The sequence below is a fragment of the Gobius niger genome, assembly GCF_951799975.1.
Source record: "Gobius niger genome assembly, chromosome: 5".
NCBI classification, from domain to species: domain Eukaryota; kingdom Metazoa; phylum Chordata; class Actinopteri; order Gobiiformes; family Gobiidae; genus Gobius; species Gobius niger.
The window spans coordinates 13,262,045-13,406,223 of record NC_136856.1 but is presented as its reverse complement, the minus strand read 5'-3'; the positions used below and the strand labels follow the sequence as shown (position 1 = coordinate 13,406,223).

General features: G+C 41.3%; 2 protein-coding genes across 3 annotated transcripts; one reads left to right on the top strand and one right to left on the bottom strand.

Annotated features, from left to right (window-relative positions):
• Nucleotides 1-62,496: 62,496 nt before the first annotated feature.
• Nucleotides 62,497-123,133, top strand: ctnna1 (catenin (cadherin-associated protein), alpha 1). 2 transcript variants are annotated; one of them, XM_079556432.1, is made up of 18 exons: nucleotides 62,497-62,569; nucleotides 64,067-64,187; nucleotides 64,427-64,622; nucleotides 70,181-70,347; nucleotides 70,944-71,063; nucleotides 71,991-72,260; nucleotides 75,301-75,504; nucleotides 88,323-88,403; nucleotides 88,811-88,963; nucleotides 93,734-93,826; nucleotides 94,318-94,474; nucleotides 95,174-95,374; nucleotides 96,348-96,499; nucleotides 99,985-100,095; nucleotides 101,199-101,380; nucleotides 105,753-105,858; nucleotides 117,611-117,745; nucleotides 121,716-123,133. In XM_079556432.1, exons 2-18 carry the CDS (start codon nucleotides 64,083-64,085, stop codon nucleotides 122,004-122,006), a joined length of 2,724 nt encoding a protein of 907 aa, XP_079412558.1. In that variant the 5' UTR covers nucleotides 62,497-62,569; nucleotides 64,067-64,082; the 3' UTR covers nucleotides 122,007-123,133. The 2 variants fall into 2 exon arrangements, with proteins under 2 accessions (XP_079412558.1, XP_079412559.1); XM_079556433.1 differs by lacking the exon at nucleotides 62,497-62,569 and adding an exon at nucleotides 62,618-62,772.
• Nucleotides 80,645-86,029, bottom strand: lrrtm2 (leucine rich repeat transmembrane neuronal 2). The gene is made up of 2 exons (XM_079556435.1): nucleotides 85,305-86,029; nucleotides 80,645-84,689 (listed from the first exon to the last, which is right to left on the bottom strand). The coding sequence occupies exons 1-2, from the start codon at nucleotides 85,306-85,308 to the stop codon at nucleotides 83,047-83,049; spliced, it is 1,647 nt and encodes a 548-aa protein (XP_079412561.1). The 5' UTR covers nucleotides 85,309-86,029; the 3' UTR covers nucleotides 80,645-83,046.
• Nucleotides 123,134-144,179: the final 21,046 nt, after the last annotated feature.

The window sequence follows — 144,179 nt, the reverse complement described above, 5'->3', positions numbered from 1 at the left end:
AATTGTGTACAAATTGTGCCTGTCCTTTTAAAAGGACCACCTTGACAGTGTTTTCATGTGAGGACATTTTAATGCATGGTTGAAAACCCTTACTTGGTTGCTTGTTTGGTTCGCACATATCTGAGTAATCCTGCATGCTGGGGCCCTTTCTTGCAGGAGCTGAGAAACCTCGCACCTTTCTCCTGCTAATCACCTAATTATCAAAACATTCTTGCAGCCATTTAAAACCACTTCAATGTTGCCAGCAGAAGGCTCAGAAATCAAAGCTAATTTAATTAGGGTTATTAAAGGTGAAACAGTATGAAGCAAGCTGTGTTTTCTCTAAAGTAGTGCTTTTCAACTTTTGTGGCCTCGGAAATATACGGTACCATAAAACACTGCTCAATTGTAATCTCTTAAAATACTGTAAAAGACAAGTTTCCCACAAATTATTATTGATTCAAGTATTAAATAAACCTATAAAGCTGAAACAATCATAACATTTAATATCGGAGCAGGACAAAAGTTATTGCAACACACTGAAAACTGTTTCTTGATCCACTTTTTGGTCCCTATACACACAGTTTTTGCCCAAAATTTGGCAGTACAAGTATTAATCTTGAGGCCCACTGGAAAAGGTCACAAGTTGAGAACCCCTATAGCTCCCTGATTGTAAAAAGTAAGAATCATCACATTTACTTTAGTTTTATAACAGATTGTGCCGAGCTGCGCTCAGGGTTTTGTGTGCTGGTTAACCGCGGTGAATGTTTTGGGCTGTTTGTAGTTTGTCTCCATGGTGCGCTGCGGGTCTCCATCGATCCAAGAGCGTTTTGACTGACAATGTCGCTGCGCCTCCATCTCTCGGGATGTGAGCTGACACACAGGGCGCGGTATATCGGCGCTTTATTATTTATGAGTTATTTCCATTGCACAGAAACATAGTGAGTTCATGTTTGGGAAATTTCACACAAAAAATCAGTCTTCAGTTAGCAGTAAGTGCAGTTGTGGGTGGAATAATATTGCATATGTTGATGTTATTGTAACCTGTGCAGCTGTAGTAAAAACTTCAAAATTCCCTTTCCTTTTGCCATGTCGATATGTGACAATGGGCAATTGAAAAACTTGCAATGGCTTGACAATTGGGACCAGTCTTCATGCAGACAAGCTCTCATCATGTGAAAAAAACAAAATAAAACAGAAAGTGTTAAGCCCCCCGTGTTTTCTCCAAGGACTAGTGCCGTAGCGCAGATCTGTCTTGATTTGTAATACTCAACTCTCCTGTTCCTCTAAAGGGCCCTTGATAAACTTCTTAACAGTGGCAAAGCTGCGTGTATAATCAACCGAAGAGAGTCTATGAAGTACCCACATCATCAAGGACTGATGTTGCTGAAAAGAAATTCCACCGCATGACTTATCAACCATCAAAACTTGTTCACAATCACTGGTTTGTTCACAAAGGATCTTATTTTTCCAGGAATTAGCAATAATCTGCTTTCTCAAACTATGTATGATTATAAACCCTTTGATTCTATAGGCAAGGTATAGTGAAGTAATATTAGATTATAAAAGGTTTAACAAATCCAAATATGTACAACGTGTTTCAGATATTAGCAGTAATGGACGAACAACATTAACTCTCTGACAGATATCCTAAATAATCCAACATATTTAGTGCAGCCTTTTATCTTAGAGCCATAGACACGATTGCTTTGATGCCAATTTCTTCACAACATTTCATTGACAGACAGTCAATCTCTGCTGAGGACAAAAGTATGTCTTTGAAAGTGGCCACACTTCAAAATGTTATCAGCCAGATGCCACCGGGTCGAGACAGGACAAGAATAATAGAAAAGCCGTCCTCCCATGTTTTTTAGCCTTTCGGTCTTTCGTTTGATAAGGTCAGGTCTCGCTTCAGATCCACATGTGGCCCCATGTCCCCTCCATGTCCGGGGAGTTCATCTGGCGATGGAAATCTTCCGTCAACAGTATTGTTTTCTAATATAGAGAATTCAGAAATATGAACAAACAAAAGTGAAAGCCCACCCACATCCCACCCCCTCTCTCCACAGGAAACTGACCTGAACAAATAATAAACCAAGATTAAGACAGCAACAGAAAGTCTAGTTGAGTCAAAATGTTCAGAAATGTAGTCTATTCAAATCACTTTGCCAACCTTTAAATGAATGATGCTTTTTTCAGCTGATCCCTCTTCAACACAAGAGAAAGAGTAAGGTTTATTGACAATTAGCCTATTAGCCAGATGCTAACCGTACTGAAAAGTTAGCATAAAATGTCTGCCTTTTCATTCAATTTTAAGTTGGTCACTTCCTTGTCTAAACAACAGCATATTTGGGACAGATAAACACTATACTGTAGATTATACGTTGAATTTGAAATGAAGTACAGTTTCCTTGTAATTTCTCGAGTTCTCCATGAATCTAAATGTGTCCTGCTGCCTTTACCAGCTCAAGTTTCTGACAAAAACACTACAATTTTCCTCAACATACATTTGTCAGAGCACTGTGAATGTATCTTTCAATCATTTTTTTTCTTTATTTTTTCCTCCCATCTTCCTTTGATTCATTTGTCTCGAGACCTTCCGGGGGATTTGTTCCCGGAAAGAGAGTAATCACATGTGACATTGTAAGTCACTTGAAAAGCAGCATTAAAGAGATGGCATAGATTCCTGGAGGGAAAATGATCGGTACATTTTAGCTGTTAGTGTCCTCTGCCCATGGCCTTGGAACTCACTGTAGCTTTATTGGGCATCTGGAAGAATTGCAAAACACTAACTGCGTTTCCATCACTGGACTAAAATGCGCATTTCGAAGTTGCGCATAATTTATGAGTGATGGAAACACCAAATTTCGCATTTAAATTCTTATTTCGCATAAAAAGTTTATCCGCTCGCTTGAGGTGTTTTTTGATTTGTGCGCATAACTGTTGATGCGTATTTTGCAGATGGAAACGCAGTTTGTCGAATAAATGTCATGAAGCGAATAAACAGACGCTGGTGCTAGCGTCGTTTCCATGGTAACATGGCTGCTTATGCTGGGTTTAACGCGCCTTAATGGGATTCTTAACAAAACACATCAGTTCGTGACATGACACGATTCACCCTCTGTTCGTGGAGTTCGCAGCGGAGCGTGTCCTTTCGTGATGAGTCGTGGCGCTTCGTAATTCAGCGTGAGGGCATTCGTACAGCATTCGTACAGCATTCGTTGAGCAGAATCACTGTTTTCACGCACAAAATTGATGGAAACACAAGCTACGCCGAAAAGTACTTTTTCGGACCTGCAGCAGCAAAAGGAAAGTCACACACACTCGGCCAGTCTGCGCTCCAGGCCCGGGACAGCACCTGCTGCCGCCGCTCCTCAGGTGCTTTTCCTCCTCCTGCGGTCGTTCCTCCTGATGTTTGGGAGCCAGTTCCTGCCACCCCTATTGCCCCCCGCTGGAGAACCCCACTGTTGTGTATTTGTCACGATTTTCCCCGCGTTTGTGGGGAAAAAGGGACAGTAAGAAGTGCGCCTTTCCCGCGGTCCCTGAATGCATCTCCCACGCTGCCTCGCACCAAAACAACAGCGCGTGGTTCCAGCAGCTACACCACGGAAAATGTAAGGCTTATTTACAACCTTAGACACGTAAAGCAAGCGGTGATGGGCGCGGGGCAGGTGAAGACAGGTGTCTGTGTTTGTGGATTATACATTTTTTTCCACCTGGAGCTGATGACTGACCAGACGAGTGAGAATCATGGATAAAGAGGTTTAAGAGCAGCAAGTTCTCCGACGGATCCCCAGAAGATCGAGTGCACAGTGAGTGTAGTGTTTTTATGCTTATTCTGTGGAGTAAAGTCAGCCCAAGTCGTGCAGCTATTGAGCCCAACGAGTCAGGGGCGCACGGCGGAGCGAGACGTCCCTGCTCCGCCTCCAACCCGGTGTGCGCGGCAGCGATCTTGTCCACATTCGCCCAATTCTTGACAGATTTTTGACAGAACGCGACAATTCCCAATAACACGCAGCAGCGCGCAGCAGTGCGGGACGCATATTCGTGACCGTGCGCAATAATTCGTGCCATTAGGCTAATCGTAACACGCAGTAACAGGTCGCAACAGTTCGTGGCGGCGCGTGAAACCTCTACCCCCAAATCACTCACATTCGTGATCCTCGGCCACGAATGTGGATTCGTGGCATTCGTGACTTGTCGCCGTTTTGTGTAAACCCAGCATAAGAAGGACAGGTTTGTGTGGACAGAGGATGAGATTGTGGCCCGGTCTCCATCTTTGGCTCTGGTTTGCCATAGTTACAACAGTGCCATTATTCGCTAGAACAGCTTGATGGAAACACGTAAAATTCGCATCTGTTATGCGCTTTGCTTTAGCGCATTTTGAAAAGATTCGCATTTTGTTTGATGGAAACGCAGTTAGTGTTGTAGAAGTAGAATAATAATAGCTTTTAAATAGTTTTAGTGTACATTTGAATTACTACACTTGAACCCCTGCCTCGACTGAGTCCATTTTCTCCAGTTCAGCTTTACCCAAATCTAAAAGCTCACCTCATTTGAAAGCTTAAAGGGGCTAGATGCAAGTTAGCCATTTTATACTCACTACTGCCACCTCAGGTCATTTGTGTAACTGCACCTTCTATATTAAGCTCGTGCATGACGGCACTTCGGACCCGAATCAACACCTTTTTGAGTGACAGTGCAAGCAGTTGTGGTGAATATATCTGAGCTCATTCTACACCATAGGACATTGTTGGAACATGGGGAGGAAAATACTTAATTTTTAAACTCTGTATAGTCCCTTTCAACCTAAACGATCGTAACAATATCACATTTTGGTCACGTTTTTGTTGTTTTTGGTTGACCCATTTTAGTATTTTAGTATTTTTAAAAAGTAAACAAACAGCCAGCTTTGAGACCCGCAATTTTCTTAGTCTGAAACACTGAGGAGGAGGCACCAAGAGCCCCCCCCCCCACACCCGCAGCACAGTGGAGGCGTTGCAAGAGGCGCTACAGGAAGCAAAAAAGGGACGAACGAGGAGGATGATCCAGAAGATGGCGGCGGATGGTGGAGGAGCTGACCAGTGCAGGACACCACGCTCTGAAACAAGGACGAACCCAGGAAGCGGCGCACCATCTCAGAGGAGACCTGAAGGCAGCCAGCCGTGTCAAAAAGCTCCGGCAAGCTCCCTGCCTGCTAGTCGAGTCAGCGGTCGCGTAGGGGTTAGAGTTTGAATGCAGATAATTAAAATGTACATTCTGCAGCTTTGCCTCTATAGGTTTCTGTCATATGTGATTGGATTGTGGTCGGAGGAGCTGTGCGCAGTTGGTGTAGTATGTGTAGCCACCGTATCATTAGCCACAGGCGTCTGGTTGTTGTTTTACCACGAGAATAGAGTAGATGAGTCGTGTGGTGGAGTGTCACTCGAAGGTCAAAGCTGCAACAGAGCTGTGTCTGTGTGTGTGTGTTTGAAGACGGCCAGGTGTCAGAGAAAATGAACAAGCAAGGTTACAGTCAGGCTGAGGGGGAAGCAGCGTTTTCAGCCACAACAGTGACATTATCTGTCCTCGTATGTCACTGACTGCTGGACTTATAGAGCGCGGCCCAATCTGTTAGGCTTCACAATTTTGCAGGGTCGGTCGGTTGGAGGTGGCGCCCAGAGGAGTCGGGCACAACAAGTCAGCAATGTCAATGCCGGGAAAGTGAGGACAAAAATGTTCAAGTCAAAACTGAACTAGAAGCAAATGAAGACTTGATATGTTGGGGTGATGTGAGCAGTTCTGGGTGCACCTGGGTTTTGCTGTTTGTCCTTGGTCCGATTATTGACATGTAATCATTTGTTTTATTATGATTTTTTTCCCTGGAAGACAGCTTGAATATATTGAAACATAAGTACATCAAAGAGCTTTATTAGATTTACGAGATAAATGTGGATTTATTTGACGGGAGATAATCGAATCATAAAAAAATATGTCAATTTTTATTTCACTGAATCAGACTTCAAAGGACAACTTCCAAGAAAGCATTACAATTTTTATTCGTTTTTGTGGGTATTTTGAGATCATTTTATTAAAAAAATCCAATTCTATGCATTCTTGTTTTGACCCATATTTGTAATTCCCCCTCCAACAAAATAATCAGCAAACCGCTTATAAAAAAACAAACACACATACTTATCTTTCCTGATGGTATTTTCATATTTGCCTCTTATCGGGCGGAGGAGGCCACAGTCAATATTAATTATTTTATGTTTTGCGTGATGCCTTGTCAACGTCAGAAATGATTTGCACTGTGGTTCTCTGGTGGCACAGCACGGCACGGCGTTTACAAGTGCCACATTGAGCACCATCCCCAATGGAAATAAGCTAAACAGAGGGCCGCCCTGTCTGCTCCACAGTTAGTATCACATGCCTGAGCTGTCTTATGATTTTTTTGTCCAGATAAGACAAACATCCCATAAATGCTAGAGGCTTTTGCTAATGTCAATTGCATGCTTTGGACAGTATTTGACTTCTGTATATGTTTAGAAAAAATACAGTGAAAACATGTGATGTGTGCACATTGAACTGAGTGAGGGTCAAATATGTCCATTTGTTCTTATGTGAATTCCCCATTCATACCTCCCACAGCTAAATGTGAGATTAGTTAACTGGTCTAACCAGGATCAACAAGAGTGGAAGAAAGAGTTGTCAAGTTGTTTTGCAAGCCAGTGGTTAAATGCATTGGCCTCAAGTTATTTACTTTGAATTTCATCCCTAAGTTTTTGAAAACTAAGCGGATGTGACTTGGGATCATGTTTCAGGAAACATGTCTATATAACGCATATTGCTTGTTAACATGAAAGGAGTTAAAGTAATCGTTTATGTCTAAGTCACTGGGTTTAAGTCAAGTCCTGAGTCATTAAGTCCAGACATGAGAAGGTCCACACCTTTGCTGCCAAGTACTGTCAATGTATTTATTTATTTTTCATCTGAGTAATCTTTAATATTTATAACATTTTACTTGCAGTAGTGCAAGTTAAATTCTTTTTTCAACAATTTACAACAAAATAACAATTAGAATACAGACAGACAGACAGACAGACAGACAGACAGACAGACAGACAGACAGACAGACAGACAGACAGACAGACAGACAGACGTGGGTGTTTTGTTAAAGATATACAGTGTTACAGTGTCTTAGGCCCTGTCCATATTAAGTCAAGCTGAGGACCAAACGCAGAGACATTTTATCAATCCAGTGTATCGTCCATACGAGCCTGGCGTTTTGGCCGTCTGTAAACGAACATTTTCCAAACTAGATCCCAGAGTGGAAAGATCTCAAAACGCTGTTTACTTTAACGATGACGTCACAGCACCAGAGTGGTGTCTGTGATCCATAATCTACTGACCTTATAATGAGTTTTACTCATGGATCTGTGATGGTTTTACTCCGCTCCTCTTTGCTCCACTGCAGTCCACAAGCCACAGGTGACAAGTAGAAAAACACGGCCCAGGCAGTCTGTGTCTGTGACAGTTAAAGTCCGGTCACTGACAGGTTTTTCTGCTTTAGTTCCAATACGTCTGAAGAATAAACTCGCCTCCTCGTCTCTTCTGTAGCTCGTAAATCCTTGAATCAGTTTCATTTTCACTGTTAACATTCCACAAAAGTTTACTGCACATGCTCCCTCTACATCTTGTTTTATTATCTGTGTTAGCTTCACAGCGCCTCACACAGGCCTGGAAGATGAATTGCGTTGTTTTCACAGACCTGAGTCAACCCATGTGGACGCACACATTAAACTGGCCTTGTGCTTACAAAGAAAGTTTCTGAAAATATAAGCGTTTTGTCTTTGTGTGGATATAGTCTCAATCACAAACCAAAAGATTTGTATCTAAAATGAATTACTTTATGTGGAAAATCCATCGACCCAATATTAAATAAATAAATGTGTTTATGTTTCTTTCTCACTAGTTTTAGTCCTGGTATTTCTCCTGTTGCTGATCCAGACTCAAACTGTGAAAGCTTCTTTGACTGATTTGAAAACCTTGAAACAAAGTTGAAAAAACAAAAACAACACCATCACTTCCGTTGCTTCCTCTGTTTTGTGCTCTATAGTCTGATGAAATGCATGACGGGATTATCAGCCTTTTGCCCAGAAGGAAGTAATAAATAGTGTTCTCATGATACATACACATATTTCTTGTTTCTTCTCATACGGCGTCTTTTCCATTAGATCCGGCTGTAAATTGAGACTTACAGCACAGCATCATTTGTGAGCCCGCTTTACTTTGCTTCTGTGATTAGATTGTATTGCAACATGGACATTTATTGCATTACTTGATCTGTCCGATTAACTCTAAGCATCCTGCTACAATACAATGTCATCCACTTGTTACGGTGCAGGTTGGTCATCCTTGAGGGCGAAATAGATCGCTGTTTGTGTGGTAGCAGCAGCGGGATGGAGGGGGAGAGTTCAGCTTCCTGACATCCGGCTGACCCTGGCCTGGAGACTATGTGTTATTCTTTTTCCACCCTTCACACAACCTTTTTTTCCATTATGTTTATTCAACTTTCTTTGCCTTCTTATTTCATTTTGTTTAGCGGAAGCCGTGTGATGACATTCCTTCATCTTTTCTATTTTGTTTTTTAATTTACAGAATATTTCTTAGACAGCGCGCTTGCTCTCATGAAATCTTGCCCCACAAGGTTTCATGGGTAAAATTGCTGACATTATTGTGGCAAAGACACAGCCCAAAGAAACAACCACATGCCTGAGCTAGTTCTTCAAATGTCTCACTTTATTACAGATTTACTTTTCCACAGAACACAAGATCTGACCAATGTCGAGCCTGCGGAAGCAAATTCACGAAGTCACGGGTCTCATTCATTCCTTACCCTTGACTCAAAATCATAGTGCAGTACATTTTGACTAAGTTAATAAATGAATGCTTCTCAAAATATGTGTCCTTTGAATCGTTCCTTTTTTCTTGTTGAAAATATTTCACCTCTCGTTCTGTGCGGTTTGATCAAAGGCTCATGTAAGCTTTCAAATCTTCAACAGAATTCCTTTACCTCCTGAAAATTTGCATTACAAGAACTGAACAACCGAGGGCCTACGCAAACGTAAGTACAGATTTCTTACAAGAGTTTTGCATTAAAATAGCACATGCATCACAGTGTGTTGACCTTCACACTGAAAAGACAGACACAAGTGGAGATTGTGTTGTAAAGGTTAGCCGACACTACGTGGCTCTGAAAGAATAACACCGGCCTCTTTTTGATGTGCTTTCTGAGGCACACTACACAAGAAGATTAAAGCCCCTGCACTCCCTCTCTTTCTCTCTGAACCCTCTTATAATTACACCGCTGATGTAAAAACCAGAATCAATCATATTTGCTGAATTAAGATCCGTTTCACACCGGCGCTTCTCGATTGCTCACAGACACTCATCTTTCTTTTCTTCGCGGCCGTGTGTGTTGATGCACACATTACTGTTTTTCCTGCTCCCGGTTTATTAAGACAAATAGGATCGAAAAGACTTCTCACTTGCTCTTTGCTTTAGTTTCCTTTCGCTAAATCAATCAATTCATTTTTGTAAAGCCTGATATCACAAGCGCAGTCGTTTCACAGGGTTTTCAGGTGATTTGATCAACTGGAAGAACAATTCAATTTCGTCGACTAAAATATTTCGTCTTAATTTTAGTCAAAGTGTTATTTTTGATGTCTAAAATTGGACTAAAACTAAATTGAAAGTTTTTCATGAGACTAAAACTATGACTAAAATGTCCAGATATTTTAGTCGACTGAAATAAGACTAAATAAAAATGAAAGGGAGAGACTAAAATCATCCAAACTTCTATTGTCAGTCTGAAAGAGCCTCAGATCATGTAAATTCACTGCCAAAGGAGCAGCTCTGAGCTTTGTTCATGTGGAGCAGCTCCATGAAGCAGAGGAACAAGATTAAGTATGAGTGTAATGAATATTATAAATGCAAAGTTAGACTAAATTTACTTGCAATTTTAGTCGACTAAAACTAGACTAAAATTGAAGATGTTTTTTTGACTAAAACTAGACTAAAATCGAATTACATTTTCGTCAAAAGACTAAGACTAAAACTAAATTAAAATATGTTGTCAAAATTAACACTGGTGAGGTGTGCCTTAAAGGGACTATACAGAGTTTAAACATGTTAAAAATGATGTATTTTTCTCCCCTACATGTTCCAGCCATGTCTTAATGTGTAGAATGAGCTCAGACCTGTTCACCACAACTGCCACTAAAACCCTGCACTGTCACTCAGAAAGTTGTTAATTCGGGTTCGAAGTGCCGTCATGCATGAGCTTAATATAGAAACTGCAGTTACACGTATGACCTGAGGTGGCAGTAGTGAGTAAAAAAAGTGGCAAACTTGCATCTAGCCCCTTTAACCATTTGCAGAATTAAATGAATGTTAAATAACTGACCAATCAATACATCTCTCTTTCCTTCTCAATCATGGATACAGTCATGGACGCAGAAGCAAATGTAACAGAATGTCCAGGAAAGTGAAGCTGCACGTAGATATTTGTACCCTTTGCTTTATAGTAAAAAGTCAAAAGGTTATAAAGAGAAACCTTGAGGAAAACAACATTGAAGGAAAGATCCACTTCTATGGACAGACAGGCTACAGATGTGTGGACATAACATTCAGTCCGTCAAGCCCTGTATTGGGTTCGCAAGATTTGGAACTCTCACAGTGTCAGGTGGAGAGTTTAGGGTCCCACGCTGTAATTCTATAGGTGCAGTCACTGGCTTTGTAAAAAACTGAATATGGAAGTGACAGGCGAGTGAAGCCTTGTGACACTTCAAGGCTTTACTGGCAAAATGTCTTATTAAGATGCGAAGCTTCAGAGCTGCTTCATTCGGTTTGAACACTGACCTCTTGTGGACAAACTTTGTCATCGCAACTTCTCATAAACATGACTGAAGGACTTGACAGACAAATCGATGAGTGCAATGAATGTTTCAAACAGGCGTGTGCCGTTTATATAATTTGCTGAAACAATGTGATATGTTTCAATTCAACCTGGATAGACTCAAACGACGAAAGCGGTGATTAGGAAGATTTATTGACATGTATATTAGTTTTGGCGATCAGACCCCGGCGGTAGACATCGATGTATGAAAGTCAGTATGGATAAACAGCTTGTAGTTAGGGATGCCTTCCCCCGGAGCCTGGACACTGGTGGTGGTATGGAAGATCCGTGAAGCTGCAGCAGGTAGAAGCCGTGGATGGAAGAGGCGGAGATGGGGTGGAGGCGGGTCGCAGCGCAGCTGGGAAGCGAACGAACCATGATTGCTGGGGCTTAAAAGCGGGACCGAGGGCGATGATTGGCTGCTATGGAGGTGCGGCTCTTACGCTGATGGCTGAGGTGGAGGCGTGGCCCTCTCGGAAGCGATCATTGGCTGGAGGTATGTGATGCTGGAAATCGTCTCCCAGGTTGAATTAATGCCTAGGCTTCATTGATCAGACCAATCATAGGCCAATAAATAAGAGTATTTTTTTGGTAATGTGGTTCTGTGCTCCATGGAGCTCCGAGTCAGCAGGACCATGGATGTATCAGATTTACAGGGCAGGACATCAATTTGCCATCTTTGTTATTTCATTCAGTTAGAGCTAATTTAGCCAACTATTTGATCTCGCTCCTCACGTTTCCCGCGGCGAAGAAAACGTGCACCATGGCAACGCGGTTAAATGAGAAATGGGGGAAATGTTTAAGTGGGGAAAGTTCAGCGCCCTGCTATTCAAAGCTGTCAAGACAACACACTGAAACACGAGTCAATGAGCTGCTTTAACTGAGCAAAATGCTTCAGGTAAAAGCACCAGACCTCCGGGTGTTTTGCCCATCACTATAAAAAGTTACAAAAAAGATTTATTACTATTTATAGAAAAAAGAAAGTGTTAACAAAACGAAAAAACTCCAAGCATTGAGGCTTGAAAATGAAGGGGCTTTCATTTACATCCCGACATAGCACATACACACGTGTACTTCACTAAGAGGCGGTCCAGATGAAATTGTACATTTGTGAAAGGCGAGAAGATAACAGGCATGTGAGAACTGCATGTACTTTTATCCTGTAATGTGTGTGAATATAATGAGATGAGCTTTTGCATTACCCTTTTCAGTACAATTTGGCCTCGTGCTCTGCTACAGAACTCGTAATTCTATTTGACATTTCCATTCTTTTGCTGTATGCAAAAACCTTATTGTCCACCGAGGTGGAAATTAGTCCAAGGTTTCGCCATGAAAACATAAACATCATGACAAATCAGCGTCAAGTCGCATCACATCATTATCACATGGCACTTTATTTCCTGTACCACTTGCCCGAAGTCATTCTATTAAATAACATTAGCCTTGTTCCCTGCCTAAAAAGACTGTAGGTCTAAGAACAAGGCTAGTGCCTCATTAGGCCAAAATACATAGTTAGACACATCAAGACATCGTAGAGCGGCCTTCAAAGAATTATTCATTCATTGCTCTGGGTGAAAGGAGCTTGTGAAGACGTTTATTAGTCATTGATATCCTTCTCGAGCGTAAAAATTCGATCTCATTGTTTAACAAATGACTTAACTGATTCTGTGACACATGTGCCCTAGGTCTTTAAGTATCAATAGTTCATTACTCCATCTGGTGGTAAAAAAGGTTGTAATCCTCTGCTTTAAAGTAATTGGCCACCGCCTTTGCATACTGAGATATGTTCCGTGCAGTAAAGTTGAAGTCCTCCTAAGGTATTATTATGCCTTACAAAATGGTACCCCTTTTTTATCAGAAAATCAACATATTTAATTTTCTGTAACTTTTCCGAAGCCCTTTATGAGAGACCAACAGGCCCGGTTAATCGTGAGGCCGTCCTTCTGTGGACCCACCACCTGCTAGAGGAGCCATAGGGGGCTGGTGCAATGGGATTTGGGCAACTCCAACAGCTGCCCCCACGACCCGGAAACGTAAAAGTGGAAGAAGATGGATGGATGGATGGATGGATGGATGGATGGATGGATGGATGGATGGATGGACGGACTTGGATCGTGTAACTTCTTTGCTGCGAGAGGCTAAATGCTGTGACTGAGTGCACGCACAAAGACCAGACAGGTACGCATCAACTCGTCTAAGCTCAGGTAAGAACATATCTCAGTATGGAAAAGTGGTGGCTATTCCTTTAATGTGAAGTGTTTCCAGTTGTCACCTCTGCCAAACCAATTATGTCACAACCTAATGATCCAGATGTAAATTTGCTGTATAGATGAAATTATTTTGCTGTTGGATTTTGCCGGGCAGGACGCCTGACTTACCTCCAGCAGCTAAACACAGTTACGGTCATACATTGGAACCCCTGGTACAAGCTGCGGGCTGTACTAAAGTTATAGGTGAGTGTCTGAGTGCAATGTCTTCCATTATTAATTAACAGGGCACACAATAGAAAACGAGTGGATTATTTTGCATTAGGGAAAGACAGGCGCCCAGCTTGATGCGGAGATAGGCATATCATTTGTGTGGTATAATGGCAGCCGCTGAAGATTTAATCAAGACGCTCTGAGTGGCTGTGGCATAATCGCCCTTTGATAATGAACGTCACATAAATGATGGGCTGCTATCCTCGCACGACTTCAGAAGGACCCGTCAGGTGAAAGCAGGATGCACACTGAGGGACATCTGGCATTGTAAAAGAAAAAGAAAAAAAAAAAAGGCAGGAAGTGGATTATATAATGTATTTCATGTAATTACAGGTGCAGGCTTTTGATATACTTTGAAGCTTTTCTGTTAAATAGTGCAATCACATTACGTAATAGGCAAGATTTAATAGATAGAAACTTTAAAAAACTTGGCCCATTGGTTAAGGCTAAGGTGCTTTATTGGTCATTATACAACAACTGTACAACGAAATATGTTCTCTGCATTTGACCCATCATTCAATGCCACTGGGACAACCTGTAAGGAGCAGTGGGGGATGACAGTACTGCTTCTGGGGACCCATTTCCAGAGGGGAAACCAGGAGGAAACTTACGGAGACACGGGAAGAACATGCAAACTCCACACAGAAAGGCCCCGTCCAGGTGGGAATCGAACCTGGGACCTTCTAGCTGTGAAGCACGAGCGGCTGCACTATTGTGCTCGTCTTGTCAACACAAACTACAGTGAAAGAGGCGATTTTTCTGTTTGCAAAAAATCAAAAATAAATAGAACTCTGTGAGGTGAAGTACTCTCTTTTACTATAATTTGACACAGACGTTTAACTCGAACAATGAATGGTAACATTATTACCTCAACAAAGGCACACAAATCTGTATATCAGCATATTCAAAAACTGGTACGGCCCACCTTTTGGAGCTACAGCTTTACTGTATTTGTTATGTTAGAAATTTAACCAAGTTTAGTTACAATAATGCACTTAAAGGGGCTAGATGCACGTTGGTGATTTTATACTCACTACTGCCACCTCAGGCCTTATGCGTAACTGCAGCTTCTATATTAAGCTTGTGCATGACGGCACTGCGGACCCGAATTAACACCTTTTTGAGTGACAGTGCAGGGTTTTAGAGGCAGTTGTGGTGAACAGGTCTGAGCTCATTCTACACATTAGGACATGGACATTAAGCTCCATATAGTCCCTTTAAGTATATATGTGAAAAAGACTTGTGTAACATTCATGTAAATTCCTATTATGTTTTATTTTCATGGGTGGTTAATGACTAGGAATTCCCTGATAATATACTGTATATTTCGTTGTGAATAGTTTGAACATGCACTTCAGTTACACTGCACAAATTAAGTCACATCCTCCTTATAAGAAAAATGTAAGTTCTCGTTTTGCCATTGGAGCGAGCAGCATTAGGTGAATAACCTGCATAGAACTAATAAACAATGCAAGTGAATTAAGCATTTGTCTCCCACAAAGATTCAACAGCCTTCAAGCCACAAGTATTTATGTTTATATGAAAGAATTTGGGATCTGACTTTATTGTAATGGATTTTTAACTATCTTTGATGTTCTCAAGTTGTTAAATATCACATTTTTCTACTCATAAGACATTCAAAGAACAGTTTTGAAATCATCCCAGATACAGCCTCATTGATGAAGTAAACGACATAAGGCATTACTCATCACAGCTCCGTTTTGACTCTAAGCATCTATTTGACAACACAGCATTCATTACCTTTAGATATGAATCCCTTTTTAAACCCACAATTTTGTGTCATTTAGAGTTTTAAATGGTATAATTCTAGCTGTGTCTTTTGACCCGGGAGGGAACTATACACCAGTTTTGATACTGTACTGAGATCCCTCTGCATGCCGTTTATACACAAAGTGGTGGGGCTACAGTATAATCCCCATTAGATTATGTGTTGCGCTTTGGAACCAATAAAGCGCACTACATGTAAGCTACTATTGCTGCGGGACAACCTGCTGGAGCAGTGTGTGACCACAGTGCAGCACCATGGACCAATCTTCACATCCTGTTCTGCCCTCTGCGCTGTTCTGTGCTCAAAGTGTGTTCATCACGGCGCTAAAAATCGGTTAGCATGCCATTAGCTGAAAGTGAAAGCATTTTCGGTCTTTTATAAGGAGTCATTCCCACTACTGCCTCCAGAAATTGCTCCAGGCCAATTCAAAATCCTGTCTTGTCCAGTTTCTCACTCCTTACTGTCTATTCTGTACATTATTTCACATTTTAAAGTGTATATCAATGCTGATGTTTCTCAGCCTTAGTTCTCCAGTTGTCCATTGTAAAGGATCTTTGATAATGATGGTGGGTTTACTATATATTTTTACTATATATTTATATGGACCATATGGACAGGTGGCCTTCTGAATCTGAATGGCGAGTGTCAGAGGTGAAGCAAGGTAGAGAACATTATTTAGCTGCAGGACAAAAGGTAAATGGTGATTTCTTTGACAATCCATATTTGATCTCTGTCATTGTGCCACAAGAAAGCTGGTCAGAAAGCATCAGAGGAGTGTATGTCCAGATACAATGAACCTTGCAAAAACTTCAGTCTATTCTTTATCACCCCAGAGTTCAACACCTCTTGACACCCAGTTCAAACTGTTAAAATATGCAGATGACACGGCGCTCATTTGTCTCCTGCCTCCAGACACCCCGTCAGATGAGGGGGTCCACCTAGACCACACCAAGTCCCCACAAAACTGGTGCAACAGCAGTCAGCTTCAAACGAATGTGGTGTTGATGTTCCACCTCACTGCATGGTACAATCACATGACCTGCAGAACAAACAACAAACAGAACAAGGTGGTGTCAATGGGCTCTAAGAGTGTGGGGAGATCTTTGAGTGAGCTGTGCAGAGAGAGGACAGAGCTGGTAGTCTTATAAAATCGGAGAGTTGCCACACTTTTGTTGAGTCCTTGGGGAAGACACTTCACCCACCCTGCCCCCCCAGTGTATGCATGTACACTGGTAAATTAGAGCGGGAACTGAAAGCCATTGCTCGATTGCATGTTCCACCTGTTTGACTTTCCTTTGAGTGCTACTCCTCCTTGCACAAGAGCATGCATAATATTGGCTCAATCTGTTCAAACCTCCTGCCAAAAGCCTGACCAAAGCTTTATCACAAGATCTGGGAGATGTGTCATCCACTGTTCTTGATAGGATCCCCAGCACTGCTGAAGGATGGAGAAGACACCTTTCCTTGAGGAGGCATGACTTTAGATACCCCAACACACCAAATGTACTTGAAGTTCGAAGAAAGATTGTTCTGGCCTTATAATTATCATCAGTGTCTAACCTGTTTCCCCCCAACACCGGGTAGACTTATTGACTTCTATCCCTGTCACAGCCTATTCTCAAAATGTTTCACCTGTTATCCACTTGAATGATAAACGTGAGGAACAAAGTTTATTTATGACTTCTAAAAATGGATTTTGGGTTTCAGATCGATGCAAGATTACTTTTACAAGACGGTTCACGGCTGTCAAATTGCATAGAAACTGCAATCTTTTTTGCCGGAAAGCTGACAGCATAATAGGTTTTTATGCTCCACATCTAAAATAGGAGAAATTTAGCCATCCGAGGTTTAGCAGATAGCAGTTGTCTCCTCGTAAGTTGAGACATCGAAATAGTTGCTCTGTCTCACAATCCATCAGTTACAGTCTAATGTTTTAGCAAAGACCCCCTTAGACTTGTTTGTTATGCAGTACAGAGAAAGTGCTTATCACCAAGGTCTGTCTTTTTGGAAATAAAACACACACTTTATCATCTACAAAATGAGAAGTAATAGCATCTAAAACTGCCACCCGTTAAATGTTTGGGCCGTATTTTCAAGGTTAAAAATACTGCGGCTCAAAAGTGCAGGCGAATGGTGTGTCCAGAGGTGGCCGGAGACAAGTTAAATGTCGCTGTCTCTATGGCAACAGCAACGGGGGTCATGTGAGGTCACGGCTGCAGATTTTTAAGCTTGGGTTTATGTTTGTAAAAGAGAAAATTATTTTTGCAATTATGTTGATATCTTGCATAATTACACACATTTAGACTGTGCTTTTGTTGTTTTATTATCTAGCTGGAGGATCCCAAGAGCAGCATTATGATGGGTGTATTTCTGAATCAGGACATGCTCAGTGAGTTAAAAATGTTAGAGCGTCCTGACAAGACACATTGATATAGCAAGTAAGCTTCATCTCATTCCTGAACGTCACTGTTTTGAAGGGCAGATAGTGCTTGTTAAATGCAAATACATTAGAAGAGACTAGAATAGAATGGGATCGATTATTTCTACTGATCTACTTTGAAGATCTGTTCTTTGCTTTGGCGATTTAGCAAGAACTTATTCCTTTTACTCCAATCCTCTACAATTAAATAAATTTCATAATTCACTTTAAGTATCATTAGGTTGACAGGGCATCACTGTGATTCACAGGGGCTCTACACACTTTTTACTTTGATTGCCTATGAAGCAAACACTTCAGTACTTAAGTAATAATTTGACTGCACGACTTTTCCCACTATTATTATTCTTGACTAAGACGATCTGTGCTTTTACTTAAGTAATAAAATGAAATACTGCTTTTTTGTGTGTAACTTTACCTGTTTACTTTGAGAGGCTTGGCATTCCGGTTGTAGACTGTGACTTTTCCTGCTTCTCATTTCTCCAGTTCTGTGCTATGATACCAATTATTATTATTATTATTATTATTATTATTATTATTATTATTATTATTATTATTATTATTATTATTATTATTATTATTATTATTATTACTATGACTATTATTATTATTATTATTATTATTACTATTATTATTATTATTATTATTACTATTATTATTATTATTATTATTATTATTATTATTATTATTATTATTATTATTATTATTATTATTATTATTATTATTATTAAATGAACGCCCCCCCGCATCAGCCTCTCCCACTGCAGTGCAAGCTGTCTCTGCATCACCCACTTAATATGCATGTATTTCCCCCTCCTGGTCAATACCCGCCACTGCACCCCTCGCCCTCCCTCTGATTTGCCTGCTAGAAATCAAAATTACTGCTTCAAAATAGAGATCGGGACAGATAGGAGACACACATGTAAAACGCGGGCATATTTATATAATGGATTGCAGTCAGTGGAGCGCATCCCGGGCTGCACTGCGGGTTTATAGCTGGTTATAAAAGCAAGCTGGTTCAGGCCTGGGAAGATTTGTGCTTCTCTCTCTCTCTCCCTCCCTCTCTCCTTCTCCTTCTCTCCCTTTTCGCTTTGCATGTAATTTGTCCGATTCCCACCATTTTGATCCGTGCTGCAAATTCCGCACCAATACAGGCTGGGAGAGGCGTCAGACTATTGTAAAACCTTTCGCGTTAAGCGTGTCACCTCAGCGCGGTCTGATCTCTCACTCCCGAGGATAAAATAGGTGGTGCCTCCCCCTCTTGTGGTTTGAAGCAATACTGCATTATATTTCCCACCATTTGTTTTGATCTTGCTTTGAAAGACGTGAGATGATAGAAGGAACTCTATTTAAGGACCTGGTGTATGAGATTTTAGGCGTCTTGGCTTAAAAAGCTTTAAGTAGAAAGATTTAAAATGAATCAATAATTGAATCTAATAGGGGCACTATGGGAGCAAAGGCTGAAGACACCAGTATACTGTAAAGATTAAGAGTAAAGACTGCGGATTCAACTTTGTGATCCCCACTGTTGCTCTTTAAGGGGAGACACTACAGGCAAAACTCTTTTTTTTTTAGTTTTCAGGTTTTGGGCCAAATTGGTCTCTGAACATATAAGCTTTCACCTGGAAACAGGAAATATGCCTAATCTTCACAATAACATGTTTAAATATTGCGCTGATTCAATGTTCCCCCATAGACTTATATGGGAAAATGCAATTTCAAGGGCCTTTTTCTCAAAACACATTTTTCTGTCATTGTGGCGACACTATGTTCACTTCAGTAGGACCTAAAGACTTCAGATTTTCCAGCCTTGGACTGAACAATATTTGGAAGATTTTTTTCAGAGGGATTTTTTTATTATTTAATCCCTAGCCCTATTTATTGAGTTTAGAATGTCAAAAAATAAGGCGAAAATTAAATTTTTACAAATTTTTCCACTAAAAACAGCTTATCCAAGACATCCAAGACATCCAAAATCCCCTCTGAAAAAGTCTTGGCAACTCATTTATCAATAAAATGAAACCATACATTTGAATGTAGCTCTATCCATTATTCAGATTTCGTCGCCGAAAAGATGGAAAATTTGGGGCATTTTTAGGCATAAAACACCTTGTTCTTATATGAAAAGATAAAATGACAGAAAACTTGCAATGTGTTTTTTTCTCACATTTATGCCAGTGATCGACAGCAAAAGTTTCAAATTGATATCTGTTAATATACATTTGTTCCCTATTCACCTGCAGTGTCACGCAGGTCCTATTGATGGCTTTCAGGCACATTCCCAAGGGCGACATTTGGAGGATTCTTTGACCATTCGTCAAATATTTTCAACAAGAAAACAATGTAGAAAGCTTGGGATAGTGCAGTCGAAACCGTATTCCCTTCGGCTCATTACAAATGCTTGAACATCACATGAGATACAAGTTGTACCAACACATTTCATCCCAAATTCTGACATCTGATTTGTTCTTCATTTATGTCTCTCGCGAATGTCCTGCTCTGCATATCGCACATCTTCAAAACCTTGTTGGCAGGAAGACATGGCCATTGTGTCTCTATTGTCAGTGCAGTCGCAGTGTTTTGCTGATTGAGCTTTCAGAAGCAGTTGAGAGACGAGAGATTGCCTGCCTCGGTTTTTTTCTTCTTTGCAGGCAGTTCTTTCCACTTGGTCGTCTCAGGATGGCAGCGGTAAAAATAGCTTTATTCTCATCAGACTGGATTTAATTTAGCGGGCCCGTGTCTCCGCGCTGATCGCTGATGGAATATTCAGAACGGGCGAGTAGGTGGATCTTTTCATGTACCATTACTGCTGCGGATAACACGGTCCTATAGCCGGCCTATCTGGAGGTATGTAATTTGTGTTCCTGCGAGAACAATTTCCCCCTATCTCAACAGGTGATTGCGCACGTTTTTTTTTTGGGGGGGGGGGAACGGAAGTGAAGACGTGTGGACTCGATTCGGACTATAATTTGAAATCGTTACCACATCAAAATGAAGCTGTTTTAATGCATAGTACTGTTCACAAATCTGAGTGAAGTATGGAAATTATAACTGTAACTTAAATCAATGGGATGGCCCGTGTGATGCAAACTGTTAAGGGCTGTGTGAGCGAGGGGAAAGGGTCAGTAGTACAGAGAGAGATTGATCGCTTTTTTTTTTTTAATTACCTCTAAATCAAAGCATATCTGTGGCATCTAATGAGCACATCTTTTGTCATCTGCTTTCCAGGAATATTTTGTTACAGATCAAATCCTTTTCGTAGTCCATCTGGGGGTAATACAAGTGTTAATGGGATGAATGGGGGGGGGTCTTTCATCTCCCCCTGGTGTCTCTGGCCAGGAAGCCACCACTGCAAATTCGCTGCCTACGGGTCGGAGGCCCCAATACACACTAATGGAATCACGAAGAAGAAGCTAGCAAGCGAACAGGCAAAGCTAACTGTGGGCTAGCACCACTTAAACAGTATTTACAGCCAAGTTTGAGTGAAAAAAAAAAAACATCTCTTTTCTGTAACTTCTCTTTTCTGTCAGCGTAGTATTTACTCTCAAGGACAATTAATGAGTAAAAAACGTAACATGCTACTACACCTGCAGTGGTGCTTATGGCCTCTAGGGGCATGAGTTACTAAGTACTGCTTTAACAGTCAATCAGAATAAACTGTCTGTTTAATTCATATATGGCAAAAACGAAGTTGCCGCCTGGATGTAACTGACTGTTATGATCTGGGGTTGGTCCGGTCCAGGTTCTCAGCAACACTGCATGCCCGTAGAATCTCAACGTCCTGAGTGACCAGGTTATTCCATCAATGAATTTTCGTCTTCCCTGATGGCCCAGGCATATTGCAAGATGACAAAGCCAAGCTTCATCAGGCTCACATTGAGATAAAAACATGTGCAATAGGCGAATCCTCCAGCCAGGTGATTCTGACCATCGAAGGATGGGTTAAATGCAGAGGGACAATAAAATATACAAACAAACAAACAAACAAAGAGTGGCTCAGGGAGCATGAGACATCATAGACATATATAGACTGTCCACGACAGAGTCCAGATCTTTACCCCATCGAGAATCTTTGTGATGTGCCGGAGAAGGCTTTGCACAGCGGTCACACTCTCCCATCAATCACCACTACAAGATCTTGGTGAAAAATTAATGCAACACTGGATCTGTTGACATTATCCAAACAATGCCACAGCTGTAGTCAAACCTAAAGGTGGTCCAACAAAATATTAGAGCGTGTGACCTTTTTCTTTGGTTTGTCAATGTTATATTCGTGTAATAATGTTCTCCCCTTATCCCCTCAATTCAAGAGCAAAAGGGTGCACTACTGACATATAGATTTTATGTCCAAAGAAACCCATTTACATGAGAGTGTGATTCTGTTCTATTACATTTCCCTGCCCACCCTCCTGTAGACATCATCTCACCATCTGATAAATCATTTGTTTATACACAAGCAATTTCCCCTATCTCCATATGTTATTGCGTGCATGTTTATTCTTTATTTTTTTGCAGTGACAGTGGAGGAGACAAGTGTTGGGTGATAGCAACTGTTTCTTCAAGCATTCAGGCAGCTCCTGCTTTAATCTCCTCGGTGGAAGATCCGGGGCTGGCGCTGAAAAGCATGGGTGACTGTGTGAGTTATGACATGCCATATCTTCATGAGGGCTCCGAGAAGAATGGCTAAGAGAGAGGTTCTCAGCCAAGAGCACGGCTAATAGTGAAAACTTATCACGTCAATGTGCATACAGCCTGACAAGTTCACATAGATACTTAACACATGGATAGCAGCACGGCGAATGGGAAATGTAAGGGTGAACAGGGCACTGTGGGTAAATGTAAAACGCCACTGCCAGAAGTGCTTGGCATGTAATAACTTTTGGGACTGGTGGCTGAATATCTAAAGCCAGAAGTCAGAGATGAGTGAATGTGTTGTTGATTCGGATGCTTTTGGGACATTTATTACGGGGCAAACCTAAATTATGTTCAGAAAACGTCCAATATGTCATATGTGTATAATTCAACCTCTTAACCCGCCACCTGAATCGAGCACATTTTCTCCAGTTTGATAAGGATGAAAATGCAACAAAAGGGCAACAGAAAAGTTACAAAAATGCAAAAAAAAAATGATGAAAAAGTGGTGAAACAGTGACAAAAAGCCTATTACTGTTTTGTTCTTTTAGTAAGTCGGAAGGTTTGTTTACCTCCTTTACCAGTTTTGATCACTTCCTGTGATCTTCCTCAGAAGCGTCACCTGGTCAACCTTCTGTCTTACTAAAAGAAAACAAAACAGGAATAGTCTAATCAAAGAAGACAGTATGAACCTTTTACAAAGTGACAAAAAAGGCAACAAAAAGCAACAAAAAGCCACAGAAAAGTGACCTAAAAATGGCAAAAAAGTGATGACAAGAATGTGGGCAGAAAACACAACAAAAAAGCCTCAAAGGAGCTACAGAAAACGCAGCAAAAAAGCGAGGAAAAAGATCAGGTCTTAGCTTTCAAATGAGGTGTTACTCTGGCCTATAGGCGGTAACCTTTTAGATTTGGGTTAAGCCGAATGGGAGAAAATGCACTTGGCTGAGGCGGGGGTTAAGAGGATAAACCATGTACATTATTGCATGGACCAGGTGCAATAACTACACCAAGAATGGAGATTTGAAAGAACTAAACCAATAAGGACAGAACAAAGATATAGTGGCAAGATATGGACCACTTAAATATTGTGGATGTATTTGTGTGGATGTATCTCACAATCCTTTACATGAATAGATATAGGCTGGCTCTTAGGTTCACAAACACATGACCCTCTAGTTGCAAATATCCATTTGTCTTCTTTTTAACATTTGATCCGAAAAATAAATCACATTAATAGATAAACTGTCATTTACAAAAACAACAACAACAACAACACATTAGTCAGGTGTGGTTCCAAATTCATGTCAGTGTATTGAAAATAAATACAAAGACACTGTTGGCTTGATTTCGTTCATATCCACAGCCGGAGTCCGCATCATGTGGATTTTCTAGCTTTCTAATGAAAATGACTATTCTCAGGCGTTTCATTCCAGCGAGGTCTCAATATAGGCTAAAGTCTCGCTGTTTATACGGTCTGCTGAAAAGGCCGTTGCATTTAACTAGGCCGCTGCTGGCAATGAAATCACCTCAAAACGGATGAACGTGCTGGGAATTTTACCCGCCGCCCTGTGTGTGCTGGGTTTCTGTGAAAGGTTTCGGCTCGTGCTGCGGAGAAAAGAAATGCACAGGTTTAAATTTGTCACTTCCAAGTGTGAGTCACAAAGGGAAAATCAAATCCAGTCCAACTTCGTGATAGAGCGCTTTACTGTACAACGCACAATTGATCGGACACAACCCACCGGCTTCAAGTATTTATGGAGAAGACAGAAAAAAAGTATGCAAATTGGATTCACACGGGCTCCCACAAAACTTGCGCATGAGTAATTCATGTTATGTACATGCCCCTAGAAAACACAGGTCAATAAAAGTTTCTTGTAATGCTCAATCCCAGTTTTTGGTGAAAAGAAATAATAACATGGCATTACAGTACACTTGTTACAAAAAAAGGAAGAAGATAAACAAAAAGTCGCCACTTGGGCTTAACTAACTGTTGTGATCTGGGGTTGCTGCAGTTGGTCAGATCTATAGAGTCCAAGACATCATTGCCGGGATTCATCAGGCTCAGGCAAAGAGTGTTTTAGGAGCTTCATTTTCACACATGGATTGGCCTCTCCAGATCTTAACCCCATTTCGAATCTTAGGTATGCACTAGAGAAGGCTTTACGCGGTGGGCAATACAAGATCTTGGCGAAAAATGTATGCAACTCTGGATCTTTTGACATTGCAGAAGCCTTGAAACTCAGCAAATGCATGCAAGGCTAAAGGCTGTCCAACCAAGCGTGTGACCTTTGTTTCTCATGGTGACTTTTTGTTCGTCAGACACTGTAAAGCAGGGGTTGGCAACAAATCCGGCCCTCCAGCACAGAACCTCTGGCCCCCAAATGATTATGAGAAATATTACTATGCAAATACATGTTAAAGTGCACTAAAAAAATAGAGAAATAGTGTCTTTTTATGGTGCATTTTTTAAATGTTCTTGCAGAACATCCCACTTGGTCATATATAATGCAAAACAGTGATTCTCAACTCGTGGGTCGGGATTCAAAAGTGGGTCGCGAGCCTAAAGGGAACTTTTTTGCAGTATTTTCCATCTGAAACTACACGGAAACACACTGTTAAAATTAATTACTTAATTCATATTATTGGGTTGTTTTGATCATAATTTCGGTTTTAAAAGCAAATCTACGGCTTGTTCAATAAAAACATGTGTGGAAAATGCAATATTTTATATGATGTATGACATATTATAGTTTACTTTGGGTCGCAGCTTGTCATTAAGGTAATGGCGGGTCTTGGAGCCAGACCACTTTAGAACCACTGATGTAAAACATTGGCATTTGCAGAAAATGGTTCTTAACTTTAGGCTACAATGGTGAGGTTCAACCCTTGGTGTTTTGGCAATGATGAAAATCTGCCCTCTGTGATGCAAACTTGCCTACCCCTGCTGTAAAGAATGCAGTGCGCCAAACATTCCTCTAGTAGCGTTGTGGATTGCCGCTTGGAATCCCGTCTGAACACACACTGTCATTGTCTCTCAACATAAAAATCTATTACGCCAAGCATGCACGTCTCCATATCAAGACTCTTTCTCAACGAGGATGACTCAGCGTAGACCCGACCATACGTGAACATTCAAAAGCTAGATTGTTCATTTCTCAATTTCTTGTCTTTCAATCTCTGAATCTACTTACTTTGTTCTGTCATCACAAACAGGAAGACGCACCTACTGTATCAATGAGAAACATCTATGACTCACAATGCCATATGATTGCAGTTATTACCTGCCCTCCTCGTGTCCGAATGGCTTCAAGGCTGGTCATTTATATATGATTACTGGTGTATTTCAGGGGCTGGCGACGCTGTTCTCTGCCACTCCTGAAGCAGATGAGGACACACGCAGACTGTAGACAGCCCATTGACCATACGAGCCGCAGGTATGGAGTATTCTGTTACCATTAGTGGCAGTGTAGACGGGGCTCGGTAAACACAATATGATTGCCGCACAATGGTTCAAGATGACGCAGAGTGATAGATGATTTGACAGTCGTTTTGATGGCACTTCTGCTCGAGTGGTTTTGTGCCGTGGGTTACAGACACAGGCAGTAAATAAAGTCTGAAACAAAGTAGGCCTCGCTTGTACTCGATCCGCACATCATTTGTTATCATTTTTGAGGCAGCGGTAAATCGTTTGGTGCCATCACTGGAGAAGGATGTGATGTAGTCGGGTGAATTGTGCATTTTTAGCTCAGCTGTTTGTCAGAATTCAATAAGACATGACTGTGATGTGTAAGATCTCGGATGTCCAACTGTAAGTAACCTGTTATGTGCCACGTTAGGGTTAGGTTTAGGGTTAGAGTTCTTTTCCCATTACGCATATTCAAATCTCAAAGCATATTGACAGGAAGCTCGCAGCCTATATGTCAGTGTGATACCTCATTTGAAAGCCCTTCTAGTTTCTAAACATATGTGTGAGTGACACACAATTTAGACCTAATTTGCCGTCCCTAATCCTAATCCTGACCCTTACCCCTAACCCTAATTATAACCCTTACCCCTGACCCTAACCCTAATCGTAACCCTTACCCCTGACACAAACCCTAATCATAACCCTTACCTCGACCCTAACCCTAATCGTAACCCTTACCCCTGACACAAACCCTAATCATAACCCTTACCCCTGACCCTAACCCTAATCATAACCCTTACCTCGACCCTAACCCTAATCATAACCCTTACCTCGACTCTAACCCTAATCATAACCCTTACCTCGACCCTAACCCTAATCATAACCCTTACCCTGACCCCAACCCTAATCATAACCTTTACCCCTCACCCTAACCATAACCCTACCCCTGACCCTAACCCTAATCATAACCCTTACCTCGACCCTAACCCTAATCATAACCCAAACCCTGACCCGAACCTTAACCCTTACCCTTGACCCTAACCCTAGTCATAACCCTTACCCCTGACCCTAACCTTAACCCTTACCCTAGCCATAACCCTTTCCCCTGACACTAACCCTAGTCATAACCCTTAGCCCTGACCCTAACTATAACCCTTACCCCTGACACTAACCCTAATCATAACCCTTACCCCTGACCCTAACCTTAACCCTTACCCCTGACCCTAATCATTACCCTTACCCCGACCCCAACCATAACCCTTACCCGTGACCCTAGCCCTAATCATAACCCTTACCCCTGACCCTAACCATAACCTTTACCCCTGACCCTAACCCTACCCCTGACCCTAACCCTAATCGTAACCCTTACCCCTAACCCTAATTATAACCCTTACCCCTGACCCTAACCCTAATCATAACCCTTACCCCTGACCCTAGCCAGGACCCTTACCCCTGACCCTAACCAGGACCTTTACCCCTGACCCTAACCCTAACCCTACCCCTGACCCTAACCCTAATCGTAACCCTTACCCCTAACCCTAATCATAACCCTTACCCCTGACCCTAGCCAGGACCCTTACCCCTGACCCTAACCAGGACCTTTACCCCTGACCCTAACCCTAACCCTACCCCTGACCCTAATCATAACCCTTACCTCGACCCTAACCCTAACCCTGACCCTGACACGAACCTTAACCCTTACCCCTGACCCTAGCCCTAACCATAACCCGACCCCTGACCCTAACCCTATTCATAACCCTAACCCTGACCCGAACATTAACCCTTACCTCCTGACGCTAGATCCAGCTCAATTGTTTATCGTTACTATGGAAACAGCTGCAGTGGAGTGATATAGAACGTGATTTAATTGTTATTTAACCGGACTGTTGAGCTCAAGTTTGTAAAGTTCTTTAGGAATGCCAGTCGATTTTCTTATTTGGGTTCAAGGTTCAAGGTTTCTTTATTAGTACCCGCAGTCCACAGCATATAAAATACACAGTGAGAAAAAGAGACAATATACAGTCTTCAAGGGATAAAAACAACACATTGACAGAGGCCTGAAATAGAGTGTGAGGTTTCTGCTTGGTACTCCTCTTGGGTATTACATAGCGTGGACCCGAGCGATGAAGACGGGGCTATCCATGCAGAGGGTGAGTAGCGTCCTGAAGAATGGAGTTAACCTGCCCTGAGTGCAGCCCTGACAGACTGAGCTGGGGCTCGGCCCACTTTACCATCTGCTGGAGAGAATTTTGGGTCTCTCAGTGCTAAACTGCTGTACCAGGCCACCATGGAGAAGGACATGACAGGCTCAATAAAAGCTCGATAGAAGAGAGACAACACAGTAATGTCAATGTTGGAACGGGCCAGCTTCCTCAGACAAGACAAACACTGATGTCCTTTTTTTCCTTTAATGAGGGTTCCTAAATATATGCAGTTGTCCACACACTTGGCGGGCTGACCCATAAAGATGGTAGAGCCTGAGATTAGGATTTTAAGATTTATCACACCAGGAAATTAAATCCTCAACAGCTAGACCATGACCAGTTTCAGTACTATCAAACTGACAATTGATCTGTTCTCATACTTAGAGCTCATTCATTTTCTTAATCTTTTTTTTTTTAACCAAATAAATGAATTTAGAATCAGCAGTAATTGTGACTTTGTCTCCACATTAGAACATTTTTACAAACTTTCAAAACTTGTATGCTCTAATTCTCTAATCTGCAAAGTTCAGTCTATAATTATTTCCCAATTGGAAATGCAAGCAATGGAATGCATAACAGCGATGCTAATGTGAATATGGGTGCTGAGGCAGAAAAAAACATTTTTGTGTCTCAACACCCTTGCAACACGGCAAATCGCAATTTATACATTATTATTATTTATTTTTGTTAGTCTCTTATATTTTAATAAGTTGTAACCTCAGTGACAGGCTTTTAAGTAAATATGCAATTAGTGGTTTAACTAACTATTAGTGCTTTAATGTGATGCTACTGTTGTTATTGATTTGCACACCCAATATAGCAAAAATAATAAACAGTGGAAAATACAAAATCTGACTAAATATTTTAACTCATGTCCATGTTTTTTTCCTACAATGATTTATTTTTGAGTTGATTTCAGCGATTCAGCTAATGAACACATGTTATTAAAATGATTATTCTTTTGCTGTCAGCATTATCCTTCACAGCTTGTCAATTTGCAATCCAATTTCCCACGCAAACCAGTGGTCCATTATCATCTCACGAGCTGAACCCGCAAGCTAAAAAGATATACACTATCCTTGTTTACTGCTGACTTTTTATGCGCCCTTGCAACTTTTTCCACGAGTTTCACGTAATGAGGCTACATCCTTTGTCTCAGTCAATTCTGTCTCTGGACGCAGTGAACAGATATGTTTCTCTGCAGTAAGTTGCTCATGTTTTAGCTGTAGCCACTAACAAGCCCTGATGATAGTGTTGCTCTCTCCCACTCAAACAGGATCTCGAGCGCTCAGATTTACATGTGAACTTTGCTCCTCTCTGCTCCACATTAGCACCACACTACCATTAATAACTTTGCATTTCACCGAAGGGGGGGGGGCTCGAGACCCTTCAGTCTGTCCACAAGCAAGAGTCGTGTCAAAGCACCCGGAAGGTGACGAGGCTTTCGTAGATTATAAAGTTTATGTTGAGAATAATGATGATGTATGGAGCCAGAGGAAGTCCTAAAGTGCAAGTATTGTAACTGTAAACTTATCAGCTTAGCAAAAAAAAAAAAAATTAAAAAGATTGGTGTTATTAATACTGCTACAAGTACTAAGCACTACTATCACTATTCTTTATGGCTCGAGTAATTAGACAACTCAGGACAGTCACTTTATATCCACCTGTTTCTTGAACTGGTTTATTTCTGGTCCAAAGAAGAATAGTCTGAGCCGCTGCTCGCAGAAAGTCTTTTCCCGATTTTACCACTAACGGTCCACTCACGGACCGAGAGGCAAGAGCTGTCACTGCACACTTCCGACACATAAAAGATGGTCACTGATACACGGTTTTCTTCTGCTTGTTCATCTGTTTTAAATAACAAACAGCGTTGTGCGCTATCCTTTCCTTGTTTAATCTTGTGGAAAGGCTTCCTGTAGCTTGTTCCTGCGTCGTATCCGGTGTTTCTCTAATTGGTTGATGCCGTCTGTCGATCACGCCCATCGTGAAATCGCTGTGATTCTGCTCGCTCCATGCTTTTAAAAAGCATCACAGATCTCTGATTTTAGGAGTTATTTCCCAGTACATTTTATCACAATTGTTTATCATTATTCTGTGTTCCACATTGTTTGCCTGATGCTTTTGTACATCTTTTCCGTGTTTTTGTAACAATTGATTTTTTTGCTGTGAGTCTTTACTGGCTATGAAGGAATCAGTTTTTTTAATAAAAGTAAACAAACAGCTACCTGATGAACTAAAGGTCTTTGAGCGGCATTTGACCTGCAAATTCACAAATTTCTTCTTCCACACAAGCCTTCTGCTAATGTATGTTAACAGGAGAATATTCACTGAGTCCTTGCACAACTGCATAGCAGAGTTTCACAGGTGACCCTCAGATGAAGGAAGAATGGAGAAAGGGGAAGACAAGTATGAAGATCAGCATGACCGAGAGCAGGTGGTGCGGCGTATAGTGGAGGGAGCAGTCCAAGAGAAAGAGGAAGGAGCTGACCAGTGCAGGACACCACGCTCTGAAACGGGGACAAACCCAGGAGGCAGTACACCGTCTCAGAGGAGCACTGATGGAGGCTGACTAGGTTTCCTCCAAAAACATGCTGGTCAGATCAGCCCAGGGTGGCGGCGTCGCAGCAGCTCAGAAGTGAGTCTAACATCTGATCTACGCAATATTGTTGGATAATAACTAATTACTTCCTTACTTTATGTTTCATATTTGTACCATTTCACTGACGTTCCTTGGGCCTGGTTGTTTTGTTGTTTCTTGTACATCTAGACTTTATTGTTCCTTTTATGGAAATGTGTCATCTGCTTTTTACTCACATTTTAACCAGTGCCTCAGGGCAACCCATTAGGAGCAGAGGGCAGCTGTATCACTCAGTCAGGCCCAGCTGGAGGATGCGCTGCTTTGCATGTTTTGGGTCGATAGGGGAAGCCTTAAGGAAACCCATCCCGACACAGGGAATGCGAAAAAGCAACACAGAAAAGCACACTGTACATGAACTCTTAACCATGACACAGAAAGCAGGTATAGTTGAGAAAAAAGACACTCTGCCAATCACTATGTGTTACAAACTTACGTACAAAGTTTCTTAACAGGGAGTATTTCCAGCCAGGGCTCTTGGAGACAGAACAAGTCTGAGCGCATAAAGCCTCAATGATTATATGCACTTTAATAATGCTTAATTACCCCTATTACATTTTCTAGCCCAGTTAATGGCACTGCTGATAATTAATACAAGATGAATTCTGTGACATCGAGGCACTTTCTCCTCTTATTTCAACGCTATAACTGGCGTGCATAAACTTCAATCAAGAGAAACACACTATTGGAGACAGAAAAGGCTAAATCAATTCCAATCAGCGGGAATCTGACCCGACGCTAACTACATATGAGTCACTTGTGAAGTCCGATAAAGCTGAGAGACTGGCCACAGTATAGTGAAAATAATCACACTCTCGAGCTGGCTTTTTAACCACCAATCGGGTTTGCCAGGGACATTTTTATGAACAAATGGAAACGTGTAACTCAAGCCCAGTGAACTGATTGAAAGCTATTACTTTTCATTGTGGGAGCTTTGATAATGACATTTATTTGTGCAGAAATGGGTCTTTATTTGAGAAATGGCGCAGCAATATTCACGACAAAAAAGGGTGAGAGATTGTGAATAGCCCACATGAGACTGGAAACTTTATAATATGCAAATGTGAAGACGCTTTGCAAAATAAATTTGAAAAGTCCCATTTCTCATCTGGTGAGCATGAATCAGTGCAAGGCTGTTTGTTCATGTATGTAAAAACAAACCTTTTTCTTAGTGCGTATTTGACCTTTTAGTGACCCAGCGGCTGTATGAGTTACTTTCCATCACGGTGGCTCCAGGATCAATTGTTTTTAGAGTTTCTGGTAGGCTTTCAGACGGACACTGCTTACCAGAAAACCTACAACCGTCATAATTTCTTGCGCAGTTTTATCTCACATAGTCATGATAAATATGACAGCACTCGCTTCTTTGCATTTTCTCCACCTCAAATTTTGCGCATTGTGGCAAAATTGCCCTATTTTGCATATTCATCAGATAGTGCCCTAAGTTTAAAGGCCACCATTTTCCATACTGAGATACTTTCTTGCCTGAGCTTAGACGAGTTGATACGTACCTGTCTGGTCTTTGTGCGTGCCCGTGGAAGAACGTGGTAGCTTCCAACTTCACCCCCGTTTGGAGCTATATGAGTATGCTGGGAGAGGCCAATTGCTAACAACATCTTTGGTCGTTTGCGCACGCACAAAGACCAGACAGATACGTATCAACTCGTCTAAGCTCAGGCAAGAACATATCTCAGTATGGAAAAACGGTGGCCTGTTCCTTTAAGCTGCGGCCTTTGCCATTTTTTAGAAATGCAAAGATCAACTTTTTGTTCTTCTCTACCATGTTACCGTAGTAAAACGCTTCGTAAATGACCCCTAAAGACCCAGGCGGCCGCAGAGGGCACCATCTGCTGGAGGCCGGGGCGCCACATTTTTTTAACCTAATACTCCCGCCACTTAGAACGTCACAGATTTTTGGACATAGCTTTGGAACGGAAGTGATAAAGAGTTGTGGTCTTTTGCGTTGGAAAAGATTTCAAGCTTTCAAATCTAGACCTCCGGGGAGCCATGTAACATCGCGATGAAGATTCTAAAATTTACTTCAAGTACAGGTTCCTCCTTCAGTAAAACTGTTATGCACCTTTCTGATTTTTTTTTTTTAAATGAATAGATAATAATAATAATAATAATAATAATAATTCTCCTCAAAAGTTGAATCTTCGTCGCCAAATTGACTTGAAGTTCCATTAAATGTTCACTAAGAAAGAATCAAAAGCCTACATTTTTTTTCTTTCAAAATGGTATATTCACAACAAACAAATAAGGCTAAAGTGCCCTTTATTGATCTCCGGAGGGAAATTTGTTCTCTGCATTTGACTCATCCTTCAATGCTGCTGGGGCGACCTGTAGGAGCAGTGTGTAGGAGCAGGTGTCCGGGGACCCATCTCCAGGTGTTGAGCCAGGCTAATGGTCAGAAACACCTGGCTGGTGGATAAACCTATATGTTTTTAGTGATCGGGGAAACCGGAGTAGCTGGAGGAAGCCTACGTAACACAGGGAGAACATGCAAACTTATGAATAAAATGATGCAAATCCTCAAAGGAAGAAATCATTTATGCTTTGCAGATTAAACACAGTCCCATTCTGCCTAATCAGATGAATAAAGAGAAACAGAGGTGACGAAAGATATTTTACAAAAGTGCAAAGAAATTAAGTTGGTAGAATAAAATAAATGTGCAAAGAAACGGCTTTTTCCAGTGTTCTATCTGAAATCCACAGCGCCAGCGTTCCCTTGTCTCGCACAAATCCCCCTTGTCCGTTTCAGCATTACCTCTGCCTATGAAGCATCGCTGTTGCAAATCAGATTCAAGAGAGTGGTTGCTCTGACACAGCTCTGACTCACGGTAAAATAAAATTGTCCACATATTGGCGAAGTCTAAATATAGCATGCATTTTAACACCATGCCGCATCCTATCCAGAAAGCTGAGGATTTGATGCATTGCGGTGTTTGCCGATCATTGTTTTTGATGTTAAACCTCCTCCTGATTGTGCATGCAGAGGAGTGCGGCCTGTTTGGTTTGTCTGGAAGTCTTCAACATGTTACAAGAGCTTAGAGATACATCAGAAATGGTAATGGCCTCACATAGCGCATTGAAACGGATAACATTTTATAAGTGAAATAATGTTCTCTGCAAATGTCAAAATAGTTTCGACCTCTACGAGCCTGTTCAGAAATGCATGTGATTTCTGTTCTCCTTTCCACGCTTCAGTCTTTTCTCAACTGTTACGTAATGCTCCCGTGGACCTGTTTGGAAAGTACACTGAGAACTGAGTCCTGACTTTATAACATAAATCACAAATCCAATCGCAAAACCTTTCAGAAAAATTGCAGCAGGTATTTTTTTTTCCCTCCTGAAATCGCTCAGCCTAAACTTGGTGCACAAAATCAATAGTTTTGGAAAGTTGGAGACACCTTTGAATCAGCGCTGACTTTAAACACTTTGCAAATGACTAATGCATGTACATTGTGTTAACCTAAAGCACAAGGAGAAAGGCTCGGAATTATGAAAACCCTCAGAAATCTGTCAAGAGTATTAACTGTCCAACCTTTTCATTAAGAGATTAGCCCGCGCCTCATCCTTCTGTGAAAAGAGGCATCTTTTGACGAGTGAAGGGCGCTTATGATGAAAAATGTGTTGACTTTGTATCTGTAGGCACAGTGCCATTACAGCTTGTAAAAAAAAAAGAAAAAAGGTAATGTCTTTGGTACATGGTGTTCATATGTTCTTTGTCTGCCCATTCAATCCATTATCATTGTTTACTCTTCCAAAGCCAGGGGAAGGACAAATTAAGTGTAATTGGTCATATACAAGTAAAATGTTAGCCATTTGAAGCTAAATGTGCAGCACAAAAGTCATATTTCTACATTAGCTATGAAAATAACCATCATTTTGCAGCAGAAATGGTTAGGAAAGATAACTACGAGCTAATTGAGTAATATTAGCACCTGCTAGATCAGTGCTGCTGCTACATCTGCTCAGCTGCTTCTGCTCAGTTCTGTCATATCTTTGGTTGTTTGATAGTAATCACATGGTGAGTTGAAATCTGCATTTGACCAATTCTTCATTGTCATATGTCAGGAAACACCTTATGTACTATCTCAACCTATATCTAGACCCAATTTGTTTTTTTCACACATTGAAGCTTTACCTCATGTTATTATGTCATTCCCTCATTAAAAACATGCCTGAAGTGTTGCCTTGGCACATTCACGTATTTCTGAGTAATCTGTAAAAACTCTGATGGCAGCCATTTTAGGGATAAGTTTGCCTGAGTCCTCCTAGGAACGCCCTCACCTCCTGGAGACGCCTCCGAGCTTTCGTCACCAGCCGAGTAACCAACCACTGCTCCTCAGCAGAGCCCCCTCCCCACTGATGCCACAGACAGCGTGTGGCCCCTCCACACGCTGTCTGAAAGGGTCAGAGGTTCTTAAAGAGACAGAGGCCTATTTCAAGACATTCACTACAGCCATTTTGAGAGAGCAATTTTATACAAGGCAGTTATTGTAATTTACTGCATTTACAGACCAACAGAAGGTTTGGTCATCATTGTAGTGTGCTATAGACTGGTGCTATGTGATTGAAAAAAGCATAATACCCCGTCTTTAACCCTTTATAGGAGTAATTTCTGGACACTTTACATATGGCCTCCCTGCCGCACATCAGTAAGATGAAGAAGTAGAGGCCGACCGAAAACAGATAGATAGAGACTTTTTGCTTAGGAAAGAGCAACGTCAGTCTTTAAAGTGAGTCCTCCCACGACTCTCTAGGCCTCAGGGGAGGTGAGAAACATCGCAATGAAAATTGGTTGGCTTCAAGTTTGTTCCTCCGTCAATATGGACATGCTGCGAGTCATTTTGAAGTGCAGAATCTGGAGAATTTCATCGCTGAGTTAGTTTTAAGCTCCACTGTTGTATTTTTGATCACCAGGCAAAATGCCGCAGCCAGTAACAGTATGCTAGTGCGAACGACAACCAATCAAAGCTGGGACAGAAACTATGTTTGGATCACCTGAGTAATAAAATAAAATCGGCCACTGCTGGAGCGACGAAGTAAAATATTGGTCAAAAATATTGGCCGAGCATATCGGCATCGCCCAATAAACATCCCAAAATATCGGCATCGGCCATAGAAAAACCCATATCGGTCGGCCTCTATAAGGAAGCATGTAGTCTTCATTCAGCCAATCAGAAGAGATCCCGCTACATCACAGATCCCACTACTGTGGCATTTGACCAATCAGCAGAGACCGGTCACACTCTCAACTTCCTGTTTTCTCTGAAGTCTGAAAGGAACCCTAGTCTGGCTAAATTCATGGTACATTTCTTTACATAACTTGAAAACTGACCATGGTAAGTTAATGAAACTCACACATTTTATTGGTGAATAATTGGGCTACGTGATGATATATGTGTTAGTTTTGGAGGATGTAGTGAAATAACTGATATTACAGCATGAAAAAGGCAGACTTAAAGCTAAAGTTAAAGCAGTACTAAGTAACTCTTGCCCCTAGAGGCCATAAGCGCAACTGCAGGTGTCGTAGCAAGTTGCGTTTTTTTACTTATTAATTTCTGTGAGAGTAAATACTACGCTGACAGAAAAGGCAAAGGGAGAGAGGGATATTGTACATCCAATTACACAATGAAATTATTTTTTCACTCAAACTTGGCTGTAAATACTGTTTAAAGTGGAGCTAGCCCGCAGTTAGCTTTGACCGTTAGCCTGTTAGCTTCTTCTTCGTGATTCTATTGGTGTGTATTGGTTGCTCCGGTCCAGTGGCAGTCAAGTTGCAATTGTGGATTTCTGGCCACACCAAGGGAAGATGAAAGACGCTCCAATCAGTCCACACTTGTATTACTGACAGTGTTTTCTTGACAAAAGAACCAATGAACTCTAGGACTATGATTTTATGTTGGCAAGGGTTATTATTAGTGAAATGTTTTAGGCAAACACTATTGGAGGTGACTGACCCCAGATATTGTGTGATATTTCAAACAGCAATATCACAAAACACAACACCGAGACCTGAAAGTACTTTTTGTATATTTTAGATATAAACCTTTGTGTTTTTTTTTTTACCACTCAAGGGCAATGCACTAAGCATGGTAACTTCGCTCACATTGATTTTCTGCAAAGAGTTTTTTAAAGGTTACAACAGAAGTAAACTTGTGCTATGCCCCCCGATAACACTTTTAAGTTGTATTAGTTGTATTATTTTTTTCAAAATATTTCAATGAGTGCCCTATAAAGGATTACATTTTTTTTTTCATATGTAAATTAAATAGGCTATACATGTAGCTCATTCATGAACTTGGACATCTTTTACACAAAGTTCAGCTCAAACAATAACACACACTATCCCCCAGTTTCATTTAACACACAAAAATCCTCCAAACTCCTCCAAAACTAGATTGCGTTTTCTGCCAAAGAAATAGCAGTAAACCTGTCCCATGATGATTACTGAGATTGACCAAATTAGGGATTGTGATTTTGATTAAATTTGGATTCACTTCCCCAGCCCTATTAAGTACCCAGCAGCTTGAGTATTAGCCTTGTTTATTAAGGCTGTGATTTTTTTTTTTCGGCTGCTGAATGAATCCAGAAGACAAACCAAGCTGGAATCAAAGTTGAGACCTTCTGTGAGGCAAGACTAACCACTTTGTTACAATGCTGCCCCATAGGCTTGCTGCAACTTCTCCTGATAAACTTGCTGGAAAAAGAGTTTAATCCGTGCAATGATCGAAAAAAAATGTAGATTGATTTATGCGGAAAATGTACTAAAAAGTTCTGCAGCAACATGTTTCTTCCAAGCCTTGCAACAACCTCTTTTACTTTTATACTGTAGTGAGAAAATGATACTCAAAATCCTAAAATTCAATACAAAACCCCATTACTGACCCCATAATCTTTCTGCGCCTATTCCTTGATGTCATGCTAAACTCCTGCCCTCCTCGTCACGATACTGCGCGATCATTTCCCCGTTGGTCTCTGCGAGCGTTACGTGGCGAGAGAGGCAGACCTAGACATCTGTTGGGATGAATTTTTGATGACCCATCCGTCCTCGTGGGCATACCCCCCTCTGACAGAGCATCAAACATTCACCACAACCAGTGAAACGAAGCTTAGCGATCAGCCGGAGAGGTGCAGTCTGCAGGCCCGCGTGTGTGATGGAAGAGTCCACATCCTCATGCAATGGCTGCTGTGCTGAAGGAATTCTATATGACTTTTTAATGGCAAGAGGCTTGTTCCGTTTAAGGGAGTGATTGTGATGTTTTGTACGTCAAGTGAGTGAAGCTGAAAAATAAGAAGTATATCATTAAAATGACACGGAACAGTTATTTTCTCGCATGTCAAAGATAGATTTTGTTCTTGCTTTGATTTATAAATGCCCTTTACTGTGGCATTTGACCAATCAGCAGAGACCGGTCGCGCTTTAAACTTGCTGTTTTCTCTAAAGTCTGAAAAAGTTTGGCTAAATTCATGGTGCATTTCTTTACATAACTTGAAAAATGACCATGGTAAGTTGATGAAGCTCACACAATTTATTGGTGAATAACTGTGCTAAGTGCTGATATATGTGTTGGTTTTGGAAGATAATAATAAGTGAAATTACAGCATGAAAAGGCAGGCACCATATTTGATCATACATTATGTTCACTTAAACCAGGAGTGCCCAAAGTGGGGCCTGCGGGCCAAATTTTGCCCGCCGAAACAATTCTGTTGGCCTGCCAGAGAGTGACCTGCTTTTGCGCTGTGTGTGGTTAAAACTCTCTTCCATTCATTCTCAATGGTAAAGATGGATGCAGTGCACTTTTTGACCCGTCAAATCGGGGGCGCTGTTTCACTCCTTTTGGAAACACACAACTTTCAGTTTTCCAACTTTTATTGCAAAGGTTGTTAACATTGACAACAGTATATGTTAAAAATTGACTTATAAAAGAATTGATGCTGAACTGATACTTTCAAAATAATCTAATGTGGCATTTTCTTTGAGTTAACGAATGAGGTAAAGTTACTGTAGGTGCTGTTGATGCAGGTATTTATTTTTTTTTTTTTACATTTTGCACTAAATTGTTACAATTGTTGATTTTGTTCTACTAAAACTAGGCTTTTGCCATAGTTACCATTTGTTTTAATGTAGCATGTTATTTGCTTAGATAGAATCAAATGCAAATGTAATTTGCAGTTACTGTATATGTGTTTCGTGTTTGGCCCGCGACTCACAGGCACAAAGAGACAGAGACAAAAAGTTTGTGCACCCCCGCTGTAGAAGCTATTGAAGAGTAATATCCATTAATTGTTATATATTGTGTATGGAATTCATAATAAAGGCTCAGACCTGGAAAATATAGGTTGTAGTAAGTTGCTAGTGTGATAACTGGTGCAAATTTGGTGCCACTACATTGAAAACTGTAGAAGCTATTGAAGAGCAAAATACATACATTGTTTGACATACATACATTTTGGTATGGATTTCAAAATAAACTAGTAACTAGTGTAAATTTGGTGCCACTACTGCAAAAAATGTAGAAGGTATTGAAGATTGTCCATACATTGTCATATTTGAACTTTATATAAACATATTTCTTTATATGAATTTCAAAATAAAGGTCTAGATCCAAAAAAATAAAGTTTATAGTAAGTTGCTAGTACAATAATTGGTAACTCTCTCTCCTCCGTTATGTATGTTTGTGCCGTGAGTCGTCCTCGTGTTGACAATGTGACTTCCTCAAGATGCAAGAAGATCTTTTTTACTAAGGAAAATGACAAAAACAGTAACTCAGAGTGACATATTACTGTTTGGGAAATATTTCATGATAGATTCCTCGTCATTGTTAATAAAAGTTGACATTACATACACTAAAAAATAAGCGTCTTTCTCTTTGGTCTGGCAAATTGTGCTTTAACACCACAACAAAAATGTATATTGCCTTTTTTGTTCTACATCAACTTCCCTTTATAAGAAATTTTGTGAAAACTTAACCATCAATTTCGGCTTTCCTTTTAATCTCCCAGGCAAACCTACCCACACAGGAAGCAAAACTAATAACTTCTTTGGCGGTAATGAAATTAATTAGACAGGCGCTTTTTGTTTTGGTAATGAAGGACTCTTGTAAGTCCTGGCTCAGCTCGGAAGTAAAAGTGAAGGAGCTGCAGAAATTGGTGAGTTGAGCGGAGTTTGTCCAGAGGAGGATCGGTCCTGGACTCAACAGCTCCCTCCGGACGCCTCTCGAGTGACTGCACCAAGTACCACAGCAGCTGAGGGCCAGAGCGGCTCAATTTCATGGACGTGTGCGGACAGGAGGAGACGGAGGAAGTCCACTGTTTACTCATGAGTGCAACAGAAAAACTATCGCCATTCACAACAGCATGTAACAGCATCATTATAATTCATACATTTATAACTTATGGTTCAGGAAATGTTATATCCGCACAAAACACTCAACAAGAGCTGGCTTTTATTATACGCTCCATGTTGTTGATTCCATGTTTCTCATCTAGTTGTCTTGAAAGAGCGAATATGTTCCAACCCCTTACACTTGAACAATGGCAAGAAGGTTTGGAACTCCACTTAAAAGTTGATCAGTTTAGAAACCGGCGATGAAATACTTTGGCTTGACATTTTGATATGTGTAATGCTCGAAAATACACTAAAATAGTATTTTGTGGGGTATCTAGTTAGAAAAATGTGTATGAATAGTTCATTTAAATGCATAGAGACCCCCTTACTCAACATAGGTTAGGATGTGGGTCATGAACAACAGTATGCTATCGAAAAAAGGTTTAGGTACTACTGAGGCCACGTTTTGATGCCTGTTGAGTTCAGGGATAGCCCTAAAGGAAGTTTTTTGGTTGTTTTAGTTCAAACACAGTTATTGATATGAATTTAAAAGAAATAGGGCCCGATCTTGTGCTTCTAAACGCAGACTATAGCGTAAAATTTTGAGCTTATTACAGGAGCACACTGTCAGATCTTGCCACTACAGACTTAGCGCATCTCTCCTGTGTTCTCCTTGATATTAAAAATGTGCAGAGAGGTATCAGTCTGGTCTGGACAGGCTAATGTGGGTAACCCTTCCCCTGTCCGGTCAAGCGTCTGTGCCCCGCTGTCGCTCTCTCTGCTTTGCTATCAAACCTCTTCATGAGGAAGGGACTCCAAATATCCGAGAACTATTCACCTTATTCCGGGAGTTCGCGTGGGCGCCGGCATTAATTGTGCCCGCCCCTTTTCTCCTATCAGTTAACATGGGGCTGGAGAAGTCCACATAAAATCAGTCACTACACGAAAAACAAAGCTGTTTTTCGGCCGCGCTGAGAGACTGTGCAGTGTCGACATGTTGGTGCAAATGAACATTGGCCATTTTACACAAATCAATCGACTAAACATCAGATTTGAGCGGAGAATATTTTCCCTCGTTCTCCGTTACAATGAACGGGCTTCGCGCTCGACCGGAAGTGTCTGGAAAAAGAGGTGCCGAGACAACGCAAAAAGTGGCAAAAGTGGGCGGGGCGGAATAAGGTGAATAAATCCACTTAATTTTGCCTCATTCGGACCAGAACCATGGTTCGGACGATTGGCAACTTCTGATTGGCTGGAACATCTTACATTGGTTACATTAGCGGTTTTCTCAGGCGAAACAAAGGGGGCGCTGCTGAGAGACAGCTTAGAGGCACTGTCATTGCACGTTGAATTCTGATTGGCTGATCATTCTGTCAATCACGGCAGCTGTCAATGGTGTGTGCGGCCTGAAAACAGCGGGGCAGCTGGGTTTGCGCAGGCTCAAGGAGGAGCAGTTTGCCAGAGGTACATTATGCTGTGCAAATAAAAAACGAATTAAACATACTATTATGACATTTATATATATTTTTTTACTTAATTTGGCCTGGGCTAGCAGAGAAAGCCCTGCTAGCCCTGACAGCACATCGAGAAAAAAAAGAAAATGTAACGGTACTCAGGGACCACATTTTGTCCCCAAAGTATTTGTTTTTTAAGCTGAAGGCCCTACCTTTTTTTTTTTAAACAGCACTATAATTGATCCTTTTTCAATGTCTAATTGTATTATTCACTGGGAGTCCCTTTACAAGTAAAACTCTGGGTTGTGACCTGCCATGGCTATACAAGTTTGTCTTTTTAATATCAAGAGTCTCTCCTTTTAGACAGGTTTCTCATATAATTTCAAATAAGTAACGTCCTCATTTATTGTGAGTCAGGGCAGGTCTAAGTCAAACAGTTTTCTTGACTTCAGACTTATCCTCCCGCTTTGATCGGGCCCAATTTCTCACTTTGCATTTGAACTCCTTTGTCATTGAGCAAAACCATATCTAGGTAATTTTACTGCTGGTATTCTTACGACTATCTCTCTCTGCTCCGATGGTCTCATTATACTTACAAGAGTGGGCACTTTTTGGGAGGATAAGCCGCATTGTATCTGTCATGAGCTGTGTCTCCTGTCAGCAGATAACCTTGGTTTGTTAAATGGAGCCACAATAGCTCTTTTGCAGGAGAAATTGCAATGTGTCAAGCGTCTTTTCTGATGGCTTCGCCTGATCTTTTTGTGTGTCTTCAAAGGCATGTCATGGCGCCGCACTGAGCTGGTGTTGACCCGGGATTAGCTGTTTCCTCACGTCTTGTGGCTGATCCTGCTGGGAGTGTGTCATGATGGGTATAAACTGACAGTCGATGATCACTTTCACAGACATAAATCTTCTGCGGCCAGGGTCAGGTCACCCGGACACAGAAGTGTCAGCAACGCCTGGTGGAAAGCACTTTTTTTTTTTCCTCAATGGTTTATTTTCAAAGGGAGTACATGAACGGGCCATTTTAAAGTGGATATGCGTATACTTGTGGCTTATACTTCTGCTTCTGGAGATCTTGAATTGATTTTTCATATTCTAAATTTTGAAATGTGTGTCCAAGGAAAATACCACAAAAATACACTGGATCAATAAGGACTGATTTACGTGATTTACACTTGTATCGATTGGTGTTAGCAACTGTCAAAAACTGCAACATTAAGATGGCGTATGTGGTCTTTTTGCTTGGTTAAGGTGACAAAAATAAAGACATTTTACCATGATAATAAATTGAATCCAGTTCACACAGTAATGAAGTTTGAAGGCTACACTCTGTCGTTCCAAGTACAGATAAACAGTGTCAGGGAAGGCATCACCTCGCAAAGGATTACTATTCATTCAATTAACCTGAAGGTGTGTGGTCCAAAAGTGAAAAAAATAATGCATTGAATACATAAATAATATTAAATATATAACCACGTAACAGTAATAGTTAAAGAAAAGAAGCATTGTCAGTTTTGATTCTTGTAGGAATTGGTGATAGCTCAATAAATCTTGAAACACAGCCATTTCTGATTAACGGGTGGTATTCTGCAAAATGTCATTTTCAGATGAGGCCCATTATTTGGTGCTTTATCCGTGCTCAGACCTTGACAAAGACAAACAATTCATTCATTTGCAAACAGACATTAAGTGACACTTTCAATTATGTGGTATTTGCGGGCTCACAACACGTGACAAACATACAGTATGTAAATCGAACATTTGCATACAGCAGTTGTCCCACATACCATTATGAGCACTGACAGCTTATCTGAGCAGTGTGAGCATTTTGATGTGCTGTGGCGCAAAGTGGCCCAACAAATGAGCAATTTCATTCAAAGTTCTACTGTATTTCATTTTTTTTAAAAGCAAGTGTTTTCTTTGTTTATTCTACTTTTTTTTACTATAAAAACTTAACTCTGTGTAGGGAACGATGCTGAAAGGTTTGAAACTAATCACCTTTAAAGGCACTAGACTAGAGAGTTTAAAAATGTTAAAATTATGTATTTTCCTCCCCTACATGTTCCAGCAATGTCCTAATGTGTAAAATGAGCCCAGACCTGTTCACCACATCTGCCGCTAAAATCCTGCACTGTCACTCAAAAAGTTGTTAATTCGGGTCCGATTTGCCGTTATGCACTAATATAGAAATTGTAGTTACGCGTAAGACCTGAGGTGGCAGTAGTGAGTATAAAAATGACAACTTTCATCTAGTCCTTTTAAGAATTAAAAAAGCAGGGGAAATTTGTCCCCTGCATTTGACCCATCTTTTGTTTCCCCAGTGGCATCAAAGGATGAGTAATGCCCAGGGACACATCTCCAGATGGCTAATGGTCAGAATCACCTTGCTGGAGGATTAACCTGTTGTTCATGTTTTTAGGGGGAACTGGAGCACCCGCAGGAATCCTACACAGGCATGTGGAGGACATGCAAACTCCACACAAAGAGCTGTGAATTAGCACAAGCGTTAACCGGACCATGTGGGCCTTTCTGTGTTTCATGTTTCTTTCCCCATGTTGGGATGAGTTTCACCGGGTGCTCCGGTTTCCCCATCAGCCAAAAACATGCAAAGCAGTTTAATCCATCACCCAGGTGATTCTGACCATTAGCCTGCATGGCTCGATATCTGGAGATGGGTCCCTGGGCTGCACCGCAGTCGCCCCAGCGGACAAATTTCCCTACGGGGATAATAAAGTTCACCTTAACCTCACCTTCACAGCAGTACCACTGTGCTGGCCATATTGAGTATCGAGTATGGTCAGCAGCACCAATTAAGCCATCGTCTTTGTCGTTTATTGTCTTCTATTAGTATCTATGATTAAATTCATTATTTGACTGTTTATCGATCTATAACTTTTGAATGTAGTGTAGTACATCTCTACAGTTTGGATGAACAGCAAACATGAATGGACTGAGTCTGGAGTCCTCAGCTTCCCCCCAGACATGCTGAGCGGTGACCGTGTGTTGAGACTGGGCCTGGACAGACTAAAGCAGACAGTGCCGAGATAACAAGCCGGACAGGCCTTGTCAGAAACATCTCAGCAGCTCAGGGCCACAGACACCTTCGGGACCATCCAACGACTGGGCGACTGAATGGGGCCAAACTGCACCTCTTCAAAGGAGCGGAAGAAAAGTGCATTTTACAGTAATGCTGGAGAAACTGCAGAGGCAGGATATCAGAGCTATAGGGGACTTGGGCCTCGAAAAGAAATAGTGTGTGGCCGTAACAAAGGCAATTACTGTGTCTAGACAGAGCAGCTATCCTAATACAATGGTGTACACGAATCTACTGTCTAGGTCTTGTAAATCTGAACTGGATTCTAAGAAGGTGGAGGGACAAACAGCAGATGCCTAACATGCCGCACCAACAGGACAATGAGGCGAAATGCCGACCAGCCCTGGCCCCTTGTCACAGTCATCATTATAACCCTCGTACACAGACAATTTTAATGTTGAGGTATACTTTTCAGGCCTCGATTACACATGACATGTCCACTTTAACTTTGTCAGGCCTTTTCGTGTGTTTTTTATTTGTTAACATTAAATATTTATGCTTTCTCGTGGTTGTGTGGCTTTGCAGGTGTGGTTAAAACATAAAACCAAATTTATGCCCCCCTTTACCACTACTCCTTGTGCCGTCAAAAGGCATACAGTAAATTATGTCTTTCTTGATGCCTGAACTCATTTGGAGATGTGTGACCTTTCTCTGAGCAGAGAACCAGCTGCGCTACAATACTCGCTGTTGTTTTCACTGTGATGAAAGCAGGAGATACAAAAGCCTTATTTATTCTATACGTCATGTTTAATTTATTTCCCAACAAAGGTTCTGCACAGCATAAACATCAATGTAAGACAGGCCTTTGATTTTTATTTGATCATTTTACTCATTTGTTTACAAGTGTGGGACATGTGCAATCGTGCTGTCGTTTCCCAATGTACTGCGAAAGTGGGAAAATTAAAATGCACATGAAAGCAGATTATACGAAATTAGAGATTATTGTATGTCTGGAGTGGTAGCAATCATAGCATACGGAGTAAACCGTGGCGACGTGTAAACAGGAAGCAACCTCCATCTCTCTCGGAACAGCTGCATTTTTTGCCTTTTTCTGTGAACTGCATTTCTGTGTCACACATTGTTTTATTGGATACCTTTGTACGTCTTTGCCGTGTTTTTGTGGGGTTTGGTGATTTTTTTTTTTTTTTCCGTGGAGAGTCCGTAATGGTCCTGAAGAAAGCAGCTAAATCCATTTCAAATGTATTTTTCTGAGACACTGAAGAGGCACCAAGAGCCCCCGCACCTGCAGCACAGTGGAGGCGTCACAGGAAACAAAAAAGGGACAAATGAGGAGATGGTGAAAGACTGTTGTGGAGCGGAGGGAGCTGCGCAGGAGGAAGAGGAAGGAGGTGGAGGAGCTAACCAGTGCAGGACACCAGGCTCTGAAACAGGGACAAACCCAGGAGGCACTGCACCCTTTCAGGGGATCAGTGGAGGACTGAAGGAAGCCAGCCAGGTTTCCTCTACCACCGTAAGCATGCTGATCAGGTTGTCCCGCAGTGGTGGCGCGGCTCAGTTGCAATCTTGAACTATTTTATAAAATAAGAAGCTTAGTTCAACTTTTGGTTCAGTTTAAGCTATTTACAGTAGGCCTTTGTTTATGCTGTGTTTGGAGGCATTTTTATCTTTCACTCCTTTATTTCACGCCTTTCAGTAACAGTTATACAGCACTTTGTTACTTGGAGACACTTTTGGACACACGACTGTTTTCTATTTATACATTTTAAGGTAAATCAGTGTTAATTTTGACAACATATTTTAATTTAGTTTCAGTCTTAGTCTTTTAACTTAAATGTAAATTAATTTTAGTCGAGATTTTGTCAAAAAAATCGTTTAAATTTTAGTCTAGTTTCAGTCGACTAAAATTGCAAGTAAATTTAGTCGACTAAATTTAAGACTAATTTAGTCGACTTTGCATTTATAATATTCATTATAATCATATTTAATCTTGTTCCTCTGCTTCAAGGAGCTGCTCCACATGAACGAAGCTCAGAGCTGATCCTTTAGCAGTGATTGTAAATGATCTGAGGCTCTTTCAGACTGTCAATAGAAGTTTGGATGATTTTAGTCTCATTCAGTCATTTTTATTTAGTCTTATTTTAGTCGACTAAAATATCTGGACATTTAGTCATAGTTTTAGTCTCATGAAAAACTTTTAATTTAGTTTTAGTCCAATTTTAGTCGTCAAAAATATCACTTTGACTAAAATGAAGACTAAATATTTTAGTCGACGAAATTAACACTGAGGTAAATATATTTATCATAACTACTTACTGCATCGCAATATGTATTGGTCTTAAGTATTGTGGTACGTATCGGAAAGTGACAAAAGTGTATTGTCCGGCTCCCAGCCCTGACATTATCGTAGTTGTTTCAGCGGTAGTGGAAAACGGAGCAGCTAGAACATCGGTGACAATATCTTTGTTTGAACCAAGTGTCCCGCTTACTCCTTTATTGCACTATTCTAACCTTAACGCTCATGAACCCACTTCTGTCTCCCAAATCGTCGCCCCTCTGATGAAAGGCTTCACTGGATCCCGTCTCTCGCTAAGTGTCATAAAAGTTTGATAATGGCCGCCCGGGATTCCCCTGTTATTGGCAGCATTGACATGTCAAAATGGGGATCCATAAACCCAGCCGACAGTGCATTAAAGTGGACACATGCGGATGATGGATTGGACACGGAGCTGACAGATCCGCCGCGATTGTTTACTGTGGTGGACCCGGCAACCAGAGGGCGTTTATGGCTTCTGCCGTATTTCAACTTCCCATCCCTTAGAGACCTCAGAAAGCGGCACACTTCCCCACACTCAACGTTTTTTCATTTTTTTTTTTTCATTTTATCTTTTCACTTCCTCCCATTGACTCGGGCACTTCCAGGTATGTTGCCACCAATTCATGATGGGTAATTATACATCGCTCTTTGGAGGATTTTGCTGAATCCCCCAGTGGTTTCTTGAGAGGGCTTCTAGAGTCTGGGAAATTGCTATTTACCGTGTAGGCATTGGGAAATCAAAGTTGAAATGTTCTATGCATAAATCACAGCAATTGCAAATGACTGTTGAAGTAGCCTATACTCCAAATCTCTTTTTTTCTGGGCTAAAGAATCATTTGCCTCCCATTGTGCAGTGGATTTTTATGTTGGTCATTTGCAAGGCACTGTCTTGTCTATGAACTGTTGTATGTGTCTTGTCCTTGTACAATATTTCAAGCAAAAAGCCTAATCCAGCAGCTAACTTTTTGTGCTGGTGCCAAGCCTGCAATGTACAACGATGCCAAATGAATTCTTTTTAGTCCAAATTGCACATATGGTGCACCGATACACAACACAACACTTTTTTTTCTTTCTTGAGATAGCTATAAAGGTACATTTAAGGCAAAATTACTCACTACAACAATGAAAGTGGATCCAAAGCTGAGGGCAAATTTCTCTATGGAAAAGATAAAAGGTTTGCTGAAACTTATCGTACGCTCAAATATTAATCTTATCTATATGCAAAATTTCAGTTCTTTTACACCATGGTTAAAGAGGGAAAGAAATTGCTTAGTTACAACTGTCATGATACCTATACTGGTATTTGTATTAGTGTATAACTCCAATTCCTTTTGCTTTCCCTTTCCTGTAACCGTTATCAAAAACACATCTATTTTCCCCATGGCATGTCCTGCAGTGTACAGTTTCCCCTCACTTTGACTTTGACTTTCCCTGATTATTTTCTCACATCAATGCAGTGAGAGTGACAACTGAATGATAAAATCACAAAATGTAGCCTAAATATATAAATATATATATATGGCTAACATCCGCCCTGGTGTCGACTTGGACTTCGGAAAGAATCAGTGTCATCCCGGCGCCTTCCCCGGTCCCGTTTACAGCGATGTGCGAGATTTTTATACATCCAATGACCCACGTTTTGCACCGTATCAAAAAACAGGCACGGCTGGCTAGGCAGATAGATCAACAGTGCTCCGACTGCCTTTTCCTCCTGTAGGAAGGACAGAGGAAAAGACAAGGGACGACTCGGGGGCGACTTGTGGTTGGAGTGCGTCTGATTGTGTCGAACAGAAAACAACAAAGATGGCAGGTGTTGATTGAGAATGGAAGGGAAAGGGCAGAAGGCACAAAGTGGAAAAAAAGAAAAGTTTATTTCCACGAGACAACACATGGCATATCAACTGTGGAGGGGAAGCAGGGGAAAGTAATGTTTCTATTCCAGTAGAAAGGAATAAAGGAACAGTTTAAGGGGGAATTTCTCAATTTAAACTTGAAAAATTTGCTAATAATAATTCTTCAACTTACCGCAAAGTTCAAAGTGCATCATTAAATAAGCAGATGGATTAAAGGCTGCCTCACTGTGCAGTCTGTTGAGCCCTTTTGTTTTTAGGGGCTAAGGGGAGATAATGGGGTAAAAATAAATGGGATTGGGCCGAAAGTATAAAGTTGCATTTGCCGTTATATGTAAAATGTAGTAGCCTAATCCTGTTGTTACAATACTATGTAGCACAAGTTGTATTGGCAATGTTGAACTACAGTATAAGCGGTTGACGTGGCAATCATAGTGTATAGTAGCATTTCAATCTGGAAAGAAACAAAAAAGCACAAAAGCAAATTTATTGAAACCCACTTGGACAGGGAACAATGAGCTTGGTGAGAATGAGGAGGTCTGATCATCTTGTGGAGATGTTTCTGGGGTGGAGGAGGGAGTTCAACAGTGGACAGGTACAGAGGAGCAGCCCGTTTAGACTACTAACGTTCACTTTAAGTTTACTCCTTCAACAAGTCCTCAAGCGGCACCACTTTAGCTTTATGTGGTAGAAACATTTGCATTCACAGCCAAGCAATTAAATGTAAAAATAATCTGTAGCTTAGATGATTACCAAAATAATCGTTCGTTGCAGCCCAAATCAAAATATAAAATTGCATCAACATGTCCATATTCTAAATTAACAGACTTTAACTGTAAGTCAGAGTACCTTGAATGCTCGGCGCTGCGGAGTGAAGGCTGACATTGATCTATTGGCTCAGGCAAGTGGAGGAGCAGTGCGATGGGAGGAGGAGTGGCACGGAGGAGGAACAGAGAGTGTCATAATGAGCAGCCAGGTGAAGCCATGGCTGAACATTTGCCACAGCTCTATTAGAACGAGGGTGACCACCTCAAAATGTTGCTGAAGTGGGACAAGTTGTGGGATGTGGTGGAACTGAGAAACCAATTGAGAAATTATGTTAGATATATTTGATAAAGACCAGCATAAAACTATTGAATTATCTTATTTAGCTCGATAGGGGATAGTAAAAGGGTACAATATATATCACCCAGAAAGTTAGAACTCACAATATTGTAAGAAAAATACAAAAAAATGTAAAAACCTTATCGATATGAGCGATCACTGTTGCCTATACCACAGCCCCCGGACGTGATGACATCGCGATAGCTGGTGTCACAGCAAAAGAGGGACTGGTGATCACTCTAACTAGTATCCATCCATCTAGATCCAACAGATGCCCTAGCCACCTCAGCTGGCTTCTTTCGACGTGAAGGAGCAGCGTCTCTACTCTGAGCTCCTCCCGGGTAACTGAGTTCCTCACCAGATCTCGAAGGGTGCGCTCAGCCATCCTGCAAAGGAAACTCATTTCAGCCGCTTGTATCCGTGATCTTGTCTTTTTGGTCATTACTCAGATCTCATGACCATAGGTGAGGGTGGGAACGTAGATCGATCAGTAAATCGAGAGCTTTGCCCCTTGACTCAGCTCCCTCTTCACCACGACAGTCCGATAGAACGACCACATCAGTGCTGACACCGCACCGATCCGTCTGCCGATCTCACGCTCCATCCGTCCCTCACTCGTGAACATGACCCCGAGATACTTGAACTCCTCCACTTGAGGCAAGGACTGTCCACCGACTGAAGAGGGGAAGCCACCTTTTTCCAGTGGAGAACCATGGCCTCGGATTTGGAGGTGAAAACCACATTGTTGCTCCTGAATCCAAGGTTCAACTATCGGCCGGATCCTCCTCTCCAGCACCTTGGAGTAGACCTTACCAGAGAGGCTGAGGAGTGTGATCCACCACCCCGGTCTGCCAATCCAGAGGCACTGTCCCGGACCGCCACGTGGAGGACGTTGTCATAATCGAGGATATTATCATTTACTGCTGTTGTTATTATCAAATTGAGACTCATACAAATAGTTGCACAACTTGTCTTCGAGCCAATAGAGTCTGACTGCCTGTCCTTCTGGCTGTGTGAGCTTGTTAAATTGCTTTGCAGGATTCAATTAGACCTGGCTCCAGCCTACAGTGTGGCGCTTTGATAAATTTTTACCCCAATAACTACCGCCATCAACGCTGCTGAATCTCCGCGATAACAGCCACAGTACAATCAGCGCCTGGTGATGTCACTGCTCTCTCCGCATCATTAATATTGAGAGGTCATTTCCTCCGCTTGAACATCTCTGTCTATCACTCGCCGGGTTCAATTTCCAATTTGCCACTAGACTGCTTGGGTCATTCTTACTATTTGTCTGGGAAAAAAGGGGCTACCTAACGCTGCCATAAAACTCCGGTGAAATTAGCTGACTGCTTCTTTTATTGTTTCCATGAAGCACTTGAGCCGCACAGCGAAATTTACCAGGGGTCTGCTCCAGCAACTCACTGAGGAGATTTACAGCCCGATAGCATCTCTCAATCGTTGTCTATGCTGTTTTACATGTGTGTGGACTTATTTTATGCACTGTCTATTCAAATAAGTAGCCGGGAGATGTAGCTGTAAAATATAATGTATAGATTGAGTGGGCGTTTTTGTCAGCATCTAGGACCATATACTCACACAACTCACATTCACTTTCTATGTATTTTTTAAAAACTAGATGATCACTCACTGCTTGTTAAGAGCTCGATGTAGGATGTAAATATTTCAGCCGAGACGTCTCTGCTTATAAAGGTTGGCAAGTTTGTTGAGTGCCACAACAAATCTGCATGAAAACAAGATTTGTTCTTCTCTTCTGTGATAGTTTTAATGTATATTTAACTATTTATTGCGTGTTAGCCTTTAGCTTCAAGACAAGCGTCGTTCTAAACGCAGACGTCTCCTGAAGTATTTATATCCTATATGGAGTTGTTAACATGCACTGTGTGATCATCTCCCAGGATCTCGCTGTTCTCCTCACTGAATCTTTAGAAAATAGGATTATTCGAGCGGTCCAAGCTATTCTTAAAAGGGAATGAATAGGACGTGAAGTACTGACACTCAGACTTCAGCTCAGCGGTAGTACCGCAGACACATGGTGCAATAGTGGTTGAGAGGTGGTGGCGACCGAGGGCACAGTTGGCACAGTGCAGTCAGGGCTTCTGTCAGTCGACCCCAGAGGCTGTTGTGGCTACATACCAGTATAATAATAAAAATACTGTAGAGAAAATGGAACATGTTATTATGGAAAATTTTGACGGTTCCTTAATTGATTAGAAATAAAAGATATTACATTTAGAGTAATGCTTATATTTTAAAAACATAGTTTGTACTATTGTAGCTGTAATAAGAGTAACGGTCAAAGGAGATGTAGAAGTTACAGCACGGTTTCGCGCCAGAGGAAGTATCAGTATCAGCCCCTTTCTTGGTCAAATATTACTGTAAAACATCTTAAAGGGGCAAAATGCAAGTTGGCAATTTTTTACTCACTACTGCCACCCTGGGTCATTCGTGTAGCTGCACCTTCTATATTAAGCTCGTGCATGACGGCACTTAGGACCCGAAGTAACAACTTTTTGAGTGACAGTGCAGGATTTTAGAGGCAGTTGTGGTGAACAGGTCTGAGCTCATTCTACACATCAGGACATTGCTGTTACATGTAGGGGGAAAGAAATACATAATTTTAACATTTGTAAACTCCGTATAGTCCCTTTAAATAAAGCCCTATTGGTGAATTTTGGCATAATACATTTCATCTGTTATTTTTTTATGGAAGTAATTTGATCCAAGAGGAAATTTGTCGCACTGCTGTTGATTTTAACTTACCACTATTGTGTATTTTCTCCCTGCTGTTGGTGCAGTGACCTTGCCCTGATCGCTCTCTGCTCATTCTGTGGCTCACACCACGGCAGCGCTTGGTTTGTTCGCTTTAGAAGGGGCCCTGAACCTGTGACTCATTGGTGCTTTGAAAAGCATTATATTTCATTTCGTGCTTTCTCCACATTTTTCACCTGCCTTTTAGCCCGGGTCCCCACTGGAAAGCAAAAATTGAGGACAAGATCTCTCCAGGGGAGATTGGGACTAGAACAAGGTTTTGAAGTGAAATATGGAGGATGGTAGTACTAGTAGTCGCAGCCAGTTAGAAGATATAAGAGTGATAATTGTAATCGTAATAGTTGATTAGCAATCGCAGAAAGAGTAGTAGGAGTGATGGTATGAGATTTGCAATGTGAGAGTGGCTAAAAATAAGGCTTAAAAACAAACTATTTTAAAATGATTTGATAATTAGACCTTAGCATGAACAGGTTGTAATTAGTAACGATGGTAGCAGCCATATTAGTCATAACATTATTGGAAATAGTGGTTGTATTACTGGGTGCGGTGTGAATGACAAGAGTGTTTGCTGTGGCTGCTCCGCTGGTAATTGCATTTCACTCAGTAATCACTGATTGTATAAAAATGATAATGAATATTCTATTGTTCTCGCATCACTGGAACATATCTGACTGTGGAGGTAATGGGATCACAATGAGAAGCACAAAAGGTAAACGCTGAGCACTTCAGATTGTCAACAGCCAGTGTCGACATCACCTACACTGGCAGTACACGCGCCGCCGAAAAACTGTTTGACTTTGAGAGTTCAAGGAATAAATGCATTACTTCACGCTCCAGGCGCTTCAAGTACATTTTATAAGAACAGACCAAAATGGTACACTCGTAAAGGGTAGCCAGGTTGGACAAGACGCACTCAGCATAGCGCTCTGGTATTTACTCAGATTGAAAGTCAAGGTACTTTTGAAAGATTTTGTTTGCAGTTTGTCGTAGTGGAACTCACGTCTGCTGCTATTACCATAATACTGCAATCTCTCAGTCAGAGCCCCGTGGCAAAAAAAAAAAATCAATAAAATATTACGGATTGATTGCGTGGGCGGTGTGGGTTTTGTGCTGTTTGCAACTTGTTCAGTGAATTCGCAGTTAAAACAAATGCTTTGATACTGCATATCCATTAAGCTTTTGTTTGATTTCTCATGAACGAATTTTACATCGGATGCTATTTTGGTCACAAGCCGCATCACTGTGAATGAATTTTCATGCTCTGAGACACAACACCATAAAATCTTCCAGTGAGATTTGTAGCTACCAACTAACAGGTTGTGTTTACATGACATCACAACATTCTAAAGAGCCCATAGTTTAACACTTTAATCTTTATGGATTTGGTCTAAAATTGAGGGGGAGCAACTAAATTCCATGGCGGTAACTGTGGAAACATTGGTAGCTGTGGTAACTGGCAAATTGCTTTTTTTCTTCTTTTTTTTTGGGTTATAGCTCAGTTATTACTGGAAGAATCCACATGAAACAGAAAACTGCCACAAAGTTCATTGTCCTCCTCCAGCACATATGAATTAAGGTCCAATTATTTTCTCAGAAAGGCGTCCAAAAGTGGAGACAATATTCAAAAACATGAGCGTGATATTGTCCAGTAGAAAGGACTTTCAGCCATAAAAACAGATTTGTGAATTTAATCACTGTCAAATACTGATGAGGAAAAACATTTGTCAATTTTCGTTTTGGAGATTTCTTACTAAAATTGTATTTCTCCCATAGAATTACATTGGCCCCTGCCGTCCACCTGACATTATGACATCATCCCATTTTAAAAACGTGAACGCAACCTATTACTTACTTACTGTCTGGGCCACTGTAACCCGATGAATTTTAGTAAATACTATATAAAATATACAAAATACTGTGTATTTGGTTTTAGTCAACACAATCATTCAATGAAAAAGGTCAAAAGCCACTGTTCTCTTAGTGGCTGCCTCAAAAACAGACATGAGAAATGACAATGGGCATGACGCATATGCCATATGAATTATAATTCAAATTAACTTGAATAAATGTCAGATTTCTCAATATAAAACATTAATGTGAAATATAGCTTTCACACATTATCTTCATTGTCTTTTACAAATGAGACTGAAGGACAGCTTTACCTATTAAGCTGAACTCTCACCTTCCTTTCCCTGCCCTCTCTCCATCTGCTTCCACCAGCATTTGTAAAATGTGTTTCACCCCAGCCCCCTTAAGGACACTGACCCTTTGTGTATATATATATATATATATATATATATATATATATATTTATAGATAAAGAGATCACACAGATGTATGTTAATAACCCTGGGTCACATTCATCCCAATGTAAACAGGTCCAATATGTCCTCCTAGTGACTTTGCTCTGATTCAGTGAAATAATAAAGAATATGCATTTCATTTTGCCTGTTCAGGAATGTCACAGTGAGCGGCTGCTGTCAAGGGTAATCACGTGTGTCGAGTCACTGTTGACTCTTCCCAGCCCTTGAGTATTGCGCCACCCCCTCCTCCACATGATAAATGCACATTAGGCATAACAGTGAAGGTCCTGCTTTGGGGGGCAGGTATGACATCACCACACTTCCTGGGCCTCTGTCGCTCTGACTCAGGTGCATGTGGGCAGACTGCTGTTGTCCTATATGTCAAAGAGCTAAATCGTCCCGTGGTGAAGAGGGGGAGGTGGGGGGGTGAGCGTCCAAATCACTGCTCGTCAAAGTGACTGAGGAGCGGCTGTGACAGGGAGCTACAGGAACCTGGTGCCTGCATATGGACTGTATAAACAATGGGTGCTACTACAGCGGAGCAAAGTGGGAGTAGCTTATCTGTGCCTATATTTATGAGGCACCGTGCTATCAGTATGGAACACTGCCAGGGCGGCCATTAAACCATGAACATAGAACAATGTGTGCGTTTTTACTCTGAAAATGTGTACTGTGTTAACATTGGCACAGGTATAGACTCACTGGTATGAGGACAAGATTCTTTGCTCTAGCCATTTTTAAATATTGTTTAAGGAGTTTCACAGGGTTGACATTGAAATACCACCAGTACATAACATTAAAGAGGGTTTTTTTCTAATATCCAGCAAATTCCCATCATGTCCAACCCCACATTTTGTCAAATGCAATCATTTTCTAATAACAAAACAAACAGAAAAAACAGAGTAAGTATTTGGAATACTCATGTAATATGTTGTATTCCTTAGTTACTGAAAAAAGTAATTAACTTAGTAACCTGTTACTTTTGTAATATGTTACCCCCAACACTGCTAAGAAGCTGCATGCTTTTAATCATATGCCGCTTTATGCTTGAATATTATGCCAATCGTGAAAGTATTCTAAGTATACAGAATACTGATTGGACGGAAATACGTTACTAAATACAGAGCCGGTGCTGGTCCTTCTGGGGCCCTTAGCAAAAATCCACACGGGGGTCCTACAGTTCGCATTCCATGGTTATTCGATAAAGAGCAAATCCATTTACAGTCAAAAACAGTTCCACTGTGCAGCAGTGCAGGGCAGAAGGGGAACATAATGACCTCAATTCAGACCCTGCTCCTCTGTGTGAGAACCACTAACCACTAAGCCACTGTCAGACTGGGATTTAGGACGACTACTAGTCTATTTCCCCACTTTTTAAAATGGTAAATGGTCACATTCTCTCACCTCTGGTCCCTGACCCACAGTTTGGGAACTGCTGATTTAAAACTAACTGAAACCTGCACCTGACGGTTATTTCTGTCTGACCACTGAGAATTAGCCTGTGAGTGGTCCAACTCATTATAGACTGTGCACATTCAGAGAACCAGAGTTACTGTAAGTAACTGCGCGCATGAGAACCGTGTGGATTCAACTCATCTTTGAGACAAATAGGCCCATAACAATACTGTAGTTTGACTGAGATGCAGGGGCCCTTGCGGCTGTGGGGCCCTACGCACCTTGCATAGTTTGCCTATAGGAAAAACCGGCTCTGACTAAATACATTTTAAGGCAAGTATTCAGCACTCTGTAACTAAATACAATTTCAAAGTATTCTCCCAACATCGAAAACTAATGATAGTAATAATGAATAAGAAAACACACACTTTTGTATCTGTTGCAGTCTGAATTAAATTGATACTAACTATGTAAACGTAGCTGACTTAATCATTAGGTACTACTGGCAAAGCAGGCAATGGGCACAAAATGTTCTTATGGCAGGGTAAAAGTGACAAGAGTGACTATTTGGATTCACTTTTCTTCTTCCCGTCTTCTTTCTGTGTTTTCCTTTTGCCAAAGCAGCCACTCAAAAGTAACAGAAGCTGTGTTTGATTTGACTAAACTTACCAAATGCAGAACTGTCCTTGCTCGTTTCATTGCACCTATAAAAGGGAACTAGGAGCGCTCTGACCAAGATAACAATATTATACTGTGACTGCTGTTTGTGTCACTAAACTAGAGGTTTATTCATGACCTTTGACCTCTTCACAAATGTATCCATTCAATAAACTTCGCGCCACAACCGATCAGCTGTTTTAATAGATGGGCATTAAAGCATTCATTATACATTTAAAGACACAAGTCTATTATGCACACAGTATATTTGACCAATATCACAGCAGCCATTTGCATGTGCTCAATTATACATGCAGTGTGTGACAAACATGTGCACCAGTTTTAATGAGAGGGAATTATTTATAACATGCTGTGCTCTTATCATCCGTCGAACCCAACAGGTATAAAAAAGACCATCTTCAAGGGCACCCAAACTTCACCGCAAGCTGTTACCTAGAAGACAAACATGCATCATTCACCATTTCAAACTAGCGACGAAAAACTCTTGCATCCCGTGAGAGAGACAATACCTCTCTGCATATTGCACAGCTATACCTCCTCCTGCTGGTAGTCAACCATTTTGAAAGCACCTTTTAGTCCCAGCATGGTACAAAGACAGAAAACAATTAGTTTGCAAATTACTATTACACAAAAAAACATGCAGGAGTGTCGTTCGGAAAGATAATTATATTCGGGGGCCTTCATTAAGAGGCTCATGGAGACTTTTGCTGCTCATTCTCTTCTCAGTGTGGTAATCACGCAACACTGGTAGGGTTCCTTAATTAACACCTACTCAAGCCAAGACAAATACAAATGCATTAGTGACTCTCCAGCTGAACAAAACACCATTGTTGTATCCAATATTACATTTGGCCCCCACGTCGAGCCGCACAAGACGTTCTCACAACTATGTTTAGTGCCATTGTTAACTTAAGAGTTCATGATACATCCAAACAATGGCGCAAAATTGGTATTATTATACTTAGCTTGTTTGGTCAGGACATTGCATTTTAATAAACGATTATTTAAAAATGCTGGGTTTAAGCCTGCAATAATTTCCTATTTTTGTCCCGTTGTCACAAACACACATTTATTAGTCTATTTACGCACTTGGGGCCTGATTTACAAGGTGTTTGCGCACATGCAGAACAGACAGTGTGTGCAAAAGTGGTATAAAATGCAGGTACAGTTGAGATTTTTATCTCTCATTATATAAGCGCTAAAAGGCCACAGTGCAGACTCATGTGAATATCAAATTGGAAACACTATAAACAGTTTTTAATGATAAATCAGGGGCGACACACTATAAAATAGTATGTGCTAGTAAGCAATTTACTACCTGTTTACAGTCATGAATCAGGCCCATAGTGTTAAGGCAGGTGAAGTGTTTTGCTCAACATCTGGTCTGGAGTTACAATCAAACCACCAACATTTGGATTAGCGGGCAAACACACAAATACTTTGTGACTAGAAATTAAGTGGATTTTTTAGATTTATTTGAACCTCACCCGCTGCCATGCCAACACTGATGTCAAGCATAAATGAAATGGTATTTCATGGGGTGACAGGCATTAAATCTTACTGCACAAAATACAGGTACATTTTACATGTATTAAAGAATATATCAGTCAGCATGCTGGTCAGCATGTCTCGTGCCCTTAAAGGAACAGGCCACCGTCTTTATATACGGAGATATGTTCTTACCTTGGCTTAGACGAGTTCATTGGTACATGTCTGGTCTTCACACATGCCCTCACTCACGTACACACTGCACAGACGGCGTTAGTGTAATATATACCAGGAGTACTTCGACATCCGCACGGTAATATCTTCACTGTGCGGACGCCGAAGTACTCCTGGTATTATGATGCCTTACAATGTAGTTCCCCCTTTTATCCGCTTAGAAAATCCACATTGTGTAATTTTGTGTAACTATACTAGAGCTTGGTAGCTTCTGTCTTCATCTCGTTTGGGGAGGAGGAGAGGCTAAATGCTAACACCGTCTGTGCTGTGTTTACAGGTACAAATGAACTTGTCTAAGCTAAGGTAAGAGAACCTATCTGATTCTCAGTATGTAAAAATGGTGGTCAATTCCTTTAAGTACATAAACCAATTACGCCACTGCCACCCCATTCAGAAGTATAACTCCTGTCATGGACAACTTTAGACTGGTAGCTCACCATCACCAAGTGGATGTAAATTGTCTCATGTAAAGCGCATTGTGACCATGTTCTCCTGGACTTGACTGGTTTGTTTCAGTGAATAGTATTTGAGAGTGAATGTTTCTCTGAGTTTACAAAGCATGCATGGTTAATGAAAGATGCTGTGTGATAAAAAATGTTAATTACTTGACATCTTTATACTTTCCTTGGACTTAATCAATATTGCTATAGCCATCAAAGACAGAGCTGCTGCTCAGCACACTGTGGCACCTGGCCTCTCCAGATAAAATCTATTTATGTCTTTCACACTTCATTATGCCCAACACCAAAATACTTTCCCGTTGAATGTGTTTATCTAGTGTCTGGGAGTTATCAGTCACACAGCTGCAACACACTCAAATAACAGCGCACATTTCTGCGCGGCGTGCACCCAAACAACACCGCTTACATAATGTTCCTCGACCTTGAGATTGTAGATATGTGGCATCTACAAAACCCTGTCGAAAAATCTGAACAAAAGCATTATTTGAAATGTCAGACCAGCTATGAATTATGATGGGCCAGCAAAATAATAAAATGCAACAAAGTGGTGCTCTCTCATTGTATCTGCGCTGTGTCAGGACAATGCAGCTTGAATTAATTTAGTGAAAAGCCCTTTCTAATGTAATACAGGTCAAGGGTGTGATCTGAATGTAGTAGTAGATATTGCTGCGCTTCATAGTCGGGTTAACAATAGAGGGTTGACATAATCTCTAAAACAGCTTTTTGAGTAAATTGATAAAGTGCCTCTCAACATAAAACGCATTCAAGAGTTCATAAAATATTTACAATGGAGCAATTCCAACCACTACAATGTTGAATTCGGGACTGCAGTTCTATTAGATACAACATGCGAACAAAACAGATGATAGTTGAAATAGAATTTAGAGTATATAGAAAAACATTATTTAATAGAGTATTGTTGGAGAGTGGAGCTGTCCCATTCAAATCATTATAGACCATACAATCTTATATTGCAATGCCATTTAGCCTTATACTTGAGTTTGCTTTGTGTTTTTCAGATTTCTTGCTGGAAAGGCACCTTCTAAAACAGAGGTTTGCCCAGACTACAGTGAGGGCAAGGGGAAAAAGGGTAGAAAATCACTGTTGTAAAGCATTACCAAATTACATGATTGAAAAGGTACTACAAATATCTGTGCCACTCAGTCTGGTTCATTGGATTAGGTTGTTATCTGGTTCAAAGTAACATCAAAGTACAATGCAAATTAAAGTATCATAAATTAAGTCCATTTACATTGGAAATATTTTCAAGCATGTCTGACGATCCCTGAAGGCAATCTATAAGTGTGCCATCACTGCCATGACAAACAGGTTGAAAGTCACTGCTATACTGCATATTCTGAGGAGCTCAGTTACGTGGGGGGGGGAGCTCAGAGTAGAGCCACTGCTCCTTTATGTTGAGCAGAGCCAACTGAAGTGACTCAGGCATCTGTTCCGAATGCCTCTGGTCTCCTTCCTGTGGAGGTGTTATTAAAGGGACTATACGGAGATTACAAATGTTATTTTCCTCCCCCTATGTCCCAGCCATGTCCTATAATGTGTAGAATGTGCCCAAACCTGTTCACCACAACTGCCTCTAAAATCCTGCTCTGCCACTCAAAAAGGTGTTACTTCGGGTCCGAGGTGTCGTCATGCACGAGCTTAATTAATTAAAATATGCTGTTAACAATGTCAAATTATTCAATACAGTGGCACTGGCCTATTTTTCTTTTTATAATAGAAATCATCTTAGAAACCCCAGTTCAGTGCCCCTGGGGGATTAATTTTGGAAACCAATGGTCCAATATATACAGTTAGGCTATATTAAATATACTATATACTATATACTATATACAGAGCAGACCAGCAATCCACTTTGTTCATGTTTCAATAGGACAACTTCTGAACATTGCTTATAATCTGATATGAGGTGGGTAGAGTAGACAAAATATTTACTCAAGTAAGAGTACCGTAACTTTAAAATAATTTTACACAAGTAGAAGTAAAAAGTACAACTGGCCCAAATATTAATAACAGCATTAATAACAACAAAAATGTACTTGAAGAAAATTACTCAGCACTTACTGTACTGAGAAACTGTTTCAGCGTAAACGTCTGATTCATGGTTCAGTAAATTATGAGAAACAAAACATGAAATGGAGTTGGCTCATGGATTCCTCCCCTCTCCTCCCTGAAGGCATTACCTTGAAGAGACTGTGTGATGGGTGAAGGAAGGGTCCCTGGTGATTCTGACGGCTTTGCGGGTGAGACGGGTGGAGTACACGTCCTTAATGTTGTGTCAACGTGAAGATTTGCCACTTAAAGATTTACTGACAGTATCACGATGTACTATTATCTGAAATAAAAAGTACATTCTGTACTTCAAAAAGTTTCTTAAAGGGACAATACCTAATTTTGAAGCTTTTTTGTCAAACGTAAAAAGGCATTTCACCGCCACAGCCGTAGGTAAAAGGTGAACCCCTTTTTGTCACATATTGACTATTCTGGTTGACCACACACAACATCCATCCATCCATTTTCTTCCGCTTTATCCGGGGCCGGGTCGCGGGGGCAGCAGTCTCAGCAGAGATGCCCAGACTTCCCAATCCACACACACCTCCTCCAGCTGTTCTGGGGGGACCCCGAGGCGAGACTCCGAGCTCCTCCCGGGTAACTGAGCTCCTCACCCGATCTCGAAGGGTGCGCCCAGCCACCCTACGAAGGAAGCTCATTTCGGCCGCTTGTATTCGCGATCTTGTCCTTTCGGTCATTACCCAAATCTCATGACCATAGGTGAGAGTGGGAACGTAGATCGACCGGTAAATCGAGAGCTTTGCCCCCGACTCAGCTCCCTCTTCACCACGACAGACCGATACAGCGACCGCATCACTGCTGCTAATATGGCGCAAATGACATGCATCAGGCTGATTTTTTCACAAAAGACTACTTTAACAAAATACTTTTATGGGGCAAAAGTCATTTTACCCTACAAAAAGAAAAAAAAAAACTTCAGGTATAGCTCCTATCAAGTACATGTACTTGAGTAAAAGTAACTGAGTAGCCTACTACCCACCTCTGCTTATAATCAAATTATATTGAGTATGTGTGATAAAATATTTAATCTACAACAGGGGTGTCCAAACTTTTTTTCACTGAGGGCCACATACAGAACATTATACCAACAACTGGGCCGCACCCAGTAGAAGCCAGATATATAACTTCACCTCTTTTATATTCAATTAAAGCAAAAAAAAAGATTTTTTTTTTTTTCAATTATATTTCTAGAATTTCTAGAACAGCAGCAGACATGGGTCCGCTACACAGCAGCCGCATACATGACCCATTTCTGAAAGGTAACTGTAGCCTGTTTGACCTAGGTCTACGGCTGTCTTCCTGACCCAACTTCCAAGGAATCTACAATTAGTCCATATATGGGTCGCGCGCAGTGAGCGGCACGCCCTGCGCTCCTCCCGTCCCCCCTTGTCTTGTGGCCGCGGCCGCGCAGCCAGGAAGTCCGCCCCCACTGCCCCCCTCCGTGTGTGTGTCATCCATTGTTGGGAACAGCGACATCGAAACAGGACTTCACCGAAACTTCTGAGGTAATTAATCTGCCATCAATGCTGGCCTTTACCCACTGGCAACTTCGTGCTTTGAGAATTTGGGGGGACAGTTCGGATAGTGCGCGGAACAAAGGAGGAGCGGAAGCAGCAGTCAAAACAAAAAAGGGTGGAAAACTTTTGAGGAATTCCACAGTTCCTCCATTTTGAACTTTTAAACTCAACTTTTGGTCAATCGTTTTGATGTAAGTTCAATCTCGTCCAGTCTTGAAATGTTTCCTGTGGTCGTGAGTAAGTTTGTTATCCGTTTGGAGCGTGTGACCTGATGTAAAGTGGCTTATCCCGGCTGTCGAAGCCAAAGTTCTGTTGTGTCGGTTAGCATTAGCGTTAGCTTTAGCCTCCCACTTTACAGTAGGCTGTTCTGCTTTGCCCAGTAGCACTTATCGGCCATTTCGAATAAGATCCTCTCTATTTCTTTATTGCGTGATTCATCTACAGCCTTGGTGTAACTTATAGACGCGTTTATGCACTTGGTGTGGTAACTAGAATGAAACCTGCAGCTTCATAAGCCTCTGTAGCTAACACTTTACCTAAGCAGGTGCGGATCCGCCCTCGGGTACGTGTTGCCCAACATCACGTACCAGAGATGTTCTGTTTAACTCGCTTGTGCTTTCCGTTATATTGTTATATATCTCCCTTATAACATCTTTTAATTAAATTATTTAAATTGACACTTGTTGCAGTGTCTAACTCTGTTTTTTTGTGTGTTTTTTTTATTTGTATAGAAAAACTGTACTGTAACACGGGCTAATACTCCGGTTGTTTATTATTATTTATTGTGACTTGGTGAAAAGTGCACTTAAAGCCACAATTCTGCACTACCTAAATGTTTATCAATGCAAGTTGTCATGTAAGTTGTTTTATTTACTGCATTAAAAGCTAACCGAACCAGCACATTGTTCACAAGTCCTAACTTTGTTGCTGAAGCCCAGCCCTGGGGGCCGCTGATTATCCTGCCCCTCTGTGTTTGATAGGTAATCAATGGGGTTTCAGCCTCGTCTGAGGAGAGAAATCGAATGTAGGCCAGTGTGTAACTGTGCTCTGCCACACAATCATTTTGTGAGGACAGGGCAGAGGGGTTTTTCCTTTTGCCAATGTGACTGAACTGTTACGGGCGTCTTTCATGTTGTTAAAAACTCTAAGGAAGCCAGAAGATGTCCAGAACCTTCACAAGTTGTAATTTTTGTTGCTAAAACCAATTATAATCTAATTAACCACAATAGCAGTTTAGCTGATAAATGTTAACATTAGAAATTATATAAACTCTAATTACTGTTAAGCTGTGTTCCTTTTTTTTTTCATAAATAATGACGCGCTCCAGGGCTAGAGTCTCAATATTCAGCAGACGGATGTTTTATGCTTGGTTGGATTTTGCCTCTTTGTCCAGAGTTTGCTGGACAGTATTTGTTGAGTAGCTGCAGTACTGGAGGCTTAAGGAAACTGAAGAATAACTGATATCTTTGTTCTGTTTGATTCCAGAACTGCAACAGCCACAATGACAACCATCAACACAGCAAACATTAACTTTAAGTGGGATCCAAAGAGCCTGGAAATCCGGACTCTAGCTGTGGAGAGGCTGCTTGAGCCTCTTGTCACCCAGGTAGTACATCCAATGAACTGTATAATGTTGTGTGAACAGAAAGTTTTATTTTATTAACATCCTTTTACAAACAGCTTCATTCTGAAAGAACATAGATAGCATGTGTTAACAAAAAAATCTCTTCATATTTACTTTGAAGATTGGAAATTGAATAAGCATTTGAACAGGCAGTGAGCCGCCAAGTCTCAATATGTACCCTTTTTCTTAAACTTGTTTAACCATTCATGTCCTGGCTTTAGGTGACCACTTTGGTAAACTCCAGCAACAAAGGCCCATCTAACAAGAAGAAGGGACGCTCCAAAAAGGCCCATGTTCTGGCTGCTTCGGTGGAAACTGCCACCCAGAACTTTTTAGAGAAAGGAGAAAAGATTGCCAAAGAGAGCCAGTTTCTCAAAGATGAGCTCACCGCCGCTGTGGAAGACGTCCGCAAGCAAGGTACATTGAAAACACACACACTCATTGCAGCAGATTCTGTGCTTCCCGGACTCTACTGAGTGCTTCTTAAGATTGGAGAGATGATAAATAAATCATATGCCTATATACATATCATCTGCCTCTGTGGGAAAAAAAAGAAAAAGTTCTTTGTGAATGGCAGATTTGTTTGGTATTGAATGTTTGGGCAGCCCAGTAATAGATTCATTTTAGCTTTGCGTAGACGTCTCACTTTCATTTGATGTATTAGGCTGCTGGTGTCTGGCGTTCTGTTGGGATCCAATTTAAGCATGCCTCGACCCTGAAGTGCATTGATTCTTCTTAGTGAAAGAGAAAGGAATCTAAATAGTTATCTGTCCACTGTCTGCCTATGCGCCTTCAGTGTTACTTCTTCTTTGGAGTAAACTGACTTCAGTCTGTTTCAAACACCAAATGCAATCAAGCTTTTTCATTTTGTAATAACCTTTCAATATATAGGCTACTGTGCAAACTAGAAGATTGTCCGGGCTTGTATTGACTCCGTGTGACGCAATTCAGTTTGCTGATATATTCTCAGGCAACACTTTTTTTTCCGAGCAAGGCAGCGCGAGGTGCACTGTGCTGTTGCATGTTGTCTGTCCCACTCGGTGTTGGTGTGCCACTGAGCCGTTACCACTTCTTGTTGTTTGAAAAAGGTCAGACATGTTCCATTTCAAAATGGCGCTGCTTTGTACCCATTTTTGCCATTGACGCATTCAGTGAAACTTGTTTGTTGTTTTTTAATGGCGTGTCGCAACATGCCCAGGGAAGCATTCACACGAGTCTTTGTGAATTGTGTATTACTTCCACTTTTGAAAACCTGACGTCTTCCTGTGATTGATGTGGTGCTGATTTAACGTAATATTGTTTCACTTTAGATCTTATTGTTTTCCCATCTTCATTAAAGTCCAGACAATCATTTTTACTCCCGCTGAGATAAATTCATGTTGTTCTCAGTTGCTAGTGTACCAAAATGTAATTGTTATGTTGCTTGTTTTCTCCAAACAAAGATTTTCGAGCCCAGGCAGGAAGCCGAAGAGACACATTGTGTGAAGTTTGACAATGATTGGTTGCACCGCGCTAAACATATAAATGATGTTGTTATACCATGGTGATAACTGAATTACTTCCATTTGTTTGTGGCCTCTGTGTGATTGATGTGAAAGCTGTTCAGATGTCACTTACGGTGTCAAATGTATTTAAATATCCTTGGGTCTCGTGGGACTCAAGCCATACATAGTCAATTTCCAATTCAATTTCATGCCTCCCACAAGAGTCGGGATTCCTCGGTCAAATCAGCCACCAGTGGAATTACCATTTGTCTTGGAGTGGCAGGTTTCATCATGTAACACGTTTTCATTTATGCCTTTTGTATCAACGATATCTGCCGGTGCTTTGACACACTGGTGGACCTCCGAGACTGCAGGGAATGGCTGTTATCGTCTGTGTCTGAGCGCCTCTCTGCCCCCGTGCCCGCCGTGCTTGGTTGTGTGTGTGTGTGTGTGTTGAGCGGAGGGTAGATGGCATGTCAGCAGATAGCCCGCACAGAGCTCAGGGCCAGGGGATCCACTGTAGTTGTGCTAAAGCTGCCGCTGGACTGGAATTCACCGAGCGTTGTTAGCTGGTGCCTAGGCCTAGCTGTCAGCAATGCCAAGCTGCTCAGTGGAGCGTGCCTGGACTGATAATACAGCCATTGAGTAGGCTAACACCCCACCCCCTGGACAGAGAGTGCACTTCCACCCAGCTGTGGCTCATCAGCTGTTTTTGAAGAGAATACTGATCACAGCCACAGCACTCAGCCTCAGATTGTAATAAAACTAATCTTTTATCTTTTTTTTACCTGATGCCAGTTATCGCATGTTTTCTCTAATCACAGCCGCGCACTCTTTGACCACTTAAGCAGAGCGCTCTTGTCCTTGGGTTTTTTTTTTTTGTTGCGCTGCGCCCTTCCCTCTTGTCTGTGTCTCTGTTGTCCCGCTGCTCGCCCGCCTCATTGTGTGATATACATTTTAATCATTTCATCGTGGTCTTGGTGGGCCGCAGGTAAGCCTTAGATGGATGCGAGTTTATTAAAGGAGCACTGATCGCTATCTGCCCCCTGAAAATGGCCTTATTGATTTTGTCCGCGGGGGGGGGGTGGTGGGGGGGGGTACGAGGATTGTGTTTGTGAGTTGTGCGTGTTGTCGATCATTCGCGCAAACAGCTTCAGTGCGCTGTTGGGGACGGCGCTGGTGTTAGATCTTTGTTTCTGAGATTGATTTATGCAATTGTTATCCTGCTAATGTTCTGCAAAGTGTAACGTTTGAACAGATGTAAAGATTTAAAGTAATTGCTCTGCCACTAAAAAGCTTCTTGATGTGCATTGTCAGAAAAGAGAAGCCGTAAAACGAACATCCTTTTATAATTTCAGTCCGAATGGCGGGACTGGTAAAAAAAAAAAAAGCAAGCACTTCATCACACATTTAAATACACACCATTTCAAAATGATCATCTAGCAATTTAATTTTACATTTTGACATTTGAAAAGAGTGTCTCTCTAACGTAGTTTGGTCCCAAAAATCTATTAGATGCAGCACATACACCAGGGGTTCTTGCAGGAGTTGTGTATTTTATTACATATATTATTTTACGATGACAGTTGCTGCTGATGCGGCACCACGAGAAGCCACAGGCACCGCCGCTGCACACTCGCAGATCTTTTTGGTGGATTTGACCGGCCCAACGCATTGCAGTTTAGACTAAATGAAACCAACTCTACTGCTGTGAGTGTTTTGAGCATCTGTAAAGGAGACCTGCAGGATTACATAATGTGAAACAATTTTCTTTTTGTGGGAACAACAGTATGGTTAAAACCATTATATAAAAAAAAAAGCCTGCGAGCACATGAACAGCTCTTTACCTGATTTTGGGCTGGTAAATGAATCTGCACAGCATTAGGGGAAAAAAAGATTTAATTGATATTTAATAATTAACGTTGTTGCATAAAACGGCTTCCAGGGACAGTTTGTGTAATCAGCGTTTGTTAGGCAAATACATAAAGTGTTATTACTTGAGGGGACCCTTGGGGTAGGGCATGAACAGTAAGTGACTCGGGGTAATATCTAATAACACAGAGAGCCGCCTCAGTCAGCGTTTCTCACGTCGTCAGTTTACTCCCAGTGACTATCTCTCCTGCAGCCTAGTATTTCACTGTCCCATCTTTGACAGTGGCCCCCTCTAAATAGATGACACCATCCGCTCAAACTGGGAGACCTTAACAAATAGTCCTCAGGCCATGTATTCATAATATCCTTAAGTATTTTCACTTCCAGCATTTTCCAATCCACGTCTAATTTAATGTCCTCCTTAAGCTAATAATGTAACTTGGCTGAACACTGAGGTCTTTATCTCATAACAAAAGCTATTCATAATGAAAAACAATGGGAGCAAATTTGATATACATCTGAATTGTTTCAAGCTCACAGAAGGCCAAATGGGTTCATTAAATATTTGCTTTTTCGGAGCACACAAACAAAGCCAACAACACGAGGACGAGTTATCTTTACGCTGGCACGGAGTCAGCCTTGCAGACAAAGATATTTAATGCGGTTTTAAATTTGAGGTTATATTTGGCCGGGTTTCCTCTGAAGTCAGCCATTTGCAGATTTACTGTAGTCTTTGCGTTGGGAATCCACTGCAGTGTTTGATGACCCTATGTGGACAAACCTGAAGGGTGTCATTTGTCTGTGTCACTGGCCGTGTATGAAGATGGACAGAGTATCATGGTCGCAAAATGGTTTACGTGAACACAATCATCCCAACAGCGGTGACCACAAAAGAGGTAGAAATGGTGAATGATCATCCAATGGTAGCAGCGTGATCACTCAGTCTGGGTGTGACAGTACCTGGACTGGAATCATAGACAACACGGTGAGGGGTTCTGTCTTGTGGTTTTGTGCAAACCGAAGCCTCCATCGATTCTGTCTTTTTCTGGTGTGCAGCGTGTGCTTCTTAAGAGACGACCTCGGTTCACTTGGTTACGGCGAGTCTGAACTTTTCCAGTTTTGAGCGCGCAGTGACCGTTCTCTAATAACAATGTTGAGTTCTGCCATTGGTGACAGTAATCTCAATTTATCTTGCCATTTTAAAACCTTTACAATGATGGTAGGACTTTCCTGGCGGTTCCTAGAGTCGCAACTGAACACGGTGAGGCTGTGTTTCAGTTTGATGCAGCAAAGGTGTGGAACAGCCTGCGTGAGGACGTGAGACAGGCATATAGTTTAGTTTATGTTCTTATTTGGTTTCTTGGTCTTAAGCAGACATCAGAAAAACAAAGAGTGTCCTCTTAAAGCCAAGCACTTAACAAAAACATATATGATATAATATAATATTTATATTATAATATATTATATTATATGATAATTTCTATATTAAAATATAAATATATATATTATGTACACACACATACAGGTGAAACTCAGAAAATTAGAATATTGTTCAAAAGTTCATTCATTTCTGTAATTCAACTTAAGAAGTGAAACTATAGACTCATTGCATGCAAAGTGACATATGTCAAGCCTTTGTTTGTTATAATTTGGATGATTATGACTTACAGCTTGAAGAAAAACTCCTTCATAAGCTCAGAAGATTAGAATATTACATGAAATAAATGATTTTAAACAGAAATGTCGGTCCTTTGAAACCTATAATCATGCATATGTTCTTAGTTCTTGGTTTGGACCCCTTTTGCTTGAATTACTGCCTTTGTGCGGCGTGACGTGGATGCTATCAGCCTGTGGCACTGCTGAGGTATTATTGAAGAGTAGGACGCTTCAATAGCGGCCATCAGCTCTTCTGCATTGTTCAGTATCATGTCTCTTGTCTCTTATTATGTTCTCTATGGGGTTCAGGTCAGACGAGTTTGCTGGCCAATCAAGCAAGCACAGTAATCCGATGGTCATTGAACCAGGTCTTGGTACTTTTTGCTGTGTGGGCAGTTGCCAAGTCTTGGTGGAAAATGAAGTCAGCATCTTCTCCATAAAGCTTGTCTGCTGAAGAAAGCCTGAAGTACTCTAAAATCTCCTGGTAGACGGTTATGCTGACTCTGGACTTAATAAAGCAGAGTGGACCAACACCAGCAGAAGACATGGCCCCCCAAATTACCAGAGACTGTGGAAACACTGGTCACACTGGACTTAAAGCATCCTGGACTGTGTGCTTCTCCATTCTTCCTCCAGACTCTGGGACTTGGTTTCCAAATGAGATGTAAAATTTGCGCTCATCACAAAAGAGAACTGATGACCACTGAGCAACAGACCAGTTCTGACGACGTTGTTTGTAGTTCAGGAGCGCCTTAACAGGAAGAATATGACAATATATACAATTACAGTATTTCTGCTTGACCGTTGACAAGTCAAAATCTAGTCTCAGCCAGTATGACAAAGTCTCCTTTAACTCTTTTGTATTTTATGTATTTTAAATGCCATTTAGTGACATTTATCTTGCATATCTTTTTTTTCTGATACTCTTTTGCTAATTGTTGTGTATGTCTTTCTCATGTCCAGGTGAATCGATGAGGGTTGCCTCTGGTGAGTTTGCTGAGGACCCGTGCTCTTCTGTAAAGAGGGGAAACATGGTGCGTGCAGCCAGGGCCCTTCTGTCCGCGGTCACACATCTGCTGGTGCTGGCCGACATGGCCGACGTCTACAGGCTTCTGCTGCAGCTCAAACTGGTAGGAAACAGTAGTTCTAGTAATTTCTTTTTTTTTGTCCTCTCCTGGGTTTGACCTGAGGCAGTGCTATAGAAACTTACTTTGTATTCATTTTTTATTTATTTGTGCTGGGACGGCAAAGAATAAGTGTTTAATGTATAAAATGTACATTTCTATACTTGTTAGATCAGTAGTTCCCAAAGTGGGGTCTGGGGCCCCCTGGGGGGCATCAGAGGCACTGCAGGGGGGCCCCAAGGCTTGTTTACAGAACAAGCACATTGAAAAAAATATGTCTTATGAAAATGTACATTCCTTGCTACTTTATCTACTACTTTTAACCAGTATTTAGACTACTGTCATGCCTAAACGCTTTTTATGTAACTCTATCTAGAATAATAACAAATTCATCAGAAGAGAGTAAATATATTATTATTGGGGGCCCCCGAGCTTTGGGAATGACTGTGTTAGATTGTTCTAGATTAAGACTAATACAGCTATAGGTACTGTAGAAGTATTTTTCAGGTACTGGTATTGTTACATGTACCCAGCCTTATTCCTGTCTCTCTTCTGTTTCTGTCATGCATTTACGATCGAGCATTTCATCTGCCTGTGCGCAGGTGGAGGAGAGCCTGGTCAAAGTGCGTAATGCCGGAACTGAGCAGGACCTTGGGATCCAGTACAAGGCTTTGAAGCCAGAGGTGGACAAGCTGAACGCGATGGCTGCCAAGAGACAGCAGGTAATGTGGGGACAAACTGCAAGGTCAACCGGAAGCACACATGGTGATGGCCAACCGGACTGTTATCAACACAACACAGACGGCATAGGAAGTTGAAGTGAAATATTTGAATTTTTATTTGAGTTTAGGGTAATGTACATTGTGAAGCGAATCTTCATTGCAAGAAGTAATTTGCAAATGCAATGAATGCTCTGGTCAGATAAAAAGTGTATTTGGGTATTCTTCAGACCTATCACACCAAGACCAGGGGAGACTTTCTTTGTGTGAGTGCTCTTTGTCCCATTAAATAAATGTGTGGTTGTCTCCCATTCCCTTTTGTAATGTAACTGCTATATAACATCTGAATCCCCGCACATTAAATTGCTAAGGCATATTCTAATGGGCTGATTATGAGTGTGCCGTGTTACCGCAGGGGACAGGAATAAATCTGGGTCATCTAAAACAAACTCTGTCACACTTACTGTCTCCAGAAGACCATGACAGACTCATTTGGAATCGGCGTACATTAGCAGCCTCTTCCTGTACAGTATAAAAGTATTCATACTCCTCCATTCATTCCTATACTATTCTTAGGTCGGATACTGAAAATGTTTTTGGAAAGATGATAGAAGTCTTCACTCAGGTTTATTTATAAGAAGCATCTTTCTGTATCTTCAATGAGGAATGAAGTTACCACAAAGCTAAATCTTATAAATGTTCAAAAACTGCCATTGGGTCTTAAATGACTTGACCTTTTTATTTATCTTTTGTTGTTGTAGTCTAATCGGTGTATATTTTTTTCATTAACAAAAGAAGTTTGAGTTTCAGAAACAGACTTGCGCATAATAACATTTTCAAGAGCTTTGTGAGTTTCTGAACCCGCATGTATACACTTTCTTCTCACTGCGGTCTTACTCACCTTTTTTCCTCGTGCGTCTTTCCCGTCAGGAGCTGAAGGACGTGCAGCACAAAGACCAAATGGCTGCAGCTCGCGGAGTGCTTCAAAGGAACATCCCCATGCTTTACACGGCGTCCCGGGCCTGTCTTCAGCACCCAGACGTGGCTGCCTACAAGGCCAACCGTGACCTCATCTACAAACAGCTGCAGCACGCCGTTTCGGGCATCTCCAACGCTGCCCAGGCCACCGCCTCCGAAGACTCCGCCCTCAACCAGCCAGCGGTGGGCGGGGAGCTGGCCATCGCCATCAACAACTTTGACGTAAGTTCCCTGATGATTTTTACCGCACCTGCTCGAGAAGACCTGCGTAAAAAGTTCTGACCATGCAGTGACTAATTGGATAGGAAATTGGAGAGCTCAGAGTCAAGATGTAAATCACAGATGAGTTATGGGACAAATAAGGAACTGCTTCGCTTGATGTCACTTTGCTTAAGCTGAAAGACGTACTCACGTAATCCAAAAAGAGCTTTTGGGGATTGACTGATTACTCCCTGCTGGGCTCTTCTCGTCGAACCCTTGGAGATCAGTTGATTTAAAAAGTAATGGTATATAAAAATGTAAAGCAGCCAGTAATGTTGACACACAACACCATCACAATAACAGCTGGATAAAAGGTGAAGCTAATCAGCCTAATGCCATCTCATGTGGTGAATCCAAAGATGATTACCCTCGCTGCCACTCCAGTGCATTCATCTTCAGGTAGAGACATCTTTAGCACTATAAGAAGTACACCTATTAACATATGATATGTACTGGACTCTTACAAATGCCCCCCAACTAGGGATGGGTAACGTTGAGGATTTATCGATGCTACTACTCTTATCGATTCTCCTTATCCTTTCGGTACTTAAACGGTACGTTTAGGCCTATATTTATTTTTTATTACTCTACATTTGTAGCTAATTTATTTCCAATTTGCTCATACACCTAATATATGGGAGTTAATATACTTTACTTACTTTACTATTTTTTAAAAATTATTATTATCTAGTAAATCAAGGCGGTTGGTTAGATTTCGCGGGGATGCAGCAAACCCAGCCATGAGAGCGGAGATCACTTTTTAGCGATTATTTGAGCGTGCATGATTAGCGTAATGCAGCAGCCCCGTTAAGAAGACCATTAGAGGAGTAGGCCGCTGTTTTTACATAGAGATGTTTTCTTACCTTAGCTTAGACGAGTTGATGCATAGCTGTCTGGTCTTTGTGCGTGCACTTGCGTGAAAAGTAAAAATTAAACATGTCGATTTTCTAAGCGGATGAAAAGGGTTCTATAATGTAAGGCGTAATAATACAGGAACACTTTGACCTCCGCGCAGTAAAGTCGAAGTGCTCCTACGGTATTATTACAATATAGAACCCCTTTTTTATCCAGAAAACCGACATGTTTAATTTGTACTTTTCACGTAACCGTATTTAAATAGAGGAAATGTGTTTGGAGTTATGAATATGCTGGGAGAGGCTAAATGCAAACAATTTTTGTATATTTGTGTGACTGAGCACACGCACAAAGACATCAACTTGTCTAAGCTAAGGTAAGAACATATCTCAGTATGTAAAAACAATGGCCTGTTCCTTTAAGGCTGGAGCTTATCGGTCCGGGTGGACCGGCACACGTGGCCCCAGGGCCGTTATGATACCGGGCTCCGGTACCCATCCCTACCCCCAACAAGATCCATTCTTGTAGAAGGGTTCACAAAGTAGGAATCAAGATGCCCTTGGGGGTTGTGAGGCATTGAGCTGGAGGTCGAAAAAAGATGCACTACGGTTCAAGTGTTTGTGGTCACCAGGCAATTTTATGTTTTCCAAGAAATCTTGTATGGAATAGCCTTCATTTCTCGGAACAAGAATACACTGAAGAAATGTCCCTTTTCAGTCCACTTTGAGAGTGTTATTCGACACACAAATGCTGATGCTCCAGATACTCCACTAGCTTAAACGAAGTCCAGTTTTATAGCATCTTGGCTGTGCTAAATAATTGCACAAGGGTTTTCTAATCATTAGTTAGCCTTTAACCCGATCAGCTAAAACAAGGTACCATTAGACTGGAGTGATTACTGGAAATGCATCTCTGTACACCTGTGTTGGTGTAGTATTAAAAAAATTACCACTTTCCTGCTAGAATAGTCATTTACCACATGAACAATGCCTAGATTGTATTTTTTAATAATAATTAATACTTTAACGTTGTGCTCATTGCGAAAAAACAAGTTATTTTAAGCCTTAATGATCATGAAAGCAACATTAAATGATCGTCACTTGAGCTACCAGCTGCCTCCAAGTTCCACCCATAGTTCCCATCATCCATTGCCAAAACATGACCATCACTCTTCTTTATTAGTTTAATTAGGAGTACAGCTCTCCTGCACATTCACATACAACCTTATGAATATACATAGAGGACAGTATAGCTCATCCTTTGCTCTTAGATCCGATGTTAATTTGATTTATTGTGACACAACGTGCACCTCCCACTGACTGTTTGTTTGCCTTTCCAGACCAGCTCCTTTTCTCATCCGCGGCTTCAAGAGCATGGCAAAATTAGCAAATGAGTCAACCCCCTCGCAACTCGCTATCTCTCCCCCTCGCACTCTTCTCTCGGTTTCCCTTCGTCTATCGTGCGCCTGTTGCCATGGCGATACAACACGCAAGCAGAGGAGGTCAGATGAGACAGAAAGGGTAGTGGAGGTGGCCACGCTAGACGACGGCATGCCTAATAAACCACGCTTCACACATTGGAGTTGTATACTGTACTTAAAGGGGGAATGAATGCCCAGAAGTGTTTTGTCAAAGAGGAACTCGCCAGACTCCCGGTGATGGCTTAACCCTCTGCATTGCCTCCATTGCATGCCATCTACTTCCTCTCAGCGGGCAACCTGTCAAAGCTGACATTTTTGTGGCTATTCTCATCTCACACATATAGAAGTAGGCATGCTGAGCTACTCCAGCACATTGAAATGAGACCATTTTCAAAGGAAAACTTCATATTCATAGCCCAACTAATCAGCTAATCAAGACTTTGTGTAGTTGCTATAAATATACATGGAGGCAACTTTAAGGATCCTTGGAAATTAGTGTGATTGCATTTTCACCTTTGTCTTTACTTTACTTTGACACATTCATAAGTTGTGTAAAACCTTTCTCATGGATTTAGCCTTTACAATATTGCAGCTATAGTAATACAAAGCACTTTTCAATGTTCAGATCCTTGTGCATGTTGTTTACTTGGCAAATTCCCGTTTGAATGCTGTAAGCACTCTACAAAATGTTAACTGTTTAATTTCCTGTCTGTCTCTTCCTTACAGAAACAGATAATTGTGGATCCCCTGGCGTTCAGTGAGGAGCGTTTCCGTCCCTCTCTAGAGGAGCGGCTGGAGAGCATCATCAGCGGAGCAGCCCTCATGGCCGACTCGTCCTGCACACGCGACGACCGCAGGGAGCGCATCGTGGCTGAGTGCAACTCTGTGCGCCAAGCTCTGCAGGACTTGCTCACTGAGTACATGGGCAATGTAAGTGCTCTCCTCTGCTGTTTTCATGCACACAAGCACGTCTAATTTCTCAAACATTCATATTCCTTAAAGTTAGATCATGTTATCTCCAATTACTACTTAGTACCACCCGTATTTCCCCACACACAGCTTAGCATTTACAGATTTGTTAGGACTTTAACATTAAAAGCTATGGACCATAGACTGTTAAGGTAAGACCTATAGCTTGTGTTAGGCACAGACAATGCTGCAAATAAATGAATGTAAAGCAGAGCACTGGGTGCTCGAGCACAAACACTTCTGAGGACTCACTCAGGGAAAGTTAATTGCCTGTGTGGCTGCTAAGCTCTCTGTGGCTGATTGAATGTGTTTTTTATTATAGTAGGAGTAGGCCCTTTTATTTTCAACGGCGTAGATTGATGTGGTCTGCTGGAGAGCTATTGTCTGCTGGGATTTCATAAATTGGATGACAGTGTTGCCTCTGAACAACTTTTCTCAAATTACTTGACTAGGTGGTAATAGCATTTAAAGGATCTTGTGAGCTTTTCACATTGTCTGTAACTGTGTAGCAGTAATTTTCACCTGATATGCCTCAGGTTCACTTTTGGAAAGGTTCGTAATTAAAGCTGCTGTCATTGGCTTTGTTGCAGCAGCACTGCACTTAATTTAAACTTGGACATATTTTAGATTGGAGGAAGAACTTTTTGATTCAGTCATAAATTGACCAGTCAGGGTTTGCTTTGCTCTTGCCACACAAATGATTTATTGATAAATTTAATATTCAGTGTCAAAGTGCCTTTTAGTTTATGATTTGATGCGAGGTTTCCCTTTACCATATTTTGTTCCTTCCAACCACTGCTACTTTAGCTTTTTGTCCACTCTATATGCAGGCAGCATTTCAGAGCAAGCCACTGCTCAAATGAATTGTATTAATATCTTATTTATTACCACCTATGATCCAGAACTGCATCACTTTTCCTCTTTTTTTCTCACTCGGTAGAGTAACTACACTTCTTCCAGGTTCGTATGTGCAGCCAACTGGCTTGTCAGTAGCCCAGGCTTATTATTTAGAGGACAATCTGAAAATGCCTTGCCAATATCATATTGATATATTTTGGCATTTGATAAACAACATTGTTTTACGGCAGTCACCTTGACTGTTGGCCTGCACTGCAGCTGTATTATGCTGTAAGAGCTGCTTGGCTTCAGTAGGCAAAAATCATCTTAATTCAATTCAGAACATTCACTGGTCTGAGAAAATGCTGACTAAACTTTGCGTTTTGTTGTCAAAATGGAGGGATGACTTGAGATTGAGTTGGGTCAGTGCGTTATCTCGCGTGGAGGTCCTCCTGAAGGATGATCAAATATACAAAGTCAGATGTCAAGCAGGTTTGTGTGTTCTGTGTCTGTCGCTGCCATGCCTCCTGTTATTGCTCATCCAGGACAATGCCAGACTATTTCTTGAGTCATACAGGCTTCCCTGGTCCTCTTCAGAACAGGTTTTCTACTTCACTGAGTTCGCTGGCCTTCTCGGATGATCAGCAGACTTTTGCACACTGATGGAAGTGACTAAGCCTTTCATTTGAACAAATGACGGGAGCAGTAGAGGGTCCTGATGTCCACTTTGTTTGAGCGTAATTGCCTTTCACAATCACCTTTCAAATGTTTTTTCTGTAATACTGTCAATGCCTAACTATTACACTTTTTTCTATCATGTCTTTTTTTTTTGTTCGTCTCATTAGAAAAGGACTGAAGAAGCATTGACAGATTGTAGTCAACCTTTTCTCACCCCAGATTGACAACTTACAAGTGTTTTCAGAGTTGGATTCCTCGACAGAGTGTCGCCAGGTTGCTCTGACATATTAAGCCGCTGACATTTAAGGAGTGATGCATTATCACTTCCGTCTTCATGAAAAGGGCAAATTGGTCACGGGGTTGGTCTTTTCTGTGTCATTGTAATTGAGACACTACCAAGTAGTTTTACTTTTAAAAGCACATTTCACCTTTACATCTTAAACTCAATGGAGCTCATCAGTCCTGTGCACTGGAGGGTTCCTGGAGTTAATGTCTTATTCATTTTTTGCTATTGGAACTAAAAAAAAAAAGAAACAAAGGAGTGTGAAGGCACAAAGGATCAGGTTTTTTTTTTTTTACTACCAACTGATACGGCAAAATACTTGCATAATGTTTTGTTTTATAAAGTTTCAAATAAATGCCTACCTCTCAATATTTTCTTAATCCGTATGAAGATTTTTTTTACTTCCTGAACCAAGCAAGGGGGCAGGCCATTTGAGCTCCCTTGAACACTGTCATTTTAAGAGAGTGACTGAACTGTCCGATGTTAAGAAAACAGTGCGGTGAATGCTATTATTCTCAGACAAATCAGACACGGGAAGGGGCCAGATTACGATAATGAATGGGCTTTTGATGCTCTTGAGCGGAAGCAAAAGGTTCAAAGGGGCTAAACCTAATTTGAGACCAGTGCAAAAGCAGTTCATTTTATCTAGTTGTAATCTCATCTAAATGCATAATTAAAACAAATTACTCTCCACACAATGTAACAGAGAAAGATTTAGTGTCCCCAAGGCCTTTCCTATATTTACTGCCTCCATAAAACACCGTTCTGTCAGTGAGAGCCAGTCAGGCACCCTTTTCAGACATGGATCCTGATCTTCTCTGTGGCTTTGAAGGCTTTTTGATTGGTTTTGCCAGCAGGTGGATGCACAGTTCACTTCCCTTATAACGTTTGCGCTCGGTGAATGTCAGCCACCGTGGCCATTTTGTGAGGCAACTATTGAACACATTGTCACCTGCAAGACGCTAGAATCTTTTGAGAGGAATATTATATGTAAGCGTCTGTACTTTTAATTATGGCCATTCGATTTGACAGATTTACACAATCCTAGAACAAAACGCATCGAAATATTTTCAGGTGAGTTCATTGCTTGGCACAGTGGTTCCCAACCTTTTTTTATCCCACGTACTTGAGGCATTAATATATAGGGAGGATCCTGCCAAAATTTAAACATAGATTATTCAGTATTTATGAGAGAATAATATTGAAAGTAATATTGAAATTCTACTCCGATTGACCTTTTTTTTTTTTAATCTGAGGTCATTCCAAGTACCCCATGCCAAGTGCTCAACTTCCCGTACCCCTGGTTGGGAAAACCCTGGCACATATTGACAAAAACGATGCAAAAATGCCAATATTTCAAGTGCGAATCAGAGCCGATTTAACATCACAAATGGTATTCAGTGTTAAATCGGGCCTAAAGACCGTTTTACACCCTGCTGATGTTTGAGCAGCTACACTGTGTGCTCAGGGTTAAATCAAGTTAAATAAGCGGAAGTGTTTGAACTTTTTCCCCTTCAGAATCATTAAAAATTCATTCTTAGACAAATGTTCACAAAATCTTTTACCTGGCCTACATTTTAACAGTGAAGCCACTTTATACCATGTTAGAGTAAAGTTTACATCAATGATATCTCAACCGCTGATGGACAAACCGCATCGACGGGCCTGAGCAGGACAGACACATGTCTCATGATCTTGAACAAAGAAAGTAAATCGACCAATAATAATTTACCTGAGTAGTTGTTTTTCTGAATGAACAGGTTAGTCATCACACTGATACAAGAGTGTTGTATTTTCAACTATATTCCAACAACCTTTACGATGCTGCGTGAGGACATCTTAATAGAGTATACTTATAAAATCGTTTACACGTGTCTTTTTTTTATGTTCATGGTGGTTGATCGAAGTGACGAAAGAAAGAAAATCTCCCCGGAATGTTTTGGAGTATCATAATTTATATCTGCCATTCATCTTAAGATTCCTCATCTTTTGTTAAATGTGTAGCCATAACTCATGTGCAGTGCTTTCTGGGTTTGAGACACCAATAGTGGAGTGGCCATCTGGAGTGTTGGGATTGCTCCCAGTTGGCCGTTTTACAACTGGGAACAATGCATCACGAGAGTGGAAACAAAATTTAAACACAGCTGAATGGCAAGGATATATGACTATAACATCAGCCACTGGCCAAGACGCTGTTAAGTACTACATCAACTAGATAGACCTGTCAGGCGCAAGTATTACAAACCATACCTATTCATTTTGTTCATGTAAGCATTTTCACTCAAGGCATATTGGAACAATCTGAAGTTTTACTTATGACTTTAAAACTTGGCCGATAAGTCAGCACTTTGTCTCCTGCTCACTTTATATTATGTGCCCTCTTTGGAAATAATTATGCCCAAAATCCAATTTCAAGGACTTTGCTATTGCAGTTGGCCAACCATTGTAAGACTTTTTCTTTTTTTTTTTTTAATCCCTTTTCAAAAATATTCTTTCTGACATCCTATACTGCCCATTTAGAATAATGAAAAATCTAATACAAGTGACTTTGCTTATGTTATTTGCAAACCTTTCCATTTAGTCAGGGCTTATACACCTTCTCAAATACTCCCCTGAGTTGCTAGTGTTTAGATGATGCAATATGGTAAAAGAATTGCACATAATGTGTTGGGTAATAAATACATTAGAGTTGTGTTTTTGCTTGGACCGGAGATCGATATGTCCGTCCTAGTAAGCATTTTCCAGATTTATAGTTGGCCTTGTAATGAGCGCCTGAAGCATACAAGTGCTGAGTCCTTGAACCCTGCAGACCACTAAAAATCACCTCTCCCACCTGGGCCCCCCGCACCTTAATTACGAAAGCGCTTTTCTGTAGCACTCATCAAAAAAAGAGCAGGTAAAATTAAAACGCCTCTCCCAGAACAATAGTCCGTCTCAGTTGCGTTGTGTTGGCATCTTTGGAAAGCACGAGCTTGAGGCTGATGGGTTTTGACTGCATTCGTTCAAATTTCATGCAATACTTGATTTTGTAATCTTTTCTCATCTGCTTCCAGACATGTTAAATTAGAAAGTGTTTGTAAACTGACAAATAACTTGGAATAGTAACACCGTGAAAATAAATATCTTCCAATTCAATATCCAACAAAAGTCAAAGCTTTAGATTGACTGTGAAGGAAATCTAGACATTAACCTAATCTACGGTTATTCTCTGCACTAGGATATTACAGATAGAGATCATATTCCATGTGAGAGCTCCACCATTTAGAAAACCACTTGTATGCTGTAACAATTTTATTTAAAAATATATATGATTTTAGGGAAACTGTTTTTCTTTTTCACTTTGGCACATCTTATGCACTATACACATATGAAATTGTACATTTACAATAGAAAAGGAAAATGGGAAGAGAAAAGCATTCATTTTGCACAAAGAGGTGGGGTAAGATTGGGGGTTTACTTTACTTTTTCTTTCTTTTTTTTATTTTTTGTAGGCAGGATAGGAGTCAGGGTGAGGTGACAAGAGGAAACAAAACAGTTTACAAAGAGCCAGAGTGCAAAGGGTGCATATTTCTACAAATTCAGTGGAATTTCAGAAGTCACGTAGTACAATTTTAGCTTTAGACAGTGTGATGTAAAATTTGCGGACAAAACCTCAAAATGTACACATCTTCTGCTGTTACAAAACAAGTATCTGCAAAGTTGGATAAAGCCAATTAATTGGAAATTCAAACTCAGTTTTGACTTTTGGACATGCAAGACTGAAAGATGGTTGGTTAAAAAGAAAAGAAAAGTGTGACTGTTAAAGTTTGGCTTTGGAAATCCTTATGACCAAAATGTCTTGCAACATTGTATAATTCATTCTGATTTTATGTGTAAAAGATTTTTGGTATACACAAACACATCCTAAGTTTAAGAATCCTAAAAGCATGGCCTGAAATACATAGACACAATCATTATGTTTAAGTGGAATTGATTGGTGTCACTAATGATGACACCAGGCTACATGTTGTGTCCTTAGTGCACTCTCCCTCTTTGTCTGAACAGAAACCAACTGCTTAGTCACTCTTTCTTTGACTTGTTTTGCACGGTCACCGTTGGATGTCATCTGTTGACTCATGACTTCATAATCTGTGTTGTCAACTTGGTTGCAGTCTGTAAGTACTTGCTTTTCTACCACAAGGCTTGGCCAAAAGATGCTCTTTTAGGGGACAAGGACATTAGCCTATCGTCCCATCACTTAGCCTCAATCTCTGTTCACCCTGCCCCCACCACCAAAGTGAACACAAAGAAGTGCGGGGCTGCGGCAGCAGCAGCTCTAGTCTGATGGTAATGCACATCCTCTCCCTGCTGCATACAAATGTGTCCTGACCCAGGCTCGCTGTGCGCTTATCACTGGATCTCCATTTGCTCTGGGGTATTGACCGCAGTTTAACTTGACACGTGTGGCTGTCAGATGTGAAAATGTGATGTGTTACTTTCTGAAACTCCATATTACGCGTAGACGACACCTGTGTCTGTTCTTTTGGAACACGTGAACAGAAGTGTCCTTGTTGCAGAGTAGTGTGAAAGATGAATACCACTGAAACACTTTGGAGTCACTGAACAAGCTAAATGTTGCCGGGTCACTGGTGTGGCTGACAGAATATTAGATTCTTTTTGCCTCGTCTTAATTGGTTCAATCTTGAACCTGTCACTCCTGATTAGGTCGAGGAGCAAAAAAGCCAGGCCACTGGGAAGGGTTTATTTCCAGAGTAAAATGGCCCCCTGTCTGCACTATGCATAACTTGGTCTCCAAACATAACAATTCACACAATTTTTTTGACAAAAAAAGAAAGTCAAAGCGGGTCAATTAACAGTATGTGGCACTTACAGAGTTGCACAAGTCATAGATGACTCATTCAGCCTGTAATATACTCCATATCCAATGTATGGAAGACACCCATCTGTTTTCACTTGGCAGTAACAGTGGCATATTAATAGTAAAGGAGTAGCAGCTCCTTGTGTTTACAAAGTTTCTCAAATTTTCCTCGTTAATTACTTTTGTAGAAATTATTTCATTTTAGATTATATAAAGAAAAATATAATTTATGTAAAATTAGTTATTTCAGCAACTCTGTTGACAAAACATATGACCTCCAGATAGAATTCAGAATGGAGTTTTGTAATAACGGTCTTTAATGTATCATAGGATCTCCAAAACAGTGAAACTACAAAGCAAAAACATTGTGATAAAGTTGATCCAATTCAATCGCCAGTGATTAAGTGATGGGCTTACAGTTACTGTGGTGCAGTTAAAAAACAGGAGTTCAAAATTCACTTGCAAAAGAAATAATGTACATCACATTTCTCCACTTAATGTATTCCGTTAGCAATGAGCCTTTGGCCCAAATATTTTCTGTGCTGCAGAATATAGAGACAATGTGGAGACAAATCTCACAGTTTACAATTTTCTTGTTGAAAATGATTGCCCCTGCCTTAAACAACCTGCATTCATAGAAAAATAAATTTTGTGACTCTCTACATTATCCCTATACTGTCATATCCATAACCTTTATCATTGTAGCATTTAATTTTTCTTTTTCTTAAATCTCACTTGTAGAAATTAAGCTTTTTACAGAAATTTAAAAAGAAAACCATAAAAGCAAACCCTGTATCATCTGAAATGGTTGAATGGCAAACCATATGCTTTAGGAATAAATAAGAGTTTATACTTCACACTCTTTGTAAGGCAGTTGCTGACATTTGCACTGCCCATAGCCATTAATGATCACAAGTGCCCCCTCCTCGTGGCTAGGCTCGTATTCGTTATATGGCACCTGTGTGGCTAGATCTGCCATAGGCTGCCTTTGCTGGGTCCTCATTTGTCTGCGGTTTTGGATAGCTGAACAGTGGCGTATCCGGCGCAGGGTGGGGGGGCAGCACTTCCGTGAGATATACACAACAAAAATGATGAAAAAGAATGAGAAGAGCAGGGCCATAGTTCCGATGATGACCCTATGAGTCATAACAGTGTTGTCTATAGCAGAGAAATCATCCGTCACAGCTGGTTCTTCCGATGTAGCAGTTGTTGCTTGAGCAGTACGGGGAGTTGGTGTTGTAAATGTTGTGGTCATGGCGGTGGAAAAGCTAACGTATTCCTCTGCATAGTCCTGCGTTGGAGTCGGCTGCATAATTCCAAACAAAGAACTTGTGATATCTGCAGCTGTAGTAGCATCTGTGGTCGTGCTAATGGTCTGAACAACCGGCGCTGAAAAATTCTGACAAAGTTGGAATCCATAAACGGCATCAAGAATCTCCTCTCCCTGGGCGTACTCAGGACTGTGGCAGAGAATGGAATGTTCCCACCTTCCCCTAAAGGTGCTTAACCAAGTGGCAAGAGAGCAAATCCTTTTGGTACATTCCCACAGGTTACTGGACAGCCCAATAGTACCTAGAGACTGCCACATATCCAAGACTTGAGGATCCAGGCTGCTCAGTTTGTTGTTATCCAGCAGTAAAATCTTCAAATTTGGCAGCGTTTGAAACACGTCAGATGTCAGGACTCTGATCTCATTTCCTGTGAGGTCCAACTTTTCTAAAGTTGTCCAGGTCCACTCCATGCCACAGGTCACATTGTTGATTTTATTCCACTGCAGATATAGAAACTGTAGAGCAACAAGGCGAGGGAAATGGGCCAAGTTGATCTTGGTCAGTTGATTATGCTCCAAGTGGAGCTCTTTAAGTTTAATGAGCCCGGCAAATCCATTCCGGGCCAAGCTCCGTAGACGGTTGCTGCTGAGACCCAGATACTCCAGGCTGCGACAGTCCCAGAAAGCCCGGACTGGGGTGGTGCGGAGCAGATTGGAGCGAAGATGTAGAATCTGAAGCTTTCTTAGGCCGTGGAATAGTTCAGGCTCCAGGGAAGTCATCTGGTTGAAGGACAGGTCCAGGATCTGTAGGTTGATGAGGTGAATGAAGGTTGTGTTGGGCAACTTGGTGATTCGATTGGAGCTCAGGTTGAGGTCCTTGAGCTTATACAGCCCTTGAAAGGCGTCCTCTTGAACGGTGGTGATCTGGTTGTGGTCTAGATGGAGCCACGTGAGTTGGCTAAAGCCGTAGAACTGGTCGGGACTGAGCTCTGTGATGCTGTTGTGGCGCAGGGACAGCCCCAGGGCCCCCTTGTCCACACCATCTGGGGGGGCTTGGAGCCCCTGGGTGTCGCAGTAGAACTGCAGGTCCTCACAGCGGCATTTCTGAGGGCAGGTTGTGCATGATGCAGGAGGCAGCAGGCACACCAGAAGCATGCTGATCACACACGCACACACAGCCGCTGGTGCTGGTCCCACCAATGGCCACCTTGAATGGAAACCTGGGTGGGTTGAAAGATAAGAAAATGAACTATGGGGCGGGAAAGCTAATCTCTGCAGAGCACTTATTACTTATTCATGGTGACGGTCCAGCTTTCTCTCTGCTTTCATTTTTTTCCCTCGCGCACACTCTGGCTTTGGTACTGCACAGGCAACTTTGATGTTACATGTGAACATGTGTTCTTCGAGCCCTGGCTTTCATTTCATTGATATGTACAAACAATTGTTCGGCAATATTTCAAAATGTATGTTATTAATGCCAGACTTGTGCTCTCAAGCAGTTTAGAATCGGTCTTCTCGATTCAAGCCGTCTTTGCTTTTGAATGGAGCTTCTCTGTTAGTGTTTGCTAATTAGACCGGATTTATCTGATTTCTATCACATTTGCTGTATTATTATTTTCCTCATTTTAACTTTACTGGTTTTATTCACTGGAAGTTTAGCTGAAGTCTGATGTCATTGAATATGTGGCATGTTTTTAATTTGTGACGAAGGAAAAAATGAAGGACAGTTGCGGTAAATGGACAAGGCTTAAGAGCTTTTAGTGCTTAGCCTCCCTCTGCCTTACTTGCATATCCTATTCATGTCCAGACCTGCGATATAAAAGGGGATAACTTACCCATTCTTTTGTGCACATCGGAGGCTGCATTCAACTGTCCTTTTCCGCAGACTCCTGGAGCAACCAAATGGAAGAAGAATCCAAAGGGAAAAAACCCTTTTGATTAAGCACAAAAGGAATCAGCCTTTTTGGAAATGAAGCAATTGGGAGCCCACTCAACTGAAACAAAATTTGAAATTCCATGTCCCAAGATTTTAAATCCTTGTTTAATGTCCATTAAATTCCAAGTTCAAAAATGTCCAGGGTTCATCTTCCCCCTTTGTCAAAATCCTTCAAAAGTATATTCATATAGGCCTATTTATATATGTTTTAAGTTAATCGGCTGCGTCCAAAATGAATCCGGTGATCAGTCTCCCCCTCCTCCTGCTCCTTCTTCTCCTTCTCTTATTTGTTTCCCCGTCAGCCGCAACGACTGTCACCCCCGACGCTTAATTGGAGTCGAAGCGGTCCCCTCTCGTTTGCCGTGGTCCTCAAAGCCCTAACTTGTTGATGGCAGCCAGGCGCGGTGCTCTCGACGCCGGTGGAGAGAGACTCAGGATAGCCTCTGCAGAGCTGTGAGCGGAGCCCGTCTGCTAGCGGAGACGCAGGGAGAGAGAAAAAAGCAGAGCGGGGAGTCGGGGATGTTATTCTGTGCTTTTTGTTGCAGCCACTCAGTGCTACAGAGTGGTGGCAGCCTGGCGTCGATCATCACTACCATTTCTCTCTCTCCTCCGCTCTCCCACACAAACAGCCGCTCGCTCGCTCTCTGCCTCAGTCACTTGCTTTTTGTCTCATACGCACTACTTGTGTGCACCTCCAGTCTTCGCTCCCTCCCCCCTCTTTCTCCTAAAGCTCGTCACCATCAGAATATTGATAACTCGAATGTGTTGCAGCAGCTCACCAGTGAAATTAACCACTGCTGTAAATCCTGGACCGTGCCTTGTTGTTGTCTGTGCACTGTTTTTGAATGTGTACAGCAGCATAAATAAGCTAACATTACAAAGCGCATATATTTCACAACGCATGTTTGTACAAAAGATCAACAGCAGAAATAGAAAGATGCTGCCTTGTATCTAGGCAGAAGTGATCTAGAAGTGTATGTCTGGCTTTTATTCATAATTTAAATATTCTGAGTGCCGCGCTTTAATTTTTGAGCACTGGCGTGTGATGTATGGCCAGCTGCTCTGTGATAAAATTAAACCCTGAACATGCAAAAGGAGAGAGAAAACATCATTATAGTTTGAATATTTAAATGAGTGTAGATCTTTTTTTGATAATCCTGTGTAAATAAATGATGGATTATATATCTCTTCTTAAACTTAAGATGCAAACTCATCCAGATGTGTTTATTCGTGCTTTGCCGTGATTTAATGTCTCAGCTTTAAGTGCTGTTTGTCACACAGGTTATTTTCTAATGTAGGACAGTGAAGCGCAGATGCAGTGTTGTGACATAATGTGGTTCTTTGGGATAGCTGTGTTAAACTAAACTCCCTTCACTGTCACTGTAGGCTGTGCTACATATTCACTGAGCTGAAAAGAAGCCCTCATAAGATGGTCATTACTTGTTAATGTTATTATATAATTCTGTGTTTTTTGACATATCCTGCCTCTGGCTTTGACATCCTCCTACCTGACCGGCATACGGCTGTCAGTCGGCACATTTCTTGTGCTAGACTACATCTCCCTCTGGGATTCCTATGCAGGATGTGTGAGAAAAACAAGGGTAAAGATGCTCAAATCTCCCGGGCACAGTGGATATCCCCCAGGTTTGCAGTTTCTGATGTTTAAAAATACAGCTGTTGAATGAACACATTTGTGATATTTAGCAGTCCTAACCAAGTTTATTGATCCTCTTAATTTATATGTTTGCATATTGACTATGTAGTTCCCCTTATACCATGGATTCCTTAATCCGTCCTGGAGGAGATGGATAGAGATGCTAGAGAGAAACTGCCTCCATAATAAGCACCTGAAGAAGTGCTTTGGAAGCCTCTAGCGTGGAAATGAAATATTGGCCAGGCCTGAATGAAATAGGATTGAGAAGTAGAGGCAAAGCAGTGTAAAGCCCTACCACAGCAGAGCCTCCAACCGGCACAAAATCATAGGAGATTAGTGCTGTTGAAGCCCCATGGCCCCTAACTATGCACACAGCCCCCCAATGGGCAGGGGCTGGTGGGGGATGGTGGCGGTCACTGTGGTGTGTTGTACTAGAGTTGATTCAAGCCCTCTGAAGTTGACAGACAGCCTTCAGTGTCAGTGCATCTTGGGCATTTTTCTGGTGGCTGTCCTCTTGTCGCTCTAATTTCCCTGTGGTTGCACCGCTCTGTATCTGGGCGCCTCACTCCACCTCCCTCCATCTCCTTATCCTCCTGAAAGTTTTAGTTATTCACTGTACGCTCCAACAGTTTGCACAATGTGACTGAACATCTCTCTGCTTTCAGTGTGAAACTGTGGTTGGGGCTTAGACTGTTGCTGGTGTGCGTGTTCGCTTTGCCTTTACTCTGCCGGTGATGTTACTGTGATACTGTACATAATTTACACGGTTATCTATTCATAAACAGCTGCCATTTATATTTCTAGCATTTATCATAATGCAACATAAAAAGGACCAGGAAACTGCTGTCTTATGAACCATGATGCAATCCGCCGTAGTTCTTTGTTTGAACTCACTGTAGGAGAAATGAAAGCTGTGCCGATATGGGTTTTCACTGTTTGTAATCACTGTTTGCTTTATTAATTAAAAGGGTATGTTGTCCCAAATTGATAGCAGAGATTTGAATGCAAATCATGTGTTTTGTACCCAAAGCAGCTGTGCCTTTATTCCCCGGTGCTGCACGGTGTTTATGTTGGATCCTCTTTGGGTTTGATTTTAGTGTATGCTTTTGTCATTCAAAAGGAGCCTTGAAGGTAAACCACTCAAGCATTTCAATAGTGCCGTTTTAACGAAGAAAAAAACCAAAGCTCTTTTTTTAAAACTCTATTGTTCACCCTTTACATGTTGTCTTGACTTAAAGCTCACATTGGGTTATTATTTTTCAGGCTGGAAGAAAGGACAAAAGCGATGCTCTTAACACCGCCATTGACAGGATGACCAAGAAGACCCGAGACCTTCGTAGACAGGTTTGTACTATAACATCTCACTTTACTCAAACCAGTTTTTTTTTTACTTTTTACCCTGTCATAAAATTATCCAAAACATCCAGAACCTGGAGTTTTGCTTCATTCACTTCGTTCCTTTCCTTCAATGCTTCATTATGTATAAAATATCACTGGACCATTCTGATCTGCCTTCAAACTGCATACCGTTGCATCATGGATTTGTTAGCATGCAATTGACTAAAAATTAAGGCTCGCTTGTTGTTTAATTCCCCCTGCTGCCAGGAGATGGCAGTCCAACTGGTCTCCTTTCCTTAGACAGAAACTATATAGTATGTGAATATCACTGCGCCCAAAACACACTGCTCTGTAAACTGTCCACACTGGGTTTAACTAACAGACTGAGTTTTAACTGTGCCCTACCTTCACAGCTGCGCAAAGCCGTGATGGACCATGTTTCGGACTCCTTCCTGGAGACCAACGTTCCCCTTCTGGTCCTGATCGAAGCTGCCAAGAATGGGAACGAGAAAGAAGTGAAGGAGTATGCGCACGTGTTCCGCGAGCACGCCAACAAGCTGATCGAGGTAACTGTCACTGTGCATCTGGCTCAAACCAGGCCGAGCTTCATGCACTCTTTCATTTCGACCTTTACCCTTGTGGGATCGTGAGCAGCAAATCATCTGCCAATTAGCGTCAGTGATGTGCTTGTTAGTGCAAGTGCAGCGAATTGCTGATTCGCTTAGTGGTAGTTAATCGTGCTGCAACTAATGTTTAACTTGCTAATTGATTGAATATGAATCGATTAATGACTACACCGCAAAAGGTGAGCGATTATTGGACTTCCAAATTTTAGGCACATTATCCAATGCCATGATCAAACCTCCTTACTCAGCACACTGTATGTTTTGGAGTTCATTTATACATTTTGGAAACTGGGCATAATTGGGTCTATTATAGATCCAAATTGTATTTCAAACCCGGGTGTCTAAACACCTAACAAATACATCACTAAGAAATAATCTCTAAATAAAATGAATGAAGTCCAATATTGTAGATGACACCAGATTACCACCTGAAAAAGACAGAGAACTGGTCAACATAAACATCATTTATAAAAACAGCTGATTATTTTAATCATTGATTCATTGCACTAATAAGTTGTTTAGCATAAAATGGAAGCTTGTTTTTTATTTTATTTTTTTTATTTTTATGACTCTCTGGTGATGCACCAGATCACAGTAAAACCTGAAAATGCAATCAGTGGTGACTTTTCCTCATTGAAAACCTAGTCCGACATTAATATATTATTATTTTCTTGCTCCATCTTTCCCCGTTTCGATTCCCCCAAAGCTGATTTTAATCACAGCGTTGCTGTGTGTGCGGTCAAAGCTACAAATCAAAATTTTAAGTGTAACCAAACAAGTGAAACAAACCCCAACTCAAGGATTAGTGCTTCCTCTGGGAAATGCTGTCCTTGCCAGAACACATTTATCCTCACAAACTTCATACGTGCCGTTTAGCGCCTCTTATAAAGATAAATAACCGCTATGCACCCTCTTTTAAAAGACTCCTGACTCTTCCTGTGCATGGTTTATAATGGATTATACTTTATCCTTTTTTCATTACTCTGTAGTAAGGCTGTCCAATTTTGCTTTATTTTATTAAATTATTTCAACAAGTTTTTTTATAAAAGTTAAACAAAACTCAAGGCAGTCGAAGTAAGTTTTCCTTTTCAATTGTTTATTCTCTTTTCTCCATTTAACTCTAGTATTAACTTTCACTTGGAAACAAGCAATTGCCTAAACTTAATGCACATTTATTAATCCACAGAAAGAAAATTCAAATTGATCTCTAAATATTCTTACGTTTCCTATTGAACTGCAGTGTTTTGCCTAAAGACTACATCAGGACCAAAAGCAAGTCGAACACAACGGAAATATGACCGATATTTATCAGGAAACTTGATTATAATTAATTACGTAGGCTCTTTGTTATAATGTGGAAGCTGCTATTGCCATGCTCTTCATGCGCTGTAAAGTGTGACCTTTAAATGTAACTATTGACTATTTGCACTGTATGCTAATTTGCCATGTAGATGTAGATAAACACATGCTGCTCTTATTTCAGTATTTTCTCGAAAGCTCGCGTCAGAGCATCAGACACTGACATTTGACTGTGCCCGTCCCTCTGGACACATGACCGTGAGTGTGTGTGTGGATTGGCTGGTGCAGTGGAGTCTGCGCAGCACCGCCGTAGACTGTAGAAACTGCTGAAGCATCAGAGGGAGAAGGTAGCGCTGCACTGGGGACGAGGGCTTTGAGTGTCTCCTGCAGCTCATGTGTCAGAACTGTCTTCACGACTGGACCCAGCAGCAACACTAGCACGCCATATATTAAACTTTAGTCCTCATTTATTAAATTTAACTTAACTATGGGTGAATCTCCAGATGAGACGACTAATAAAAAGACACACAAGGAAACAAGATCCAGCCTCCCCATGAAACAACTTCATTTCTTACTTTTAAATCAACATGCCAGGAACAAGTCTCTTATCTGAATGTTAGCTAAATGTTTTAAATAATATGGACACTTTTTGGTTGACAAAGTGTATCAAATTTTGATTTCCATGGCATTTCATCAACTAAAAGTAGCCTGAAGCTTCTGACTAGTGGTTTTAGATTTAATAGGGCTACGCAATTATTCAACATTTAATCGAAATCACATTCTCTCCACTTAGGTCAAACTCAATTATTGTCATGTTTTTTTTTTTTTTTTCCTTCATTGTCTGGTCTGCTCCCAGTTCTGTGGAAGAAACAGCATTTTGGGGTTTGGAACCTGGAGAAGGACGATGGAAGGTTTTATAAATGAAGTAGAAAGCGTTCATTTTCTGTTTGTTTTAAAGGCATACCGTGTCTTTGTTCCTGAATCAATGAACTAAAAGCTGATTTTTACTTCACTTTCAACTTTCCCTCACGACAATTTGCTCTTAGAATAAAATCTTAAACTGCACGGATGAGTAACTGAGGAGCCGTCGTCAGCAGCCTTTTGTGTGGGGAGGTGCTGCGGAGGAGCCCTGAGGCGCAGTGTCCATGAGTTCACACACTTGTTTTGAAAGGAGCATAAAGACTGACCCACATTCACTTGTCGACCCCTTGAACTAGTGACTTTCGCCTTGTTCGGCAAAGCACCATTCTTTAACACGGCATTCAACTTCACCACAATACGACGGGATTTAAGTGAAGCGAGTGGAGTCATGGACCTACTGACCCATTTGTGTACGTACATACAAATAAATACACTCCTGTTTTTTTTTTAGTTCTCTAATTTCAACTAATTGAAATGCCACCTCAAACATGCCTTTATTCTTCAAACCTCTTAACCCCCACGGAGCGCATTTTCTCCAGTTCAGCTTTACCCAAATCATACTTCATACTATCAATCATACTACAACAAAAAAGAGGACGATAAAGCAACAAAGTGGCAAAAGAGCGACAAAAACGTGCCGGAAAAGCAACAATAACACAACAAAAAACCCACAAGAGTGACAAAAAGGATGGTTATTGTTAAGGATTTATCGATACTACTACTCTTATCGATACTCCTTATTGATCCGGTACGTTAAAAAGGGAAAAAAAAAGGTTTGATAGAGGCTACTAACTAGCCTAGGCCTATATTTATTTTTTATAACACATTTATTTATTTATTATTTTATTATTATTAAGCTATTATCTAGTAAACGCAGCGGTTTCCCTAACTATGTTTTCTGCAGCCGTAATTCAAATGACTGTTTTTGCATCAAACATAATTGTTGCGAAATATAACTGAACACTGTGAGTGACACGACTTTGTCAACTCCTACAAAGCAGTGATTAACATAATTACATGTGCTACGAGGTGAGTATTGTTCATAGCTGTTGCCCCCCTTTTACTTTACTTGGCATTTTTTCTCCAGTGATGGAAAGATTCATTAACTTTGCCGACAATTTCAGTGTTGCGCAAGTGGAATGGCCCAGTGGTTAATGTGAAAGTACAATGTCCTTATTTGTCTTCCCCACAGACCCATTATGCCGGAATAGCCGCTCTCTGTGGTGCTACTGCCAGACTAAGCAAGCTTATGTGAAATGTCATGGAAATAAAACGACAGGTCTCTCAATTGAGCTGCACTTTATCTTTATGTGTCTGCTCTCTCATAAACCTCCATTATTGAATGTTTCCCCGCGGACCTGGTGTATTTCCTTTATGTCGCCGTTTGTGTATTGTGTCATAGTGTATGCGGCGTTTTGCGCTAAAAAAAAAAGCTAATGTAACCATCTCTAGCTCTAGAAGTCTAACACTTGAGATGACTAGGAAACCTCTTCCATTCGAAATGTATTACTGTAATTGGCTTTTAGACTGCATGGCCATCGTTTCAAACAAGATCTGCTTTAGTGGCTGTGGTATACTGCAGGTGTGATGAAAGAGCATTTATGAGCATTTTCTCCTTCGTATATGGAGCAAATGGTGGTTAATTTCATGTTTATATTGCTACATCATGCGCTCATCTCTGCGCTTGTTGCACTCTGACCCACATCTCAGCAGTGAAATCGGCAACTGAATTCTACTGAAACTAGCACAGCCCGGGCCGGCTCTCCTGGCTAACTGGTTGCATTTAACACATTTTCTCTGCTGGATAATCTGTCTTTGGCACCACTGCTGTTGTTCCAGGCAGGCGTCAATGTTGCCAGTTCACCCCAATCTGCGTATGGGAATTTTGAAATGTTCTGACCTAAATATTTGTTTCCTCTTAATATAACCACTAATGTGTGTGCTTTGCAAAGCCTGTGGTATCTTGATTTCTCGGTCAGTACAAGAGAATATTGGTATGAGACTGTGGGTGTTGGCAGCAGTGAGGAGCGAGTTGCTTAGCTCAGCACTCCATTTCAGCCTTGGCTGCTTGGTGTGTGAAAGTGTCAGGAATATTTGCCACTCTGATTTCAGGAGTGTGATGGTAATCTGGCAGCCTCGTTATTTAGTCATTGAGAATAACCACTTTGTGGAGACTGGACTATCCTTTAAAATGGCTCCTGAATGTTTTGGGGGAGACCCTTTCATTCAACAGTTTAGCAATCGTTTTCTCTGTGCTTCGGTCTTTCCTGTGCCATCAAATACTATCATTTTAGCAGTTTAGAAATTAATCCTCAGCAGTGGGTTTGTATCCCACATGGATTAGTAGTAGTGCAAAGCTGCTCTATTTCTGATAATGGCGCATGCCTAAAGCAGACTCCCATAATGAATCTCTGATAATTATGCAACTGTATTCTGCTCTTTTCTTTCCAAAACAAGTCTCTAATCTCCTGTGTTTGCTTTGCTGTTTAGGTGGCCAACCTGGCATGCTCCATTTCTAACAATGAGGAAGGAGTGAAGCTGGTCCGCATGGCAGCGTCACAGCTGGAGACTCTGTGCCCTCAGGTACACTGCTGTTTTGCATCTTAAAAACATTCGTAGACTTGACAAAACAGGCTGCAGTTGGTCTGTGGGCTAATTTTTCATGATCAGCCCGGTGGCAAGCAGTCCAGTGTTGTGAAAAACAACAATTGCTAATATCTCCCTTTTATACAGATATTGAGAGCTGCTTTAATACATTTGAGCCCTATCAGCTCTATCTGCTGCTGCCAGTGCTCCCCTTAATTGCATCTAATGACTTCATTTATTCTGAGCTTTGAAGCCCACAGATGTTTCCTCTCGGAAAAACGAGTAGCTATTAGTTTTATTTCATTCATTTATTTATTTCTTTAGTCTCTCGGTATCTTTAATCAGGACCTAGGACTGAATTGACTTCCTATGTCGCTCTGTGTTACTGTGGTGGGTGGGACTGGCTTCATGCAATCAGCCTATGCTAATATTGTGGCTGTGAGCTCTGTCGTGATGAGGCTTTAATGGCTTTAATTGGGTGATTACAGGTGATTAATGCAGCGTTAGCCCTGGCTGCCAAGCCCAACAGTAAGGTGGCCCAGGACAATATGGATCTGTTCAAGGACCAATGGGAAAAGCAGGTCCGCGTCCTCACTGATGCCGTCGATGACATTACATCCATCGATGACTTCCTTTGTGTGTCTGGTGAGTGCCTTTCATCTGTGTCCTTGCGCAAAGAACATTACAAGAATTTTCTTGAATACTCGCAGAGTGCTTTCAGTAGATCCTAGACTACTGTAGATATTGAAGAGGGAATAATTGTTTGACAAAGTCTGATGAGCCGCACCTCAAGGCAGGTTGTGTGGTCTCTTTAGGTGAAGAAAACATGGAGCCATCAGCAGACGCTGCACTGAAATTGACATCCTGTCACATGTGTTAAAGTACACAGACGGTTTGTCAGGCATTGCCTCTGAGTTCTCATTAAGCATTAAGCTGAGTGACTTCTCTCACCTCCAGCCAAGGACAGACAGGAATTTACACACTGGACATTAGCATTTTACTGGCTGCCCATTAATAAACGGCTCGGGAATTTGTCTATTATGTGGTGCATCAGCTGAACTTACTGCACCACTCCAAGCTTCATATCTTATAAAACATCTCTTAGGTGTTATTGGCTGGCCAGAGTACGAGAGGGACCTGAATTTAGACTCACAGCGTTGCAGTTCTTTGTAAACCTATGCTGACAGAATTTTCTGGGAAAAAAAAGCCTCTTTCAAAAACAATTATTATCTTATTGTCCGATACATACTTAAATCTTTATAATCGTTATTTAATTTAGTTTAATTTATTTATTTTAGATTGCATTGCCATTGCATTATAATTAGAGCCTTGTTATTTTCCCAGAAAACCACATTTTGGAGGACGTGAACAAGTGTGTGATCGCACTGCAAGAGAAGGACGTGGATGGTCTGGACCGCACTGCTGGAGCCATCAGGGGCCGCGCTGCACGAGTCGTCCATGTGGTCACCTCTGAGATGGACAACTATGAACCTGGAGTTTACACCGAGAAAGTACTCGAGGCAACCAAACTGCTCACTGACCAAGGTGCTCCCCAGCAGCTCAAAGCAATCATTTTAGTCGGTCCTCCTATTTGATTTTCTTTTTCAAGTTGAAAGTTTACTTCTTTCATTATAGTCTTTTACACCCTCCTTAGATTACAATATTGAAATTATGTTTTAATTGCACATTGGACATAGCAAATTAGCCTTGTACTATACTTGTACTTATTATATTATTTAAATGTGAAAGAAATCCAGACACAAACGACTTCAATATAGTTTGGTCATTGTGGTAAATGAATATAAATGTCTGTATGCCTGGAAAGCCATCGTTTAATAGTTCTGAGGAATTGATTAGAAACATTGCCTCGCAGGATATTTTTCTAACTTTATTGCATTGTTTAAAGTCCATTGCCTTCCACTCAACAGTTAGTGAAATGGTAAATACGTTTCAAATGTATCAAAGCAGACGTGCCCAAGAAGCACTTATAGAGCCGCTGTCAGTTCAACAAAATGCATGCCTTCTGGCAGAGCTTTGTAAAATCTTTTATTGGAAGCCTCTGTTGTGAAAAATCTCCCATCTATTCTTCTTAGTAAATGTTCTTATTTAGTTATTTAAGGTCCTAATCTGGGATCAAAGTGTCGTGTAATCGTTATGGTTTTATCAAAGCCATACAGCGGATCATTCCACCTCAATAGAAAAGAGGGAATGCACATTTTAAATTGAATAGAAATACAACCTTAAACATTAGAATTGAGTGAGAAATCAATGAATGACATTGCAGACCAGCCACTCAATTTGCCACTGTTGCTGTGATGGGATGCTCTCTGCCATGCTGTTGCTATGTTATGACATCGCATGCATAATCTCTACAAATCTTGCACAGCAAAGATAACCTTTTAAACGCTTTACTTTGGTGCTTCTCTTTAGAGTTTTGCGGTGAATTCAAACTGTCTTCTCTCTTTTTTTTTGCTGATGTTCAGACCCTTCAATCTCTCTCTCTTGCTCTTTTCTTTAGTCATGCCACGCTTCACAGAACAAGTGGAGTCTGCAGTGGAGGCCTTGAGCGCCAACCCCACACAACCTGTGGACGAGAACGAATTTATTGATGCGTCCCGCCTGGTGTATGATGGCATTCGTGACATTCGCAAGGCTGTGCTCATGATCAGAGTGAGTCCTACACTTTCCCTGTTGTCTATGCTTCCTGTGATGTTAAATGTGTCCGCGGCGTAAAGCCATGCGTCCGCCGACATATGTGCTTTTTCTCACTTTACAACACGTAAAGCTGCACCCACTGAAGTCCGTACTACTTTGCTAATCCTGCCTTTGTTATTCCCTAATACAAAGCATGGTTTTAGCGTGTCTGTTAAAGCCTCCTTATCCAGAATCTCAATCAAGTTTACCCACATTGATGTAATAGTCATTTTAGTTTCTTCTGCAATAAGGTGCAAGCCAGGCATGTTCAGTATGTTTCATGGTCCTCACGGCAGATCTTTTTTTAATGCTATGGGGGAAACTGTTCGTGTGCGATTTTTCGAGGGCAGTGATTAACCTGTCTTAGGCAAGATCCAGCCTAATTGACCAGGGTTGCAATCTAGTGTAACAACAGCCTTAGATGTCTGCGGGTTAATGGCCTCTGCCCGACTTGAGGTATAACCAAGACAGATGGCGCTTGAGTGCAGCCGAAGCGTTTCCAAATTGACTGACGATGAGCTTGAAAGGAAGAAGCCCATCGTGTGTTAGGCACGCTTAGCTCATGGTAAGTAATTCAAAGTTTATTGTTGTCATCTCTATAAAAAACACATACATAAATGCGGTTATGTAATCTTTTTATGACTCAAAACCAATCATTCGTCCTGACGGCGTATTTGTGTTGACAGCGCTCTGTAAAGCTTCCCTTGCTCTCATTAATGCTGCCGTTCAGGCGCAGACAAAGGCTCAGATGAGAAAGGCACCATTATGCAGACTTTGCATTGTAATAAGCAATTGATTCAAGAATGGAGCTTTTAATTAGCCGTTTTCGGTTGGACTGTTAGCCACTTCCCTGCTCACGTGCAGCGGTTTTATCCCGATTGATTAAGCTGTTAACACCGGTCCTCCGGGATGCACTGAGCGTCTGCTTGTAGGTGAGAGCACACGTTTAAAAATAAGAGGATTTATACTTTTTAATCCAGCCGTGCCCCTCTGCTAATGTCGACAGGAAGCAATTTATAGTCAGAAAACATAACTCTCTGTTCAGTCGTTTGGAAAGATTTATTGTTAAAGGTAATTGCCACAGGTTTTGATTATTCAACACAAATGCCCAGCTGTTAGACGGGTAGTTCCGGCAATTCTGCAGCATCCAACTACAGCATCTTTGTACCTTCAGGTTCAGTGTTTTTCCAGTGCTTATGACGTAGTCGTTTGCAAATGCACATGGTTGAGCGGATGTGAAAAGACAAGTATGGTTTTGGGGCCGCCTAAGATGGACACGTCTTTAACCTCTGTAAGTGGTGTACAGGCACCGTGTTGCATGTCCCCTGGATATTTGACAGGTGGACAGAAGCCTTTCCCACCTACAGTGACATCTGAGAATGCGCCTGGAGACATCCGACTGTCTCAGAGTTGGGAGCTGACAGGGAGATGCAGGGGGCAGCTTGCAGCCCAAGGTGACTGGCTGCTCGCTCCTTAAAAACATGACGAGCAGCTTGTCACCAACATGGGGGAAAAAAAAAGGCTTTCGCTGCTGCACTGCCCGCGCCGTGGCACAGATTCCTCACTCTCTCTAGTCACTCCTGTTCACTCCTATTAAACTAATGCTAAAGAAATGTAACAACCACACAGATGTAACAACCATTGCTGAAATTTTATCTGATCACAGCAGAACATTCCAGGTTATATGTAGCCAAAGTGCAAACAAACCTGTCGGAGATACCAAATGTGCTAGTTTTGCTGTGTGTAAAGTATTTGAAATAAGACTTACTGTCTTTGAACCTACCGTATTTTCCGTACTTGAAGTCTCTCCAGAGCATATGTCGTATCAGTCAAAAGATGCACAATGAAGAAGAAAAAAACATATAAGTGGCACCAGGCTTGGGAACTGCACCGTTTTACAAGCCTCTCCCGGCATTTTATGGTGCAAGCTCTCATTTGCGAACCCCTTCCTCAAGCTGTGGCCATCTAGCTTTTAGCCTGCGATTAGCTTATTTTGTTTTCTTCATTGCAGTCCCTCACATGTTTCTTGTCCGTCAACTTATTTTCTGCGATCGATTACTGTTGTTTATATCTTCAGCAGAACAGGAGTAGCAGATACTGGTACACAAGCCTAGAGCGCCCTCTAGTGTGAAAATAACTAACATGTGAAACTATGTATTTTTATATATAAGTCGCACCAGAGTGTAAGTCGCATCCCCAGCCAAACTATGAAAAAAAATGCGACTTATAGTCCGAAAAATACAATGTTTGGCTACCTGTAACCAAAGCAAAGCCGCAACATCTCCACTGAGACAAACTGATGTCCCGAGGGCAGCAAAACCACTCGTAATAAAATTAGTGCCCATATGTTATTCTTTTCACTGGATGAAATGTCACGCAGTGTCTTAAGTGTTTGTTATGACAGTAAATTGTGCTTGTTGGAGCCGGCCCCAGACACTTGGTCACTGACTCTTTAAACGTGTACCTTCTTATTAGCGGTGCACTCTGTTGTCACGTCCCAGCCTAAATCGGCACACTCCTGTTGCGAAGGGAATACAGTGCTTTACCGTTGGGTGCCCACCGTGAGCTATCATTCTGAGCCTCCCACGTCCACAGGTTATCGTTGCACAGGCCACAGCAGGGGATATCTCTGCCCCGCTGCACACCATTGTCTGGGTTGAAAGAGACGCCTCTGAGTCACTACGGCTTTGAATCTCAAACCATAGCCCCGCTCCCCCGAGAACAGGAGCACCTCCACATCCCATAAAGAAGTATAAGGTTGTTCTGAGACCTTTCAGCTATTTTTGGAGTGCAGGGCTCCAAATCCATTACAGGCGGAAGGTATTGAGACAGCAGGACGAGCACAAGTAGCAGCGCAGGCGTGATAATGCACCTTTATCTGGCCACATCATCTCCCTGGGCCCATATCGCAGCTGAATACATTTCCCTGTCATTCACTTTTGTATTTTGCTTTAGGCGTGTCCTGTTGAGACAGACATTCTCTTATACTATTAATATTCATTGAAACTTTCCTGAGGTCTGCTTTGCATTCAGTGCTAGGAATCGGGATCAGAGATGAAGTAGCGCTACTCCAGAAGAGCATAACTCATGCCTCACCCTCTTTCCTCCTGATAGCAGCGACAGATGGGAATCTGCAGCGTTTTGCTCCCAATATGTTTCATAGCCACTCTTCCCTTCATTTTCCCTCTCGGATTGCAAAGGCAGCACATTAGACTGGAAATTCATTTAGAGTTTACCGTTTTTTGTGCACTGTAGCGAGTGGAAGGTGTTTATCAGACGTTGTCACGGCAGGAAACACTAAAGTATTTTTCGTTGTGTAAACAGGTTGCTTATTTAATGGTGCTCTAAAGATTGTGTTATGTCAATATAATTTTTTCCCCCCATGTTTCTCATCTGCTCTTGTATCTTACTCCTTACTTGCCCCATAGACTCTGATATCTGCCTCCTTTTATTGTGTGCAGACCCCCGAAGAGCTGGATGACTCTGACTTTGAGACGGAGGACTTTGATGTTCGCAGCAGGACCAGTGTGCAGACAGAGGACGACCAGCTCATCGGTGGCCAGAGTGCTCGGGTAAGTTCACTGCCATTGAGTTTGCAGCAGAAACAGCAGGGAAGGGAATCATTATCTGAAGGCAATTACACGTAACAATACTTTTGGGATATGGAACAAGGTTACGGAGGAACACATTTACGTTTTATGAGAGATGTTTGTGGTTAGTGAGGTCAATAATGGCTCACTGCTCGGACCATAAAAGGTTCTTGTGTACAACTACCTTTGAAACAGTAGTGGCTCCTTCAGCCACTATCCTGAAGTAATGCATATAAAAGAATAGCTTTTGAATAGCCTAATTCGTGCACATTACACTTACAGTAGCAGTCAAAAGTTTGGAAAAACTTTGATTGTTGTGTATGTGAAGATTTATTTTTTCTATTATGAACTTGGTCAATGTAAACGCCATTATCCATGTATGCATGATGTTTTTATGTATTTTACTATAACATCAGCCTGCCCAGGGACTACAGGTGGAAATTAGCACTTGAACTATAACCTGGCACAATGCATATCTCCCCTTGAGGTTAATGTTTATTGTACACTGTCCCCGTTTTTCTAAATAAATAAACTAAAAAGAAAACCACTTTTTTCTCTGAAGGCACTGGTTTATGAATGAACGTGTATGGACTTGCGTTTTAAACAAAAAAATGTGAAATAATTCACTTCAAAATGGCTGCCTTTTGCTTTAATTACTACTTTTGCACACCTTTAACGTTTTCCCCATGAGCTTCATGACGTCGTCACCAGAAACGTTTTTTCACTTCACATAAAAATCATTTCAAGTGATGACCTCATGAAGCTCATTGGGAATAAGAAGCAAGTTTTTTCAGCCGTTTGCTTCCTTCATAATGCCATGTGTTCATCCATAGTTTAATACCTTCACTGAGAATCACACAATGCTAATAGTGTAGTAAAGAAAAAAAGATACTTAGTGTTTCCAAACCTTTGACCTGTAGTGTACCTTTGTGGACCCTCTCATTTTTTTTCAAATAATTAGTTTTAATGGTTTTGCAAGGCCAGACATCAGCACATTAACATGCACATTATGGACCCCCCAGTTGCCACTGTATTTGGAGGTCTGGTGCACTAACCCTTACCATTCTCTATACTTCCTCCTTTAGGCCATCATGGCGCAGCTGCCTCAGGAGGAGAGGGCAAAGATCGCCGAACAAGTGGCCAGTTTCCAGGAGGAGAAGAACAAGCTGGATGCCGAGGTTTCCAAATGGGACGACAGCGGCAACGACATCATTGTGCTGGCCAAACAGATGTGCATGATCATGATGGAGATGACGGACTTCACCAGGTCAGTGTCTCGGGTGGCGCAACACTCTGGCTACTGAATATTAATGTATCTGCTACCATCTCCGCCTTTCTTCTGCCATACAGGGCAAATGCCTTCAAGACACAATGCATATTTATGTTGAGCTTATGTCAAACACAATCAGCCGGGGCCTACATGTGTTTGATAACATTTGACCTTTCTATTCAACCGCTATAATATGAAAGCACAACTCTTCAGTTAATGCATTGGTCTGTGGGCTGTGCAAAAAAACAAACAAACAACCTAAATAAAGGATGCTGCACCACCTGCCCATATTATGTTGGAAAGTAAATCATTAATAGTACAAATCTCCACAATGTCCGGCCAGTGAGGCATGCGTGGGCTGCGGCTTTACCTTGCTCTACTGCTAACACTATGCATTCTATTCGCGTGAACAAGTCCCTTTAGACCTGGTGGTGTCCAGCTTGTGAGTCACAGCTGTAGTAAGAATAAAATGCCTCTCGCCCACATTTATTTTCTTATTAGACGTCTCTCTGTGGCCACACAAAGTCTAGCGCTGACCAGCAGCAGCAGCAAACTGGCACTATAAAACCACCTCTCTATTACAATACGACTGCAAACAAAAGCATTGAGATTCATAGCTGCGTTCTATTGATGAAGCGCAAATGACTTGATGCCACTTCCATCTCAATTCTCCATCCATGTTTTATTGTGGCGTCATGGCTGAAGTACATGTGTGTGTGTTTGAAGAGGTTATTGATTGCGGTGACATGTTTATATCCACATAAAGGCTGCTTCTCATTGCGTTTTACAATGCAAAGCAGACCAAAGACTGCAAGTACAGAGCTTCCATTATTTTCCCTTTTTTTATTTTAATTGAATTGAAAACCAACTGCACTGGCACTATGCTCACAATCTCATCAACTAGTCTTATTTAGCTAAGCAGAGATTAGAATGGTATTTCTACTGATCTCCTGCGTTTTGCCAATTATTGTACAGTTACAAATATCGTGACGTTTTTTTGAAGAGCATGAAGTATGTTCTGGAAGTTTCCAGACCACTTCTAATGAGTCATATTCTACTGATGACACTGCAATAATACATTACAAGTTGCTAGACTTTACATCTGACTGCATAAATCAGCTGATTAATTAATGAATCAGTTAATATGAGCTCTTTGGTCGAACACGGCGGCTTTTATGAGTTTACTGTGAGCTGTTTTAGTCCTTGACATGACATCATTAAGAAAGATAGAAATGCCTCACATTGACACCAGCTAAAAATAAAGTGATAATTTATAAAACCAATAGACCTATCGCTTTGGCTAACACCAAATATATACAGTTATCTGTTTTTTACCGTTTTTATTTGACCTCAGACTCTCCACTTTCTGAGCTAAAAGCACCTGAATGGAAATCAAATGGAAATCTCTAAATAAAACGAGATGTGACGTCAAGTCCACATGAATGAAGTATTAATCATAAGAAAAACAGGAGGGTTTGTATGAATACTTCCTGAACCCACTTCAGCGGCTATGTTCCTATAGGCGTGATGATGCAGCTGGTTTTCTGGGCGTACGTACAGCAATAAAGTAAAATATTCTTCCAGGCTTTCAAGTTAAAGTGGCCCGTCCCACTCGTCGGAAGAAGAGCGAGCCCACACACACACACAAACCCAGCCCACACAAAAACCCGATGTGGCACTTGTTGAATGCGACAGCTCAGTACATTGTTAGTGTTTTTTCTCTGTAACTCCCTGTGACGCGAGTTCAAACACGATGTAAGCCTGTGAGATTCCTCCGTTGCCTTCCTGATGGAGCTGTCACCTAGCAACTACCTCTGTGTGATGCTTGTACGTACTATTTACATAATTTCTTTCCCTTTTTTTATATATATATACGTTTTTGGTTTGGCGTTATAGACAATCCTAGAGAGTCACACACGTCACAATGCCATGCAAGTCATCTCTGGCCCGGTACTCAAACGTGACTCTTAACTTTGTCTCTGAACTCGCGTTTCATTTAATGCACTAATCAGGACAGTGTGTGACAGCAAAAAGGACTGCTCGAATTCTCCAACATGTAGCTTAGGACCCACGTAGCTGATGCATTTTTATCTTGAAGCGCCAAATTATTCAGTCAAAAACATGTTGAAGACGATCAGCAAAATGTATGTAATTAATGTAAAGTATGAAGAGGAATAAAAACTCGATTCCTTCCAAGACCAGAGACTATAGTGTGGTTTACTACACCCTTAGTGCTCATAATGTTACGCTCTCTGTATATTGATCGTAACTATATGTTCAATGACACCGTGTTTTAAAGCAGGACACGTGTGGGACTGGCTGCGTGTAATATATAGTTCTCCATATGACACCATCTCAGTATCATATGGAAGGTCAGTGGCCGGCTAATTCAGCTCGCGCCCAAATGATCGCCCTCTCAACCTTGAGCTGGCATGGAGCCGCACCAAGGTTAATGGTGTATGAAGTAATTGATCTGGACCTCCATCCTGGCAGATCTGCAGAGAGTGAGAGGCATTCTTGTTGACTCGTGCATCGCTCACGGCGGTATGGCAGCTCTCATGAATAAAGCATATGAGGATGGGAAATATGCAACATATTTGGGAGCCACCTGTCTCGGAGCATTGTGTGGCGCACAGCGCATGGACAATTGTGGTGCACTGCCATCACCCAAGTGTCTCCACAGACCTGAAATTCACTGTTATACTTCCAAACAAAGCACACAGGAGCCACTGGGCAGCATGACTGTAAGGAAGCACGTTCTTTTTAATATGGAAAAGAACAAAGACTATGTAGTTGCTTATGTTATTTACAACAAAGACTTGAAATGTTAAATTTGTGATTTTATTCATACAGTGCAGTAGAGATTTTCAAATAAGCTTTACTAGAAAATAAAATCGAGGCAAAACTTATTGGACCCAGTACTGCCGATTGATACTTGAACATCTCTACTACAGTAGAAATGAATGAGTCCACACAAACATTTATATGGGCTGTTAATTAACTCTCCATATGTCTCTCAAATACTACTCGTTAAATGAATGCAGCACTTTATTGACCTACCTAATTGATATTCCTTTAACACCCATATATAATATATTGGTGTGATGTATAATATATACAAATGTAAATAGTGCTTTGATCCTGTTATACAGAGTGTGCATTAGATCATGCAGCTCTCCGAGATAGCAGTGAGCAAACTAATGAATTAAACATCAGTAAGATCTACCTGGAGTGGTTACTTTAGTCAGAACATCAGTATCGTGCCTTGTAACTCTTCTGTTGATGCATTTGTGGATGAAATTGTTTTTATTGGGGGCAAAGTGAGCTCCATAAAAAAAAGTGAAAGAGGCACTCATGCACGTTTGTTTCCCACAAAGCCGACGGCACTGTCTCGTGGGGCTGCCTCGTTCCCCAGAGTTGTCCCAGGCTGGGCTGCGATGCGTGTCCTCTCCCACTAGGACCCCGACGTTTTCTCTCACAGCCGAGCGGCAGAGGGAGGAGCGAGGAGAGGAAGCCAACACAACACACAAAATTCCATCTGTTCGGGGTTGGACGGCTTTTTTTTTTTTTTTTTTTTTTTTTTTTTGCCTAGAGAGAGCAGCTTTGTATCCAATTTGTGCCTCTCGCCAACTGTGTCCCCAAGTCCCTCATGGGGCCGATAGTTGAGGAGCTTTACAGTGGGTCGGGGCAGAGTTGGAGCGACCCACGCCGTGTGCCTCCAAAGCGGTGTGTGGATGAATGTGTAATGTCAGGACACAAACCAGAAGCCTGATATTATATCGGCTGCTTATCAGGATGCATTTTTTATATTTAGTCATTCGTTCTCTGTGCAGTTCATTCTTCCTCCTAGGTGAAAAGACGTGTGCAAATGAAAAGAGCATGCCATGTTTGTAAGGCTGTCCAGTGTTCTTCAAGAATCTATTTTCCTTCCTCCTCTCACACAGCCCTTCAAAGCGACTTTAAAAGGCATTATATTCAGCTGATGCTTATAACTAAAAAGCCAAAAGCTTTTATACTGTATGTATCTATTATGAAGCATGCATCAGAAGAGTCTTGGATCTTCTTAAAAGCTTGTTAAGGAGAGGCACTCAATGGGCTAATGAAATGGCGCTTGTTCAGAAAGGAACATGTCTTCTCCGTAGCAGGGCTGCGCTTGTGTGCTGTGTCTGCTTTCTGGACACACAGCCACTACTCACATGTATTTGTGCCATGTCCATGAAATATTCCTGTCATCGTGGCGTCCCTGGGTGTGAGTGAAAAGCAAGCGTCCAAAACAAACATGTCTCCGTGTTGAGGAGGTGGTGTTGCATTTTGAATGAGGCTGCAGCAGATCAGAACAGTGACTGATCTTTCCACTTTCCCTCCGCAGGGGGAAAGGCCCGCTAAAGAATACTTCTGATGTCATCAGCGCTGCCAAGAAAATCGCAGAGGCAGGATCCAGGATGGACAAGTTGGGCCGCACCATCGCAGATAATGTAAGTCCCCACTGAACCCAGGGACCTTGTGCAGACCACAGGGTTCACATGACCTCAGTACATAATGTAGCCATCATGGTGGGCTATTTGAAGTATGAATAATACTCTACAGTAACTTCACATGTGTATTTGTAAGTACTTTATATATTTTGATAATTTTCAATATTTATAAAGTAATCATTTGTGAGCGCACAAATAATTTAGCGTGAATGATTCGTAGGCCATGAATATGTGAAGACATTCGGCTTCCAGCCAGGTGTTTGGCTCATCTGCTGGACACTGGGATGGTGTGCAGCATTAAAACACATACAGCATCGAGCAACAAAACTCTACTCTACCTTCACTTTTTTCACTATCATACTGGTGCCTGTTAAGCATATGATTAATAGTGTGCTGCAGTGATTTTGTCTATCATTTTGACCAACAGGGTCATCAAAAATGTGTCATGAGCTGTTTTAACTTCATTAATCTCTCATTTGCATGTTAGGTGTTAAAAGTTATACTATACCTATTATTTATGTTGCAGGATGAATGGAGCCAAGCTAAACATGAAAATGTGTTAAAATGTCTCAAATGAGGACGCCTTATTCAGAGCAATATCTTTTCATCAATATTATTATTTTTATTCTTCACTATTACACATGCAAATTGGAGCTTATTATTTGAATTTCCTCAATTTTGACTTAATGTTTGAGAAACACGGCGGGCAAACCGTTCGCCGCGCACAAGGCAATATTCAGCAGTTCCCATCGTGCGTCATTCTGGTATTGATTGCCGGTCTTATCTCATCTAATCCAACATAAAAGAATGACTACCTTCTTCTAATCTGCAAGGACAGTAAAACGCATGCCGTATCTAAATGAATTAGAGCTTATCCTCTTATATGAAACACCCATTCCCAGTATAGCATTGTCTTGAGCATATATTTGCTCCTTCATGGGAAACTGCAGAGACTTCATGTCAGTTCAGCTTTCCCAATATCTAACTTGTTTTATTCATAACTAATCCCACTTACCCATGTTAACCACTTTTTCCGCACATGAAACGTCTCCTCCACACATCCCTCCTTTCCTGACTCCATCATCTTTGCCTTGCATCCTGCACTCCAGAGAATGACATAGGAAACATGCATTCAATTATCCATAGCTCCATATTTCACTTAAATACTAGCAGTGTGTGCCTCCGCGGTACGAGACGGTGTGCATGATTTATCCCCCAACTTGTGCATGTGCCATCCCTGAGCCAGCTGTGACTTATCGTCTCTCTGTGCGGCGTGTACTGCGTAGTTTGTTTTTTGAATCATGAAAGAGTTGTGTGAGAGGTGTGCAGCGAGACGTGCTTGTCAGATTGAGGTCTTGTCTGCTTGTGATGTGGCTTGTCTCTGTGTTTGATGCGAAAAAAAGTAGTGGCTTTAGATTTATATTTTGATAGGATTTGCGCCATTGTCAGACACTTATTTAAGCTCTGCTGGCACCTAAGGGTGTGTTGGCAGTCCGTGAAAACAGCGTAAAGTGATGACTAGGCCCAAAGCTGACTTGAATTAAAGCTTTGTGTTCACACTTTTAACAGTGCATTTTGACTAATTGGTAATAATTAGTATTTTGTCTCTATTAGCCTCTTATTTGCCTGCTTTAGGCCGTGCCTTCCCAAAACTAGCAATTGGTAGACAAAGAGTGAAGGGGCTGTTTGGGATTTGAATCTGGAAGAGCTGGTTGGCTCGCTCAAAAAGGCCTGGCATCCACTTTGCATCCATTTTCAGAACATCACAAAACACTAACTCAGACTTTGACAGTAACGTAGCCCCTCTCTTTCTCTTTTCTGGCTGTAATTTACAAATATATCATTATAAACAGATATTGAGATTAAGGCTGCAACGACGCGTCGACGTCGTCGATTACGTAAATACGTCGACGCCGTTTTTGTGCCTCGACGCGTCGCTTGTTTACATTTCACTTCCAGCGTGGCTGCGTGTAATGCAAACGCTGCGACCGAGGGGGGAAAAGCACGGCAAAAGTCGTCAAAAGTGTGGGAGTATTTCCAGAAACGGCCTAATAATGTTGTTGTTTGCACACTGTGTCGAGCGGAAATGTCATATCACAGCAGCACAACTAACCTGGCTAACGCCAGACTGCTGTGTGCGCTCCAATCATTTCGAACTGCAATATCACTTGTGATTTTAGTCTGGCGTTAGCCAAGCTACAGCACAACGGCTATGAACGAACATGTGAAACGAAAACACCCGCGGCTGCAAGGGCCCCGTATCTCAGTCAAACTACGGTGTTGTTTCACTGATTATTCAACGCGTTGTTACGGGGACAGGCTCTGACAGCGCGCACGCACTCTCCGCCTACTTTGCCGCATATAAAACCAAAACGGAGCAGTCTGCTGAAGTGAATGAGCAGGAGAGACCGACCGCCTGCCCCGTCTCTCCCAACACGCGAGTAGGCTACTTCTCCGCTCGTGTCCCGCTCGGCTGTCTGTCTCCCGGTTCTCGCTTCGCCTCATGCTGCCCTCATGCGCGGCTGCATCCCGTCCCCGTGTCCCGGGCGCTGTTCTCATGTTTTCTCTGCGCGGACTCGGGGCATCGGCCACACACTCATTTAAACTCTCTTGTTGTTGTGTCTAGCGGAGAATCAGGACAGTAGTTTGATGGACAGACGAGAGTAAAGCCGTGTCCGTGGCCTTTTTGTCTCAAAGAGGAGTTGAATCCACATGGTTCTCACGAGCACAGTAACTTACAGTAACTCTGGTTCTCTGAATGTGCACAGTCTATAACGAATTGGGCGACTCACAGGCTAATTCTCAGTGGTCAGACAGAAATAACCGTCAGGTGCAGGTTTCAGTTAGTTTTAAATCAGCGGTTCCCAAACTGTGGGTCAGGGACCAGAAGTGAGAGAATGGGCCCATTTGCCATTTACTATTTTACAAAGTGGGGAAAATAGACTAGTAGTAAATAAATATATAAAAGCCATGCCATTTGGACACATCAATGTTTTTTTCTTCATTTTAAATGAAAAATAATCGGTAACATGAAAAATAATCGATAGATTAATCGATTAATCGAAAAAATAATCGATAGATTAATCGATAGAAAAATAATCGTTAGTTGCAGCCTTAATTGAGATGAATAGTTTGTTTTGAAGATGGACAAGAGTTTTTTGAGCGCATCCCAATATTGCAGTTTCATTACAGTTGTATCATTTTTGTTAGAAGCCAACATTATATTGGTCTATGTGACTTTGGCATTTCATTTAGATGGTATCTACCAAACAGATGTTCCATATTCAACATAAATCAGGTATCATTAAATGGGAACTCATCAAAAAAATGTACATTCATACTATATCCATTTACTGCTAAACCAGCATTGAGTAAATTAATCAAGGTCGTATTGTCTGTCTTAGATTCAAGATTAGAAGCTATGGACCAGACTTTTCACGTGTGATTTTCTAATGACAAAATGTGTCAGAAAATATTCTTGCCGCACTGAGAGATATGCCTTCAAAATGATTGCGTTTTAGGCTAACACATGCAGGAACTACCTTCATTTAGCTGAAGCAGTCTCCACATACAGTCTGACAATGAGCAGCTGGTCACCAAGTGCCCCGTTCAGCTGATATATTATTTAAGGTGCCTTCAGATCTTCAGTATTACAGGCGTGTGCCTACCTCGCTCCAGAAGTCTTACCTGCACTGACCTAATTGCATCTGAATTGGAAATGGTCCTTTGTGGAAACGGGCTTTTCTCCGCCTCAGTGGCTTTTTGAAGATGCTCATTCACTTCAGTGAAAACAGCGTTCTCCCCCACAGTAAACAGATGTGTGGCTGTGCAGGAGTGTGGCTCTGTGTGCCTGCAGACACTTTATAAAGACTGGCCTCAATCTTCCATCCGCACGTGTGTAAGGTCTGTTTGCTCCACTGTCCCACTCTATTTGTAGGTACTCGTTTGTCTGCGCACTATTAGGGGATTTTGGGGATTGAAGCACTCAGAGTATGAATAAATGAAGAGCTTTGGCTGTTGGAGCACAAGTCTTTGCCCAGAGTAAGGACCCCTCCAGCCTGTGTGAACTCATCCAGCTGTCCCCCCTCAGCCTCTTCTGTCTCTGCACACACCAAAACACCAGAGGATCGCGCGACATTCGCCCGGGACGTGGCAGCCAGCGGCACCAGGGCCTGGTGTGGGTGGAGGAGGGGAGGGCAGGGGAGAGAAGTGAGCAGGGTGAAGGATGGAGCGATAAGAAGAGGGGCAGAGGAACCTCCTGAGAGATGAATCCATTACGTGCACTTCGCCTTTTAATTAGCGCCATAATTGCCAGGTGGCGCCTTTTTAAAATCATTTATTTATGTGGTTTATATTTAGGGCTCCACTGTAACAAAGCAGGAGGTGCCGTGGGCCACTCTTGGCACTGCCCTGGCTCTTATGGAGGGTCTGCATATTCCAGCAGAAATATTTAAGTGAATCACCATCAAGATGTTCGCACTCTGACACAGTGGTATGAGCAGAGGCGATGCTGGGACTCCTCATTAACCCAGGCATATTAATCACTCGTGCTGCGTGCCTCGGGCTCGCAGGACCTGCAGCCTTTCTCCTTCATATAAAACACATTGGCAGATGGTCCCAGTCTGATGGTACAACATCACAGCACTGCTTCTTTTGTAGACATTTGTATCTACATAATATTTCCATCAGGAATATGCAGGGGGACAATGTGGGGTTTGGGCATTCTGAACACCGTTAAATACGTGTAATGGAGCCTCATTAAAGTTTGAAGAACTATATGTAATGCAGAGATGAGCTGCAGGATTTAGGTCAGGACTGTACAAAGGTCTGCACTGCAGTTTATTAACAATTTATGACCTCCTCTGCAGGGAACCTTATGAGAATTCCATCTGGGCGCACTGGTAAACAAATAATGCTATGTAATTGAGATTTATAATGCAAATGTGTTAGCCACTGTGTAGCCCATAAATTTCCGCTGTCTCCAGGGCTCACCACATAAACAGGGGAGCGTGCACATGCCATCACGTGCACGCATGCTTGCATATTTAAAAAAAAAAAAAAAGAGGCATGTGCTCGCCATGTGCGTGCAGTGTGAGCTTTATTCTCATGATGTATACTGACACACATAGTGTACTTTTCCAATTTGCATTCAATCAGGGCAGATTTATGGTGATCCGTGGGCTGTGTGGCTGGTCAGTCTAATCCCGGCACCGGCCCTAGACGCTTTACAGCAGACAGGGTTGTAAATTACCTACTGCAGTGTAGAGGCAAAATCACCAGAGGAAACCACAAATTCTCAGCTCAGCAGTTCAAGGGTCAGCCCTCGGTCCACCACGGTCCGGTCCGAGTAAGCGATCACATGTTCACGTCCCTCACAGCATCAATCAGCCTCCACTATTGTTTTGTTATGCCATATTTTATACACTCTGACAAAGTTGAGCGTACAACCGGGGTTTAGTCGCATGAAAAATGGCCGGGGAGCATGAATCAGCGTTTCTTAAAACAGAGGAGTGTCCAACCGTGAAAGGAAAGAAGGATGGTTTCTAAATACATTTCAGGTTCACCATTTCATGCCAGGAAAGGATCTCTGTATTATCCAGTCAATTGCGATTAATTGAAACTGTTAACCCAGTTTGATTGGAGGCAGTTTACGAGTCACTGCCTTTATTTTTTAAAATTCCCAACACACTGCTAACACTGTTGTTTTAGACTTACACAATCATTGAAAAGCATCAAAGACTTGTATGCGTTTAGCAGCCAATGTCAATGTTCCTGGACGGTCTTAAACAAAATCTTAACTTTTTTAAATATACAGTACAACGCACAAAGCAATATCCTTCTCTATCTAAATATGTGCACATTTAATCACAAAACCTCACAGAAAAAAAAAACACATTTGGATAGTTTCCCGAAGATTGTACCGCACTAGTTTCACACACTTTTATTTATTTATTTTTTACCATTGCCATGCTGCAGGACTGTCACGGCAATTATGCAGTTGGAAATTAGGGTTAGTCTGTGCAAAGTCAAACCACGAATGTCAAACGTGCCCCGCAGTAAAAATGACTGTGGCCGTCTCGTGTAATGCAGCTGCGGTTTGAGTCTTGCTTACAGGTGCTACAGTGCGGCTCTGACTGACAGGTGCAAGGCGGACATTAAAAATTGATGAGTGCCGTTTAATTGGTCCCTGTGGTTAGCTCTAAAGTGAGCCTTTTTGGCTCGCCCCCAGCTCAGATTTCCCCGTCGTTTTCCACTATGTCAAAAACCCCTTCAAATATTAACGCTACACTGAGGTGGGTACGCGTCGACAAAACTGTAGCACTTTTATTTAAAAGTTTATGGCGCTCTGGATTATTTTGTCAATCTGTTGTTAAACCAGGGAGAAGTGAAGGGATTTATTTTTAAGTAGTGACAAAAGGGAATGTCCTAGAAAATCCCAGTAAAGTTATATTTTGTACAATGACAAAGCTTTTCTACACCCACCAAGAAGTCAGCAAAAACAATAACTAATAAATGACATTACATAACATCATTTTACTCAAGTAGAAGTAAGAAATGGTGGTTGAGTGACTTCTAAAAATAACAAAGACGATGACTTTGCTGTTATAGTGTGATACTGTATATCTAGAGCTATTTAAGATGGATGAGTCTGACTTGGTTTAAGCCCAAGATGACACTGTAAAGTTTCCCAGATCTCATTTGCACTGAATTCCCCATGGCAAAAGAAAAAGAGCCGGTTGTGAGGCCACAAATTAAAACATGCCTATTGAAGTGGGTTCTGTTCCTCTCACAGCCGCTGTCAAAGCGCTCTAAATGGAGGTTTCATTGTGTTGTTTTGTCTGCCTTTGTCTCTGAACGGCAGCGCGAAAACAAATTGGCTTGTCACTTCGGTGGGAAAACGAATGATTAGTAGGTCTGAGTCACAGTTATGGATCTACTTAGAAAATTAGACCGTTTTCCTTTTGCATTTTCAACATACACTCTCAGCCTAATTTATAGCATTTTGGGTCGTTTTGTCTTGCTGTTCTGAGTTTAAAATGGTTATACGGTGATGCAGCAGTTGGAGCCTGTGCTTCACGGCAAGAAAGTGTATCATTAAAAACATGTACAGTAGGGTACCCTCAAGTGCCAGGACTACCCTGAAAGATTCTGAAATATCAAAGGTCACATACATATAAGTTAAAAAACAAAACAAATTATTAATATTTAGGTTTCTTTAATGCTTAATCTTTTGAATCATTTTGTATTCAGGGCAAGTTTACCTGGTGTCAAAGGATTTGTGTGGGTGCTTATTGCTTAAGCCCCACAGCACTCACGGGATCAGGCTGAAAATAATAAACATTTATATAGTTTTCCTTGATTATACTCTTTCCTCTTCCAGGTACTATTATTTTGTCCTTTGTTGATGGTCACCTTTAGAAAATAGGGATAAGGACTGCACAGTATCTACAAAGGCGGTTTTCACATTGGTTTTCACACAGGTAAATTGGATATTGGCACCAAGAGCATATCATATCAGAGCATCGCTCTTGAACAATACAGTTTTTGTTGGGTTTTTCGGCGTTGCGCCGGTGGTTACTGGCAGCAGCCCGTGTGAATGCGGTGTGTCAGTAAATATTGGAAATTGGCATTTCCTCGAGGTGATACGTCCAGAAAGGTCAGAGCTAGGCGGCTCAGCTCTGTCTGCTGCTTATAATGGGATTCAGTGGAACTGGGTGGCATTTGTTCTGCAATAATGGGACCTAGCTGGCCCATCATCACTTATATAATGTATAATGCAGTGGTGTGCTGGGACCACATTTCAGCCCGAGACTTTTATTATTTAGACCGGCCCTTTTCATAGTCTGATCAGAGGGTAAACATCTTTCGAGGAGCACTAAACTTCAGACGTTCTGAGATCGCACTTGATCCAGCCACACGCATAATCTGCATCTCCACAGTCAGCAGGCCGAGTGATACAAAATAACCATCTCCTTTTTATCCACTTTTTACACATGGGTTAAGATAGATGGATTCTTTATCGTTCCACAGACTGTCAACATTCAACAACCTTAACATTCAACACAAAAAGGTGCACAGACAACAAAAATAACATTCAGCAAGGTATGACAAATTAATTGCTAATGCTAATGTGTTGCTAATGCTCACAGCATTCTTCCATGCCTGCATGAGCACATTATGTGTCCCAGAGGATATTAATGTCTTATTACTTACAAGGAATAGGTGTCCTTGGTCTGTTTTGCTTTGCTTTGTTTTTGTTTTTGGTTTGTTTTTGTTTATTTTTTTAGCACATGAAGGATCAAGGACTCCACTTGCAATCCATTTAGCTGAAAATTAAATCTCTTCAAACTATTCGAGTTAAAGTTTTGTGATAATACACTCCTTTAATCTAATAACATGTGAAAAATAACAGAGATCTGTCCAACACTGATAATAACTCGGGTGCTTCTATCCGGGTCCAGCATGTTCCAGTCTCTTCCGTGCACGGCTAATGTATTCACGTGTGCTGGCAGGGGTTCCTGAGTGCAGCTGAGTATGGGCACAAGTGATGCTTTCACAGTGGTCTGCTCTGAGCCGCCTCAATACTTCCCCGTGCCCTCATTAGTATGGACTACTGCGCTTGGGCACTATCTCTCCTGCCTTTTTCTATTGTATTTATTTATAATGCACACCCAGTCTCCAAGCTGCACTGTTACTTACTCAAAAATGCCACACATTGAAGGAGAACGATCCTATCCGGCGTCTGCTTTCACTGCTGCTCTACCCTGTAGGGTTTCCCCCCGTTATTTACTGCTCCATGCTGGTCCCCTCAGGCGCGCTCACCCTTCATCCCCTACCCCGCATCTCAAACTACTTTTCTGATTCTGGTTACAGCACCCTTTTTATTTTTCTCCCCAAAAATCCTTGTCCAGACTCCACACCAGTCTCTCCCTCCTTTTATTTAATGAAAGCAGCCTCCAACTCTTTTACTTTTTGGATAATGTTCCTCAATAAATGAACTTGTGCAACCCATTCATCTTTTATTAATCAGAAGCCCCTCAAAGTAGCCTTTTTGCATTACAAGTGTTTTTGCTCTAGTGGTACATAATTCAATAGCCATCTGTATTTTAGTAGTTTGCAATTCTCTCTAAATGCTTAGTTAAGACTCAAGTATTCCAGTCATGCAATATGGACATTGCAAGATTAGATGATCCTTTCAAACTATAAAAATGAAACGGTAAACTTGATAACTTATTTTCTCAGCAGTCACATTAATATTTAAAACAGCATTTCTACAGTCTACATTTGCAGTTTGGGTGTCTAAGCCCACAAGTGTTTCATGCAGGAGTTTAGTATCTTGGTGATGGGTTTGAAACGATCCATATTGTTTGCGTGGATTCCTTTCTGGTTCTTATTGGTTGCTAAAAGCCCCTGCTCTCCGGCGCTGCACAGTGCTGCTCCGGCCAGCTCCTTCTCTGAACAGACCATCAATTAAAAGATTGGCTGCCATTACCTCTGCTTCACCTTTTCCCCGCACTCAGAATTAACAGCTGCCGAAGGACTCGTCCTTTAGACAGCGCTGCACCAGCAAAACCTGCACTTTTACGCTTTTTTCCCCCCTTTTTAGCTGGCCCCCCTCACGGGCGCCCCAGCGTATTTGATTGGTTCAGGTGGTTAAGTTGGGAGTTGTTGAGTGAATAAGCTCGTCGGGGTGTTTACTCCTAATTGGATGAGTGGCAGATAAAGAGTATCGTGGCATAATTAGTGTCCAAGCAGGGGGCTGTTTAGAAAACCCTGGAAAGGGATTGGAAATAGTTTTTCCAACTGGAGCCAGCTCTGCATTTAAGTTGACATTTGCGATGGTTGCCAACGCTAAATGAGATGCACTTGGGGGCGGCCCTGCACCTGCAGCTTCTAAATGTTTTTATGGTGAATTCAGTTCCTTGAACATGCTTCATGCTTTATTGCTCTTGTGTATTTTAATTATTCCTTGAATACAATATTTGTAGACAATTTGTAGGGAAAAAAACAATGTTGTTGCACAAATGAGTTGCATGTGACATTGCATACATTTGGGCTGCATAATATATGGACACATTATTTTAATATGTGGTGACATCAGTATTGTATGGAAGGCCGTTTCCGCCATGTTAAAAAATAAAAGCCCAACAGGAAGTCGAAATTACGGGATTTAAAGACAATTCTGTGTTTTAAACACACAGTTTCACGTTTGAATCTCAAATTACGATTGTTAAACTCTGAGTTTAAATCTCGAAAATTCAAGTTTTAACTGTGGAGCTTGATCCAGGAAGCGCTGACGGAGCTGAAAATAAAGCGTAGCCGTATCTTGCCTGAAAAACAACTGTTATTTTGGGGCAAACTAGTCCCTCTTTGCCACTGTCATGTCCTGTGGATCTTTAACTATACCCTTATGGTCTCCCCAGTATTTAAGCCAGCCCAGACGCTTGAAAAAAGGGGCGAATCCAGTGGACAATGGCTAATCTAGGTTACCCCGGTATCCGCTGCCCCCCTTGTACCGACGTCTAGGATCACGGATCGAAATTCCGAGTTTAAATCTCGAAATTCTGAGTTTTAAAACTCGTCATTTCTCGTCACAAGATTCAAACTCAGAATTTCGAGTTTAAACTCTGACATTAAGTCTCGTAATTTCGACGTCCTGTTGGTCTTTTATTTTTTTACATGGCGGAAACGAGCTTCCGTAATATTGCAAGAGGCTGCAATATATTGCAAAATCAATGAAGTCTTCCATTTTACAGACATTTACACATTTTTTAGTTTCACATTTTCACCATGCGTTTTTAATTCTTCTTTTGGGACAGTTTTCTGAGAAACAAATTGGTAGCGATTTCAGTTTAAGTTAAATTGAACATATTGTGGCAGACAGTTACAGTATGTTTTGTTTTTATCTTCTCATGCTGCCCTACATGTGATCATCATACCACCTCTAACCGCGTGACCTTCAAATTCATCCATTTCATTTGCGCTCTGCTTTTTCCCTCTTGCTTCTTGTTTTGCAAAAACTCCCACCGGAGTAACTGATTGACAGTCAAATCCCAATAAAATTGACATCCATGGCCATCTTGAGCGCTCTTAACCCGGCAAAGATGAGTGATCGATCTGGAAGCTCGTGGGCGTGTGTTTGTCATTTTGGCTGTGAGCACGTCCCTAATGTGGGTGTCTCCCTCACCTGTCAGGCCGCTCCTAACTCATCTTGATAAAGTGCACTATCATTGTGACTGTAGCGTCGCATAAATATTCAGATTGAGTGGTGCCAGAAAATGAACAAAGTGACGAAACTTGATTCATCGTCAACTCTGCCTCGGTTAGGGCTCAAAAAACACAAGATGCGGTGGTTACATGCTCATGGATTACGCATATCCGCACACTGTTTACTTATTGTGCAAAGTGCTGTAGAAAACCAAGGGAGATTTGCTAAATACTGAAGCTATTTTTCATATTTTAGAACAGATCAAGAAAAGGCCAAGAACAATGATGCTGTTTGATTCCAATATTTGTGTTCCTGTTTTTGAAATAAACAGAAAAATGTACTCTATACAGAAGTATTGAAACACATAATAACTGTGTAGGCCCATTGATTAATACCATGTTTTTATCACAGCCACATAATACCTTTGCAGTAGAGTCTACGCCCTCCAGAATGGTTCCCTTTTTTTTTTGGAATTGTGTATATTTGCATCTCCACGCCGCAGTCTTGTACTCGCCTCTCACTGCCTCCTCTTTTCTGTTGCAGTGCCCAGACTCCACTTGTAAACAGGACCTGTTGGCCTACCTGCAGCGCATCGCCCTCTACTGCCACCAGCTCAACATCTGCAGCAAAGTCAAAGCCGAGGTCCAGAACTTGGGAGGAGAGCTGGTCGTCTCCGGAGTAAGTCCCCATCATCTTTGTGCCTCTCGATTTAGTTTGATGAAGCAACAGTAAGACTAAATAAATAAAGAGTTCAGTGGGCACAGTCTCCCATCATCAATACAAGATCTTGGTGAAAACGCGAGGCAACACTGGATGTTTTGACATTGCAGAAGCTTATTGCAGCAATGCCACAGCTGTAATCAGGGCTGAGGTGTCGCATCGTGGCAGCAGTGGAATCCAGTGCGCACAGAGAACAGGCTTTTGTTTTTGTTTTCCTCATCTATGTGAAGCTGTCCTAGAGTATCCTCAAAAGCTTAATGTTTTCATTATATAGAACCTTTAAACCTCTTAACCCCCGCCTTAACCCTGCGCTTTTTCTTCAGTTCAACTTTACCCAAATCTAAAAGCTTCTCGATTGGAACTATGCCAATGTAACTCCTCATTTGAAAACTACAAACGGATCTTTTTCCTTGTGGTGTTGCTGTTTTTGTCACATTTTTGTAACTCTCTTGTTGCTTTTTTGTCACTCTTTTGTTTCTTTTTTTCACTCTTGTTTCTTTTTTTGTCACTCTTTTGTTTCTTTTTTGTCACTCTTTTGTTTCTTTTTTCACTCTTGTTTCTTTTTTTGTCACTCTTTTGTTTCTTTTTTTTGTCACTCTTTTGTTTCTTTTTTCACTCTTGTTTCTTTTTTGTCACTCTTTTGTTTTTGTCACTCTTGTTTCTTTTTTGTCACTCTTTTGTTTTTGTCACTCTTGTTTCTTTTTTGTCACTCTTTTGTTTCTTTGTCACTCTTTTGTTTCTTTTTTCGCTCTTGTTTCTTTTTTGTCACTCTTTTGTTTCTTTTTTGTCACTCTTTTGTTGCTTTTTTCACTCTTGTTTCTTTTTTTGTCACACTTTTGTTTCTTTTTTCACTCTTGTTTCTTTTTTGTCACTCTTTTGTTTCTTTTTTCACTCTTGTTTCTTTTTTGTCACTCTTTTGTTTCTTTGTCACTCTTGTTTCTTTTTTCGCTCTTGTTTCTTTTTTGTCACTCTTTTGTTTCTTTTTTGTCACTCTTGTTTCTTTTTTCACTCTTTCTTTTTTTGCCACTCTTTTGTTTCTTTTTTGTCACTCTTGTTTCTTTTTTGTCACTCTTTTGTTTCTTTTTTGTCACTCTTGTTTCTTTTTTCACTTTCTTTTTTTGCCACTCTTTTGTTTCTTTTTTGTCACTCTTGTTTCTTTTTTCGCTCTTGTTTCTTTTTTGTCACTCTTTTGTTTCTTTTTTGTCACTCTTGTTTCTTTTTTCACTCTTTCTTTTTTTGCCACTCTTTTGTTTCTTTTTTGTCACTCTTGTTTCTTTTTTCACTCTTGTTTCTTTTTTTGTCACTCTTTTGTTTCTTTTTCCACTCTTGTTTCTTTTTTGTCACTCTTTTGTTTCTTTGTCACTCTTTTGTTTCTTTTTTCGCTCTTGTTTTTTTTTGTCACTCTTTTGGTTCTTTTTTGTCACACTTTTGTTTATTTTTTTGTCACTCTTGTTTATTTTTTTGTCATTCTTGTTTCTTTGTCACTCTTTTGTCACTCTTTTGTTGCGGTTTCTTCACCTTTTCATCACTTTTTTTTTGTCAAATTTTGGTCACTCTTATCATGCTTGTCATGTTTTTGTTGCTTTTTCCCATTACTTTTTCGTCAACTTTTCATAAAATTCTTTTTATCACTTTTTTTGTCTCGTTTTTGTCGCCGTTTTTGATGCTTTTTTTCTAGAAGCTTTTAGATGTGGGATTTGCCAAACTGGAGAAAATGTGGTTCATGTGTGGGGAGGGGGAGGGGCTTAACTGGTCAAGACCAAAGACTGAACGGGTTCTGAAATGGTCATAAACGACGGTGTGAACTTCTTCGCTCTGCGTTATGGAAGGCGGTAAAGATCTTAATACACTCCGGGCTCCTGTTTTAATTTGAAAACAAAGCGGCCGCATTAATTTACAGTGAACTCTCGGCTGGATACTTCTCGTTTTCCAAATGGGGGAGATTAATCTGAATAAGTGCATTGCCTACGTTTTTATTATAGTCCTATTATCTGTTGTTTTGTCGATAAATTAAAAATACTGAGCCCTAATAGCGCGGGGCTGTTAGCGGCGATAAGTCAGCGATTCACACTGCGCTGCGCAATTAGAGCTTTATGTTTATGTACAGTGAAGAGATAACGGGAATAATCGTGCTCTTTGTGCTAGAAACAATCGCATAAATGTGCAGATAAACTTCCATAAGTCCATTGTATTGTATTCATTAATCCTTATTGGTTACATTAGCTAATCTCTGCTGGACAATGCAACTTTATATTGTGGACTGGCTGTACTTTTGCGTATCTCCCACTCGGTTGCGGCTACTGCCTGGGAGGCTATTAAACACTGCAGCTTAAATTAGAGTGACCTTTTTCAATATTCCTCAAATCACCTTTGTTTGCCTGCCAGACTCTGAAGGCTAGTTATACGGTTGCAGCCCTTCACGCCTCGGTTGGATATTAAACTATGAATCTCCCAACAAAACATAAATAGTGTCCTTTGCCAAAGTCTGTTATGCTTGGTCAGGTTGTTGCTTGCTTTATTACTTTAGCAGTTTGCAAAATATCTCAAAGGGGAGTGGTCCGTTTTTTTTATGACATTTCTCGACCTAAGCCAAGAGGAAATTGAGTTTTTGATCTGGCACAACGTCCCGAAATATTTAAGTTCTGTTCTACGTCCAAGTTGTATTTACAAATTAGCAGGTTAGCACATTGTCTTGATTCTTTTTCTAGCATTATCTCCAAATGTTATAGAACAGGATCGGTGTAATGTATAGCTCAGTTTTATCCACAATGTCGGCTAATATCTGTCAGGAAACCTTTATTATTGTGATATGTCTGATATGGAAACTGTGGTCCCCATGGTAGCAGTGAACTTCAAAACTTAGCTTTAGAATAGACCTGTTTTGAAGTATTTTTGCCAAAAGGCCTTCAATGTAATTAAAAAGCATTAAATTGGATTCAAACTGGCCTTAAATCTAAATTCATAGGAAGATTATGACATTGCTCAACAATTTTTACTGGATAACTTCATTGGAAATACCAAACTTATGGGTTAAAACATATTCAGTTGCAGCTTTGGGTCAAAAGTTTCCTGTTTAGTCCAATTCTCTTTCCTCTGTTTGATGAAATGTCTGCAACATGAAATATGCTTTTCGCCCATGTATTTGGCCGTTAAAATGGCTTTAAAAAGTATTCAATTTGACTTCCTTCAGCTAACTGGGATCAAGCCCTGCTATTGATCCCAGTTACTCTGTATAATAAATGATTTACCATATTAAGAATTCAAACAGTTTATATGAATATTTATTTGCATAACGATGGAATCAGAGGTCAATAGAGTTGCCAAACACAAAATCTCACTTCCTGGATATTTGAATTCAAAGCAGTACTAAGTAACTTGTTTACCTTTTAATAAATCCTTTTTGTAGTCCCTCTGGGGGTAATACAAGTGTTACTGGGATGATTGGGAGGTCTTTCGTATCCCCCTGGTGTCTCTGGCCAGAAAATCACAATTGTTTACAGCCAAGTTTGAGTGAAAAAAATGTATCTCCATTGTGTAATTGGGTTGTGGCACAATGTACAATATCCTTCTCTCCCTTTGTCTTTTATATCAGCGTAGTATTTACTCTCACGAACAATAACTGAGTTAAAAAAAACAGATCATGCTACGACACCTGCAGTGGCCCTTATGGCCTCTAGAAGCATTAGTTAAAAGGGGGATAAAATACTTTCCAGATTTAAGGTACAAGAAACAGAAACTTGATGTTTTTCATATATAGACATGAAGCTTTTGTCCAAAAAATCAAACATCCTTTACAGTATAGGCCTCTGAGTGATATCTTTAATTAACAGCATTTATACTTTAATAGGGCAACAAGTCTTCTACCTTCAACACGATTGTACAGTATGTTTTTTTATAACGACCTGTGTATCTGTCTCGTCCCTTTTAGTTGGACAGCGCCATGTCGCTGATCCAAGCCGCCAAGAACCTGATGAACGCCGTGGTGTCGACCGTGAAGGCCTCGTACGTCGCCTCCTCCAAGTACCAGAAGAACAAAAACATGGAGGCGCTGAACATGCCCGCCGTGTCCTGGAGGATGAAGGCGCCGGAGAAGAAGCCGCTGGTGAAGAGGGAGAAACAAGACGACGGCCAAACCAACCGGGTCAAGAGGTCGTCCCACAAGAAGCACGTCAACCCCGTGCAGGCGCTCAGCGAGTTCAAGGCCATGGATAGCATCTAAGCGTCAACACTACATCCCTGTCATGTTGTATTACACTATAGACGACCAATGATTTTATATTATAGAGATTGAGCTTCTACAAGTGTTTGGATACTGTAAAATGTTTATCAATGTTGCAGACAGCTTGTGCGGCCAATTAAAACGACTCGTCTGTATCTCCCATTTTTGCTGTGACATCTGTTTAGGATGAATAACAACCGGAAAACTTTCATTTCACATTTGTTTTGCTTTTATAGATGGGAAAGCAGATTTATTTTTTTTTCACTTAAAGGAGCCATTTTTATTTTTAGTTAAATTGGCTCTCAGGATTTTTCCACTAATGATCTGAACTATGCAAATTATAACTGGTTTGAAAGAAATAGTTTATATGGATATGCTGGGTTAACTGGTAAGCATATGTGCCTAATGTAATAGTACCGTTTTTTTGTGTAATTCCATGTCGTCGTGTTTCAAAAACCAGCTAGCGTTATTTTTTCAGACTTGTGTTCTTTTAGTCAGTGGGATGGTTGGAGTACTTTGATGTCACCTGAGGCACCAAGCGTCTAAAAACTTGGCAAAGCAGCCCCTAAAATCCTGCGTGGGAAGGGAAAACCCAGTGGGCCAAACAATGCGCGGACCATGCTCCGACAAGCTTCATTAACCAACGATGAGACCAAAACACATCCACGATCTTTAGAATGCTTCCAAATTGAGGGATCAATATGTTTAGTCTCCGCAGCTTCGAGGCGGGTGAGAGAGGGGCAACTTTTCACTCACTTTAAAACTGTTTTCATTGTCCGTTTCGTGTCCTGAAGCTTGAACACTAATCAAGACTTACGTTGTGCACAATCGTTATAAAAAACCCAGGAGCTTGCTGCAGAGCTGGAGCTTTAAAAAAAAATGAGGGTAAAGTATTTCTTTTGGAGTTGGGTTGCAAAATCATGTCGGTGTTGTTGGGAATCCTTGTTTTTGTTGAGCCAGAACAACGAAGCTTGTGATAATTTGACATACGTGTTCTGTCTCTGTTTTTTCCCACTCGTTATTGTTAGATATTTTTTGACCTGTGTTGAGTTTCTGGAGATAACAGACTTGCTGTGGAACATTATTTTATAATTGAAAGCTTTTTAGTGCATACTTTATGTATTGTGCCTGCATTATATCTTAATAAAGTATTTTAAATCTCATCTCTGTTCATATTAACATTTATTTCGCTTCAAGATATAATGGGCTAACAATGACAATACAAACATTTAAAGAAAAATGAGTCATGTTGGAAACAGGCTGGGCCTCCACTCCTCCCAAATGCATTAAAACCCATAAAAGAAAAGACCACTGAACATTCATTTAAAATAAATAGAATCTGAATTGTTTTCTAAGCTCTGGGCCCCCATGTCTGGAGCCAGTGATGTAGACTATGGTCTTTATCGCCTAATTGGTCATAAATATTACAAGTGCCAATACCTAAAAGCTAAGACCATCAGAGTTCTTTTTCTGTGTAGTGTTGCCAGGTATCAGCCTCCTAACTCACCCAAAAATATTTTGAAAATGCCCAAAACCTTCATCCTGACCTGAGAAGACCCTAAACAGACACCGGGAAAAACATGCAATCTCAGAAGCATAGAAAAGCCACCTTGGAGTCAAACTTGAGACCTTGCTTTGAGGCAAGAGGGCTATTGCTGCCTTCATGTGCTCCGGTAAAGATAATCCTTTCCAGTTGTGAAGTGTGAAAATTACTGCTGTAGTGCTTTTGTGTCGTAGCAAAGTGTTTTTGTTTTTTTTATAAACACACAAATACACCGTAAACAAAATTGTGTTCACACCGCCATTGTGGGCCAACCTGACCCGCATGGTTTCAGAGGTTGGGAAAATCGTAGCACCTGGAGGAAACCGGGCTGGCTGCCTTCAGTCTCTTCTGATCCTCTGAAACGGTGCAGTGCCTCTTGGGTTTGTCCTTCTTCCAGAGCGTGGTGTCCTGCACTGGTCATCGCCACCTCATCCTTCCTCTTCCCCCTGCACAGCTCCCCTCGCTCCACAACAGAGGGAAGAGCTTTAGCAGTTAATCTGTTTTATTCTCCATTAGCCAGGACACTAGTACGGATAGAAGGCATGTGTGGCTTAGCTTTGACTCTTGCCCGGGTACCTCCTTGTTTGTCCCTTTTTTGTTCCCTGTAGCGCCTCTTGTGATGCCTCCACTGGGCTGCAGGTTTGGGGGGCTCTTGGTGGCTCTTCATTGTTTCAGAAGAAGACATGTAGGTCTCAAAGGTCAAGAGAGAGGGAGGTTGCTGCCTGTTTAAAGTCTACAAACTACTGCAACTTTGTTTCAGCTTTGATCGAAAAAAAAAAAAGTTTCCTTTTTTACAGGACGATATTAACCTCTTATCCAACACCTTAACTGAACGCATTTTCTCCAGTTCAGCTTTTTCGTTCTTTTGCCGCTATTTTGGCACTTTTTTGTCAAGAAACCTTTAGATTTGGTTAAAGTCAAACTGGAGAAAATGTGCTCAAGGCATAATCAGCTAAAAGGCATACAAACGTCTTATCGCTGATAAGACACAAAAGTCAAAGGTTATCCCTCATCTCGGGAACTCGGGCACAAAATCATCTCGCAGGTTCCCAGTGGAAAATACGAGATGAGGTGGCGTTCATGTGCAATTCTCTACTTGGCAGGTGGTGTTTACCATCATTACGAGACCATGTGAAGGCAGCATTAATGCAGGCCCCAGTGCAGCCTTACACATGAACCCAGTTTGTGTCCCAGTGCTGACGTTGCTCGGCAGCCAAACACCACCAACGCGCTTTGTTTCCTTTTGGTTTTACATTCTACATTTTGTAATTACCCAGAATTTACAAAACTGCACCCTGCGCTCCCAGTCGCATTGTTCTGGAAGCCATTTTGACGCTTATTTAATAATTGATATGATTTGTCTAAGCAGAACACACAGTCCATGGTCTGAAATGGTTGGCTGGTTTAATTCTCCTGCCGCATCTGTTCCCTTTGCCAATTTCTGGTGAGGCTCCTGGTCGCTTTAGCGCCGTGGTAGTGGCACAAATTGAGGTGTAATTAGCATTTAAATTGCCTAACAATTGCCAGAATCATTGAGTTTTATAGCTTCTAAAGTTTGCTTGCCGCGGTATCACCTTAACGCACCCCATGTTTAAGCCGCAATCCTCCTCTGCTGTCTATACAAACACGTCTTGGTAAATACCGCCATCCCATGAGGCCTCTTGACAGATAATAAGCGAGGGGCTGCTCCTGTGATGTGTAAAAGGGGGACCTAAATTCACTCAGCCCTTGAATAAAACAACAGCGGGTGGTTCAAATGCAGATTTGTGCAAAAGGTGACAGCGCGGATAAGCCCTCCATGTCAAATCCTCCTCCCGGTTCACCTTTTTTTTTTGGTTTGCTGTGTCACTCAAACCCGTTGCCGTTGCACATGACACGTTTGAACAAAGTTTTATCAATCTCCCAGGCCACATGTGACAGTTTAATCAGTCGGGGGAAAGCTATTTCACTTTGTTATATCTGAAATCATGTTCTCCCTGTGTTACTGCCTTGGGTTGTTTTGTTTTTTTGGCTTACTTCCACCATCCAAAGTGTGTTTCAGAGTTGAACTGACTGGAGACTATATAACTGGTTCTCAGAGACTCAGAATCTCAAAGCATTTCACACCAAGTACCACCTCATAAAACAGGGGTCTCCAGCCTTTTCCCGCCATGGGTAACTCAGTGATTTGGTGCACAAAGAGAGAAGGCATCGTGTGATAAATCTTTACAGCCAGTGTTGTTGTCTTGTTATTATCATTTTACATCTCGGCCAGGGGGCTCGGGTTTGGCTTAGGGCCAGGGGTTAGGGTTATGATTAGGGTTAGGAAAGATAAATGCCATGTAAGTTTTGTTTTATTCACACAGATCTTACACGTATTTGCTTTCATGTCACAGTCCCATCTCCAGCCGCACCTTCACGACAGCTAATCCCCGCAGCTGCTCATTCCTGCCATTCATCGCCCATATTCCCTTCTTAAAGGGACTATACAGAGTTTAAAAATGTTAAAATGAAGTATGTTCCTCCCCCTACATGTTCCAACAATGTCCTAATGTGTAGAATGAGCCCAGACCTATTCACCACAACAACCTCTAAAATCCTGCACTGTCACTCAAAAAGGTGTTAATTCGGGTCTGTAGTGCCGTCATGCACGAGCTTAATATAGAAGCTGCAGTTACACGTATGATCTGAGGTGGCAGTAGTGAGTATAAAATGGCTAACTTGCATCCAGCCCCTTAAAGCTTCCTCGTCCATCACTCAGCCGCCTCCCTGCAGTGCTGGACCCTCCTCCGCCCCTCCTCCGCCTGGCCTCTGCTCTGCCCTGCTCGTCATTGTCAACTGGCCTCCCCAGGTTTCATCACCATGTATTTCACATCGGTTCATGTCCAATAAAACTTCCTAAAGCCACTCTGTCTGTTCAGGTTGAAATGAGGTATCACACTGGGCTGCAAGCTCTCCACTCAATATGCTTTGAGCTTTGGATATGCATGATTACAGAAAATAACTCTAACCCTAAGATGGCAGGTTGATTATGTGCACTGCCTCCGTAAAAATGTTTGAAAAGGCTTGGTGAAACAGCCTACTTGTGTAATGCATGTAGCTTTCCAAGTACCATAATTATTGGACAAATACAATGGTCCTAATAAAGTGGCCTAAATCTCAATCAACTACTATTTTTTACCTTACTGAATTGAAATGTAATCTAACTAGTTCAATGAACGTAGGCTACGCTCCAGCATGTTTATATCTAGATTAGTTTAAATTTAAGCATAATATTTTTTCCAATGGGGTGAGAAAATTGGACTTGGGAGTTTTACTTTCTTAATTCAAGCGAGATTACATTAGAACAAGTCTGAAATGTCATCAAACAAGCAAAGTATTCTTGGTCCGATCAGGAACAAAGTCTAAATGAGTTAAAAATGCTCAAAACAAGGTTCTCAATTCAAGCCATTGTTGATATTTAGCTTTTGTAGTGTGGAAATGTGTTTGGCCAAGAGGTTGGACGAAATAAATTGGACACTATTGTACATGCTTTTAGTTTGAGGGGTCACTGAAGCACCCAGGGAAACCTACAGAGGCCCACACAGAAAGATCAAGCCAACGCTGTTCTTGCTGTATTAGCGCGCTAACCACTTGCACCCAGTCAAATAGCAATGTCTATTGGATCGTAATTAATCTTGCCGCTATTTTATGTCACTCAATGATCATTGCTTTGAGTAGACTCTGGCAGCCACCCACAACCTACCCGGGATAAGTAGGATGACAATGGATTGATGGATTGAATGAATGATGGAGAGAGTGTAGCGCAGCAGGTGCAGTGGAAGTGCAGGTGTCTGTGAGCTATACATAAACTCATGTGGGTGCGAAGTGGCTGTAAACACCAGCAGCTGGAGTGGCAATCTGTCCGTCCTCCAGTGGACACCTCTGAAAAATGCGCTCAGGAGCTACAGCCTGAATGGAAAAGTTCATTAAATATTACTGAGGTGCGGCATTTTGATAAACCGGTTGAAAGAATCAGGTTGATTTCATTCAGCAGTTGATTCATTGTGTTATTAATGCAGAATCCTGTTCCACATTCAGTGATTTGTCCTGCTGGTACAGTGGGTTGCATAAGTATCAGCCCCCCTTTAACTTTTTGACATTTTGCCACGCTATGGACCATAAACATAAAAATATTTCATTTAAATTTTATTTGACACACACTAAGTGACACAATCGTGAAGTGGGGTGTGCATAAGTACCGGCCTTCCTTTTAGTGCCACCAATTACCTTCAGTAGTTGAATGAAGATTTCTGAATGATCACATATTGACCCAATGACTAAATAGAGTCTACCTGTGTGTAATCTAATGTCACTTCAAATACAGCTGCTCTGCGATGGTCTCAGAGGTCTGTTAAGAGACTATTGGGGAGCAGACAGCATCATGAAGTCCAAGAACCCACCAGGTCTGGGATAAAGTTATTGAGACGTATAAAGCTGGGTTAGGTTATAAAAATATTTCCAAAGCTTTGAACATCTCTCAAAGTACAGTTAAATACACAAGTAAACCAGATATCCCGTTTGCTGTTTGCCAGAAGCCACATGGAGGCCACATGGAGGCTTCTGGCAAACAGAAAAGGGGACTTCTAATGGTTTTCTTTCAAAAATGCCACTCTTCCATAAAGGTCAGATTTGTGCAGTGTACAGTGTAATAGTTGTTCTGTGGACAGTTTCCCCCACCTGAGCTGTAGCTCTCTGCAGTTCATCCAGGGTCATCATAGGCTTCTTGGTAACAGCTGTGGTCAGTGCTGTCCTTGTTCGGTCAGTAAGTTTAGGAGAACGGCCGGGTCTTGGTAGGTTTGCAGTGATGCCAGACTCTTTACATGGTGTATTTAACTGACATCCAAAGCTTTGGAAATCTTTTTATAACCTAACCCAGTTTTATAAATCTCAATAACTTTTCCCCGGACCTGCTGGTGGGTTCTTGGACTTCATGATGCTGTCTGCTCCCCAATAGTCTCTTAATAGACCTCTGAGACCATCCCAGAGCAACTGTATTTGAAGTGAGATTAGATTACACACAGGTAAACTGTATTTAGTCATTGGGTCAACATGTGATCATTCAGAAATCATGCAACTTCTGAAGGCAACTGGTGGCTCTAAAAGTCCAAGAGGTTTCTCAATAGATTTCCATTACCGCCCACTGAGGGTAGAGGTTATGCCCCAACATTTTGGTTAATAAATTGCTCAGAGAATTGATCTGCTGATACAGTTGATACTGTAAATTGGCACATGTTACAAGTAAAAATATATACTGCACACATCTGAAAGTACTGCACTCGTTCTAAAATGTCAGGATTTTCTACGGCTTCAGGGGCCAATGAGTGCAGCGGCGCACCCTGGGAGTCAAACACTCCCAGTCGAGACACTGTTCGGCTGTTAGTGGTAAAATCAATTCAAGCAGTGATTTCAGAAAGTCCTAAATGAGGTATAGTCTTGTCTATTCAGATGAGTCGGTTGGTAGTCGGAGCACAGCCCAGGTCTCCTCCATTAGCGCTAATACAGAAGCAGAGATAAGAGCAGAAGTTTGACGGCCCGAGACACTTCCTGTGACCTCATGGATTTAACCTTTCTGAACGTCATTAACAGCGACCTCCGCTCATTCATACCAGTTTTGCCTGGGCCTGTCTGGAGCAGAAAGGGTCCACATGTCTTTCCAAGCCTTTGGCAGCGAGAGGAGATTTTGGGAGAACATTAATCACTGCTGGGTCGGCCTGAGAAGCACTCTGAGTTGTAAAACCTGCGCCCTTATATGAGTCTGCCATTGTTGGCTTTATGGTAGCACAGTAACCCACTTATCATGGCTAATGAAAGTATTGTCCTTCAGGGAACTTCATTTGGATTTGCACAGTCTGAGTGTAAGTAGAGCGGCGGGACGGGGCTTTCACCGCGCCCCGCAGAATGATCTGAGAATTTTATTGTGAATGCTGAGTCTGACAGCCAGGGCTTTTATAGAGGGGCGTCTGCCATTGGCAAGCTGCAGCCGCCCAGACGGGAAAGAGGTCAGCATTATGCTCAGGAGTAGGAAACACACTGTGGACTAGTGTCAAATGCCTATCTGCTTGCTTTGATTTCATTAACAAAGATGTTATGTAAAGCTTGCTGTTCAACAAAAGTGTTATATCAAGTGGCAGAGTGGCATCCGGCGTAAAAATGTTTATGTTACAATTAATGTGGCAGTTGGTTCGAAGATGCCTTTAAAGGGATATTTCAGGATCTTTGACATAGGGCCTCATTTCCTAGTTATCCAGAGTGTTGCTGGTACCTGGAGATATTTTAATAATTTTAAGCATTTTGAATTTAAAATACCTTATATTTGAGCAGCATCTGCTTCGTGGTTGTATAAGCTATGCAGCGGTGGAGTGATCTGCTAGACAATAGTCCCTCAAAATGCGATAGTTCATGTTATGCAAGGTCAGTTATATTCCAAAAATGATTCTATCGACACAGACATTTATTAGTCTGGCGTTATAAGTGATTTGCCTCAGGTGCACTGTGGAGCGGGTCAGACTGTTTTTAATGCAGGCTAGCTGATACCATAGAAATGCGCTAGCCTTGCACTAACCTAGCGCCACGAAACTCTTCAAACATAAGAACTGCATGAATTACAAAAAAAAATATCTCCAGTTACCAGCAACAATATCCCTTTAACAAAAATCTGTTTGTTTTCGGTTTGGGTACACTTTATTTTCCTTGTGGGTAAATAAAGGTCTTCTTCTTCTTCTTCTTCTTCTTCTTCTTCTTTTGACCCATCCTTCAGATGCTTTGAAGCAACCTGTTAGCGGCACAGCAAAGGTATCCCTGGGTGTTAGCAGCACCCAGGGACCTATCGTCTGATCTTGAGAGGACTACCAGACACAGGAGAGCTGGCGTGGTACAGGAATACTTTGTTGGAATGTCAAGCTTTTGTATCCGAAAAGACGGTGTTCACACTGCAGACTAAATCTGTGTTTTTTCAGTCCCTAGGATCCTGTGTAATCCAATGAGCCGGTGGCACCATCAATAGAAGCACAATCGTTTCATGTAGAGTCTCGTATAATCAGCTGCAAAGATGTCACAGAAAAGCAGTAGAAGTAAGAGAATCAGGGATGGCACAGGCTCAAAAGTCGCTCGAATGGAGACGATGGGCCTCGCTGAGGGGGGAGCTGTCATTGTACTGCAAATAAATGGGTGCGGTGGACATGTGTGCGCTGTCCCGGGACGATTTGTGAGTCGTAATTAGATGTGAAATGCTTTTTAGCTGGCACTTTAATTGACTTTTGACTGCGCTGATTTGCAGCGATCAGTTTTTCAGTTGTCTTCAGTCAAGGCCAGAGGATTATTTGTAAACACCTAAATCCTGTTTGCTGACTTCTTCGATCCGAGCCGAGGCTTTTCCTGGTGTGAAAGTCCTTCTTTTAAAAGCTAAGGACAGCACAAACATCCATAAAAGGTTTTTAAAGTAGAATTAATCAAGAAAATATTTACCACTGAAAAAATATACAAATTAGAATTAAAAACACTATCGACATGGATGATTCTATGGCAAACATTTACAAACTGACCTTTAAATGTGGTTTCCATAAAGCTGCAAAACCTCCCTGTCTTACCTTTAATATTGATATTATCCATCCATCCATCCGTCCATTTTCTTCCACTTTTCCGTTGCCGGGTCGTGGGGGCAGCTGTCCGAGCTGCCCAAATCACATTGCACCAGCCCCTATGGCTCCTCCTGCAGGTGGTGGTTCCACAGAAGGACGGCCTCACGATTCCAACCGGGCCTGTCTCTTATAAGGGGCTTCTGAACCGCTCTTTGTCTGACCCGTCACCTAGGACCTGTTTGCCATGGGAGACCCTACCAGGGGCACGAAGCCCCCGGCAACAGAGCTCCCAGGATCATTCCGGCGCTCAAACCCCTCCACCACGTTACGGTGGTGGTTCCAGGAGGGGTATTGATATTATTATCTATTAAAACTATTTTCCAATGCTCTCACTACAATGTTCTGTGAGGAGTTTGCATCGTTCTCTGTACGGGCCTGCGTAGGGTTCGTTCAGTTGCTCCAGTTTCTCTTACCTCTAAAAACGGGTACAATAGGGTTCTCTCTCTGCGGGCCAGGATGAATGAGCGTGTGTTTGACAGTCTGCTATGGCGTGTATACATGCACAAATGTGTGTTCAATAACATGCACTGGCTCCAACAATTAACAAGTAAAATGTCACAGTAAATATATTCGTGAACCTTATCGCAGAGTTGTCGGAAATGTTTTAAAAAGAGTAATCATTTATATAACAGAAATCCCTGAAATAAAAAGCAATTAAAACAACAAAAAGTTATATCAAAGCTCTTGGTAAACAAGAGCTCACTATAATTTCTAAGTTGTAGTATTAAATATCCCTCAGTGATACTCGTCGGCACTGTACTTCAAATACGTGTTGACAGATTTTTAAACAGCATCATGCATTAAAGATTCAGCCAAACACCTTTGCATAAGGTAATCCCGCGGTGCCACACTGCATCACCGACTACCAATCATCTCATACGTATTCCTGGTACCTACTGCGGCCAGCACTGTATTTTAATGGCTGACATCTCAGGGCTGCAATTCAGCTGTGATTTATATCTCTTCAAGTCATCAGTTACAATCACATCCAAGGATCGGACACTTCACCCGCTGCTCTTGCATAGCTAATGCAGAAGAAAGAAGCTAAGTGTGTCGGATTTACAGTTTTAACCCCCAAAATTGCATCAAGGTTTTCGCAGCAGGGGCGCGCCAGGTTGGATCTGAAAGGTGAGATACGGCTAGCACAGAGTCTGCTCACTCAAGCGCCCTCCTTTTTATATCAGGATACAGCAGGCTCTCTCCAAATTCTCTGACTGGCAAAATATTATTAATAATGGATGCATTACAAGTGTTTGAAGGGGTTTTTAGGACAAAGTTTGCATGTTTCTCCAGTTACCAAATGGGCACCGAAGGCTCTACAGTATAAGGGTTTTTGATTGTTTTAATGTTTGCCCTGTGAGACGCATTGTGATATTGAGCTAAACAAAATAAACTTGATTGATTTATTGACTTGAATCGACTGCTGAGTTTTCAGGCTGTACATTATGCAAATTACAAATGTCCTATCTCATATTGTCTTGTCAAATCTGCTAACAATTTTTCTCTTGTATTTTCATTCACACCAAGTACCTCCTGCCTACCTCAAGGGTGCTGACAATAGGTTGCGTTCACATGACAAAAAGGACGGCATCTCTGGAATCGCCCATATATGGTCATGTTTGAAAACAGTCAGGGGAGAAAACAATTTTGAGAAGAATCTAAACTTTCTTTAATTAGCCTATTCAAAACTACTTAAACAAATGCTGAATTATGAAAATACTTTTCTTCTAAGTAAAGATACAGACATGGAGAGGAGCAAAGTACTTCAACAGCCCATAAATACATAAATAACGGAGAATGCTAACATGATGCTTTATGTTAGCATTGGGCTAATGCTAGCGGCTAGCTAGCGCTAGCTACAACTGCCGTTTTTTCACTTCTACTGAACAATCTGCTGTGAGAAAATATCCATGTGGGCCCGATTTACACTTGACTTTCTTTATGGGTGATAAATATATATATATAAAGATCTTCTTCTTCTTCTAGTTTAAAATTGAGGTGGAGGTCAACTTAAGATTTCATAGTGGTAACTGTGGTAATTGGCGAATTGCAGATTTTTTCTCTTAGTTTTTGGTTAATATCTCAATTATCACTGGAAGAATCTACATGAAAAAAAAAAAACGTTTCATAGTTCATTGTCTCCTCTGTCAACACATAGACCAATGTACAATCATTTCCTCATAAAGGCGTCCAAAAGTGGAGACAATATTCAAAAACATGAGCGTGATGTTGGCCAATAGGAAGAACTTTCAGACATAAAAATAATGTGACAGATTTGTGAATCTAATCACAATCAAATACTAAAGAGGAAAATCAATTGTTAATCTTTGTTTTGGAGATTTCTTACTAAAACTGTATTTCTCCCATAGAGTTGTTTTGGCAGCTGTCCGCCGCCTGACATTATGAAATCATCACATGCTAAATCGTGAAAGTAGCCTATTATAGAAGGTGATCGAGAAGGTATTCTGTTGTGCACCAAAAGAACGCTATCAAACTCATTCAGTGTCATCTTCCTTTTAATTTGAAATGTTTCCAATCCTCCCAGCTATATGTTCGCTCACTCCCTGGAGTCCTCATGCACCTGGCATGTTCTGAAAGGCATTCAGGCATTACTTGAGCAGTTCATATTTCAGTCCTCTCTTAAATGCTAATTCTCCTGACCGTGTTTAAATGAAATGTGCACTGTAAATGGCAATTTCTCCAAGTCCTGCAGCTCTGCTCCTGACGGCTCTCCTCGGCGACGCTGAAGGATGAGTCAAATGGGACGAATTTCCCGACATTTTGTACCTGAAAAATGGACGTTTCCCCCAACATGGAGCACATCGGGCTAGATCGCGGGGCTGAAATAGGCCTGACGAAGCATGCATTGGTACGCGAGTCCGCACTTCATCCTTAAACCAATTTCCGTCGCCAATTCTCCAGGGAGGGGGCCTGATCTGCGCCGCTTCCTCTCCCCGGTGCAAGTGTTTATCCACGTTTCACAATTAGATGTGGCTCCCAGCTGCAGCATTAATCAAATAGCTCGACGTATTCTCTCGTCTGTGGATCGAGGGAAGGCGTCCTCCTCCTCTGTCTTTCCCGGCGGTTAGCAGTCTGCAGGAGCGCCGCTGTTTGTTTGCTGTTGCGTAAGCGAGACTGGAGACAGATGTGACAGGTCAAGAGGAGTTTACACAGGGAATAAATGGAGGCAGCAGGCGCCATTGTGTTAAAGCTGGCCCAGTTGATTATAGTCTGTTCTGCTGCGATTTGCTGATTGGATTTACTTAACACAGTCATATTGTCTGACAAAGCTACGCCACGACGATGTTTGTTATGATTTTAAATGAAGAGATTTGCAAAGATGCTTTAAATTAAAGGTAATGCTATGACATAGAGCAGCGTTTCTTAAACTGTGGTATAGGCAGGGTCAGTTACAATAAAATATAGCAATAGATACAGACGGCATCACGTCATAGAAGGGGGCGGGGCTTCGCCAAGGGGGGAAATAGAATCTTTTGGGAAACACAATTTTCCACTCTTTTTTGCCGTTATTATTATATTTAGCCTTATTTACCACACATAAAGTCAAGTGTAAATTGGGCCCATGTGGATGTTTTCTCACAGCAGATTGTTCAGTAGAAGTGAAAAAACGGCAGTCGTAGGTAGCGCTAGCTAGCCATTAGTATTAGCACAATGCTAACCTGCAGCATCATGTTGGCATTCTCCGTGATCTATGTATCGTGATTTTCTCCTCTCCATGTCTTTGTATCTTTATTTTTAGTAGAAAACTATTAGAAAACTATTCATAATTCAGCATTTGTTAAAGTATTTTTTGAATAATTAGAGAAAGTTTCAATTTTTCTCCAAATTGTTTTCCCCCTTAAATGTTTTCAAACATGACCATATATGGGTGATTCCAGAGATGCCGTCTGTATATGAATCATTGCACTTAGCACACATTGCACATAGCATGCAAAAACAAAATATCTCATGTTTAAAATCGGCTAACCTTGTAGTTACGACCTCTAGTCCTTTACAAAGTTGTTATCAAAGGGATTGTTATATTTGTTAACCAGTGCATATTTCATCTTCTTCTCAGATATTAAATGTGTGTTTAAAATGTGGACCGTGTTCTGATATCAAATTGTAAAACATGAATCGAAAAGCTAATTGCAATACTTGTCGTAAAGGTCACAATCAGATATTATTCTAAACATGCCCAGCTCAACTGGGGACAGCAACATTTAGAGTCAGCTCCTAAGTTACTGTTTAGTGGAGGCGCATTAAAGACCTTTGCGTTGACTGGGACCTGGTTTAGATCGAGTGGTATTTGGAAATCTAAATATTGTCTTTGGTGATACTGATACTTTGGTGAAATGTCTAAAAACCTAAAAGAATAATGGATACATTCAAACACATTCAACTGAGAGTTTGGTGACTGATTAAATGCAGATTTGAACAAAGCTTTCTTCGTGCAGGCCCGTGCTCTGCCTCATATTTAACTCTTAAGCACAGCTAAACAGTAATTAGTCTCGTGTTGTGATAGAATCTTTATAGCAGAGGTGCTTTCTATGATGATATACAGTTGGTGTTTGCAGATCCTCATCATTTCTGGCTGATTGCACTTGAACAGTTTCTGTAATCTGTTCATTAGGGTGATCCCAGCTCTTATCACTGTACTTGCTGTAAACATGTTGATTGTTATGCTAATGCATATCTTTCTTTGTCATCTTTGCAGTTGTTTCTCAAGTGAACATGATTGGATGCACACGTATGCGCACATGCACGGATTCAGGCACTGTCATTCAAGCTGTTTGTCGGAGTGAAATGGTACGTGTTTATTTAATCAGGGACAGTGCAATACAATACATCGACCAAAACAAAGTCAGGAAAGATGCTGGTGCCAGGTTACAGCATGGATGCTAAGTTACACCTGTAGTCCCGGGGCGGGTTGATGATAGAAAACTAAATAAATAGGAATAATTGTATATCGATAAATGGACCACAATAAATAACAATATTGTTGCCTTTAAAATATTACAGCAACCGGAAAACTATCAGAAAAGTGAATCTCAGTGTTACACTCTACAACACACATACAGTCTACAAAGTAACAAAAGGCTAAACGTGTCATTGCCACTGTTATAAACGAAGGACACAGCCCACAGTGGTAGTTTGAAGCCTTTCATATTCTCCTCAAGTCCCAAACTCAACAAAGGAAAACTCAAAGCAAATTTGTATTTTTTATGCCGATGGCCTTATTTTTCTATCTTTCCACAGGAAACATGGTGTTGCTGTGATATGAACACATGCTTTGTTATGTGTGTGTTTAGCCTCAACCTTTACATTTTTCTGTTTTATAATTGTTGTTGGCACAAGACACCTTTCCCAGGGACAGCTGAAAACTCTGCAGCTTTTACTGACACATTTCATTAATGTGTACTGTCCCTGTGAAATAAACTCTGAGTGTGACCCAGGACAGAGACCTCGCCCCATCTTGGACCTTTACCAAAATTCGCTGTAGATAAATGTTCAAAGCCCCACCGCATAGAATTTTACCCAGTAGATACATTTGAAATACAAGCATTACGAGCGGCTCATCTCTCTTAGGACTGTAACTTTACCAGGAGTGGGTACGTCGACTAGTTCGTCGCCATGGAGACGTCGACTAAAGAATTTGAGATTTAAACAGGTTAGGTCCTCATCCAAATACATTCTTTGATTATCCGCTGCAAAAATAGCATTTTCTGTGTCGAGCTGGTCATGGTTTGTACTGATGACAACAGTATAATCCAAAATGTTACGCAGTGTGCCTTTAAATACTTAATTTTTTCTACACATTACTTTACTTTTATGATATTATGGTATTACTGATATTACTGATTTGCTGATGGCTGTTTAGAAGCACTGCCCCATACTGCATTTGGACAGTGTTGGACAGTGATTCTCCTGCCAATGTACCGTAAGTGCCTGTAGTGTAATTGTTCATAGTGTTCACTATGTTTGTGTGTGTGCTGAGTGTTTCTGTATGGTGTTTGAGATCAGACCAATTAATTGTTTTACCATTTTAATGATTATCGTTATTATTGTGTATTGTTTGTTCCTGGTCATCTACATCTTACCCAGGGAAAACTAGCTTCCTATCACCTCCTAGCTATAGCTAAAACTGGCACATTTCCAGAAATGTATTAATGTGCATTATCCCTATTCCAATAAACTAATAAAAATAAAAATAAATGCATTAAACTTCTGGGGGGGAAAGCTTATTTTTGGCCAAGCAATAACATTGTACTCAATGGGCGAGTAAAGCGCTTCCCTTTGGTCCTCATGGCACAGAGCTGACATTGCTGTAATACCACCCCCTGGTGGCCGGGGCGACTCCAAAAGACACGTGTCAAACAGGGTTCCTATGTAGCTTGGGCCTCGATTGCACTGCTTAAAACCATTGGGAGTATGAATGAATTGATAACCAGCTATCGCTTATCTATGATCGTATGTTTTGGGGGAACTACTGTTTTGGTGTTAATAATTTACCATTATCCTAACATCAATTTCTAAATCCCTAAAATATTCAAAGGTTTTTTAAATGTATTTTAAAGCCGTTAATGTTGTCACTTAAGTTTGAATTGAAATTTGATGAGCCTTCAAGAGTTAATGGAGGAACATGTCGTTTGAGCTGTTGAACATTTCTGAAAAGCCATTACAGTCTATAGTAGCTGTCATTTGGCAGCGAAACCATGATCTGCAGCACGTAGCTCATGTCTGCAGCCCTGTCTCGTACGTGCGTCTCTCTCTTCACCACATAATGTCAATAGAAGCCCACTACAATCACTTAATGTACTCCACTGCCCCACTTTACATATAGGCTCTAAAGTCGCCAATCGAAGACCCGCTCATTTTTATTGGTGTCTTTATTGGTAAAGTAATAGTGATGATTTTCAAATGCACTCAGTGATTTCTGGCTCATTAGGGCGAAAGTCAGACCACGAAATTATTTGTCGAGGGCCAAGGGGGCAGCGAGTTTGTCCAATGACAGTGGTCAAATCCAATCTTTGCACAGAGATATATACTGGAGCTGTGAAATAGCAAGTGTCTGGGTTTTTTGATACATTTCATAGACTGGGGTGGAATAGCTGTCAGACTCAGAGGGACTGGTTAATAAATAAATTGCACTGGCCCTCTATTTTTTGTCTGTTTTTTATGAGAGCAATGTTTGAAAAATGATGTTTGCTTTCTGAACAAGACTAACAACACAGACAACATACAACATATTGGATTCTCAAGCATTGCGTTTAAAGACAAGAACTTCTAACCAATTTTGCCGAGGAATATCTCAATCATTTGATACACAGTTATCCACAATAGAAAAACAAAATGACAATATAGTTAAGATTACACAACACACAGTACAAAATAGGACAACATATACATTTTCCGATATATCGCGATATTTTGCGGTACGATACCATACATTTTATTTCCGATATTGATCCTTTTGATGACATCATGCATATTAATGAGCGACCTCATGCAAATTAATGAGGCAGCAGTGCTCCACTGTTTTCACTGTCAATAGAGGCCAATAATGATCAAGAATTCAGTCAGGACAGTGGAGGTCAGCACTACAAGTTAAAGCACATGGACCAAACACTCACACAAACATATTACTTTTAATGATAATCTTATTTATAATTATAAAAAAATGATTTCAAGTCACTGACAGATCTATCCCCATCTTCAGTGTGTAAGTCAGGGATCATTTATTTACAAAGCACATGGAAAGAAATGTAAATGTATGTGTAGTATGTTAAAAATAAAGGTAAAAGTGGCATCTTTTTTTATTGTGACGTAGGATATTTTTGTCCAATATATCGATAATCACAGTATCGGCGTATCATGAGATTATCATTATCGTAAGCCATGTGTCGTGTAATGTATCGAATCGTGAGGTAGAGGTTCCCACCCCTACTAGAAAATGTATTTCATTTATTGTATCATGCAAAACTGAAACATTAGAGCTTTTTTTAACCATGTTCCGATGTTGTTCTCTCATCAAACTGGTGCAACGTCGAGTAATCTTTGAACTTTGAGTAATCTTTTGGATCTTCTCCAGTGGCTATTCTTAGCAGTGTGGCGACAGCTCCCAAAAAGCTTCTAATGAGGTCCCGTATCCAAGGAATGCTTTCCTCACCTCCCCATCTCTTCCTCTTCTTCATCATGTCATTGCGAAGTGAAAACACTCGCTACAGCTTCACAACTGCACAGAAGTTTTTAACGCTTTATTGAAACAGCTGCGCAACAAAGGGTTAAGGTATAAAGATGTGTGACAATATGCCACTTCGTCATTCTGTGTTTTTTTCTTGCAGCTCTGTGCTCAAATAACTAGGAGTGTGACAATATATCGATTTTGCGATATATCGTGATATTTTGCGGAACGATACGATATTTTTTATTCCGATATCGATACTTTTGATGACGTCATGCGTATTAATGAGCAACGTCGTGCATATTAATGAGAATTAATTCAGTCAGGACAGCAGGGGGCAGCACTACAGTTTTTAGCACTTGGACCAAACACTGACACACAAATAAATGACTTTTCATGAAGAAGGTTAATTTGGGGTTGATCTATTACTTTTTTGATAGGTCTGTGGTTTCTTGTTTATTTGAATTTAAATTAAAGGGGCTGGATGCAAGTTCGCCATTTTATACTCACTACTGCCACCTCAGGCCATATGTGTAACTGCACCTTCTATATTAAGCTCGTGCATGAAGGCAATTCTGAGCTCATTCTACACATTAGGACATGGCTGGAACATGGCCATACCGCCTTTGCTCTGCCCAATCCTGTCAGACCTTGGAAGCTAAGCAGGGAAGGGCCTGGTCGGTACTTGGATGGGAGACCGTTTGGTAACACCAGGAAGCCTAGCGAATGTAGTGAGTGAGTGAGTGAGTGGTGGTCGGAGGGGCTGATGGCGCAGACTGGTTGCCTCGCTTCCGTCAGTCTACCCCAGGGCAGCTGTGGCTACAATAGTAGCTTACCACCACCGGGTATGGAGTGAATGAATAGTGCAATGTAAAGCGTCTTTGAGTGTCCAGAAAAGCGCTATATAAAACCAATGCATTATTATTATTATTATTATTATTATTATTATGTAGGGGGAGGAAAATACTTACTTTTAACATTTTTAAACTCCCTATAGTCCCTTTAAGTCACTGACAGATCCATAGACCCGTTTTCAGTGTGTAAGTCAGGGATCATTTATAAAAGTGGTGCAAAGCACATGAAAAGAAAGGTAGGTTATTTTTGTGTAATACATCCATTATCGCAGTATCCGCATATCGTTAATCGTTGTTGTGAGTCATGTATCGGGTATCGAATCTTGAGGTACCCAGTGGTTCTCACCCCTAACAACTCTCTTTCCCCGACTCACTCTTCCGACTGGTGAGTTTTTATCATGCTCCGAGTGACTGTGGGGTTTAGCTAATCACAGCGAAGTATGAACTGTCAGAAGCAGATACTGAGACTCACCAAACAATGATTGTCTTTTGGAGTTGAGAGCGGTTATATGGAGCAAAAAAAAAAGGTGGTTCTAGCACAAGGTAAACTCGTCACTGGAGGGTTTAAGTGCCTGCTGCAAAGGGTATGTGTCATCTCCAAAGCTTGTTGGATGAGAGGAGGTGACAGCTCAGTGAACCTCTCCATAGTTAACACTTCAAGACCGTTTTTTTGGCCAACCTTTAATTCGACGATAATGTATGAATGAGGGAAGTTGTTGCTGCCCGCTGAAGGATGCATTGTGGCGTGTCACAGATGGAGACGACTCGTGACCAATGGTGTCGCTGCCTCTGTTGCCATGGTTACCTGCCAAAGCTGCGACATTCGGACAGAAACACACGCATGACGCCTAATTTATTAATCCAGAACCATTTCCGTGGTTCAAAGTGACGGACGAGGACATTGTAGGGGATCCAGTAATTGGTTTGTTTATCGTGGCAGCAGCGTGTCACGTGTTAATTATCAACAAAAGAGAGCCACAACCGCAGACCGAGCACGTCTCTGTATATTAGTCAATTATCCTCACTTCTCCAAATTCACAAAGGCACTGATCTCAAAGCTCTGGGAATAAAATGCTGTCAAAGTATCAAATTTAATGAACCCAAATAGTTGGTGAATAAAGACAAAATACTACAGGGTCGAAACCAAGCCATAAGACACAATGGGCCTGGAGTGAAAGGGTGATTCTTCACAGGCAAATGACTGTCCCTGAGTGTCCGTGATGGAAATGACATGTTACAGAAAACTCTGTTCTGTGTTATCTGAGTCAATTCAGGGCATCCTCCTTGCTGTTTTTGTCCGTGATTGAAAAGACTGTGAAAGGAATGACAAAGCAACACATTTCTTTGAAAATCTCCAAATGCGTTCGCAAGCTTAGCTCCGCTTTAGCATTGAACATTATACTGAATGTACACCAACAGATACAAAAAAAAATCATATCTGTGTATTCAAAAGAAATATGAGCAGCTCTGTGATATGTCGCTGCTGTGGTTGCATGTTATGAAGTGTTAAAGGAACAGGCCACGGTTTTTGAGAGATGTTCTTACCTGAGCTTAGATGAGTTGATGTGTACCTGTCTTCCACGTTTCCCCTATTTAAATACGGTTACGTGAGTAGTTACGCAATCCAAGTATAGTTACACAAAATTAAACATGTTGATTTTCTAAGTGGATAAAAAGGGGAACTACTTCGACGTACGCGCTGTAATATCTTCACTTTACTGCTATGGCCCCATAGAGGAGAGGAGGAGAGGCTAAATGCTAAGAACATCGTTGGTCTTTTTGCGTCGCTGAGCGCACACGTAAAAACCAGACAGGTACGCATCAACTCGTCTAAGCTCAGGTTAGAACATATCTCAGTATGGAAAAACGATGGCCTGTTCTTTCAGACAGTGTGTGATGGAAAGTATGCTGACCCTGAAGGACAGGTATACCTTCTGTAAAAAATATACTAAATTATAATATTTTTTGAAGCCTGGGGACCATGGCTGAAATTTTTTGCATGGATTTTAGGACCAATCACAGAATGAGGAGGGACGGCAAGACAATGAGACAGCTATTCGACATTTGCAAGCTTGTAGTTTGTTTACGGATTTAAAAATGTTTAAAAAAAAAGTGTATTTACAGATCGCACATGACAGCAGCGACTCCATATTATGATCAAGCTTTAGACCGTGTTCTAAATAGTTTAGCTCTAAAGTTTACAGCAGGTACGTCATACGTCATCGGATAGGATGATACGATTGGCTGTGGCTACGTGCAGACACATATGATAGACATTCGTAGCGCCCAATAAACGGTTAGGGACGATCGTAAACCACACCTCTCCTACGAGAAAATGAATTGATGGTCCCCAGACTAAATATAACTTGTGATGTTTTGTCTGGCGACAGCCAAGCTAATTAAATTCAATGTTAAGGTGGATTGAAGATCCAAAACAGAGCCCATCTTAATGAATACTTATTTTAGGAATTGTAAAAATTATGCAAAAGTATTACAGTTTTTCATATTTCTGGACAAATTGGGCTACACTAAACACAAACTGAGCCAAGCCTCCATCATGGCAAAACAAAAATCCAGCTCTTGGAATTCTACCAAAGCCAAGACACAACTGGTGAACCTGGCACAGGGTGTAAACAGGTGGCAAGTCACATTTTAATGCCATTTTAATGCCTAAACGATTTCTTTAATGCCACAAATGCAAGAAAAGAGCGATACATACAATCAATGCATTTATTATTTCTAAAGGGTAATTTGTTATTTGTGATCATTCAAATTGATAACTAATTTCGATGCATCAAAGTGAGAAAATAAATCACAGAACTAACACAACCCTCCCGTGACATCGCTGCCTCGGTCAGTGTTTTAACAAGAACATTTTCGAAATGCTGGTATTTTGCTGGACTCGCCTAAATAATTTCCCCCAGTCATAACAGCTAGTGCAGCCTCAGGTGGAGCATTAGCGTTGTGCGTTTCAGTACTTAATGAGCTAAATGCCGAAGCCGCTGAATGGGAGTCATAAAAATTTTCTGAAATGAGCATCAAGTTCGCGATGCAAATCATTTTTTTGCGGACAGGAATTATGTTGAGATAATGTTCCTGCTGCACAAATTGGATTGTGGCAACATCACAAATTGGATAAGCGACTTCCATCTGCGCGTCAAGACAAAGTGTTCGCTAACAGTTAAGTGCTGAAAAAACCACCGCAACTGCGTCTGTTATTAAGGCTGCATTTAGTGCGGCGAGGGTTGGTTGACAAGCAGGCATCCATTTTCTATTCCACTGTCACTGCTCGCACATTCATTGAAATAAATTAATGAAAAATGTTCTCAAGAAATTGCAACATTTGATAACTGGTTTGAATATTTTAATAATATTACAACATTTTACCAAACAAAACTTAAATAGTAATAATAATAATCATAGAAAAAACAATGATAATGATAATAATGAAATCGGGAGAAAATCTATGAAAATCATTACACAACTGAACTTAAAGGAATAGGCCACCGTTTTTATATACTAAAACATGTTCTTACCTAGCCTTAGACGTGTTAATATATCCCCGTCTGGTCTTTGTCCGTGCGCACTGTCAGGCAAACGGAGCACATACGCAGCCTCTCCCACATGTCATATAGCTCCAAAAAAGCTCACGATAGAAGCTACCAAGCTCTTCCACGTGTTCCCTATTTAAATAAAGTTACGTGAAGTGTTTTCATGCGAAGTATATTTACACAGAAATGTAGCATGTCGATTTTATAAGCAAATAAAAAGGGGTACTATATTGTGAGGCGTAATGATACGAGGAGCAAAACGTCCGCGCAGTAACTCCTAAAGACTTCCCCCGCTCACTTCCGTCAATAACCTTTAGGAGTTACTGCGCGGACGTTTTACTCCTCGTATCGTTACGCCTCACAATATAGTGCCCCTTTTTAT

Bases quoted from the DNA above. Each gene is read 5' to 3' on its own strand.
- ctnna1 (XM_079556432.1), top strand. From the start codon at position 64,083: ATGACAACCATCAACACAGCAAACATTAACTTTAAGTGGGATCCAAAG. The intron at 70,348-70,943 runs GTAGGAAACAGT...GCCTGTGCGCAG, and splicing joins TTCTGCTGCAGCTCAAACTG to GTGGAGGAGAGCCTGGTCAA. The intron at 105,859-117,610 runs GTAAGTCCCCAC...TTTCTGTTGCAG, and splicing joins GCCGCACCATCGCAGATAAT to TGCCCAGACTCCACTTGTAA.